This window comes from Brachyhypopomus gauderio, chromosome 5 (genome assembly GCF_052324685.1).
Source record: "Brachyhypopomus gauderio isolate BG-103 chromosome 5, BGAUD_0.2, whole genome shotgun sequence".
Taxonomy (NCBI): domain Eukaryota; kingdom Metazoa; phylum Chordata; class Actinopteri; order Gymnotiformes; family Hypopomidae; genus Brachyhypopomus; species Brachyhypopomus gauderio.
The window spans coordinates 1969800-2111426 of record NC_135215.1 but is presented as its reverse complement, the minus strand read 5'-3'; the positions used below and the strand labels follow the sequence as shown (position 1 = coordinate 2111426).

The following is a 141627-nucleotide window of genomic DNA, read 5'->3' as shown; positions in this document are numbered from 1 at the left end:
GACCGGTTTTGCCACCAGACCATTAAAAGCAATTCAGTTGTGCTCCATGCATGAAAAACGCACTAACTGATGAACCACATGTTGGTTAAGACTAAAGTCTAGATCAGAAGCTAAAGTACATTGTTATGTTGGGAGATTAATTGCAAAGTATATTCAGTGTAATTTGCAAACAAATCCCCATCTTTTTCCCTGACCTTTTTATGAAAATTTGCAAATCAAAGAAATCAAAATAAATTAAAATAATTCACCACATAAAGTATTCAGGGGTTAAGTGTCTTACAACATCCAAGTCTCGTAACTGTCCAAGGTGCTGAAGGTTATCTTGAGAATTGACATCTTTCTCTGACTGTGAGACGGTCACCCCTATAATAAATACCCCAATGATTCAAACATATTTCTTCCCCAATAAACTTACACAGAAGTGGTGTCAAAGTTTAAAGCAGAGTTTAAAGCAGCATATTCCGTTCCATACAAATAAAATAAAAGATTGTTCTGATAAATGAATTTACGCAACCTGACAGATTTTTTGTGTGTGCATTGGATGCTCACTTGTAACGCAGCGATTCTAACGCAGCTGATTCGCAATGTCAAGATGAAACAGCGACCCACTCAAGGCAGTCCACGCGCGCATGTCACACTGTCCTTACTCCGATAAAGGATATTTGGCTTCAACTCATCTCTGTACATCAGTTTGAGTAAAACATCTTTTCAATAACGCCGACTCGAGACATCCAGTGAATACAATGAAAAAAATGCATATTCTGTTCCGCTGAAAGCCGTAAGTGGGCTACAGAAAGGCATCGAGAAGAATCTAAAATACGGCAGTAACTGACAAAACTTTTGAATTTGCGTAAGATGCAAAAAATGAAACGTGCGTTGTTATATCCATTTAATGCATTCTCGCTGATTTCGATGTCAACGTGATATGCTCGTCATCAGCACATTTACCGTATGCAATAATTTGTGTTTAAGACCAAGCAGAAAAGCCATAGCTTGCTCAATTATATGTTGTTTTTGTGATGAGAAAAGCACTTGTGGTAACGCATGTTAGTACAGTCTGTCTGCATTGCGTCGGAAACCCCTCCTCTCTCTCTCTCTCTCTCTCTCTCTCTCTCTGTATGTCTCTGTCTCCATCGCTCTCTCACCCCGCTGCGTATCTATGAAAACCTGCAATAGGATCAAAAATTTTAAAGTAACGTTCGCTTCATGTAGATGAATTCCTCCAACACCCTCTATTTACACTCCTTGCTCATCAGCTGTGAGTGTCCGTGTGTTCTGGGGCGTCTGTGTCCTCTTGATTGAACCAAACAAGAAAAGCTGCTGATGCGGCAAACCGCTGAAGAAGGCTGGACCACTGGTCGCTGATTTGTGCTGTGCGCTCAATCACACCAACGTATTTTTTTTTCCAGCGGCAGAAGCACATTACGCTCGAAGCGCAGCCGCGCGCTGCGGTCAAACGATCGCGGATATCTAGTTGGTGCTGCTTACTTTAAATCTTTCGTTGCCTCTTGCCCTCACCCACTTTCTTCAGAATGATTTTAAAGATCCGATCTAGAGATTTAACTTGCGTTGCTCAAACGTTTCCTTCCGCAAACTTGCTCGGATTCCGTTTGAAACTACACTATGCGGGAACGCCGTGGATATTAAACAATGATAGTGTAGCGTGTTGATATTTCGGGAAGGCTCATCGTACATAGTGCTGTACGGTGATATTTATATTTAAAAACAAACGGAAAGTTGGAGTATCCGCAGTAAACAGCACGGAGTGCATTCCTGTACCTCTTAACAGACCAGAGACGTAAGTATTTTACTGTTGCATTGGTTATAACCATAATTCATTGTTCATTCTATCTTACAAGCTCCCTAACAGACCAGTATTGCCATAACATTACTATAAGGTGCAATCCAATGCCAGTTTATTCGCTCTGAGCACAGAAGGTGGGCAGCAGCTTGAAACTTGAATGCTGGTGCATAGCAGTTGAGCACCGAGGAATGATCTGTGTAGGAGGCTTCTCTGTTTTTTTCTCTTAATGGAGTTTTACCAGATGTGCATTTTGCACCCTTTATCATATTTTTCCTGTCATGACTAAGGGAACGATTTGTTGCGCTATCAAACATGCGATTTTGCCGTGATATCGTGCCATTTACGTGTCTTTCTCTGTCTGCCTCTCTCTGGGTGAATGGTGACCAGAAGAAGATGATGCAGTTTACTGGAGATGAGAGCTACCGCACTGAGACACGATAATCTCTCTCCTGATGGGCTCGGGTCTTTGACATTTTAAGCAGCGGAGACTGGAATAACTCAAGAAACTACATGCCTGCTCATCTAATCTTAGCATCTTCTCCAGCGCTGAGACGTTGATCTTCAGAATGACTGTGGTGGCTGGAGATAATATGGATGAGACCTCGACTCTACCGGGGCATCCGCAGGATTCGTATTCCCCCGACCACGAGGACCACGAATGTTGCGAGAGAGTCGTCATCAACATAGCTGGGTTGCGCTTTGAGACGCAACTTAAAACACTCTCCCAGTTCCCAGATACACTACTTGGAAACCCCAAAAAGAGGATGCGTTACTTTGACCCTTTAAGAAACGAGTATTTCTTTGATAGGAACCGCCCAAGTTTCGATGCCATCCTTTACTACTATCAATCTGGTGGAAGGCTAAGACGACCCGTAAATGTTCCTTTAGACATGTTCTCAGAAGAAATAAAGTTTTATGAGCTCGGTGTAGAGGCTATGGAAAAATTCCGGGAGGACGAGGGCTTCATTCGTGAAGAAGAACGTCCTTTGCCAGAGAATGAGTTTCAGCGACAAATTTGGCTCTTGTTTGAGCACCCGGAGAGCTCGGGCCCTGCACGTGGTATTGCAATTGTGTCGGTAATGGTCATTCTGATTTCTATTGTTATATTTTGTTTGGAAACATTACCAGAACTAAAAGAGGATCCACAGGGCCGGCTGCAAGTTATAGGAAACAGCACTTTCTACTACAAACCAAATTTTTTCACAGACCCTTTCTTCATCGTGGAGACACTCTGTATTATCTGGTTCTCTTTCGAACTGATCGTTCGGTTTTTCGCGTGCCCGAGTAAGGCGGCCTACTTTAAAAACATGATGAACACAATCGACGTGGTGGCCATCATACCTTATTTCATAACGCTCGGCACAGAGCTGGCAGAAGACCCCGAGGGTGGGAAGGAAGCGAAGGCTGGGGGGGGAGAACAGGCCACGTCTCTGGCCATCCTCAGGGTTATTCGTTTAGTCAGGGTGTTCAGGATATTCAAACTCTCGAGACATTCGAAAGGACTTCAGATTTTGGGGCAGACCTTGAAAGCTAGCATGCGCGAGCTAGGACTGCTCATCTTCTTTCTCTTCATAGGCGTCATCTTGTTCTCAAGCGCCGTGTACTTCGCTGAGGCCGAGGAGAAAGAGTCCTTCTTCACGAGCATCCCGGACGCGTTCTGGTGGGCGGTAGTCTCTATGACAACTGTGGGCTACGGAGACATGTACCCCGTGACCATCGGGGGAAAGATAGTGGGATCTCTGTGTGCCATCGCTGGTGTGCTAACCATCGCACTCCCGGTGCCCGTGATTGTGTCCAACTTTAACTATTTTTACCACAGAGAAACGGAAGGAGAAGAACAAGCACAGCTGCTAAACGTGAGCAATCCTAACATCGCGTCTGATTCCAACTCCAGCCGGCGCAGTTCGTCTATCGTGAGCAAGTCAGAATACATGGAGATAGACGAGGACATCAACAACAGCATCGACAATTTTAGGGAGGCGAACTTGAGAACTGGGAACTGCACCATCGCAAATCAGAACTGTGTGAATAAGGGGAAGCTTCTAACGGACGTGTAGCGCACTGTGTTTATCCTGGAGATACGTTTATCCTGGATATCCTGGACGTCTCGCCTGTACATTTACACAACGTAATATTAATAATAGCAGAATTATTTCTAGGCCCACATCGATGCATAGCATTTGTTTTTACCATACATTTAAAAAATGGATATTTCATTTGGCATTCGACTTCAAATAGATTGAAAAAGACACGTGACTTCCTTTGAACAGTGTGATAGTCACAGAAACAATTACGCGAGGATTGTTACTACGACTGGTTGCGCAAAGCCTCTGGGAATGTGCGTTAGAACATCTGGAGCATCTGCAGATATTGATATGTTCTCTGGTCCTGGGGGTTATGAGATGTTACATCTAGAGGTACGATGAACAGCAATGCACCTTATTGTGAAAGGAAAAGCATGGTTTCCTGCCTCGCACCACTGCTGGACAAGGGGGCACTTTTCTGAAAGACATCTGCAATGCTGCTATTTCTCCTGCAGATGCTACAACTCTTGTTCCATAAGATCCAATGCCATGCAAACATCACATGGATTTGAGGAGTTTATTAGCATGTTAAAATGTTCTTTGATTTTTTATATTGGCATGCAAGAAGTACCTCATTATTTATAAATTTATTTATTTATTTATTTATTTATTTATTTATTTATTTATTCCCCCGTTTATTTATGCACTTCGAATTTATCTCATTTAGAATTACCAAAAGTGCAATGCTCTTTATTCATTGTTCCTGCTATAAATTATTTAAAAGCATTTATGAGCTGAATGTTTAATCTTAACGTGGGAGAAGTTAATTATGGAGATCGTGGCATGTCTACCTTGAAGCATCGAAGCCTATTTGACTCAGGTACTGTGTATCCTGGTATCATTAATGCATGACATCAGTATTAACAAATTGGTAAAGGGTCTTTTTTGTATGTACTTGTAGATTAATAAATGGATATATTCAGATTTTAACAAATATATCGCAATGGCATTTTAAAGCAATGTCAGTACACTCCAGTATTAAATCTACAATTAATGGACATGGAGGTGACACCCACATAAAAGGAATGGGAATTTTGAAAACAAAAGGTACACTAAATACGTTTTTCCTAATAATTATAATTAACATTCCTCTATCATTGTCTATCAAATGAAAGCAGGATGTGAAGAGACTGTTTTTCATTCCTATGTCATCTAATAGAACATAACATTTGTAAAAGTTCAAATGCATCCACAGCTTTCTGAGACTGAGTCAAAAATGCATTAGAAAAGCCACAACTGCACTCATATACTCCCCTTTAATGTTTGCAAAACTTCTCTAATTTATAACTCATTTATCATTACACTGTATTTAGACTGTAAATGTAGGCTTACACTATTAGAAAAAAACATATGTAGTGTACCTTTTAACTGCTTAAATATCTATGTTTTTGAAGATATAAATATTTAACACTCTGTATATGTTGCACATAGTGCCTTTAACCCTTTAACTGACAGAACTGTTAAAAGTGCCTCCATGTACAATAGGATGAGTTTTACTGTGCAGCTCCTTTTAAACTACTGTACGATGAATATTCAAGGACCCATCTGAATATCATTTGAGCTATTGTATTCAGAACACGCAAAGCTTGTGCACAAGAACAGATGTGGTCTGTTAATGGATCATTAATGATTAAGGTAACTCACATGACGTAATGATTGGGAAAATCAGACTGGTGACATACAGATCCCAGAAGTGTGACTTTAGTGTGGATTACTGCAGGATTTGTTCCTTCAAATCGTTGTACATAGACCTCAGTAAATGATTTAACCTCAGTCATCATTGTATAGAGAATACTAGGAGGATCTATTTATCTATTTTTCATCTCTTTTGCTGAATTTTTCGGTTTTTTTTTTTGCTTTATTTTTATTTCTATTTTTTGCACCATACCATAATAAGCCTTTTTATGTGTTTGTCTACCTCTGTGTGGTCATGTATGGAGTGTATGTAAAAATCCAGAGGCTTAACGTCCAGTAAGATCATGAACCACAGTCTTATATTTAGATAGATAGATAGATAGATAGATAGATAGATAGATAGATAGATAGATAGATAGATAGATAGATAGATAGATAAATAGATAGAATTCAACAAACAACATTATAATGACTGCAAATTTGTAAGAATTTGCATGACCAAACTCTTATGAAAAGTTACAAATAGTTAAAGTTAAGCATAGTGTCAGATTTCATCGTTGTACCTTTTCTTATGACTTAATTCATATGGTATCCCATAATATCTGTCTCATTCAGTGTAATTGATCGACATTTTTGGTGATGTCACTCTATAGATAATTAACCATTTTAACTGCCAGTAAAAGAGTAGTGACTCACAATATTGCTTAAACTCTGAAAGCTGAATATTATCCTCATTTAATACAGCTTAATTAGATAAGGTGTGGCTCCTAGGCACATTACAAAAGCACAAATAAGATGACAAAATAGAAATTACTTTTCAATGGAATCAGACTTTTAGAAATGACATTCCTCAAAAAAAAAATCCCATAAGTTTGTAGTATTATAGTATTGGGAGACTATAAAAAGATCTTTTATAATAGCTGAACATTCCTAAAGGAGCAAAATAAAGCATATAAAAATATTGTTCATTGGGCTATTTTAACCACTGCGTGCTGTAATCTCAAAACATTATAATCCATCATGTGTTGAAACACAACATTTATATTGGGGTATATTTGGATGTGTGCATGTGTGTGTGTGTGTGTGTGTGTGTGTGTGTGTGTGTTACAGTAATAGCACTCACTCACATTGACCAGGTCAAACTTTGAGACTTTATATACCAGTGGTCATAAAATAATTAATTAACATGCACATTAATTAATTAATCTTGATTTGAGATAAGAGCTAATTACAAAGACAAATATGACCAAATGAAACTGCCTATATGTTCAAATAGTTTCCAAAATATGGCTAAATTATACTGTGTATCCATTTTTTAAATCCCAGGAATACCTGTCACAGTGAAAAGGTAAAGGAAGTTAAAAAAGCTCTTTTGATATCTTCCAAATTCCTTGTGGAATATCTAAAATCCTCTGTGTATTACATGAAAAGTGGCTAAGGTTTAGCATAATCGTTGCTGTTTCAGCAATAAAGTGCTGACAAAATCAATTTCCAAATGTCCAAATTAACGAGACTATGGCATAATATAAAGTCACTTACTTTGATGTAGTACCTTATTTTCATATTCATAAAACATTTATTGATAGGGAGAAGAAATTCTGTACTGACCTTATGCTTTCTGTTTATTTGCTTGTTAATTTTTTTAACAAGTCATTATAATGGCTCTAATAATTATGCTCATACAAAAAAAGAATTATTGCATATATGTATTGCATATAATCTGTTATTATGACAGTACATAAGCTTTATTACAGACAATTTAAGGAGTGTTAGTGTTTTATGAAACCTGGAAACTACACAGACGCTTATGAAATTTTATAAACTGTGGATGGTAATTCACTCCTCCATTCAAATCGTCATTAATACTATACACAGCCATCACTGGGACAATAATTTTAATGAATTCTGTCAAAAAATACTTATAGGAACAACCATTCTGAAAAGCCTTTCACCATATCCCAGCCTCAGCCTGCCTTTGCTTTGAGAGTATCTGCCATGCTAAACAAAGTATTATTAGCACTGAAATGTTTTGTGTTTTTTTTTTTTTATCTGAATATTTTTGGAATCATTAGAACTAGAAATAGAAGGGTTAGTAGGTCTGTGTTCTTCAGTTCTCACCCATGCCTCTGTTATACGCATTTTAATGTGGCAAGCTTATGTATTCATTTAATAACTGAATCAATGAGTCTGCATGGTTAAAAAAGAGGAATAAAAAATAAATTGCATGATCCAACTAATTCAAACAATGAAAACTGAATCTGCCTCAGCGTTCATATTTTTTCTTGTTTGCTTTAAGACTCTCTGCCAAAATTATTATTATTATGGATTATATTCACAGACAGCAGTATTACTTTATTGTTACAAAATAATGAGATCTGTGTTACATTATCATGTAACAAACAGTTCTTTTTCCCTGTTTGTCCACACATACATACACATGCATAAACACACACACACACACACACACACAAACACACACACATTAAAATGTGCCAGGCTACTGTGTGAACATTACTTTGAACTGTATTGTTTTAGGATGATGATTTTACATTGTATAATCACATATTCCATGTTTCGTAAGTGTATTGTCACACAGCAACACCAGGCTTATTCTGGTCATATGTTGGGGAAGGCATAGTCCATGATCTATGCAAGGATGTCCATCCCCATCCTCTCTGCATCTTTATGTGCATCCATATCAATAAATATATAAATATATACATATCGGATCTTTCATACTTTTTGACTAAGCATCTTGATACACTGTTGTTGAAAAAACATTTCATTCAATAAATTGATATACTAACTCATCTGTAACCAATAAATAATCGCTTACAGTCTCAATTACAGCGGGAAGACCATTGTGCATACAGGCTCCTAGTTGCAGTGTAAAGCCACAGTGCGCATTTCAATCACACAGTGTACATATGCACTCTTTCACAATGTAATGCCACACATCCTATCAAAAATAGGCAGAACATAGCAGCCAGTCATTGCCTCTGTCTCCGTATCATGCAGCAAACTGCTTAAACTACAATGTTGACATTAAAGGTTGTTGTCAGTTGCAAAATTCTAAGGATAAACATCTAAAGAAATCAGAATGATGTTGCCACCAAGTGCATAAGGCATTAATGTGTTTACCTGTCTTTGTATAAGAAAATCCCAAGTGTCTCTCAAAGAAACTAAAACCTATGCAAAAGGTAAGGCATTCAATAGTTCCTAAGCATGATAGATGCAAAAAAAAAAACTTTGGATAATATGATTATGAGATTCTTCTCTGAGTGTTCTGAGATCGATGGTTTGCTCCGGATTGCTTGTGGTGTCCAGCCTAAAAGAGGTCAGCTGTTATTCCAACCAACCAAGCAGGGACCCACCTGACTACCTGTTTGAAGACCAAAACCAACTGTTTCAATAAGAAGTGTCAATCTTGGTTGAAAAGCAAACCTGAAGCCACACTGGCCCTTTTGTAGATAACATTTGAATAATTCAGTGTAGTGATGTTTCGAACAGAAACATAAAGAGCACATTAGCAAATCATTTAATTACTTTACCCTACCTTTTACACAGTACACAGTGTCTTAAGAATGTCAATTTTAAACGTAACAGAAACATTGCTTAGAAATTATTACTGGCAATCAGTCTTCAAATTCATTTCAACATGCAGTGTCAAGTTGTTTTATTATACTACAATAAATATATTGCTTTAATGTTATAAATCATTACATATTTGGTAACGTTTAAGGTTTTATTTACATAATACCATAACACAACTAGACAAAAACGCTTATAATTTAAGACTGAACAGAAATACATAAGGCAATTAGGGTACAGGTATTCAAATAGCATACAGTGCTATCTCTCTACCCTAACAGAAGATTACAACAATAATCAAAAATTTTTATTTTACAGAATACCTCAACTGACTAAAAATATAGCCAACACCAAAGTTGAGATTCTGATGTCACATAGTAATGACATTATGTATTTTTCAAAAAGAAAATGTAAAAGACCATTTCCAACTGGAACTAACATAATCTAGGGCAAACCATTCAGTGCTCTGGAAGTCACTAAAAGTATTTTATGATCAGTATGAAAATCTAAGTGGGTGTGAAAGCAATGTAGCTCAGATAGTATCCTTTAGTAAATAGCTCTTTAGTATACTAGGTTAATATTGAGCTAATATTGGACTTCTGATTTGGCTGAGACACATGTATGGCATCAGACTAGCAGGGGAAATTAGCAGTGTTTAATTTCCCTTTAAGAAAGTGTGGGCAATGAATCTAATAGGAAAGTGGAAGATTTTGTGGAGAAAATGAATGATGACAATTCCAGAGCCAAAGTAAAACTTTAATTTTTGCAGTGTTTTTTTTTTGTGTACTGCTTGACTAAAACCGTGAATGTACTCTTCAAACGTGTGGTAGTTCCTTATTTAGAAATTATAATACTAAATGAACTATAACCTCTTTGTAAGTGACTAGCCGGTACAGGGAAGGGAGCAGGTGTTCAGGAATGTGTGGGAGGGAACAATCTCAATCTGACATTTTCATTTTGAGCCAGGACATCTCTGCAGGAAAAGCCACAAAGGATACTGCCATAGGACATAAATCCCTGAAGGTTTCTGTGTCATGAGTCACCCACAGCCCAGGTCAGAGCACCCAACCTGTGTAGGTGTGTGTGTTTGTGTATGTCCTCACCCCACAGGCAATGTAAGCCAGGTGCCCTCATGTGAGAGTTGACATATGTGTAAGTCATTTTTAGTCACAGTCCTTATCGCATGCACAATCTGGTCCCATGATACCTGTGACGCTAAAACTGACCAATTAATTTTCATGGACACAATTTGTTTTTTGTACACAAATAAATGTAAATGTATTTTTTTTCTACTTTACATACATATTATGCCATGTTCAGTATTATTATTCTCCATCTAAGATCTAAACAAGAATAATTCCATAATAAGTATTCCATAATGTTGGTGTTCTGCAAATTGTGTTCTCAACCCGAACACTCAGTGCTATGGCCACTACTCACTTCCTGTTACAACGACTCTTGTGAGGACTGTGGAAACGAGTGGCTCTTCTCTCTCTCTCTCTCTCTCTCACAGTGAAAAGTTTGGTCAGCATTCTATTTTGTTGGACATGCAGGGACGCAAAGCTTATCGTGTCTGTCAGTCACAAGACCGTATGTCCGCATGCAGCCAGATGGTGAGCCGCTGTAATTGGGCTCCAGCTGGCGTGATGAGCGGAGAGACGAAGGAAGAGGGAGAAAGAGATTCTGCTTGGCTCTCATCAAAACTGACCTGACATCACACGCTGTACCTGTAAGCGGGGTAACCAAAAGCCAAACTCAGCTAAAAACATTGGTAACTGTAAGGACAGCAAATACATCAGCAGAACAATTAAACAAAAACAACTTGGAAAAAACAGAATGTGAGTGTAAAAATACAATTACTTCTGAAGTCACTGTATTTTCAACTTCCTTTTCGCCCTCATTATTATTTCCTTTCTTTGTTAACACTTTTTTTTGTGCAAATTACACAGGCCCTGTCTACATCTGCTCGATGTTTTGTCTCTTTCTCTCCCTCTCCCTCTGTCTTCTATCCCTCTTTCATGGTGGATGGGATGGTTACACTACATTTCATGGATTCATTTCTTTCCATGAATGTCCTTGGCTAATATGATGCAAGTGTGCTTCCATTTAAAATAATTAACGTTAGCAGTTGATTAAGGCAGATTTAGCGTGGTGGAGACAAAGCAGGTTTGTGGTGAAAGTAGCATTCTCTGACAGCGCCATGTTTAACGTCACCAAGCTCTTCGGGAGAGAGTGCACGACTATACATTTAATTTTATACCCTGTTAGCAATGGGTGTGGGTGTCCACTTTTGATTACAAAGTAGACTATTTACCACACAAACAAGATTCCTCTCTACAAAATACTATAAACATAAATCATGACATCTGATTCTATTGATCTGGGAGGTTATAATAAGCCAATAGTTCAGAAATAGCATAGGCTATGAAAACATGCGATCATCAAATTACTTCAGTGATCACTCTGAACTTGTGAAATTCTATAACTGTGCCCTGCAATAGATTGCCGCCCTGTTCAAGGTTGGTTCCTTGGTACCCTGTGCTACAGTGCTAGGCTCACCTGTGACCCTGAATTGGATTATGTGGTTTTGAAGATGAATGAATGAATGAATGAATTAATGAATATTTCAATGAACATCTCAATGTAAGATCTTGGGGCACAGTTGCTGGACATTGACCTAATGAGCCCACGTTCTGCTGATGGTCATGAATTAGACATTAAGACATCTTGGTTCCAGTTCCGTCCCTGCAGATTCTAGTCCAGAGTTGTTTCACATGGAGCAACATCCACAAATCTGAAGCACACATTTGGAAAAGGAAGAAGCTTTGATGATTTATTGCTAGATTTGTGGAGTTGACATGTGGATCAAATCTCAGATTAGGTCAATAAACCCAGTGGTGAGACCCCAAAGCAGTATGAGAGTGCAACTAATGCCATTAACTGATCATAACAGGTTCAGAGGAACACTCTATAAAAGGCCAGTACTCATAGATACTGCACTTAATCCAGATTTCCCATGTTTTATATTAGATTAGATTATGGATATTCCAATCTAATTCTAATTTGGGTAAGACTTGACATTTTAGTGTACAGTAACATACAGCGTAACAATACAATTAAATATTATGTAATATGTATCTCATTGCATATTACTTGCACAATGGTACCAATGTGTGGACATTAAGTACTGAATGAGTTCAGTGTTGTCACGTTGTGGGGGGGCCCCCTACCGGTCGCCCCCGGTTACAGCGGCAGTGGTCCTGTTTTTTGTCACGTGATGTTCGTCTTTCAGGTGGGCGGGACCCGTGATCCGTCTCACCTGAGGGTCGTTTGTTCATCTATATATGTCTTGTCTTTGTACCAGTTGACTGCTGGTTAATATTTCCTTAATCTGGAACCATGCACGGGTTTTTGGTTTGCACACTTTCTATTAAACCATCCTCTTTCCCTGAGACTTGGCGTGATCGCTTCCTTTTTAGTTGCTCACACCTGCCCGTCACAGAATAACCAGCCACCTTTCGAAAGCCGCCAGTCTCCTTTGCTTTCTCCTTCGTTCGTGGTCATGTCTCGTGGTAAGTATTTGTCTACGTGCTGTGTGTTTGTCGTGTATTGTCTGAGAGAGTGTTGAGTCTGTCCCCACTCGTCCCGCCGTGTTTAAATGTTGTTTGTGTTTAAACCCGTAAATCACACGGCGGTGACTAGAGCTGGGGACCGGTAGACTCCGCTCTCGCCCAGCGAAACTACCGGTGCCTCACATTGCGCACGTCCGTTGTCCGTTATCGTCTGTGTGTGTGTGTGTATGTACGTTGTAGTGTTTTGTTTTAATAACGACGCGGACGTGAGCGAGTGTGTGAGTGTGCCGTGGTGTGTGATTCGCTGGTGGTGTTCGTGTGTGTATGTAGTCGGGTCCACCGGTGCGTGCCGCACGCTAGACCGCGTTAGACGCGAGGGTCTCTCGGTGCCTTTTGCCTCGCTCACCCAATATCCCGTGGTGACGGGGGTGAGCGACTGCGAGCCCGAGAGACGCGTCGCTGTGGGCGTGACGCGCAAGCCGCTCGCGTATAGCTCTCTCTCTAAAGATCTGCGGATCCCGTGGGGAAAACGGTGAGAGAGAGAGAGCTGGAGTAGGCGCGTCACGCTCCGCAGAGCGCGCGCATCGGTGGGTCCTGTCCGTTTGTTTGTGTTCTGTCTTTGCGTGTTCGTTTTGTCCTAGAGTGTAGCGTGCTTTGTTTTATGTAATTCCTCTCTTGCACCCCTCTTCACTGTGTGTGGGGAGGGGTCCATTTGAGGTCCCGTGCCACTGGAGGTGGCCCGGAGGGCATCTTAGGTGCGTGTGTGTTATATGTTGTATCTGTGTTTTTTGTTTTGTTATTCCCCAGAGGGGCCCCCCCTAAATATGTTTTTGGGGGGGAGCTATGGGGTTCCTGAGCCACGACATGTGGCTCAGAAGGCACTGCTCCATCAGGAGACCTGACCGGTTGGGAGGGACCCCTGAGCAAAGAGGAGCCCCTGTACCCCTTTGTAGGCGGAGGATGCCTGGGGTGTAAGGACAGGGTATCCTCATGCCAAGAAGGGGTCCCTTCCCCCCTGTGTAAAAGGGGGGTCAGTGGTCGGGGGCAGTGCGCGTTTTGTGTTATGTGTTGTCTGTGTGCGTGTGTGTGTGATGTGTTGCAGGTCGCTCCTGGTGGTGGACTGCGGTACTCCCGGACCTAGTGGGGTCTCCAGGAGGAGACCCTCTCCTTCGAGCTCGGGGTGACCAGCGTGTCCCTGTTGCGGATTGCCAGGGCCCTGGTCTCTGGCGCTCCTGGGTTGGGTGGAGGAGTCCACCTTGAGATGAGGGGCCCCGGGGAGGGGTTCACTCCCCAGGAGTCTGGGGTGACCCCTAGCGAAAGGGCAGGGGTCAGCTCCGAGCGAGGAGGTAGGTTCGGGAGGTGGTTGGTGGAAGCCGTGGCCGCACCCCAGTGTGGCGGCCTGCACACATCCACACCTGTGACATGTGTTGGGCCATGTGCTCCCGGTCCGCACACAGCAGTGGGGCTTAAGCGGCCTAAGGCCGGTTAGGGCGCGAGGGCCCTGTGACCGACCGGGCCGTGGTTATCGTCTTGTTGATGGCCCGGTCGGTCCAGGGTCCCGCCCAGGAGGCGAGCTAACCTATGTGTTTTATGTTTTCAGCTCCAGGACTGCAGGGAGCGGGTTCCTGCCTGGTCTGCGTCCTGTGACGAGGAGCTTTTGTGTTTTGTGTTTCAGCTCAGGACGGCAGGGAACGGGTCCCTGTCTTGTCCCCGCCCTCCCGCCCCTTTGTTGTGTTTTGTGTGCTGCCGCTGTAAGCCGCACATCCGGAGGGGAGTGCGGCTTTGGTGGGGGGGGTCTGTCACGTTGTGGGGGGGCCCCCTACCGGTCGCCCCCGGTTACAGCGGCAGCGGTCCTGTTTTTTGTCACGTGATGTTCGTCCTTCAGGTGGGCGGGACCCGTGATCCGTCTCACCTGAGGGTCGTTTGTTCGTCTATATATGTCTTGTCTTTGTACCAGTTGACTGCTGGTTATTATTTCCTTAATCTGGAACCATGCACGGGTTTTTGGTTTGCACACTTTCTATTAAACCATCCTCTTTCCCTGAGACTTGGCGTGATCGCTTCCTTTTTAGTTGCTCACACCTGCCCGTCACAAGTGTAATATAAGTCTAACAGTATTGGAGTAGTGTTATGTTGTATGATAATCCAGATTATCATTCAGTGTAAACATTCCAGAAACTCTATTTTTGAAACAAGATTCAAAAATATCTATCATGATTTCCAGTGTAATCCAATCCATAATCCAGTGAAAAACAGCAGCCTTTCAGTATTGCACTTCTGTGCTAGCTCAGTGTTTATTATGAGGAGAAAAAGATAGCACTTGGTTTGACGTACGCCTGCAGGCCTCTGAAACAAGAAAGCAGAGACACACAGAATGAACGAACTAGACTCAAAGAGTTTGCAAGGGGGTCAAGTGGTCCTATGAATTCCTGAATTTTATTTAGTCCAGTGTTATTGACTGTTTTACTGTTTCAGATGAATGGAGATTCTTATTACATACTTAAATACGTATTTTCAACAATTTTGCTTTTGCAACCGTCGTGTAGATGTAGTGGATTCGTTTTTTAATGTGTTTAAAACTAAGGCATTTATCTTTTATAGCGATGAACCTCTGTTCCACTTAGTGGCAGCATTGTGAACTGCTTTAAGCAAATAAATACTATTATTATTATTACATACTATTATTATTACTACATACTATTACTATTACTACATACTATTACTTGAGGACAAGCTCAGTTTTAATAGACACTCATTTTATTTGCATTAAAGCTAATCAAGAATTTCATTTACACAGAAAACTAAAGGAGTTTTATTCCATAGGCAGCTGATCATCAGAGATTGATATGGCATGTCCTATTGCAGTTGATTTTACTGTGGTGGGGTTTTTGTTTTCATTTTTTGAAATGGCATGCATTCTAATTCTTACCATTTTAATCACTGTGTCTGAGAAAAGACCAAAGCAAAACCTGAACCATATATGATAAGCCTGGAGGGCCAAGAGAATGCCTGTAAGTTGATAGCCTTTATTCATGATTGTATATAAATGTGTGTGTGTGTGTGTATGTGTGTGTGTGTGTGTGTATGTGCATGTGCATGTATGTGCATGTGCATGTATGTGCATGTATGTGTATGTGCATGACTATGTGTGTGTGTGTGTGTGTGTGTGTGTGTGTGTGTGTGTGTGTGTGTGTGTGTGTGTGTGTGTGTGTGTGTGTGTGTGTTATAAGAATAACAATAGCAAGTGGATTATTTTGTGGCACCTCAGGCAATGGTGGATGTGAGGTTAGCGTAGGAGGAGGGTAAGAGACAGAAGAGACAGAGTGAGAGACAACAAGACAGAGAGTATGAGAGAGTGAGATAAGAGAGTGAGTATAAGACAGTAAGAGTGTGTGAGAGAAAGTAAGTGAGTGAGAGACAGAGAGTAATAGAGAGAGAGTAAGAGAGTGAGAGTAATAGAGAGAGTAAGAGAGAGACAGAGTAAGAGACAGCAAGAGGGAATATGAGAGAGTAAGATATGACAGTGAGTGTAAGACAGAAAGAGTGTGTGAGAGAGAGTAAGAGAGAGAAAGTAAGGGAGTGAGAGAGAGTAACAGTGAGGGAGAGAGAGTAAGAGAGTAAGAGAAAGAGTAAGAGAGTGAGAAAAAGTAAGAGAGTGAGAGTAATAGAGAGAGAGTGAGAGAGAGAGAGTAACAAAGAGAGCAAGAGAGTGAGAGAGAGCGAGAGTAATAGAGAGTAAGAGAGAGTGAGAGAGAGAGAGTAACAGAGAGAGTAAGAGAGAGAGAGTAAGAGAGTGAGAGTAATAGAGAGAGAGTAAGAGTGTGAGAGAGAGTAACAAAGAGAGAGAGTAACAGAGAGAGAGAAAGAGAGTGAGAGAGAGTAAGAGAGTGAGAGTAATAAAGAGAGAGTAAGAGAGAAAGAGAGTGAGAGTAATAGAGAGAGAGTAAGAGAGAGAGAGTAAGAGAGTGAGAGTAATAGAGAGAGAGTAAGAGAGAGAGAGAGAGTAAAATGCAAATGAAACATGGACATTGACTTAGACAAAGAGGGAAGTATGTGGAATGAAAGTCCTGCAACAGCTGCTAGAACAAGGAAAATACATGCACACACACACACACACACACACACACACACACACACACACACACACACACACACACACACACACACACACACACACACACACCCACACACACACCCATGTACAAATGTACACACACAGCTCTCAGCAGCAGTCAAAGGCACAGCTGAGAGCGGCCATGCTCCTCACCCGTGGCATTCTGGGAAGTCAGTGTCACACACTGAGCACTGTGTGACGTGGGGAGCTTTGGCTGCTCTACACAGACATGACTAAAAATATAGAGATATCTTTTATGCCAACATATGCTCACGCACTGGGGGGGGCAATTTAGCAGGAGCTAATGTTTACAAACTGCTATCTTCATTAGCCTGCATGCTGCAGATATAGGAAGATATTCAAATATAAAATGACCCATGACACCATTAACCGAAATCCTTCAGGAAAAAAAAGCAAAACAAGGAGGCTAACTTCTGCGTATTGAGTATGTTCCAGTGAAACATGGTCCTTCCTCAAGTTCACCAACTCACTCACAACAGCCATTTCAGCAACCGAGAAAAACATTTCAACAGATTTCATCATTGTACAGGAGTAACTGTTAAATCAAAACCTAGTGTATCACTCTTTCTCATGTTTTCTCTCTCTTTCTCCCTCCCACACATTCCCAAGCACCTCCACCCCACTCGCCCACTACCCCTCCCCCCTCCAATGTCTGCTTCCTCTCCTCTCTCAGCTCTGACGGCCCACTCACGGTCTGATTGCGTAATGCTCATGGACTGTTCAATTATTGAGAGCTGTTCCAGGCCTCTATTGTTCGAGTGGAGATCGGTGAGCCAGTCTCTGTGAAACCTGACCCCCTCATCAATGGTCTTCCTGCATGTTCCCACCTAACCAGGGATGGGGTCTGTGAACGAAAAGCTTCCAGGCGGCACCGAGCTCTTGGTCCTGGAGCTAGAGCCAGTGCTGGAGACGACGGTGCTCACCACTCCATTTATGACTTAACAGTCATTACAGGGGTGGGGGTGGTGGAGGCTGAACAATCATCCATGCATTTATCACTGTGTACAACCACGTAAAATAACGGTGACACAACGATGATAACAAATGTTGGCACAAGGGCATGCATTAAACCTTTTCTACAGATATTTTACAACGATACATTTCGCATTGTAGAGACATTTTACACTTTATTTCATGGCTAAACCAATAAAATTCTTACATGGTCTATCATAAATAGCACCTATACCTATATAATGATTTATGTAGTGTCTTGTGTTGCCTTATTTTTAGACGGAGAATGTAACGCTATACATATACGTTTACTAGAGTGAGGTTTATGAAGGCGTGTTGGTGCACAGCGTCTAAGCCATTCTACCAGTCTGGCCGTGATTGTACCACTGCAACCCTACCTCTCTCCTGGCCGAGGCTGGACTATTGTGTATCATTACCTAATCACAGGCGCCAAAGATGCTTGGTAGGTCACAACCCCTTGAATGAAATGATATTCTTGCTAGGTGCTTTTAAACCACAGCATTTTCCAGCAAATCTATATGACGATAGTCTATCATCCAAAACAAGCAACCATATGAATCTCCTTTCAACAAAACACCTTCACACACACACACACACACACACACACACACACACACATGCAAACACAAACCTCTCCCTCAATTTCTATGCTAGCTCCTTGTGTTTCATTTTCCACTGCCATGTCCAATACCTCAGTTGACATTGGTCTATTCAAAGAGATGGGCAGGTTTATACCACTACTCCTTCTCCTGTAAGCCACAGAGTGACCCAACACGGTGACCTCTTTGAATGAGATGTGCCACTGTTAACCAGTTTCCTGACTCACTCATTTCCACACTGAAGCACAAATACGGAACATGGATTTTTGTCCTTAGAGCTCTAAAGCGTGTTTTATGTGACTCTGTGTAGACATAATGCATCACATGCCATTAGTAGCTGCTTTCATGATTTCATGCTATGATTATGACCATCCAGGATGAGTGATAAGCATCATAGCACAGATAGTTGGCAGGTATCACAAGTAACATCAGAGGCTCTTGGTGCCTTTGTTCAGCTGCGGGTATTGGAATGAGGATCAGTCAAAATACAAAAGCCTTGATACATTTTGATATAGCCTATAGTGTGCCTCAGTTGGCTGCTATATGTTTTAATACTGGCAAGCCAAAGCACTCATTTTCCATCATTAGCCATAGACTGTACATTAGCATGGTTTTGTTCTGAATGTAAAGATCTCCTTACAAAGCATATCTTTATCTGTGCCTCGTCATCCTGGCCCTGTGTATTTCAGTCTTCATAGTGCTGTTTGTGTTTTCACTGTGCCAGCACACCTAATTCCACTCATGAGATAATTACTACACTCTTAGTAGTTCGAGTCAGGTGTCTTAGAGACAGACAACACAAAACATTCCACGAGCTCAGCAGAAATTCGCCTCAGCCATTAAAGGTGCCATAAAAAAACGAGGGGTTTTCGCCCCCCACGAAAGGACACAGCGGAGGACACATGCTTATGAGTTTCTGACAGACAGGACTGGACCTGCAAGGCTGGAATATACTCCATATTTCACCTGTATTTTATTGTATTTATCGTTATATATTTATTATACATATGTATTGTGTTTGTAGTGTATTTTGTATCTCATTTTTAAAATCAGCACACAATACATTTACACCTTTAGTAGTATATATATATATAAAATACACAAGTGGTTCTGAACGTCTGGGAGCCCTCTGCGGTTCATGCTGGTGTGTCCTATCCAGCAGTCCTGAGTCAGCCATTGAACAGCCTGGCATTATCTAGCAAGTTGAATCAGGTGCTCTAAGCTGTGAAACGCTCCAAATGTGATGTAGAAACACAATGAGCAGCCCGTGAACTCCTCAAGCCAGGGGGGAAGAGAAGATGGTGTCAGCCGTACACATGAGAAGGTCTTTATAGCCACTTCAAGGCCAAGTGGTCTCGGGGACATTGATGAACAGTGAAAAGATCACTGCATTATTAAAATCTAATTAGTTCGGCTTGGTGTGAGTCTATCGATGAGGCACAGGGAACGCTCTGGTGGTAACTTGTGTTGGAAGGCCAACTAGAGCATTGTCCCATAATGAGACTACTTTGTCAGAAGTGACCATACGTGGGATTGCTTGGAGTCAGTTCTCTCTGGTTTATCCATCTTGTCAGGACTTTTCTAAACACATACTGGCCATAGAAAGGACCAAATATACAAGAATCTGTGATGTAAAATATTTCTAAAAACACTTGGAGTCTCATGGACTCTCACTTGTCTCACATGGAGACAAAAGTTAAATGTTTTCAAAGTTAAATGTTTCGCATGCTAAACTGTGCTAAGGTTACATACTTTAAAGTAACTAATGTTCTTCAGAATTTAACTTTATAGGAGTAACTACACACATTTCACATAATCATTAGGTTTTCATCACTTTGATGTTTGGAATTTAATTGAAAATTGTCAGGGCTGGCTTGGCTGCCACTCCTCCGACAACCACTAGAGGCACCCGAGTCGGTCCTAGATTTAATAAGTGCAATCAGCAGTGATCCGTCTCAGCTGTTACCATGGCTTCTTAAGGAATCTTGTCGAGACGGATCACTGCTGAATCGTTTTTGGTAATGCTGGTACGCTTCCAGCCCTACCCTACTTTCTCTACTTTTTGTGTTCTCTCTTCTCCCGTGTTAGTACTGTCTGGTTTTATTTTACGCGTTAAGTTTTCTACGTCGCTTTTGTGTTGGTGTTTTTGCCACAGTGTGTGTGCTTGCTTTACTCTCGCGCTGACTAATATCACAGCTGTCTATTGTGTCCGCTCAAGCCGGCACTTGGGTCCGTCTCTCTCTCAGTTTTTCACGCAGTAGGTATGTCCCAATACCTACTGCGTTTCAAAACGATTCAGCCATTACATGCACCCAGCCACGACTTGCGAGGTAGCAGAGCTCAGGGCTGCACTTTTCGATCAGGGACAACTGCTTGGTAGTCACGACCAGGTGCTCCGACATATTATGGAGCAACTTAGTAACATCACCACAGCTATACAGACACTAGCCAGTTCCACCCCTGCATCTAGTGAAGTACCTCTCACAAGGCCAGTTGAAACCCCTGCAGCTGTAGCTCGCCTCGAACCTGCTCTTCCCCCTCCTGCTCGTTATTCGGGAGATCCAGAAGGCTGCAGAGGCTTTTTATTAGTGTTCACTTGTGTTTGAACAACAACCCTCACACTTTCCCACCGAACGTGCCAAGGTAGCCTACATGGTGGCTTTACTAACTGATAAGGCTTTAGCTTGGGCTACTCCTCAATGTGAATCACATGCTGACGCATGCTCCACATACAAAAGTTTCTCTGCCGCTATGAGACATGCATTTTACCACCCGTCATCAGAGGGGGTAGTGGGCCCACACCTGTTACGCCTACGTCAGGATAAAATGTCCATGACAGAATACTCCCGGGAGTTCAGAACACTCGCTTCAGAGGGTGGGTGGGGTCAGGTGAGCTCGTGGCCATTTATCAAGAGGGTCTTTCCGAAGAGCTTAAGGATGAATTAGCTCTCCATGATCCCCCAGCCGACCTAGATACCCTAATCACGTTCACAGTGCGCCTAGACAATCGCTGTCGTGAACGCAAACAGGCCAGAAGGCTGCCTCAACGTGACGTTACTCTTGCAGTAGTAGTTAAGCATACTGCCGAATCGCAAGAAGCCAGTAATGACTCGCAGCCAATGCAACTTGGTCACACCCGCCTGTCTCGTCAGGAGAGACAGTCTTGTCTCCAAGAAGGCAGATGCCTCTACTGTGGTGGTGAAGGGCATCAGCGCACTCAATGCCCTGTTACAGGAATAAAGAAGCAACCCGCCAGTAAATAAGGAGCAGTAAATAAAGAGTAGACCTCCGGAGAGCCTACAACCTGGTCAGAGTCCGTGAGGGTGATGAGTGGAAGAGCGCCTTCATCACATCTTCGGGTCACTACGTGTACCTGGTTATACTGTTCAGCCTCATGAATGCTCCGGCAGTGTTCCGTTTCATTAATGAAGTATTAAGAGAAGCACTTGACAGGTATGCCGTCTTCATTTATAGCCGTATCATAGCTGAACATGTTAAGCATGTAAGATGGGTACTCCAGCTCCTATTAGAAAGCCACCTCTACGTCAATGTCACGTATGGCCTCGCCCCCTCCCTTAGCTGTCACTCCGGGTTCCCTCTTGTCTGTGCTCCTTGCCTGTTTGTCCCGCCCTGCTCGTTTGTCTCCGTGATTCCTTGTTTGTTACTACGCCCCCGTGTCATTGCCGTCACCTGTCCCTAGTTTAGTTTCATTGTATATAAGTCCCAGTATTTCCCCAGTCTAGTTTTCCGTGGTTTTGTCTATCTATTGGTTTGTGCTTTATGCGTCGTTATCCTGTTCTTGTGAGTACTTCCCGTTTGCTGCCCAGTTGCCCTGTGTTATTTGTTTGTTTCAGTCATTGCGTTTTCCCGTGTTTCATTTCCTAGTGTTCAGTATGTTGCTAAGTGTTTTATGTTCGCACTCCCTATCGGACTTGACCAATGCTTTTCTGTTTGACCCTGATTTCGGTATTCCCTTTATTAAATCTCGCTCATCTCAGCAATTGTGTCCGTCCTCTCGCTCCGCTGCGCGAGCAGCGTTACAGTCAAGTTAGAAAAGTCCCTCTTCTATGTCCAGGAAGTAGGATTTTTGGGGTATCGTATATCCCAGAATACCTTGACCATGGACCTTTTTAAAATCCCTTCTAAAATACCTTCTAAAATCCCTTCTAAAATACTATCATACCTGTCTCTAAGATCATAGTGCCCATACAATGGGATATTGAAACCGAGGTCAAACGAGCTCTTATCGGCAATCCTGGGCCTAGCGGGACTCCTCCTGGTCGCTTATACATCCACCCTAATTTAAGGAAGAAACTTATGGGATGGGGGCATGACTCACCTTTCGCAGCCCATCCCGGAGTCCATTATACTCTCGAGCTCCTGCAAACGAGATTTTGGTGGCCTGGGATGGACCAGGAGGTGAGCAGTTTTGTTTCAGCTTGCGAGACTTGCGCCAAGAAGAAAGTCTTCTTCTTCTTCTTTCGGCAATTCCCGTTTAGGGCTCGCCACAGCCGATCAAACTCCTCCATCTGGCCCTGTCCTGAGTGTCCTCCACTGACACACCAGCCACTCTTATATCCTCTACCACTGCATCCATAAACCTCCTTAGGTCTACCTCCTCTTAGGTCTACCTCTCCTCCTCTTGCCTGGAAGTTCCATCCTCAAGACCCTCCTACCAATATACCTCTCCTCCCTCCTCTGCTAAGAACAAAGTGTCCCATTCCAAACCCGCCGGTGCTGTTGCGTCCGCTCCCTATCCCGTCCAGACCATGGACGCACGTTGCCCTGGACTTTGTCACGGGCTTACCTCCCTCTCATGGCAACACTGCTATATTGGTTATTGTTGACCAGTTCTCCAAGACCGCCAAGGGGGCCTTCTTGAGTCTGCTGGGAGCCAAGGCCAGCCTTTCCTCAGACTTTCATCCCCAGACTAACGGCCAGACCGAGCGGACCAACCAGGATTTGGAACAGACGCTCTGGTGTTTGGCCTCCGCGAATCCCTCCTCCTGGGCTGACCAGCTTCTCTGAGCTGAATACGCCCACAATACCCTATGGCACTCTGCTCTTTGGATGTCACCCTTTGAGTGCCTTTATGGCTATGCCCCTCCCATGTTCGCCGACCAAAAGAAGGATGTAGCTGTCCCAGGGAGCTCGGACCTGTGCGTCAGTGCCGGTTGGCCTGGCGCTCTCAGCATCCACTGGTTATCGCCATAGCGCAGATAAACACTGTTGGGTTGTGCACTACATGGTGGTATAATTTTATTATTCACATTTTGTCACACGCTCCTCTTCCAGGTGAGCAAAGATGGATAGCCATGCTGTTTCACGCATAGCAAGCTGTGCTATGCACCCAGCTGGTCTGTCTCCTATATCGTGTGATGGCATATTCTTTTATGTCTTCCTCTGGATTTTCCTTCCAGAGAAATCTGTGCAAATTAGTGCTTCCTGGATTGTGTTGATTCCACCAATTTTACCTGGATTGCTAATTAGAAAATCTAGCAAGCTTGAGCAAAATCCTGGTGAGGACTTTTAATCGCGGCACCTGGAATTGACAGCACTAGTGCAAATACATTTCAAGTTCCTCCAGCCACACTGAGTTATACATCTTTTTGATGTCACCAAGAGCTGCATAAACCCCTCTTCTGAACCTCAACAGGACAGCTCTAATTGGGTTTAGAACGTCTGGGCCCTTTAAAAGAAGATTATTCATGCTCAGTCCATGGAAAGTCTGGCTACTATTCCACAGCAATTGCACCGGCATTGTTACTGAGTGGGGGTTTGGTGCCACTAAGTAGCTCACATACCACACAGGCCCCTTCCAGCTTCTTCTCATGTTCTCAGTGATTTCCATGGCAGCACAACGTCCTACCATTTCATGGACTTGGGCTGTGTAGGCAGCTTTCCACTCAAGCTCTCTCTCCAATCGCCTTTCTATCCCTAAGAAAGTGGCTTCCACAGCACTCCTGTTGTTGGGGAAAGAGGCAGGCTCCTCAATCCATGGATACTTTGCATCCCAGTGTGGTGAGTTCACATATGTATCCCCCTCCTTGATGTACGTAAAGACATCTTTTTATGATTTCAAGTTCTTTCTCCTCTGCCAGGGTCATTTATTTCCCTCCTGACTGGCAATTTCCGCATCTGCATCCTCCACATCTTGGTTCACAGGCTGCGCCAGTACTCTCCCATCTCCACCATTCAAGAAATTCATGATTGGTGGCTGCTGTAAACTTTGCATTGGTCTAGTGCTCCCTTTTCAGAAGGGAGTCTTCAGCCTCTGAAATGTCCCTGCGGATCTCTTCATATTTGACAGCAGCTGTTCTCATGGATCGGGCAAAGTGGGTTCTTGATCCACATACTGCTACCTCTACATCCTCAAAGAGATCAGGATGTGCTCCACCCACTGTCTTCCCAAGTGGACTATCCCACAAGACAAGGTCTCCAACCACTCTCACCCTTTGAGGGGCAAGCCTTCCCTCTCTGTGGCTGATAAGAAGCATGATTGGGTTGCTGGCTGAGGCTAAAAAAGATGAAGTCGTGGGCCTTAGAGAGCTAGAATGTGACGTTAAAAAGACAGTAGATGAAGTTGAAACAAGATTTAAAGAGGTGAGTGGCATCATCCAGAAGAACCTGTGGTCAAGGTATGGTGAAGAGGAAATTACAGCAGCAATCCTGGTGGCAGAGAAAAGTGCAGATGTAGCAGGAGGCCTACCTGTTCCCATCTAGAGGGGTATGAGGTGCATCTATATCTCCTGGAGAAGAGAATGAAGGAGGTCATTAAAGTCATGTCAAAGTGGGAGCGATGGATCCCTGAGATGGAGAAAAAGAGACCTTGATTGCAGGATCAGAGATCTCAAAGGAATTAGCAGTAGATTTGAGCTAAGGACAGCTGAATTTGCTACTGCACGGAGAGTTGCAGAAGAGGCAAGGGCTGCACAACCTGCAACCATGGTGGCTGGAGGTCCAATACATGCAGCACCTATGGTAAGGATTAAACCAACTGCTCTTCCTACCTTCAGTGGAAACAAGAGAGATTATCACAGATGGAGAAAGGAGTGGGAGAGCCTTCAAAGGCAAGGTGAGCCATCTGGGTCAGCAGAGATAAAAAAAGATTCAACTCCTTAATAGCATGGAAGACAAAGTTAAGAAGGATCTCAAACTGTCAACTTACAACACTGCGGATGAGATCTTCAGAGTCATGGAGAACAGGTATGGCAATAAGGCAACAATTGTCATAGAAATCCAAGAAGAATTAGAGAAAATGGCTCCTGTGAAGGGAAATCAGCCAAGGAAAGTCATTGATGTAATTCAGACCGTAGAAAAGGCCCTAGCAGATCTGACAGAGCTGGGAAACTCCGGTGCCATACAAAACCCATTGGTTGTTAAGACAATAGAGAGTAAACTACCTTATTTTGTGAAAACGACCAAGCAGCTAGAGCCAAGCAATGATGTCACGCCAGATAACCACTTTGATATGCTACTGAAGTTCCTTAAAAAGCAGGAAGGAGTCCTGGAGATACTTGAGCAACTCAAAACTGTGGAGAAAACAGAGCGACCAGACTTCTGTTCAGAAAAGAAACCTGCGAAAAGGTATGCTTCTACCAAAATGGCAAAGAAAGGAATGAAAGATGTGTGTGGAGTGTGTGATGACTGGAGGCATCATGACAAGATTTTTCTTTGTAAGAAGTTTAGAGGGTTGAAACTTCATAAAAAGTAAGCTGCAGTGAAGAAGCTAGGAGCATGAAAAAAATGCATTGGATTGCATGATGATGCTGGGTCCTGCAAAGACACCTTTCTGTGCAGAAATAAAGACTGTAACAAAGATGGAACCTCTGATCACCATTATCTTCTCTGCCCACTTGGGAGCAGCAAGAAAAGCAGTAGAGAAAAAAGCAAACTGACTGAAGAACAGGAGAATTCTCTGTCAGAACTTACCCCTGAGATGGCAGAGAGATGCAGAAACGCATTCACCAATTGTATTGCTCGGACAGCTAGCACAAGCAAAGAACAGTCCAAACTTTTGATGAGGAACGGGCTCTGTGAACTTCCTGTCATCCTGATGTTGATGGAAGTCACTGCCAATGCAGGACAGAAGGTGGGAACACTGGTGGATCTTGCGTCCGACACAAACTACATTACCCATAGGGCTGCTGACAGGTTGAGGTTAAGAAGTGAGGATGTGACCTTGGTTTTGTATGGTGTTGGTGGGATGACCATGAGAGTGAACACAAGAAGATACCTCCTCAAAGTCAGGATTAGGACACCCAAAGACAAGGAGAGAGCCCATGAGATGGTCTGTTATGAACTGGATGATATCGCCAAGGTGCACAAGGTAATAGAGCCTGAAAGGTTAAAATAATTATTTCCAGAGGTTGAGCTGGAGGAGTTAAGAAGACCAAAAGATGTTGAGCGACAAACACCGTCTCCCAGCTCTGTCCTTTTGCCCGGGGCAGCAGGTATGGCTTTCCGCCAAAGACCTCCCGGTCCATGGTGGTACAAAGAAATTGGCTCCATGGTATTTGGGTCCCTTCAAGTTTGATAGATGTTTCAACCCAGTTTCCTACCGGCTGTTGTTCCCCACTTCTATGCGGGTTCACCCAGTGTTCCATGTTTACCGTGTTTACCGCATGATTAATGGGGGCCCGGCATACTCTGTCAACCGCCTGCTGGATCACCACCGTGTTCGGGGCTGGGACCAATATCTTGTGGACTAGAAGGGTTTTGGCCCAAAGGAGCGCTCCTGAGTCCATGCCTCACGTATCCTTGACCGTACCCTTATCCGCGATTTGCGCTGCGACAGGACCATTGACCTGGGCCCGCGGGATCTCGGGCCTAGAGGGGGGGGCTCTGTCAGGGCTGGCTCGGATGCCGCTCCTCCAACAACCACTAGAGGCACCCGAGTCAGTCCTAGACTTAATAAGCACAATCAGCAGTGATCCATCTCAGCTGTTGCAATGGCTTCTTAAGGAAGCTTGTCAAGACGGATCACTGTTGAATCGTTTTGGTAATGCCGGTACGCTTCCAGCCCTTCCCTGCTTTCTCTATAGTTGCGTTACATTTCAAGGTGTCTCGCCAAGGTGTCTTTCTCTCTCTCTCTCTCTCTCTCTCTCTCTCTCTCTCTCTCTCTCTCTCTCTCTCTGTCCCTCCCTCTTATCAATCTTTCACTTATTCGAGTCTCTATCTCCTGTGCCATTCCTTGGCTCATCTCAAATTTTCCTCCACCTGTTTTACTTCCTATCTGTTTTACATTTATTTGGGGAAGGGTTTTTTTTTGTTGCGGCATTTTGCCTGCTGTCAGTTACTTCCTCTGGCATCCTTGGTTTCATTTTTCGTTTTTACATGTCTTTTGAGTTACCTTTGTTATTTTTCTCCCGTCTCTCGACTGAGTTTTGTTTTGTTGGTTTTTTTGCCACGGTGTGTTTTTGTGTGCTTGTTTATCTCTCACGCTGACTAATATTACCGCTGTCTATTGTGTCAGCTCGAGCCGGCATTTGGGTCTGTCTTTCTCTCAGTTTTTACACACAGTGGGTACATCCCCATACATACAATCATGTTGTAATGTCAAAACTTTTCCTTCTTCCTGGAACATATTTGTTGTTATGTGTCACGGTCACAGCCCCGGACCCTTCCCTGTGGGCGTGCCGCTACGTTATCTGCGTGTCGCTATGTCCATGTTTGTACTTCCGTGGGTGTGGGTTGTTCGTGAGCGTGTTCGTAGTCTCACCTGTGCCTTGTCTCGAGATCACGAGGGTCTGTGTTAATCACCTATTTAATGTGCGCTCGCGCAGTGTCTTGTGCTCGTCTTTGTCTAAAGTTCCGTGCCAGTGTGAGTGTGTGTTGTGCTCGCTCTACGCTCGGAGCTTACACGTCTGTTTCGTCCAATAAAACGTTCTATGTTGCACCTTGCGACGCTCGTCGTGTCTCCTTCCTACGAGCGTTACATTATGCCCATGTCAAACATTAATTAATTAATGCATTCAATAAAATGTTTCCAAGATGTTACTTGTGATATAACTGTTCTTCAAACATTATGCTACAAAAGTGTTACCCAAATGATAGTGTCCATAAAAGTGGTCCACCTGGAATACAAAATGGTGGCAGAGTTTGAACAAACCATCGTGCTGCTTAGGGGTTAATAAGCTTGACTATAAGTCATCATGTGGAACACATCTTTGAAAAATCAGAGCAACAAGCATGCGGCCACAGCTACATAAAAAAATGCAGCAGCAGGTAGATCACGTTCAAAGGACCAGAGGCATTTGATGAGCTGTACTCAACCAAGCAATGCTGAGAGGGAAGATGGACACCGACTTGTGTTCCGGGGATATGCCGGCTGCTCTGTGTCTCACACAACCCCTCTCACGTCTGCAGCGCCATCCGATCTCCAGCCCTCTGCACGCTCACTCCACCACCGGGACGAGGATGAATTACTGGACGAATTCCCGCTTGCCGCTGGAGTTCTGCTTCATACTGGGCCCGTCGGGAGGCTCCAGACGAGTGAGGGACTGATCTGGCCCTGCGGACAGAACGGCGGGCTGGTGCAGCCATGCTGAACGGGGCACACGCTTCACTCCAGCGGCTCCTCACAACAAGCCGAGGGTGTTCAGCTCGCTCGCTTGAAACAAAACTATTCTTAGGATGAAATGAGGAATACAATAGGTGTCGGTATAAAATAACAACGTGTAAACTTTCATATTGTCATGGGCATAGAATGTGCAGGGAAAAAAAGAAGGAAGCAAATGATCCAGCCAAAGAATTTAACGAAACGAATGAAAACGAAATGCAAAGGTGACCTAACCACGGCTTTCGATGGACAACTTATGAGATATATATGAAGGGCAAGATAATGAGCCAAAAGCGTTTGACAAGTCTACAGAGAACCTCCATTTTGGAAAGAAACAAACAAAAACCCTTAACCTCTGCACATTTATCAAAGAGTTAAGTTTGTGTTCCTTTGCCAGACTGAGATTAAATACAGACTCTGAGAAACATGTATATTAACATGCACACCCACACACATATATGTGTCACCGTGTGTAATTGTAAAGCAAGAAACCAGAGTCAGTTGTAGAGAGGGAAGCTCTAGTTTATTAGTTCAGAATTAAGGTGTGTGTGGGGCTGAGGTGTGTGTGAGAAACAAGTAAGTGGTGAAGGGAGGGGGAAGCAAGGTGTGTGTGTGTGTGTGTGTGTGTGTGCGTGTGTGTGTGTGTGTGTGTGTGTGTGTGTGTGTGTGTGTGTGTGTGTGTGTGTGTGTGTGTGTGTGTGTGTGTGTGTGTGTGTGTGAAGGTCATGGGGACGATAAGAAAAAGAGCTGGTTGGGAACAGTTGGAAATTAGCCAATCGTTGCTGGTTATCGTACGTTCTACTGATACAAGGGACATTTTCTTCTGAGAAATGAAGTATTCCTGGAGGTCAGATTGATGGGGAACAGAGAGATTACAACATTGAGAGCTGAACCATCACAGTAGTCCATGTCTGGGAAAACATTTTAGACTAACAAAGTGATTTTATACTAACAAGACTTCATACTATGTATTGAATGAGAGATGGTCCACTTTGATTAGGGAAACAACGTTATCTTGCTGAGAAAAGGAATTCATAAATATAGCAGCATTGTAAAACACTGTCCCATCATCCTGGGGGAGAAACATCACACAGAATGTCTCCCTTTCCAAGATAGCACTGTAGCAGTGTAGATTTTCTGGCCTTCTGGATTGCACCCTTCAGAATGCTGCTCCAAAACCTTCTCAGTTTGTTATATGAAAGTAAATTTTATCACCTGAACATAGAAATGCAGCTAGTCCAGTCTCATTATTTGTCCTATGCTGGCTACACTTCTGTGCCCCTGTTGTACAAACTGGGCTATAATTTGTTGTCTCTCACTGGGTTTTACAAACACACACACACAGCTCAGTGATAAAGCAGATTTAAGCTAATATTTTAAAGTTGATTAAATCTGCTATGATATCAGTAGCATAATGAAAACATCAGCTCAATTATCAGACACACAGCACTTAATTCTGTGTATATAAATGTGTGTGTACATGTGATTTGTAGGAGTTGTCAAAGCAATCTATACACAAACCGCTTCATTGGTGTTTACCTGTACTTTAACAAACAGCTGGAAAGACTGAATTAGGACCCCATACTATACTACACTTATCAACCAGAAGGTTTTCCTTTTCCTGTATTACCATCTTGTTTGGCTATTTTGATTAAACAAACGTTTTTTGTGAGGCAAAAACAAATTGTGGGAAACTATATAATGAGAGATGAATTAGTATGCAGAAAGCCTTTTTTGAATAATGGTGAGATGTCTGGGTTGATGTTAGGTAGGGTGCCGGGTGGTGTGTTGTGTGACTGAATGATGATGTGTCCTACACAGAACTACTCAGCTTCAGAATGAGAGTGAATCGGAGTCACATGATGCGAGGTCCAGATGGCAAAAGCATGCTGGAGAGCTTTGCTTCAGCTAGGAGAGAGATGGAAAACGTCATGAGGTGAAGGGAGAGGGTGAGAGAAAGGGTGGTCTTTTTGATATTGTGGAAAATAATGACAATCATAACACGGTCCTCTGTCCTCTTACAGCGGTTGGATTTAAAGAGGCCGCCATAAACATTATGAGGTTTTATATTTCTATTGCTGGCATGCTACAAAACTCTGTGTACCATTTAGCAAGATGAAGAGTGTCTTAATGTCTTAATGCCTCAGTCAGTGCTGGAAAAGTGTATGTGTGTGTGTGTGTGTGTGTGTGTGTGTGTGTGTGTGTGTGTGTGTGTGTGTGTGTGTGTGTGTGTGTGTGTGTGTGCACGCCCAGGCAAGTAAGTTGGTTAAATCTGAGATAAATGTAACCTAAATGTAAACCACATGCAACAGAAATGTGTCCATGTGCAGTTATACCTACAACATACAACAGAATAAAGGACAGCTTGCTTAACCCTCAGGATGGTACATTTCAGACACGTGACCTTATTCCACCACATTTGAACACAAATTAGCCATTTTCTGGATTTTGGTCAGCCGAGATTCTAGAAATTTCTGTCTGCATCCCACCTAAAACCAGGCAGCAGCCTCAAGAACTTTGCTGAGGCTATGAACAAACATGCTTCTGACAAAACATTATGTGATTAACTAAACGTGCCATGACTTAATTAAGCCATGTGGCAGGTCACATGGCACAAAAGAGATATTTGCTCTGAGAATGGGGAAACAGAATGGTGAGATCCAAGACCCCGTGTGCCCAACCACCACCCCTCCCGACACAACCACCACCCCAACCCAAACCCGCAGGCCCGCGCCCATCCGCTGGAAGTATGACCTAGCTTATGTAACAAGCTAGAGGAAAGCTGATGATCCCAGCGGATACTGAAAACTGATTCACAGGAAGCTTTTCTGTATCTAAAGATGCTCTCACACTGAACAAGGTTACAAACAACCTGAGCCATGAAAGAGAACACTGAGAGAAAGAGAGAAAGAGAGAGAGAGAGAGAGAGAGAGAGAATAGGAGAACACAATGGAGAAAATATATTACACACAAATGTGAAAAGCACTATATCTTTTTTTAGCTTGAATATTAACATTTTTAAAGAATGTCATTAGATCTCAGGATCTATCCGCACAGCCTAAAATAAGTTATCGTCAGTCATTTAATACAGAAAACGAATCTTGATTCCTCACTGCTAAATTGGATAATTTTCTCAGCAAATACTGCAAATGAAAATTATCTATTAGGTTTTCAAATCTTGCATGGCTTCAAGACAGTAGTGCTGTATGAGAGCTTATGGTGAGTCGGGTAGACTCTCTGTCTTGGTTCACATGAACTTTAGTTCCACCTTTGACCCAGGTGACATCGGTATGTTACTATACTGGCTGTAGCAATGACTGGGACTCTCTGGCACAGCATGGCTTGTTTGAATCTTACATAAGTGGTCATGACTGCTATGTTGAACTGAGTACCCACACATCTTAGCACTATGCATCATACTATGGAAATCTTCAGGCCTGCATTCTGGGTCTTTTAAGTATCTACAAGAACAAGGAGAGGGGGTCAGGCATGGTCTTTCTCCCAAATTTTAGTTTTTGCATAACTTTAAGGGTGTTGGTAACATGAATTTGTATAAATCGAATAATAAGGTAGTGGATCCTTTGGCAAAGATGTCTTAGCAGTGTTAATTAAAGATCTTTCTCACATCCCAGTGGGATTCATGCTCACATTGATCTCCATCAAGGTAATAGTGATATAACATAAGCTGGGGTCAGAACTCTAGTAATTAGTACAAGAAGAACAGAACAGGCCTAGAATCTGGTACAAGGACAAGAGACTTCACAATTACCAGAGGGGGCAGCGTGGGTATTTAGAGAGTACAGGGAATGGAGAACAGGTGCAGAATATAGCTGACGAATGGAACACTTGTGTGTGTGTGTGTGTGTGTGTGTGTGTGTGTGTGTGTGTGTGTGTGTGTGTGTGTGTGTGTGTGTGTGTGTGTGTGTGACAATCACATTCTCTCCATTATTAATAGTGAGCAATTCACACATGCCCTTGCTACAGGGCATGGGTTAGATTATTGTAGCACTCTCTTATCTGGTATACTCAAGAGCTTCGATAATAATCTGCAAGAAGTTCTGAATGCTGCTGCTAGAACCTTCACTCATATTGAAACGACGACTTACATTACACACGTCTTCAGATTATCTTGTGCCTCTTGGGTCTTCTATAGTGGAGGATGAGCAGAGTTTGCACTCACTGACCAATGCAGCCGTAGCCACAGATGTCAAAGTTAGTTGAAGCTACATTGTATTTTCTTAACAGAAACTGGGCTCATTAATGGTAACTTTGCCTTCAATAAAGCAGTTCCCCCCTTTGACAGGTCTTTCGGTGTTCCTACACTTAATAAGAAGGCCCAGGGTGCTGCCTGTCTATTTCACAGCAGGAAAAACTGCTGGGGTATTCTCCATGCTTGAATGCCTTACCAGAAATCTCCATGTTGGTTATATATCACCCTCTCATACACAATCCAGGATTTATTGAGGAATTTGATGGTTCTATTCATGGGGAACTTTAACATGCACGTTATCAAACCTCAAGATCCTGTTACTAATGATTCTACAATTTTACAGAACTCCTTTGATTCTACACACCATGTGGCAAACCCTTAGAGATCATTGTCTAGATCTTTTACATTTGGCATACCCAAATGGCATTTCCATTTATAATTTTTTCTCTTTATTTTCATATATTATCTTAATACTTTGCATTATTTATTGTAGATTACTGTAACGCATTTAGTACTTTTAATAAGTAGCATTTATTTTCATTCATAAATTATTTAATCATTTATTTACATTTTTCATTTGACACTGTCCATTTGTAACATTTGTTTTGACCTTTTTTAGCAATGGTCTTCATGAACCGATTGTCCTTAGGATGTAATAGCTCCCCGATTTCCAACTCGCTCCCCTAGTCTGAGGGGGAAGGAGACTCCCCTGGCCACATACCACCCTCTTCCGAATGTTCCAGCTCCTTCAGGCAGTAGGGAGTCCCCGTGAGAGTACTCGGACGGCTGTGGACTGGCCTCCTCCCCTGAGTACTCCTCTGTCTCAACCCTGGTCAGGAGGCTGAACCTCCACCGACCCTGGAGGTCCATCCCCTGGACGGCACACCCCGCCAAGACCATGGCTGGTGCTGGTGTGTCCCGGGAGGACCTGCTGGGCAGTGGAGAAGAACCCGTCTCCTCTCTGGCCAGCCGGTCAGAGACGTCCCTGTAGAGCAGGGGTAATCAATTAAATCTTTCCGCGGTCCATTTTTGGCAGATAGCTCAGACCTTAGGTCCGGGTCCGCGGTGGCAAACGAAAGTTGTTGAGCGGGGGGGGCAACGTAACACTCAAATGGGTGGTGAACGTAACACTCGTCTCCGGTTTAAAATATAGTCTCCCGTTAAAAATTTTTTGGCATTTGGGTCCGTATCCAGTTAATCAGGAATGTAATTGGGTCCGGACAGGACGGCGTTCGGGTCCGGATCCGGACCGCGGTCCGCCATTTGGTGATACCTGCTGTAGAGGCTAGCCAGCCTCTCTCTTCCTCCTCTGCACGAGTGCAGTCTCGCAAAGACTTGAATTCGGGGAGAGCAATCCGCTCTTCTCTTCCCGAGGCATTGACAGAAGCAGCAGGCAGCACAAGGCGACGTTCGCCCCTCTTCCTGCCCTGCTTACCCTGCGGCATCCTGGGTAACTCGTCTGTGACGAGAGAAAGGAAGCAGGACGCCAAGTTGGAAACGTCACTTAGCTTATAGCTTTTTATTTGAAACAGACAGCACTAGGTTTAGGTAAAGACAAGCGACGCACACAACATCGACACACATTAAATACTGTTACACTTACAAGGGAACACATAATGACAACGAGAGAAGACTCAGGAGACGAATGATAGACGAACATGTATGACAAGCAACACCCACAAACTTACACAGACAAACCAAAGGGAGAGTCAGGTGGACCATGACATTATCATGCACTTTATAAAATTATTTTTAAAGAGTTCTATACAAACAAAATGCACATTTGTAAATAAAACGTATTATTAATATTATTAGATATATGAGAGAGATTTTAGATATGGTGCCAATCCCAATCTTTACCCAATCTTTAAAAATAAATGTTTTTGTCACTACTAACTTGCATAAATAACCTTTTCAGGCCTTTACCAGTCCAATAAAAAGTCCCTTTTATGCTTCAGTAGTGCCTATAGTTTGTCTTTTGGATCTGTGATAAGGATCTAAAATGAATGGTTTGTTCAGACCCATATTAATCACTCTTGGATTAATGTTTTGTTTTGTTTTGTGTGCGTGTGCATATGTGTGTGTGTGTGTGTGTGTGTGTGTGTGTGTGTGTGTGTGTGTGTGTGTGTGTGTGTGTGTGTGTGTGTGTGTGTCTGTGTAGGCCTTTTCATAAGAGTAGACCATGGTGTTTGTGCGTTGAGACATTTGGCTTCTCTTTATGAAAAAAAAACACATGGCTTTATTAAACTACTATAACAGTAAACACATTAGGCACAAGTCAGTGGAATGGAAATACACCAACAATAATGCAAGTTTGTGTGTGTGTGTGTGTGTGTGTGTGTGTGTGTGTGTGTGTGTGTGTGTGTGTGTGTGTGTGTGTGTGTGTGTGTGTGTGTGAGAGAGAGAGAGAGAGAGAGAGAGAGAGAGAGAGAGAGAGATTGAGGAGTGAATGAGGAAGACAGTGAGTGAGGGAGAGGTATGAAGGCAGTATGAGAAAGAAACAATGTGCATGTGCATGAACTCAGGAGAATATGGGGATGCCTGTGTGTGCATGCATGCTTGTGCGTGTGTATGTGTGTGTGCATGCATACTTGTGCGTGCGTGCGTGCGTGTGTGTGTGTGAAGGAGAGATGAGTCAGCAAAGACAGTTAGAGAGACTGACTCTGCATTAGTGTGTGTGTATGAGTTTTATACTGTTGAGTAAACACAGAAGGACTAGGGACCGGAGTCCTTGGCTGTGGGACTGTGGCATTCAGTGATGTCATCATGGCCCGTAAATACACACAGTATGGAAAGAGGTTTGAATTGTTCCCTTTGGGCCAACAAAAAGCCCCTATGAGTGTTATATTTCAAAGAGTGCACATGTGTGATATACATTTTTGACCTTTTCTACATACACAAAACCACATGCAAATTTAAACATCCCATCCAAGCAGGTTCAGAAGAGCAGTGATGGGATTGAAGATGAAGTAAATTGCTCACAGGGCTCTACATGAGCACTTTTTGCTGAGTTTAGAGTTCTGAGCTCTCCACAGACTTCAGCGACTCTGTATTGCCTCTAATGGGTCATATAGGTCATGATGGGCCAGAACTATGAGGCAGGAAGCTTTTAGAGAGCTGAGATAGGGAAGCAGTTTAGCACAAACGGTGTGTGTGTGTGTGTGTGTGTGTGTGTGTGTGTGTGTGTGTGTGTGTGTGTGTGTGTGTGTGTGTGGTGGGGGGGGGGGGGGGGGGGGGGGTGTTGCAAATCATCTCAGCTCCACATTAGACCTCCTTAGCACACAAGAGCAGCTTGGGTTCATTTATGTGGGGGCTTTAGAAATGCTGGAATGTTCAAGTCAGCTAGTAAGCAGCCACACACACTCGTCACCCGAATGAGTCATGGCATTCTCTTCCTCTCTTTCTCTCCCTCTGTCTGTTTTCCTCATTCTTCCTCATTCTCACTCGTTTTCTCTCTCCCCGATCTGTGCATCGATCTCTGTATGTCTCTGTATCTTTCTGTTTCTTGACTGCGAGCAGTAAAGGGCCCATTATAAAATTTGGCATCTTTGTGAAACCGTCCGCATGTTCCGGTATGTTCTCAACGACCTTGGCCCAGATACACCGCTGCCCCGAGCATCAGTAGAGAGCTGCAGTGGGACAGGGAAAATATCCTTGACAAACTGTCCTGAGAACAGTATCTAAAAAGCTGGCACCAGAAACAAACACAGGTATGGGTCTGTGGTTCCAGTACAAAAGATTAAACACATTTCAGAACAACACACACTGCCTAGCAGAACAGTACATGGTGAACTTCTACATAGGCGTAGTTATAGATCTGTACTGGCCTGTACTTGAAGACTATTATTCAATAACATAACAGACCTTCGATTAACAACTCCGGTTCCCCGAGCGATGCTGTGTTTACCAGTTTGATCTTGAATTTGTGGTTTGTGGGGGTATATTGTGGAGAAAGATGGCTGGTGGTTGGGGTGAAGGCCAGGCCAGTGCCGCTGGGCTTATAAAGGTAGTTCCAAGCATTAGTAGCATTGCCATTACCTCATCTTGACTTGATGGACGTTCCCCCAATATTCAGACAAAACACTCCCATAGCTAATAGCCGCATGGTGACGCAGTTAATGAGACAAACCATTGTGAATGAGGTGTTCAGTGTTGTCTGTGTTAAACTCTTAGCATGGAAACTGGACAAGTGGCCCTGTGGCTACATGGGATCTGTGTCTCTCTGTCTAAAACCGAGCCTGATATAGACCCTAACGGATCACTCCTCCACTTACATAACAGATCATAAGATCATAAGGACTAATATAGAAGTACTGCAAATACCCTCCAATGAGAAACGACTTGCAGCACAAAACAGTCATCTTCAGGCAGTATCTTTGCTGAAACAGTGCACCTTGTTGGTTAACCAAAAACATGAGAATGATCTGAGAGCTATATGTGATACTGATGCAATGTTGAGACAATTGGATATGATATCCAAATAGTCATGGCTATAATTAAATGGCAACTGCTAACACACACACATATATATATATATCATCATTTAAAGCTACTAGATAATGAAATAATATCTAATGCTATAACCGTTCGTATCATTTATAATATATTTACAATAAAGTCTCCTCGGTCCACTTCGTCATGGTCATCCCACCTGGTCACTGCGCCACTACTTTGCTGCAGTACCTAAGCCAGCCACTAGGCAGCGGTAGAGGGCAGTTTCCAATCGAGCACTGTTGTCTTGGCTCTCTGCGGCAGACTGATCGTGCTCGCCCGTGGTACAGTGCGGCCTCCCGTGCCGCCAGGTGTGTGGACGAGCCCTTCTGCCTTAACAGCCGTGTTTTAAAGGACGCTGAAAGATGCCTAATAGGACAGTTTGTGTAACTGCCACAACATGTCCATCTAAGGAGGGCTGGTCAGACTGCCGGAGATGTGGCTTTCTGATATCGACAAGCAACAGTGCCATCTTGTGGACGTTTTAAGTACGACAGCACGGAGCTCGCACTCTTCCCATGAGAGAGATGCGCACAGCTCCACAAACCGAGAGATGGGACCGCTACCACAGAACAGCCTCATAGGCTTGTGCATCAAAAGAAGCAAAAGAGAGTGGAAAAAGGCAGAAACGCTGTGGGAATTTGCATATCTGTCTCCATGGTAACAGGACATCAGGACAGTAAGAACAGGAGGGCCACGAGGCAACACTCTCGAGCTCTCACTCACGTACAGGTTACGCAACAGCTTAGACGACACCAAAGTCACGCCAATTTCCAACAGACACACACTAACGAGTAAGTAGACACCGGGTTCCACCTGCAGCCTGTGAGGCAGTCCGTGCGTGGAGCTATTCAGAGCCATCTGAAGGCTGAATCAAGGTTTGAAGCAGGCCAGTGTTTTCATGCTAGGTCAAACATGAGCCTCAGTAGTGGATGATGGATGAAGCCCTTCTGTGGGGCATGAAAACTATAAACAGGCTGTAGGACCTCTAATGCCCACCAGAGGCACTACTGTGCCATAGCGTTGTATTTATTTTTATTGATTTATTTTTTTATTATTTGTTTATTTATTTGGCGTTTTGGTAATAAACTTATCTCTCATACTGTATGTTGTTATTTTATTGTGAGCTATTTTATTGTGAGCTCAAATTTGGTGCCTCTCCTGGTCTTGCAAGAGATGTTTCCTGGTGGTGTGAGGTGTCTGTCCTTGAGGTGTAATGTTGCTCGTTTTTTATTATTATTATTTTTTTATTGGCACTGAAGGGGGGAAGAAAATTGGGGAGAAATCCTTCTGAAGACTGGCTTCCAGTGTAAAATATTTGCAGTCAGATAAGTGTTTTAATACAGTTGTAAATGAAGGCCAGTACGCCCAGAGGAAAGCAGCTTAAGAGCTGCGCTCATTCTGATGAGGATGATGAACGATAGTGAAGACCCATACAGCTGGAGCACCCGTGAACGGCGTGCACATGCAGAGTTAGGGAGCTTATTCGAAAATAGCGCAACGCTTCACACACCAAACACCTCCGATGCTCAAGACAGTGTGACTCCTCTCCGAGAGCCACAGACACGGGTAACTCAGAGGACGTGATAGTGCAAATTGACTGACTATATGGAGAACTTCATGGGTAGAAGAGAAACACATTTGCAAAAACCCTTAGGCACAAATATTTAGTCTAGTCAGGTTCTCTCTAATTAAAAAAATGCATTAATTGAAGTCTTTCTGGATGCTGTGTTATGTGCTTGCAGATTCATAAACATACACCCAACAGCTCTCCAATGACTCACATGGCCAGGCAGGCAGAGCAAGGTGTTTGCAACACAGACGTCATGCCTTCAGACCAGGGAGCATGCATTCTGTCATGCTGATGAAGTTGTAAATCAATCGAGATTAAATCATCTCCCAAATCCTCTAAATGTACAAGTTGAAGGTTTGTATACACAAATATTCTCTGTAAAATGTCGAGGTCCCTTTGTAAGCAAACAGACATTTTTCGCATCAATATCAACTATGTCGTTTGTTCGTGCATACAGCATGTATGTAGGCATATAAATGCATGTGCGGGGGGAGGGGGTGGGTTAAAGACCCATCACACATAGTCATCCTTCGATCTTTTAAAGCACAAGAGATGGAGAGAACAATCTGAGAGGGTTTCCCTTTGAGCCTTGTCCCAATCTCCCTGTGCTCCCTCCCTAGGGCCCTCCGAGTAAGTGCATGATGCCTTGCTAATCTTTTCTTCATTCTCACAGGAACAGAACATCTGTTATCATCCTCATTACAACATCTACAAAGGCCACAGCATAAAAATATCACCATGGGAAGAAATGTTTCATATGTCATCTGTATTTGTGCACTACAGTACCCATCATGTCTATATGTCATCTGTACTTGTGCACTACAGTACCCATCATGTCTATATGTCATCTGTACTTGTGCACTACAGTACCCATCATGTCTATATGTCATCTGTACTTGTGCACTACAGTACCCATCATGTCTATATGTCATCTGTACTTGTGCACTACAGTACCCATCATGTCTATATGTCATCTGTATTTGTGCACTACAGTACCCATCATGTCTATATGTCATCTGTACTTGTGCACTACAGTACCCATCATGTCCGTGTGTCATTCTTATTGGCTCCTGCAAAGCTGCACAGCAATGGAGTCAAAAAATCTCAGTGGATGGGACAACATCATGCACACTCACATTGGCAGTGTTATCTTCAGAAAACAGACTCTTTAAGCTTGATGGTCTGTGTGTTATAAAAACTGAGAAATCCTGATGTCTAAGCCGCATTTTCATTTTTTTATGCTGCTATTTTCCCTCTTATTTCCACTTTTTCATCTGAAATAGAAGCATTAGGATATAGCTACAGATTTGCACCAGCTCAATTGGTATCCTTCAATACAAACCAAATCCCCCTTGCTCTCTCTCTCTCTCTCTCTCTCTCTCTCTCTCTCTCTCTCTCTCTCTCTCTCTCTCTCTCTCTCTCTCTCTCTCTCTCTTCACTCTTGTCTTTTCATCCTTCTTTAAGTCCATATGTCGGTCTCCCTGTATTCCCTGTCCCTCTCCTCCTGATGGTCTTTATGGTTCCAGTCTAAGCCACATCTACCTCCAGATACCATGTGCATGAACTTGGGGTTATCCTCGAAGATTCTGAGGTTGTGACTAAGTTTCTCCAGAGGGAATAATCCTTTCCTCCCTCCTCCTATCGTACAAATTAGCTTTTTATTATCTCCCTGTGCAATGATCGTCCACCTAAAGGTGTTTGGTAGAAAATTTAAACTGTTAGTCAAATGACAACTCTGTCATTTAACTAACATTTAACATTTTCTCCCAAACACCTTTAGTTTAAAGCCTGTATCAATACTGACAAAAAACACATTTTTGTCTGGTCACTTTGGTCAGAAACTCACACCTTCCACACGCATTACATGCACAAAGAAGTGCGTAAAAGAAGCATAGAAGTGCATAGACAAGTCTAACCATGCCCAGGAAGGACGTCGTCACTGCGTTAACACATGTCCTCCCATGCCCCTCCTGCCTGGTTGCCAGATCCCACAGCATTGCGCCCTGCTGCGTGAACCCGAGGCAACATTGCTGGAGGGTCACGGCATGTCGTCAGTGGTTTATAATACCATGGTCCCGTGAGATGAGGAATCAGGACCTGTCTGAGTGAGCAACTGTCAGGGTGTGACAAAGACGGGCTGGGCTGCAGGGGAGAAGACTGCACATGGTGCAAAACACATAAAACACATAGAATTATGAAAGTACATAGTCTTTCTAAAGAAACTATTTTAGAAATAGTAGGGCAGACATGCCTGTTAAATACAGATGTGTTTTTCCAGAGATTTCTGGATTGTAATGGATGGATTAAACTAACAAGGAGCAGTAATGTGGTTGCTGCCAAGGTTTAGCACAATGACAGGATTATCCAAACAAAAGATATTTTTTTTGTTTACTTCAAGACATAAAAAACAAACTTGGGCTCATATATTGAATTTGTTATATGAGGTAACAGAAAATAGGGATCAAGTTAATGAAGTAAGTATTGAATACTCTCCAGGTTCTTTTGAGGAACCCTCGTCTGTTTAACCACATTTCTGGGATCCACCACCTTGGTGGAACCACCTTAAGAAAGGACACATTCTCAGAACTTCAGAACGGGCAGAACTGTCTCCAGAATGGACACTTACTCGGTTTAACTTCACACCTGGTTTCCTGCAACTCTCCCAGCACTAAGTACAACTGGTTGTATTCTTCAAAAAGTTCTCCAAAACCATTGGTATTGTTAAGATAAATTAAACACATAGTCCATAAGGCACTGGAATGTTCTTGGCAATTAAGAAAGTCCAAAGGGAAGAACACTGACTTGACAAAAAAATTGACAAAAAATTGTTTAGCTATTTCCTTGTACCAGGAAACCAGCAGCAAAAATACAGCCTTTACATTATTTGTACTGAGTGTGGGATGTAGGTGAAGACATGTTAAACAATTTGCTCAAAAAGCCCCACTTGCTGGTGTTGGTGAATGTCTGTATCATTCAGACGTCATAACCAGCAATTCCTCTCTCATTCTGTATCCCTGTACAGTAAGGGGGAAAGGCCTTTCAGGAAATGCCATGTCTCTGTCTCTCTCTCTCTCTCTCTCTCTCTCTCTCTCGTTTGTTAGTGGAGTTTCCAGCTCAGCACGTGTCTTTGAGCAGCAGGCATGACGAGTCGATTCCCGCTCTTTCCCCTCTCCTTGCCAATCCCGTATCCATCTGTCTTTATTACCACAGACCTCCGCTGTCAAGACTCCTTACCCTCACGCCAACACTCGCCCGCTTCTCCCTCCTGCTCCCTCTCGCCAGGTTGAGAGGCAGCATCCGTTTCCCGGTTCCCACTACCTTCTCACACCTTGAGGCTCAAATCTCCACTTCCCTCTTTTTCTCTCTTCCATTTTCCCTCCCTGTGATAACACTGGACCCGAAAGGTTTTCTTCTTCGTGACAGAGCTGTCCTACCTGCTGAAGTGAAATATTCATGTTGCCACTGTGATTTGGGAATACAGGTGATGACTGTGTGTTGCTTTCTCGTGAGGCTCATGGACTGATTGCATCTGTTACTGCAGTGCAAAGACAGAGAGGTCAGTAACCTGCTTGTTCCTCAGCCGCTTTGGTAGGACACTCAGAAAGAATTCAAAACATAAAGCACTGGCTTGCAAATGGGAACTATGAGTGAAGTTTTTAATGTTTAGGCTTTTGGTGGCGAAACCAAAAGCCTAAACATTTTTGTGGTAGATGCAACCAACCAGTTGAGACAGTTCATCAATAACATAACACCAAAGTTGCAAATCATATATTCATATTCCATTTTACTGTCATAGTCAAATGGAAGTAATTCAGGTATCTAGTAGATATTGTAACTGTTGTGTTACTGTGCATTATATATTTTTTATGAATGAAAATATATTGTTCCCTTATACTTCTACCTTGAAGGGAATAAGAATAGCTTTTATTATTCATAGATAATATATTGTGAATATCTTCCAATGATTTTGAATGGAATAAGAATTCAAATGTCACGTTGGTGCATATTCACTGTGTACTCTGACAACATAAACCAGCTAAAACCAAAAACGAGAAATAAAATCGCCATTTTGCAAAGCGTGATGACCTCATCAGAGAGATTCTTCAAACCTTTTCGGATTCCTAGACAGTCTGCCAACTTTGGAGTGATAATCGCGGAGCAAGCAGTGGTATCGCAGCGATAGGGCTGTACGAGCGGAAAACGCTGGCATTGTTTTCCGACTCTTAAAACACAGCGGTGCAGATATCATCAAGCTCAGGCTGCTAATTCCAGCCATTGAATTCTTCCACTGCAATTAGAGGTGCTCACTAGAGCGCTTACGGCACTGAATGCCCGTTGTTAGTGGTTACCTGTTGTTATGGTTACAGTTTCCCTCTGCTGCTGGCAACAAGACCTGAAGCACCAGAGAGCTCCGCATCAGCGTAGAGACACTAGACATAATCGCAGCCTTTTTCCCCAAGCTCCTCATCAAAGGTGCACATGCGCACACACACACAGACACGCACACAGACGTGCACACACACAGACGTGCACACAGACACAAGCCACACACTCTTACTCATAGTGCATGCATAAACAATGAGAAGAAGACTCGTGTTCGAGCATGCTTACATGGTTGCAGGCAACAGCCTGATAAACATTCTGCACAAAAACACGGTACATGCTCACTCACACACACACTCACACACACACACACACACACACACACACACACACACATGCTTGCAACGGACATTGCACGAAGTGGAGTTTTGCTTCCACTCAGTTCTGACACAAACTACACGTAAATAGTCCCACCAATTAAAACCAACCAAGAACAAAGCCCGGCTTGTCTCACCAGGGCAGTTCATCAGGACGACTGGTATGCCTCTTAATTATATTTTCACATTTGTTTGTTTCTGCATCTGGGCTTGGGCTAATTACGGTGCTGTACACTTGTGTGCTTTGCTTTCGCGTGTCATGTAGATGCGGTGGGGATAGAATAGAAACAGAAGAAAGAGTGTATGCTGTCCTGGTGGTGTGACCAGAAGGCCCGGCACTACCTACAACCTCGTGATGGTTAGGACACACCTCCCTCTCCTGCTCTGGATGTTATCACACCAGAGGACAGAGCTTTCATCTACATGAGATTCACACAGCCCTTATCTAGATAAAGCTGGGCTAAAGAGATAAGAAATGATGTATCTCTCTCTCTCTCTCTCTCTCTCTCTCTCTTTCTCTCTCTCTCCGTCCTCTCCTTCCTTTTCTCTCTCCCGTCTTCATGTTACAGTGAAAGCCAAGCCCGCCGTCACGCTCCTGCTGCCCGGCGTCCCGCGCAGGTCTGCAGGACAAAGATTATCCCGCGGTGGCAGCCCCATAAAATTCAGCTTGTGTTTAAATTCACAATGCACAGCTGTCCCGCAAGATCCACTCACGATAAACAAAGTGCATCAGCCAAAAGGAACTATGACATAAACCAACAGCATGTGGTATCAACTTCAAAGCTGAGGGTTATATGCAGTTTGCAATAACGTTTTTAATACTTTATTCCTGTATATCTCATAGGCGTTCACTGCCACGTTGGTTCTTGAAGGATTAGATGGCTTGTCAAATTATGTGATTATTGGAATTTGCAATGATTCACATCCATTAATAGAATGTGCGTGCTAAGCTTCTGTCTTTGTGAAGGCGAATTCTGGCCCACTGTGGGCCCAGTGCACCTGTCATTGAGTTATTGCTCACCACAAGACACATGTGACATTCGCATCACGGTTTATCCAGGCCGAGACATTTCGGTGGTGGCGTATTATTGTGTACGTTGTGTGTGTGTGTGTGTGTGTGTGTGTGTGTGTGTGTGTGTGTGTGTGTGTGTAAGACACGAAGGGAAAGGTTGCTCCCGATTGTAGAGCCGAGCAGCGCGTGGTCGAGTTGCGGCAGATAGATGAAGACAGTTGCTGTTGTGTCCAGCAGTCCAACAGCACTGACAGATACTCCGTCAGAAAACCTGCACACAGAGAATAAGGTGCACAGAGGGTGTTGCCACCCCTGCAATAATGGGCTGTCTGCTACCCCTGTCATACATTCTGTTACCCTGCAATGAGTCATTTGTGTTTTTGAAACTCAAGGTCAGTCTGTGGCAATTAAAATAGATTCATCATGGAGGAAAAAGTAAATATAGTCAGATTAGAGGCTTATCCCTTTTTGGAGACCAACTCTCAGCTACCGTTGAAAGCACATAACCTGTGCAGCTAGCTGAATGTATTGCTCATATGTCTCAATTCACTGGTGCTGGTTCAGTTCCTCAGTCTAAACTGTTTCCTCAAATGTACATTGGCAATGACAGCATTTCATTAACTGGGCTCAAACTCACAACCATGTGTTCACTGGCCCTCAGTTAGCATCTGAACATGGATATGTGCATCAAAAGTTTCAATGGAGAAGGAAGGTAGATATTTTCTGTCAACCCAGGCAGAGCAGGAAGTGGGTTAGCATTTCCTGTTTAACGTGACCATGCTGCCCTTCAGTGGTGCGGTCACATGGCAGCCTGGCAGCAGAGAGCCTGACCGCTCCAGACTGGTCTGATGAGAAATATGTCCAGCTTCCGGGCTGGCCTGTTCCATAAGGCTTACTCCAATACAACATTCAGCAGAGCGCTAATACGCAGCTGAGATTACTCACATACTCTGTTGAAGCCAACGCACCCCCCCCCCCCCCCCCCCCCCCAAACCTCCTCACCCCCATCATGTTTCTTCTTCTACCCTCCCTCTGTCTCTCACGCTGTTCCTACACCCTGAAACTTCCAGCTGTCTCTCTCTGGCTTTCTCCAACTCTCCGAATAAGGGTGACTGCAGCCACTGTCCCCTTCGGCCATGTTCTGTGTTCGGTTTTTCTGTGACTCCTCCCATCTTCCTCCGCACACTCGTTTCCACACTCCTCGTTTCCACACTCCTCTTTTCCACTCTCCTCTTTTCCACTCTCCTCAGTGAGCCTGCCCCTCCCCCCCGTCCTGACGTCTCTCGCTGGGGTCACTCCCCACTGACTCATCCCAGGCAATAGATGTTCTTATGGGGAGGGAACTCAAGGTGGCATTTTTTGCAGACTTCTTGAAAACACAAGGGTTTCTCTGTGTCTAGTCTGGCAAAACGTGATGATGAGGAGGAAGAAGACTTTTAAAGACCTATATGAGCAAATCCTGCATTCAGGACAGAGAATGACACTGTTCTTTTTAACGACACATATCTAGATTTTTAATGACACTTCTATCTTCTGTTTCCTTTATGCATGTTAAAAAAAAAACTGTGTAGCAAATGTGTAGCAAATTCTAACAAATGTACAGTGATTAGCAGTGATCAATTGTTAGTCTTACTTAATGAAATTCTTATACACAACCCCCTTTAAGAAGTGCAACTTCATCAAACAGCCTAATGAAAGTCATTAGTCATGCAACTCAGTGGCCATTTGACCGAATCGGCAGGCTTCCAGCTTCATTGATTCACCAAATTACAGATGCTGATATTTTGTTTATTTTCCTGGATTTGGCAGTACTCACGAGGTTGTGCGTAGACATCAGAAGTACCATAGCTCAGTCTTTACACAGGGCTCTTAAAGTAAGAAGGCAGTTACCTGAAATACAAGCAGAAGGTATCAGTCCTGAGCTGACAATACACATTAGCACAGTGGCTGAAAATGACTAGATTAAATGTCTTCCTGTTAGCCCTGTAAACCCAACATGAATGCACACACAAATACAAATAATATTCTGAGAGAGCAAGAAAGAGAAAGAGAGGGAGAGCAAGAGAGAGAGAGAGAGAGAGAGAGAGATGGCACATACATACACATGTACAAAGCAATTGGTGACGCAATTTAACCTCTGGCATAACAATATCCACCCAACCATGAATGCATGCTGCCTAGCAAACAGTCCCTGCATTCAAATAGACAAGATAAAAAAAGGAACATTAAATGACAAATTGTACATTACAAATGGAAACTACTATTAAATATAACCCAACACACATTGCAAATAATATTTAAAAAGCAAAGAAACAGAAGCGCGGGTGTGAGTAATTAACACATAATGAATGTAAAACATGATGTCGGTATAAGAAGACAGAACGAAAGCTGTGATAATGCAACATATTTGTACTAAGACGTCTGGAACATGCAAGGACGTGAATGTTTCAAAAATCTGACAGGTGACTGTTTGCGAGAAGGGAGGGTCAGACCCCTCCTCCGGGCCACCCTCCCGACCGCCCCCCGCCCCTCTCTCTCTCTCTCTCTCTCTCTCTCTCTCTCTCTCTCTCTCTCAGAGTTCAGAATGCACTAACACTGAAAGACAGAGGATTCCCCGTCTGTCGTGAATAAGCGCCTGTTTTGACGTCAGGAATAAGCGGTACTTTCTCATCCGGGTCTTCAATTCTCCTCTCGCCGTGTTATTTACTTTGTCGAGACCGTGGCGCACGCGCCGGTTTACGCGCACGGTGCACATACATGTAGTTAAATCTGGAGAGTAGGAGGGCACTTTGGACTGTACCAGCTTTATCTGGAGCCGACCGGGCTGAGGGCGAAGAGATTCGGGGTCCGACTCCACAGGTCTTTTGTTGGTGAATATTTAATGGCTTGGAGATGGAGATAGCCTTGGTGAGTTTTGAGAACGGCGGCGCAAAAGGAAGCAATGCCGAAGAGACCTGCCAGAACGCGCGGCATCATCCAGCCTTCGTCCAGACCGGACACAGTGAGGACTACGGCAAGAAGCTGAACAAGCTCGGAAGTCCTCAGCCAAGTTCGTGGAGAACTAATGACATGAACAACACTTTCAGTTGCAGCGAAAATGCCATGGACGCGCTCCTGCGCGCCGACCACAGTCCCCATCTCTTCGACGAGGACATGCTGGGGATGGACATGGACAACGAGAACAGCGAGCGAGTTCTCATCAACATTGCTGGGCTTAGGTACGAAACCCAGTTGGGCACGCTGAACCAGTTTCCAGACACTTTACTTGGAGACCCCGACAAAAGAATTAAGTATTTCGACCCACTCAGGAACGAGTACTTCTTTGACCGCAACAGGCCAAGTTTTGACGGAATCCTTTATTTCTATCAGTCGGGAGGTAAAATCCGGAGGCCTGTTAATGTCTCCATTGACGTGTTCGCCGACGAAATTCGGTTTTACCAGTTGGGAGAAGAAGCGATGGAGCGTTTCCGAGAAGACGAAGGTTTTATCAAGGAGGAAGAGAAACCCTTACCGCAAAACGAATTTCAGAAACAGGTATGGCTCATATTTGAGTACCCAGAAAGTTCCAGTCCCGCCCGAGGCATCGCAATAGTCTCTGTTATTGTAATCACCATATCTATAATCACCTTCTGCCTGGAAACGCTGCCAGAATTCCGTGATGAGAGAGACCTGCCTGTGACGAGCAGACTGGACAACAGTACTCTGGTCCGACCGTCTCTCACCTTCTCCGATCCTTTCTTCATTATCGAAACCACCTGCGTGATATGGTTCACCTTCGAACTGATAGTGAGGTTCTTTGCCTGTCCGAGCAAGTCGGTGTTTACCAAAACCATCATGAACATCATTGACATCATGTCCATCATGCCTTACTTTATTACGGTGGGCACGGAGTTGGTGGAGCAGCAGGGGCAGGAGCAGACCAACGGCCAGCAGCAGGCCATGTCTCTGGCCATCCTGAGGGTCATCCGGCTCGTCAGGGTGTTCCGAATCTTCAAGCTGTCGCGTCACTCCAAAGGCCTGCAGATTCTGGGTCAGACGCTGAAGGCCAGCATGCGAGAGCTGGGCCTTTTAATCTTCTTCCTCTTCATCGGCGTCATCCTGTTCTCCAGCGCAGTGTACTTCGCAGAGGCGGACGAACCCGAATCCCATTTCTCCAGCATACCAGATGCCTTCTGGTGGGCTGTAGTCACCATGACAACTGTTGGTTATGGTGACATGAGACCGGTAACGGTTGGGGGCAAAATAGTCGGCTCGCTGTGTGCCATTGCGGGAGTATTGACCATTGCGTTGCCGGTGCCCGTCATTGTGTCTAACTTTAATTACTTCTATCACAGAGAGACTGACCAAGATCAGGCATCGCTCAAGGATGAACCGGTCAGTGGGCACGACAGCCCTTGCAACGAACTGAAACGCAGTCGGAGTGGGTCATCTCTGAAGTCCACGAGAGACGTGGAGAACAACGACGGGGTTAACACGCCTGTCGAGAAAGCAAACATCAAAGCAAACAGTAACATGGATATCAGAAGCTCTCTGTATGCCTTTTGCATAGACGCAAGGGAAACGGATCTATAATACTTAGCGCGAGTTTAAAAACAATAACCGCCACATTTGGTGAGATACTAACCTGGAATTTTATTTCTTTCAGTAGACTAGATATGGAAGATATCACGAGTTAAGGCGCGCTGAGAATTCGCATAATCGAATAATGAGCACGTCGCTGCAGGACTGGAACGTTTCAGACAAAAAGTTTTTTTATAAGAAAGGATATTGTCTTATAAATCAGACGAACAAATATGTCGGATGCCAATTTAGGCACCAATTTAACTGACACATACCTTAATGCGGGAAGTCATAATATAATATGAGGCAAGCTTTAGTGCGTTTGACCTCAAATGCACTGTATCACAGACGTGTAGGCCTTAACTGAGGTATCACCAATAATCATGTCGGTTCCTGTAAATAGCTGTCCTAGAACACTGTCTTCAACAAAAAGCCAAAATAGGTCATTTATTTTCGTAAATGTACCGTCTTTGTCAGTCTTATGTTTACTGCTATTGTCCTATCAAACGCATCAGAAGTCATGTACATATTTCCTATCAAACTGTTTGTTGTAATAGAGGCTTCCAAAGAATCGTATGATGTTATTTGATTACTTGGTTAATGTAAGAGTCGTAGTTTAATATCCCCTAATTCTAAACTCCGATATAAGCCACTAGTTTTTATTTATTATGTCAAAAGATAACAGAAATATCAGAGGCATATTCACACGATGACTGTAAGGAAAACTGAGATATTTTATTTGACTGCTGAAAAATGAGGAAATCGCGCCTTCGCTGTCCTGGAAATTCAACTCAGGAGGTTGAAGTATAAGATGTAAGGCATACTGAAACGGGGGAAATGCTTCAGAAATGACGGTGTACTATGGACAACTCTTCCTTCCATTTGATGAACATCGGAGAATACACGGAATCTTCAAGATGACCTCCTCCTCTAGGACTGTCTCGCGTAGATTAAAGGTCAGTAGCTCTATTAACTTTTCATATTTTTGGGAATTGAAAGATTTTTATACACTGTCCTAAGGTACCATTTTCTCTTAAGTGCTAGGGAAAAGAGAACCGACAAAGCATTGTTACTATCTTTTAAACGAGAAAGTTCCGTTGACCAAAACCTGGACATCTTCGACGTCCACGTGACAGAAGATATCAAATAGAAGTGATAATTGGTTTTGAGAGCTTCGCGAGCACAGGTGACGCGCGAGGGGGAGCTGTCCTTTCAGTACCACCTGCGTTCGAGGTCGCGCACAAGTGAGCAGGCGAGAAGAAACGTCAAGTCAGTCAGAATATCGTAGCATCTTGGGCATCAGATGACCTCATTTGCAACGATATCCGCGATTTATCGAAATAACCATTTCAACATAAAACTTTACTATAGTTTTAGGGAACACTTACGTTAAAAAAAAAAACTTTACTATAGTTTTAGGGAACCTTAAGTTTTCCCCGGGACGAAGAGACACGCTGACCTCAGAATTACCTTATACTGTACGCGATTTCCTCTACAAATGTCTACTGTGCTATTCATTGCTGCGATTATCGAAATCTTACATTTTAGCAATCAATAATAAACATTCATAAACGCCACTCTATACTATTTTTAATTTTTACAAACAACGCAGTTTGTAAAAATTAAAAATACATTTTATAACATCCTAGCCTACAAACGTTAGCATGCTGGTAATATAACTGGTTGTCGATGTATTATTCATGTTACCTGATTGCATATAAAATGACTGGTCTGAATTGAAGGAGATGATATCTCATGAACAAGGTCCAGTTACATAACGTTCCGTGACCACACACATCAGATCGTGCTAGGTTATAAGATACTGTTATCAAATAAACCGATAAATTATTCTGTAGGTTTTTTACATATGATTAAGGCCAAACATGCCATAGTGACTGAATACAAGCTGAAGTTTGTATGCCTTTAACAGTTACCTATTGTGTGTGTGTGTGTGTGTGTGTGTGTGTGTGTGTGTGTGTGTGTGTGTGTTGGCAGTTGTAAGGTGGTATGTTAATGTTTTACAGATCTTTTTTTCCACCTTTTCTTCTTGTGTTCTTCTACGTTCTCTGTGTGGTATCCTTTGACACATATCTGTCAGAAATAATTCACTGTAGTACTGCTTTCTGACAGGTTGATCACCCAACAGAGATGTAAATACCAAAACCAGTATGAATATCACTAAGATGAGGTCCACGAGCATGAGTTACATTTACAATACCCAGCATGGCTGAGTACATAGCCAAACCAACAAACACCACGTCACTGTACTGGTGATTTTTTTGAATGCCATTCCTGGGACATGAATCCATGTCCATGTCTTAGATATCTTTGTGGTATGAAACGGTGCCTTCAGTGAGGTCTGTGGCTTCACCTGAAACAGTGTTGCTTTCTAATGAGATAAAACTGAGAGGGACTGAACAAAGCTGTTTGCAGCAGCTTTGCCCCAGCTGGGTCTCGGGGGAGGGCCTCAAATTGAGGGAGTGACCGGATGAAATGGACCACGCTGTAGCTGACCCAGTTCTGAAGAAAGCTGGTGTATTTTTCATGCCTTGGCCTCAAATATTAAATTATAAGGATTCCATGTTTTCAATGCAAGATATAGAGCCTAGCAAAGAGTTTAGTGCAGCTGTGTAACCGGTCCTGTGTAACTATACATACATACATGGACTATACCGATCACAGTATACACTCACCGGCCACTTTATTAGGTACACCTTGCTAGTACAGGGTTGGACCCCCATCAGAACTGCCTTAAGCCTTTGTGGCATAGATTCAACAAGGTACTGGAGACATTGAGATATTCAGAGATTCTGATCCATATTGATATGATAGCGTCACGCAGTTGCTGCAGATTTGTCAGCTGTACATCCATGATGCGAATCTCCTGTTCCACCACATCCCAAAGGTGCTCTATTGGACTGAGATCTGGTGACTGTGGAGGCCATTCGAGTACAGTGAACTCATTGTTGTGTTCAAGAAACCAGTCTGAGATGATTCGTGCTTTATGACATGGCACGTTATCCTTCTGGAAGTAGCCATCAGAAGATGTGTCATAAAGGGATGGACATGGTAAGCAACAATACTTGGGTAGACTGTGGCGTTGACACGATGCTCAATTGGTATTAATGGGGACAAAGTGTGCCAGGAAAATATCCCCCACACCACTGCACTACCACCACCAGCCTGAACTGTTGATACAAGGCAGGATGGATCCATGCTTTCATGTTGTTGACACCAAATTCTGACCCTACCATCTGAACGTCACAGCATAGATCAAGACTCAATTTTTTCAAATCTTCTATTGCCAAATTTTTGTAAACCTGTGTGAATTGTAGCTTCAGTTTCATGTTCTTAGCTGACAGGAGTGGCACCTGGTGTGGTCTTCTGCTGCTGTAGCCCATCCACCTCAAGCTTCAACGTGTTGTGCATTCAGAGATGCTCTTCTGCATGTCTCGGTTGTAACGACTGGTTATTTGAGTTACTGTTGCCATTCTATCATCTCAAACCTGTTTGGCCATTCTCCTCTGACCTCTGGCATCAACAAGATATTTGCAGCCACAGAACTGCCGCTCATTGGATATTGTCTCTTTTTCAGACCATTCTCTGTGAACCATGGAGATGGTTGTGCGTGAAAATCCCAGTAGATAAGCAGTTTCTGAAATACTCAACAACCATGCCACGTTCAAAGTCACTTAAATCACCTTTCTTCCCCATTCTGACGCAGCAAATCGTCTTGGCCATATCTACATGCCTAAATGCATTCAGATGCTGCCATGTGATTGGCTGATTCAACATTTGCATTTATAAGCAGGTGTACCCAATAAAGTGGCTGCTGATTGTATGTATATTTGGCAGCTCATATATGCTCATTGCAAAGAGAGGGCAAAATTGAAAAGAAAAAAAAACCACAATACAGCATCTCGGCTGAAAAACACGTTATCAGGTCTGTTCTGCACCGAGAGCTCTGAGATTTGAGCTGTAGACCCCAGGGCCATGGAGCAATTATAGAGAGCATGTGGAACCCACACAAGGTCAGTAGAAAGTGACTGCTGGAGGGGAAGTGGTTGTCAGCAACTGCACTGGGAATTGTAGGCTGGAACCTGGAGGCCTCCACCCCAGGACAGTCTATTTGGAGGGTGTTGTCTTTCACCAGCAGAGCTTGGAGGACTTGTCCAGCTGTTGAGCTATAGACAAGCGCTTTGAGATCTGGGCAGCAGGTGTCTTAGGTATGGATTTGCCGGGTCTCTGCAGCACAGATGACATCAATCAACATAGCATTTGAAATTTAGCAGAGAAGAGTCAGGACAGTGTATTGGTCTTCGGATTATTTTTGTTTATTTGTAAGTGGAGTATCTGCATAGTGTTTTTTTAGCATTAGGGTGCTAGTCTGACATTAGGCACACTGCAGGTCAGTCTAACTGCACAGGAGAGGGGAAGATTGAAAGTAGATGAATAGAGGGAGAGAGGAAGAGGAGAGAAGGAGGAAGGTAGATAGGGAAGGGAGTGGACGAGGCCTCAGAAACCTCATCTCAGAGCATGTTATGACCTCCTGACCTTGGGACCTGTGTTCACAGAGGCACAGAGACATTAAAAAAATCTTGCTGCAGGAAAGAAATCATTCTTCCTTAGGTAATCCTTCCTTTCTCATTACAACATAAAAGCGTGTTCTTGTAATTTTTTGCTCTTAGTATGGTTTTACCTTGAATTTCTTTTCAGTATTGTTCAACATTTTAAAGTGGGTTACGTATGAAATTCGAAGAGAGGGAACGCACTGTCCAGCAATCTCTGCGAGCGAATGATGTCATCAGAGGCGAGAGGTTTGCTTTAATGACATCACTGGGTTCCCAGATCCCGTCCATAACTGGGCTGCCATTGGAGGCCGACACGACTGGTAGGCGTAACATCCAGTCTGCACAGTGATTAGAACTGTGGCATCATGGTTCTACACAAGGTCATACACCATTGCCAGCTGACAGCACAGGGCCGTGGCATGGGTGCCCCAGAAAGGCTGGCACATCCGTCGGCATATCAAACAGGGCGAGGGGAGTCAGCCAGCGATCGGTTAAAATAACTCGTCAGCTGCTTTCTATGATGTTTCCTGCTGGGAGTATTACAGAGAGGTTTGAGGTGTTGTGTGCATGGACAACACAGTGATCAGTGATAGATTGTGCTCCATATAATACAATTTGTGAGGTGGTGGAAAAGTACATGCACACTGTGCTCACATTGTGTATGTATCTCTACTTAACAAAAGGTTGGCAACTGTATGTGTGCATGGTCATACTGTACATTCAGTGGCTGTGTGGAATGTGAATGAAGACACATCATTTTGAATAAAGTCACACTTCCTTTATTAAAGCAGCCAGACCATGCTGAAGTGATACACATCTGACCTGAAGGTGCCTCACGGCTCAGACTGTAAAAAACAAACAGCATTTATTAGTAATACATCTCCACGTGGAATAACTCAAGGCCAGCAGAAGATCTATTTGTGCTTGACAGTAATGGGTTTTGCCATTGCCAGTGCTTCATAGTCAGGCGGATTGAGCACACCTTCTTTTTTCTTGTTTCAGCAAAGCAGCAAGCAGCATGTTTAACATTGAGAAGGCACAGGTACAGACAAACTCCTCTTTGTGCTCTGAAATAGCACAGCCTACACTGGATGAAGGTTTTGCTAATCTCTGTCACCTGATGGGTTGTTTTCATTTTTTTATTACTTTTCTTCCGCTTTCCCCACAAACGGTAGATAAGTTCTGTAGCTTTACTGCATAAATGCGTTACGGTGACATTTTGTGGGCACGGTTCGCCTTCTATAATCATCATAGAGCGTTTACATTTAAACGCGAGCATCCAAGCTCCGATGGCTCTACTTCCTGGACGCTTGAGCTTGGCTGAGTTTCACATGTGCCAGGATGTGGGAAGAGGAAGAGATGGAGAGAGAGCAAACAGTCCCAAGGAGCACCATCGGGGGGCACCATTGAGAGAGAGGTACCAGTGACGGTTGGTGGGCACCAAAGAGGCAGCAATGTGGGCGCTCCGTTACTGGGCATGCCTCTGTAAAGCGAGGTCCATATTGCTTCTGGCATTTTAGCCCTGTGTTCTCCCCTCTGAACCTCCGTGAAATTACTTAAAAAGATTTCAGTCATCACTGTAGAGGCCGTGGAATCAAGAGAGGTGTTCATTAACGAGGACAAAGAAATATGTACAAAGTGAAATGGTGATGATATATCCAGTCAGATATTACCTAGTGTCTTCATATCTGTCACTCCATATTAAAGAGTCCTGGGAAACCAGGTGCTCTGACACCATATTTTGTACTGTTGTATTGAGTTGTACTGATGGACCATTCAGATAAAATTTAAATCTCTGTGGGAAGAAAAATCTGCCAATTTTAAATTCCCAGATGTCCCCTGAAAATCTAGAAATAATCATTAATTGTAGCAGTGATGTTTATCTTTAGCTACATGCTAATTAAAAGCTAATAGGAAGCAATAGGTCTTTACCCTTTTCTTAGATGCCCTTAGGTCACTCGGGAGCTTAGGGGTGCAGGAAGAACAGGAAACACGGTCTCGCTTTACCCTTGTAGCAGGGATGACTAGTGACATGATAGCATCACGCAGTTGCTGCAGATTTGTCGGCTGCACATCCATGATGTGAATCTCCCGTTCCACCACATCCCAAATGTGCTTTGATGGTTTGAGACCTGATGACTGTGGAGGCCATTTGAGTTCATTGAACTCATTGTCATGTTCAAGAAACCAGTCTGAGATGATTTGTGCTTTATAACGTGGTGCGTTAACCTGCTGGAATTAGCTATCAGCAGATGGGTACACTGTGGTCATAAAGGGATGGACAGGGTCAGTAATAATATTCAGGTTGGCTGAGGCATTGACACAATGCTCAATTGGTATTAATGGGCCTAAAGTGTGCCAGAAATAATCCCCCACACTATTGTACCACCACCACCAGCCTGAACTGTTGAATCAAGGCAGGATGGATCTATGCTTTCATGTTGTTGATGCCAAATTCTGACAGAAATCGAGACTCCTCAGACCAGGCAACGTTTTTCCAATCTTCTATTGTCCAATTTTGGTGAGCCTGTGTTAATTGTAGCCTCAGTTTCCTGTTCTTAGCTGTCAGGAGTGGCACCCGGTGTGGTCTTCTGCTGCTGTAGCCCATCCACCTCAAGGTTCAACGTGTTGTGGATTCAGAGATGCCTCAGTTGTAACAACTGGTTATTTTATTTACTGAGGCAGGTGAGTGTAAGAATCAACAGAACAACAGCTCAGCACTTCTGAATAACTGAATATAATGTATACCTGATAAAGCATATTACTAGAACATATTAATAGAAAAATACACATTTCCTATTCCTAATCTTCTGATTACTGTTAATAGGTGATCATAGTTCTGTTACAGGGAGTAACAGAAACAGTAATACATAGATTCTTATTATATCTGATGTATCTCTTTTAGCATGTAAGAGGTGTCTATAAACCCTTGAAACTCACGCCCACCCGACAAAAGCAATATTAATAGCATTTACAGAGCAAGATACACAGCAGCACTTAACACAAAGTGATGAGCTGTCAAGAGGTTCATTTTAATTAAACAAAGCTGACAGCCTGTCATAATGTAAGTAAAAAGTAATGGCACATAAATTAGTTAAGCAGAGATCACTTAAATATTAAACTGTACATGAGCCAGACCGTTCCGAAATTTCACGGAAACCCAGTGATCATTTATGTGCGCATCGCGTAAAAATTGCCCCGGCAACCTGCGGTGCAATCATCATCTCCGAGTAACGCTAATTATGTGCTCTGATTTCACTACCGATTCCCACTGCGTCTGCACCAGATGATCCAGAACATGCATCCTCATCCGAGTTCTGCTGCCAATCGCATTAGGCAGCGAGTCCCATTACTCTCACCAGGAAAACCAGTCGCTGCACTTGGAGACAGCCGTTAATTAAGGGGACAGTTTTACAGCTCTGCAGTAGACATTTTAGTATTGGTCTCTCTCAAAGTTGGAGGGTTTTTTTTTTTTGTTTTGTTTTGGGGCTAGGGGTGCATGGAGGTGTCTTGTTATTGTTATTGATTTGTTTTGCTTGATGTTTGTACTCATCTAATACTTGAGGTGTAGTGTCTGAAAAGATGGATATTTGATGGATGGGAACAAAACTGCCTTTTTATTATGTCTAAAAACAGCTCCATGGTCCAATCTGAATTAGTCCCCCCCCCCCCTCGTCCTCACAACGATAGGGTAAGAGTGATGTTTCACCCGTCACATACAACAGGACAAAATGAGAGTATCAGAATGCACACAAGGTCCCTCTTCTCCTTCTGTTCTCCCAAAGCCACCGAATGGCATTCCAGTGTCTGCCCAGTACAACGACGCTGATATGATAGAAATGGCATAGATGTGAGGATTTTTTTCTTCAGTGTATGTTTACTGCGTTAAACATACAATGTCTCGTTGTCTTAGCATTACCACTGCTCTTCAAGAGGTGAGCGATATTACGCAAAGCCAAAATTATATACAGCTAGAAAAAACTTGGATTCTGATAACCTGGGATTAAGCTTAATACTCGTATCTTTGAACATGAGTCTTTGGAGAGCTACTGCAGACCTTTTGCAGAAGAAAGCCCTGGGGCAGTTTGTCCCTCCCCCCATCTCTCCAAACTCCTCCCACAAAAAAAAAACAGCTGTGCCTCACTACATCCCATGACGACACTCTCCTGCGTATTATTTCAGCAGTTCGGTTTAGAGGCGCTGTCAATACTCCATTATCAGACTCCTCTTCAGTACCCAGATCCTCCCACACCTCTCGTTCTCCTCGTCACTTACACATGAGCGGGAACGGCGCAGAGTGTGACATAGCACCGTAGGCGATGTGGGGTTATATCTGGAGGTGTGCTTTCACACACCACCACACGCTCCCCGCCCCAGCCGCTCTGTACCCGACCCACGCCGCACTGTTCCTGCTACCAGAGACCAAACTCATCTCTTTTGTATGCCTGCGTTAAGTACGGAACAAGGAATTGTGGCCCGGCAAAATAAAAGTTCAATCAGCAATCTGCACGATTAGCCCTTGCGTCATGAAGGTACGGTTTGAAGAGGTTTACGGAGGGGAGGTTCTGTACGATGTCTAAAAAAAGAGGCTAATACCTATAAAGAAAGGTTTTTTTAAGAATTTCCCTTCAATTTTGAGTTTATGAAGTGTGACTTTGGAGCAAGGACTACAAGTTCTGCAAGGTAGAATGGAGCAGGCAAAATCACATAAAGAAAGAAAGAATGATGTAACTACATGTTTTTAAGAACAGACATGCACAGACCCAATCAAGAGTGTTACTGAAGTAGAGCATGCACACACATAGACACACACACACACACACACACACACACACACACACACGCACACACACATACACTCAATTTGTCACAAAGCATATGCCTCTGGCTTGCTTATATAATTTTTAATCTGGTAGTAATAGAAATGAACACATTAAAGCTATACCAAATATTTCAGTATTTAATCCCTTGGGGTTGTGGCTGAAGCTTCAGTAGATGCTCATTATCATTCTGAATACCTGCCTGCTTAATCCTGTGCTCCTGCTCATAGATTAGCTTCCAAGACATTGACAGTGTCACGCCCATCGTAAAATAGAAAAGATGTAGACAAAAACTGCACGTGTATACCGGAGGTTGCCATGTACTGTTGTCAAATTTTGGTGCGGCGATAAATAACAGCGCTTTGACTAAAATGCTTGCAAGATGTCATTTAGTCTGCTGTGTGCAGTGATGCCAATGCAATAATGGATTAACAAAATTTCCGATGCTAATCTGGGCATGTCTACAACTCTCAGCATCTTATATTTTAATCAGTCAGTCTCTGTGGCATACAGACCGTTTGCAAAGGGTGAAAAAAGATTGTAGATTTCTTTTTTATTCTATACAGTATGTAGGAGCTAGAGTGGTGCTTCAAGTGTTAATCTCAGCAAGGGAGGGCTTCGTGGGGCTTGACTGTGAGTCTGTTATGCTCGCTTCATACGAACAAGCTCGAAGCAATGAGGACACGAGATGAGGGCTTCTTACATAAGATGCCTTCATCTCTGCCCACAGCTGCATCCCTTCTTACCGCTCACGGAGAGCACAGGGGCATTCAGCCAGTGCAGGAAAGAGGATGGCTGAAAAAGAAGACACGTTTTTATCATGAGCAGATCTCATTGGTCCTGCTCTGGGCTTGTTCATGTTTTGAAGGTTGGCAGTATTTAGAATGTTCTTGTAAGAGCCTAAGGCCTCAATAATGGCAATTTCATGTACAATGTAAAAAAAATACAAAAAAATGTAAACAGGTTACAGTTGATATTATTGTTGTTGTTATTGTTATTAATATTAATAATATTAATCATAATAATAATAATTTCAGATTACTCCTCTGTGGGGGGGGGGGCAGTTTTGATGCTATGAGATGAAACACAGCGGGGGCATTAAAGCATTTTTCTTGTTTAGCTGTTACTCTCATGTTGTGCTTTAAATGGCAGAAATTCAAATTCTAAACAGCCAAATGATGATCGTCTGTTCTGTGCTAGGATATGAATGGTGACAATGAGATTTCCATGCAAACAAGATGTACAATAAGTTATAAGTTTTCATATAATATCAGTACTAACATTAATCAAATCAAATATTTTATCAAATAATATTTGATATCAGTAGTAATACTGAATCAAATAATGAACTATACATTGCCAGTATAACGTTGTTCTGTAGTATTACTGGTTAGAATTAATGACAGAAGTTCAAATGTACCAGCTATGGATGTCAATTTAATTATACATGTCATTAAACGGCTGAATTTATTATCAAATTATATCAAATTGCTGTGATAAAAACGTGCTGAACCAGTAAAAGTAGCCGTGAAAGTTGTCCACAACATCCACTCACAGTCGGAGAAGTTTTGCCACGTCTCCTCTAGGTGAGAAACACAACACAGAGCAGATGGGAGATCTTGGCCGCGTGTCCTGTGGTCTCCAGGCCTGGGGCGTCCTGCCCTTTATCGGTGTGTGCACGGGGGCAGTGGGGCTGTTCTTGGAGGGGACAGCGGTGCTGTTTCAGAATGGGCACCAAGTAAGAAACGAGAAGTGACTGTATGACCAGCGTTGCAAACAAAATGAGACAGACTGTTTGTTAGTCACTGACGTCAGTGTCGGGACGCCTGCGGAAGGCAAGAACGCTCCCTTTCCGTGCTGCCTGGAGTCGGTGTGTGTGGAGCCCGTTTGCTGTTTGGCCCATGGGTTCATGATCTTCTTGCATTGTGCTCCTTCCGTTTTTTGCAGAGGAAGGGATTTTAGAAATGATGGCAACTCATTTTGCTTTGATGGTTTGCTTGACAAGAGGAATGACGATAATCCATGGATAACATCGTCTTGACAGCTCAGTGCAGAAAGACACACACACACACACACACACACACACACACACACACACACACACACACACATGCAGAAAAACAGGTCTTCTCACTCCTGCTGTGCCGAACACACAGAAGGGTTCGCACTTACACTCTCTCTCTCTGTCACTCTTGCTTTTTTGCACTCTCTTCAGTGTTTCTACAGTGCTCTCTTGAACACACACTTACACCTCTATCTAAACTATCCCTTTTGCTCTCTGCTCTCCCCACACATATAATCAAATACACACACACACACACACACACACACACACACACACACACACACACACACACACACACACACAGAGAGACTGCCTTCCTGTGTCCACGGTACACATGGTGGTGTTGTTTATCCCTACAGCATATCACTGTAGATACCAGGACGTGTGAGACAGGGCAGGGAGAAGGATGGAGAAAGGAGGGAGAGAGAGAAAGAGAAGCAAGAAAGAGAAAGTGGGATGAGAGAGTGAGGGATGAAAAGAGAGAGCGTGAAAGATACAATGAGACAGCGAGAATACAGAAAGGAGAGAGTGAAAGACAGGGGTGTGAGAGAGAGAGGGAGCGGAAGAAACTGGGGGTGCCGCTGGGGGGCGTGGCCTAACAGGTTGGGAGTGACCCTCCTCATCTTATTGCTATGCCAACGTCAAAGTCAGGTGAAAAGTGGAGAATTAATAACACCCAATGGCAAAGGAGGAAAACAATGCAGGATGAGGCAGTTTATTAAGGTCAGCTAAATACACAGTGGATTAAGTCGGATTTTGGCACAGGGTATTTAGGTTACGTTTATATGAAACAAAACGCTACTTCTGTTTGGCAGCTGTAGCATATGATAAAGGACATCAGTATATAACACTGAAGCAGAGGACAGCTCCAGATTTACTCACACATAACCTGGTACCTCCTAACACAGGTGAGCACACTCACCTGCCATTTAATCTGGGTGTTGTTTTTCTGTTAGCACACCACAAGGATCTGTGCTTAGGCCTGTATAGTTGACTTCTTGCCATTAGTAAATCTGCAAATTGCAACATATCAAAGAGTAAATTATTATTTTCATCTCCATACAATGTGTGATGATTTATTTTAATATAGAGCTGAACAATATAACTGGTTGATAACTGGCTGTGTGAATGGCAGGATCTTTTGTGTATCTACAATGCATGATCGCAAACAATATATATTCATATGTTTTTAATTCACTGGTATTTAGAAACAGCATCTTATGCTTTCACAGGACTGGGGTTAAATAGAATCTTACTGACATTTTCTACCAAGAAATCAAATGCAGGACACAGGACTTAATCACGTAACGTCACATTACAGTTACATAATCCTGTTCAGAAAATCACTGCAGGTTTGTCAAATATAATTGATGGTTTCCGTTTGATTTTATTACAAGTCAGCAAGTCGAACAACAATAGCCCTCCTCCTGTAGCTGACACATGGAAATATTTAACCTTCTCAGGTTTCAGGACAAATGTGGAATCGTGGCAAGTGAGAGTAACCGGCTAAGAGGCGTGATCTAAGGCTAAGAGGCGTGATCTTTGGCAGACGCTGCAGGGGATTTGTGGACACCGTCTGTGTGCCTCTCTTACAATATGGACCTGTACGTTTCACATGTTGTTCTGTACATTATAATCTCCCGTTGACAGAGTTAGGTCTGCCAGTGTGTACATGGCAATCCCCTGTGGAGGAGGACACCATCAAAATTCCTAAAATGCCCTTAATAAAACAAACCATTGAAAACAGTTTCATATTGTATTCTGCAATAAAATATTTATAATTTATAGCAAGCAAATTGCTTGTTGTTATGTATTCAGAGGCGTAGCTTGGATGGCACCAGCCAGCCCTGAAATCTGATTGGCCACCTTGAGTGCCAGCCCAAACTTTCTCTCACGTAACTAGCTGATTCAAATCTTTGGGGGAGAAAGTTGTTCAGTGAAAGATGTTATGTGCATATGACTGCAGACTGAAGCAAAAGATATAACTCTCTCTGTCCAGTAGGCACTCACTGAAATACATTGCCTGACATTAACAGCGATACAAGACTAAAATTCTACACTGAAGGCACTGAGCACTCATGAATGGACTTATAAATAAAAATGTGCCATATTTTATCAATTGTGATTTTTACACCGCAATCAAAATTTGTCTTCTGCTTTTAACCCATCTGTGCTGTTAGAACACACACACACACACTAGTGATTACTAGGGGGCTGTGGATCACACGTGCCCAGAGCGGTGGGCAGCCCTAGCCCAGCACCCGGGGAGCAGTTGGGGTTAGGTGCCTTGCTCAAGGGCACCTTAGTCATGGCCTCAGGTCTGTGAATCGAACCCACGACCCTCCGGTCACAAGACCAGTTCCCTACCACCAGAACATGACTGCCCCATTAAAACCAGACTCAAAACTCAACTCATAAAAATTCAAAATTCAATTCATAATGTTATTCTTATTTGTCTCAATCTTACCACAATTCTGACAATTTATTTGAAACTTAAACTTTCTATAAACAACAACAATTAGAAAAAACAGAAACTTGTATTCTTTGTCTTTTTGTTTGCTTGTTTGTTTGTTTAATGGACTTGGGCCACATAACGTTGCCTTGACCCCATTTATAAATTCCTAGCACTACCACTGTATGTATTAAAGCAACTCAAAGGTCAAGGGTAGACATCACCTCTAAAGGGCAAATCAGATAACCAACTGTCCCAGGTTCAAAGGTTGAATCGTGTTCTTTTCCTCACACAGCACTCTCAATCTCTACAGGACACTGAACCATGGTCTACCGGGAGTCCCGCACAAAAACTACACGACCACACCACACGGTCCGCAAACGCACACACGGGCTTCACCCCAGGGCATACCACCGTGACTGGTCACTCTCACAGTCACCTGAAACCTCTCCGTCCCATGAGGGCGCTTGGAATGCAGATTGTATGTCCGTGTCCTGCGCTAGTCTGTGAAAGGCTTCAAAGTCATGGGGCTCTAGGAAAGAGCAGCAAGACCCCGGCCACCTTCACAGCTTTTACTACGACCACGTCTGGCCAGTACTATTTACAACCTAGAGCTGGGCTGCCATTAGGATCATATACCAGAACAGGTGGACCTTTAACATCTGAGCATGAAATAGGATTTGCCTTTTGCGACAATTGGTTCTGGGCTTTGGGCAAAGCTGTTCAGATCCGAGTGGTGATCTGAGCTAGAGAAAGTGGTGGATGTGTTTTTCCAAGAGATAAAACATTGAAAACCATGTATATCACCAAAATCCTTGATGTTTACTTAAATATGCATAAATGATGCTGAAAATGCTAATGAATCTAGCACGAACTGAATGTCAGGCTGTTGTTTATGTCTGTCCATGTTGCTGAGAATGGAGGGGGTTGAAAAATAATAATGAAAATGCATTTAAACTGGCCAACAAATAAATGATACTCTTAGATGAAAATGTTTGTTTTCATACTAATCATAACCTTCTGTACTCCTGGATACTATTAACACAACACAACATTTGATATATAGTTAGTAAAAATTACAGGGAAGCACACATTGTTTCCGGAGAGACAGCATGTTTCAAACAGAGGTTTGAAAACATGTCCACCCAGGACATGTCCAAAATGTCCTGCTTCTCTGGAAACCTTATGTTGTGTACTTAATAACAATTTTAAATCTCTGCATCTTTTACTACTCCTTTTGGGGCGTCTTCAGATATAAAAGTGTGTGTGTGTGTTTGTGTTTGTGTTTTGTGTGTGTGTGTGTGTGTGTGTGTGTGTGTGTGTGTGTGTGTGTGTGTGTGTGTGTGTGTGTGTGTGTGTGTGTTCACCCCAGCTGCATATTCACCCCACTTGTTCATCAGCCCCTGGCCCTGTCTGCTCATGAAATGGTAGACATGACCTTAAAGTAGACACACAGATCATTATCTAAGGGTGTCCATCGTGAAGCGACACGACATACATCCACATAGCCAGTCCCGCTCCCAGACGGGTTCTTTACCTGACCTGTCATCACTGCTGGTCCTTCTGCTGCCCTCCCGCAAAGCTCATGTCAGCAAAGCTTTCCTTCCTGTGAAGAGAAGTCATGGGTTATCATTTGTTCAAAGACACTGCTCAATTAAGGGAACACCTAATCATCACAGTATAGCACCAGTTTACCACATATTATCCTCCTTAGCATCCCTGCTCTTTAGCGCATGAGTGATTTACGTTACCTTTCTGTGCCTGTAGTTTTCATTGTGGTAGTTTTGCCCCTCATTTATTTCCCTACCTTTTATTATAGAGTTATAAGCTGCTGGTTATTCCTCAAGCCCTGTGTATGTTCTAAGCCGTTGAACCTGTCTACCTTATTCTTGTCTGTGTCGCGTTCTTTGCATCGTGTTTTAGCTTGTTGCTAGTTATCGCGGCATTTGCATAAGCCTCACTATCGCTCCATGTCACGCAATTCAGTGAAGCTTCAGGGATCTCAGTGTGTCCAGCGAAGAAGCAGATACAATTGTGAACCAATTTCACAGACTAGAGAGACAGACCATTATTCTCTCCTTATCCTTTCTGACTGTTTCTTCTCTAGCATGCTGTAGTTTTGTGTTATGCTAGCGTCCTCGTCACTTCTGGTACCATGAGGCGGTACCTACAGAGCATCGAAGTTGCACATCAAAGTCTGTCCATCTCCTACAAGATGCCATCACAAGGTTTTCTCCCAGAGAGTATGGAGACGGGCATCAACCCTGAAGGAGCATCGGTGTCTCCTCCTTTGTGCAAGTACGAACAGGAGGAGCACTTCTAGGGCCCTACAAAATGGGCTTCAGCATACAAATAGGGTGCATGGTTTTGACCAAGCTGTCAGAAACAGACTCCGTGAGGGTGGGACCGGTACTCACAGCCCACCAATATGCTGCTTGATTAGCATCTGCAGGAGAACATCGGAAGTGAAAGGTCTGCCTTTGGTGCCCTGTTCTCTTCACAGATGAACTAAGCCCAACTCTAGCAGGGTTACACCAAGCAACTGACAGATATGAAAGAGTCTGGGGGGTGGTGAACATTGTCCTGCCTGCACCATCATCTACCATGACTGGTTTGGCCGTGGGACAGAGGTGGCCTGGGGAGGTGTATTCTTGGATGTTCACACAAACCTCCATGTGATGGCCAACGGTGCCCTGACAGCTGTTAGGTACCAGGATAAAATCATTAGAGCCATTGTCTGACTTTAGGTTGATGCAGTGGGCCCAGGGTTCCTCATATAGCCAGTGTGCAAGAAACTCCTGGATTATGAAGTGATCGAGGACATTAAGAATCTCAGGGATGTTATGGATCAGTGCACACAATGCCACCAAGTAGCACCACAGACCGTCCAGGAAGAGATGCCCAGATCCAGGTCTGGAAGGAGATCCCCCAAGGAAACTATCCACCATCTCATACACTTGAGTACATACAGGTATGTGTGGACCAAGCACACTACTGAGTCACATTATGAGTTGCATTATGATTGGCTGTGATGGCATTCATATAAAATGGATCATCCTTGTGATCTTTCAATGTGATTTTGAATCAATTAATCTCAGTGGGTTAAAGATTTTGGTTTCCATTGACTGTTGTTACACAGTTTATATTTCAATATTTTCAACTTGAGATCTGGTGTGTGATTAAAGTGTCCCCTTCAATTTTGTTGAGCAGTGGAATTTAGGGTTTCACTATAAAATTATTTGGCAGTTCTACATGCCAGGAAACTATAGAAAATGGGTTTTCTGCTGTGCATTTCTTGTGTGCATCATTCATGTTGCTGCACCCAATCGCAAAGAAACTCAATTTGGTATTGTGTACTCGGAGTGCTTGCACTGCATTAGTGGTGCAGCCGGGTGATAAAGTCCAGGCGGAAGGTCAGCAGCTTTAGTGGATGGAATTATTGTCACGGTATCAAGAACCACCAATAACCGCCAAAACAAGAGTCCTTGTTTCTGAATGAACCAAATGTTTTCTTCACAAGAAAAGAGAGAGAAGCATTGAGGAACTTTGAGGAGCATTGAGAAGCTTTGAGGAGCTTTGAGGAGCTTTGCCTGCTGTCCAGTCTGAGGGTCAGCTGTGGCATTCACACACACATCTGCGCTGTAAATGACAGCAATTGGCACCCGGCTCATGCTATGATGGCGAAATCAAGTTAACCAAATTGCATTTCAAGTCTCTAGCAGCCAGCGTCAAACAGCAAGAGAGAAAGATAAGAAAAAAAATACCCGAAGCGTTTCGTTAGACTCCGGGTAATCACGTTTGTCGATTTTGGATGTTTGTTTCAAAAGCTGTCAGAGCTAGTGTACAGTATAGCAAAGGTTTGATTAGCTTTCAGCTCCATACTGTGTGGTGCCATTCTGTAGAATAAACAGCAACATTGTATGAACATTGTAACTAACCTACATCCTACATTGTGATTAATGCAACACCCTATTTCACTGAGAGGAACACCTTAAGTCAGCTTTGTCAGGCATTGGTTGGTTATAACTAAGGCAAAGCAGGGCAAAAGCAAACCAAATACACTTACACACACACACACACACATACACACACACACACACACATACACACAACAAACACACATTATTGCCTCTAATGCTTTTATGGATTACAACATCCATCTGAAATATATCATACTTCCTCCCTTAATTACCCACACCCTCTCATTTTGCGGAGCTATTTTTAGCAGATGGAGTCGATCCTGTTGGCCGTGTTTACCTATAGTATATCACACGATCCTGTTGGCCGTGTTTACCTATAGTATATCACACGATCCTGTTGGCCGTGTTTACCTATAGTATATCACACGATCCTGTTGGCCGTGTTTACCTAGAGTATATCACACGATCCTGTTGGCCGTGTTTACCTATAGTATATCACACGATCCTGTTGGCCGTGTTTACCTAGAGTATATCACACGATCCTTTCATGTGGAGCACCTCCTCATCACGACATGGCCCATGATCTGCACCTATTACATGCATGACAGCACAGATTTAATTACCCAATACACAGCCACTCCGTAGATTATAAGTAGAGCACACTGCATATAAGCCCCCTGTATTTCAGGATGGTGTATCTGCTTATGCGTTACCTCAGAAGACACAAGCTGCCATGATATCCAGTTCACACATGAGGGCGAGACATCTAAATGGACACGTTTCAGTCTGCATTACTGATCAAGTTTGCCATTGGCAGTTCTCTTTCTGCACATTGCAATGGGAGTTTACATATAGATGTTTCAGAACATATTCTTATTGAGTCCATCCATTGTTTACTGTTGTATCTGTGTTCTAAAATAGTAGTTGCACTACTGAGTACTTTTCATCATGCCTTATCTGAATTAGGTTTAAATGTTCCTGAAGCAAAAATACAAGACATGACTGTGAATGGTTGAAGTATTTAACATGTTTCAAAAAGTCTCCTGTTCTCCCAAAGCTTTGATATGACTGGTACACAGACTCCTCTGCTGGACCAACAAAAACTCCTGTATCATGTGCCCTAGATTGATTTCTGCACCCAGACTCTAAAGATGGTCCCTGAATGCCTGCGCTCACCCTGACAGAGATATTAAGATGGATTAGTGTGGCTGGCATCTCCCAGCATTCATTACCTCATCAGTTCACCCTAGCTAACAGGTATCTAGTGCTGAGCCTCTGCTCTGGAAAACAGTGATTAATTTCTCCCCTTGATTTAAAGTTACTTCAATATTGTCCTTCATTCTCCAGCCGTCTACACCAGCCCGGTTTTAACATCTGCCCTCTGTGGCAACTATAAGACCCTGTATAATGTGTAGTAAAATAACATTTGCATTTGCACCAGTGATGCAACTTTGTGCTGGGGCAGTGTGCATTAGTGATGTTTTGGGGGGGACTGAACTAAAGTCACTCTAGACACTCCAGCTTCACCTTCTACTACACTACCACACTAATTATGTGCACATAATAAAAAACAAAAACCCACCATAGCAATTGTTCAATTGCCATTGCTACCCAAAGTAAAGTGACTGATAAAGTGGCGTTTTAAAGCAGTGCTACTTTGACGGGCATCTGCAGAACTGTGATTCTCCAGCCAAATACTGAAGACCTCATAGGTCCCTTATTTCCATGTTTTCTCCGCTCCAACACATGGCCTCCCTCAGCAGATAACCATAAGGATTAAATGTGCAGGTGTGAGATTTATAACCACTGATGAAAGTTATTTAAATGGTAAAGTAAAAAACAGACCACAGATGGTACTGACATTTAATGTGAGACAGCATGCCATTTTTGCAATATTTGCTAGATGTGAATAATAGATCTATGAATCAAGAATCCAATGAACGAGGAAAAACAATAAATATAAAAGCATAAAATATCTTGCCTTGTTTCCTCTGTGAAAACATAATTTAAAAGAGACACATACTACAGTCTTATTGCTAAGGTTACGCTTACTAACATGACTTTCAAAATGGCTAATAATGCAGCTGTGATTATAAAACCAGTGGTGTCCAGTGTCTTGGAGAAATTAAAGATGTATAATGGTGTATATACATCTAGTGGGCTCAGCTTTTGCTGTCTTGTAGTCCGCTATCAGTAGAAAGAGGTACGGGTGTTATGGCTCTGGGTGTTAATGGGCAATTAGCCACACTTGTCTTCCTGCCTACTTAAGAGCAGCTTACAACATCCCAAGTGCTTAGTTCAGTGTTCTGGAAAAAAACAAGGCTTGAACCTCATGAAGAGACCTCAAGGACTGTCAGTTGGGCTTGCTTCATCTCTCTCTCCCACCCCTTAAGCTTCTCTACCGAGTTGTACCTTTCCTCTCAAGTTTCATCAACCCCTCTCAAGTTCCTTCTGCTCTTTGTCAGAATTCTCCCATCCATTTAGAGTTCCACTGGCTTTCGTTTTATGTGCTAGCTTGGTAACCCAAAGAGCAGTGGTTTAAACCCCACCATGGGGGGAATTGGTTTTCTTACTGGAGTAGTTTCCCAGGTCCAGCTAGTGGTTGTTCCCCGTTGGGTCTGGTGTTTTGCATTTGTTAGGCCTGGTCATTTGGGTTTACACTGTTCCTCTGTAAACAGTGTTTGGTGTTTGGATCCACCCTGGGATGAGTCAGCCTGTTACAAGTGTCTTGGATGACAAAAGCAAGTATAAAGCGTTGAGAGGTGAGGTTTATTCCAAAACTTCTTCCACTGGTGGATGAAACATTGAGACCTTTTATAATGAATCATAATAGTGAATCATTTAGAATAAATGGTGGTAATGAAGCTGCTATGAGAGCTGATCCAGAGCCCTCCGTAACTCATTAACATTGTTATTCAGGCCGGGACTGACCTCACGGATACTCTCTGCACTAAATGAGTCAAACCACTGTTGGCCAGGAAGTGTATACAGTACAAGACAAAGATTGTTTAATCAAATCTCAGAGTGAAATTGCAATTAATAGTAATGTGAGGTATAATGTAAAAGGCCTTTTGCCAGACATCCAAATTATGAACCCCAAAATATTTGTCTGCGATGAGCAACTTTGATACTTAAAATGAGATACTGATATGGAAAAGTTGCATTCAGTTATACTCAAATAAATCTGATCTTGGTGATTTTCTCAAGAATCTTTTGAAGACATAACTGCTCGTGTGTTGTGTGTCAGACTGCCTTTGTTTTTGCTTTTTCTGACGCCTGTATAAACGATACCCATCTTTTTCAAAGACAATACATATCACAAAAAAAAAAACTCAAAAATGCCAGTTGCTTAAAAATTGTCAGTCTCTGAGGATTAAAAGACTCAGCTAAGCAGTTAAATACTCTAATGCAAAGCACCATCATCCTGAAAGGTTCTTCAGGGAGGGACATCATGGGTCTCACTGAGAAACATGATAAACACATCCCATAATTCCTTTCTGTTGGCCTCGAAACCTTCCCAAGGGCATTCTCATACACTTGGCAAACCAAAAGGTGGAAAACGATGTCTCTTGGCAATGTGTGTATCTTTGTGAAGGCTTTTAGAAACCACATCAACACAACTCTGAAGGGTAGTACCAGAGTACATCAGCTAGAATTCCTGATGGCCCATCTATCTGTTTATTTATTTGTTTTTTAGTGTATGTTATTTCTACATTATTGACCTTACAAAATAAAGATATTTTATACTTAAAGGTACACCACATTACCTGAAGAAAATATGCTTAAACCTTAAAGATATTTCACTAAAAATAGCCTAACAAGCACAGTGAGATACGTGAGATGTTCAGATATATTGTATATTGAGCAAAGATCTGCTGTTAATCTGCATTGAATCATTAAATTGGCATCGCATTAATGCTGCAGAAAGTCCTAAGAGAGTAACTGCACACTGTAATTTCAATCTTAAGACCTAGATTACATAGCTCATCTGCCCATGAGACGAAGGCTTCAGCGCGTGACCTTCCTCTGCCTCTAAAATTTCCTTGTTCATCTCACTTTTTTGTTTTCAATATGGGAAAAACTGCTAATTGAAAAAACACAGCGGATAGGAGGACTCCGAAACTATATCACTTGTTATGAGAGTTGTGAATGACGTGAGAATGCCTGCAGTAAATAGACTGTGATATATAAGCAGACAATGGATATAGCACATGGACCACATGGTTTAGGAGGAGCACAAGAGCTGCTACAGTCTACTATAATGCACTGTAATGCAGTATAATGCACTGTGATGCACTGTAATGCATTATACTGCACTGTAATGCAGTATAATGCACTGTGATGCACTGTAATGCAGTATAATGCACTGTAATGCACTGTAATTCAGACATCGCCCTCTCGTGCACTGCCCTGGTCTGCACAGGAACCACAAACTCAAGACGTGACTTTGTTTACATGGGGGCCTAAGGCCATCTAGTGGAGATAATTAAAAATAATTGTGGCAACATAGTCATTCGTTCTACCTATTATCATCACCTTTAATTCCATATTCCATCCCGGAATGAATCAATAAGATAATCAATGATTATAGAACAGAGGAAGGGAATCCGACTCCTGACGTTGGTCAAAGGTCAGCAGGTAGCATTGTTTCCCATGTGCACGTCATTGACTAGTCCCAGAGCTTATGAATGAAATGGGAGAGGCCGTCATGCATTATGTATGTGACACATGGAACACGTGGTTTGGGTGAAGCACAAAATTTGCAGAATCCCTGTGTGTTCTCAGATAGAGCATCCCAATGTAATCCCTGCACACGATACACAATATAGTGTGTCCATGCCATGTTAACACCTTGCTCATATAAACCTTTACTCGGTCAAGACGACGACAAGCCAATAAGACCTCTCTTTCCTTGCATGCCTGCACAGTGCAATTATCCACGTAATAATATGAGTGAGCAAGAGTGTGTGTGTGTGTGTGTGCGAGGGAGCTAACATCATGTTAGCATGCCCATTGAAATAGGCCAAATTGGGGCAAACCTATTGGCAGAGGATATCCTAAGAATGCACAGGCCAAACTCCAGCCACACAAGAATGAGGTGGAAGAAGAGAGATGAGTGGGAGGACATCTGTGCTTCTGAAACGAAGATGGTAGCACAAAGGGCCTTTTGTCAAATGGAGCTGCAATGCTCACGTTGAGCTTTAAGAATAGGTTTCTAGACATTTGTTTACAAAGCCAAAAATAACACAAATTGGACTGATGTTGGGGGTGGGAAGAATTCTAACAGTTACCAACATAAATGTCAACAATTCTCTTAACCTGATAAAGAAGGAAATGTGTTCACAGGTCATAGAGATTTTGGGTCTGGTGTCCAGACTGGACATGCTGACATCAACCAGTGCATTTCCTGTGTATAATGTAGACAACCATGTGCTGATGAGAGTGATGGTAACGTGATGAAGGCAGTTACAGCAACAACATCTAAACTGTAGCCTAATGTTCCACATCGGATGCTTGGACCAAGATTCACAAATGACCAATCAGCCATCATCAGACTTGCGTATGTGTATGTGACCTCTGGGTTCAATGCCGGTTATCACTTCTCTACTGATGTAGATGGGAGGGCGTGTGGATGGCATCAGAGACTGTGGCACTTTCTTCAGGCTCGGTGAGTGAAAAGGTGGGGAGTAAAAGACTGCAGAGAATGAAAAAGACCACTGGACTGTCTGGGCAGTGATGGGATACAAGAGCAGCAGTGATGGAGACTGACACAGGCTCCCACAGACAGAGAGCATGGATCAACGGGATGGATGATATGGTAGCTAACATTAAACATCGCACTGGATAAAAAAAGACCTTGGATAAGGTGTACTCTCAAAGAATAATGTTCTAGAAACATCCATAAAAAGTTAACCTCTTGCGCAATTAACACCTGCTCCTAGTGGCTACAGTTCTTTCATATTAGTTTCAGTGTATTTATTTATTAATTCTCCAAAGTAACTGAATAATATTACGATTAATATCTTAATAATTAATCATCTTAAGATTAATATCTTAATAATTAATAAGCATAAGATTAAATATGGTTAAGTTTAGGACTGGAGTTTCCCATATACTGTATGTGCGATGATTTGATCATCACCGAGACTTCCAAAAGCTATCTCACCAAAATAAGTAATTTCACATCCTAAGGGATTTGCAGGCCCTTGAGTATTACTGCTCCAGTTCAAACCTGTGCTGGAAATGTGTGCATGCAAATGAAAATGAAAATGAACACATACAGAATCTCATTCTTCCGACACTTCGCTCTTTGTTTTCTACTGTCGGTCTAGATGACGCCTTCACAGGGACAGAGGCAGGAGTGTGTCTTCTCTAATAGGGGCTGCAGCACACCCCAGGTGGATGTGGAAGGTGGAGGGGGAGTTGTGAGTGCCGGGACCCTGTCAACAGACACACTGGATAGATTTGGCCTTGCAGGCTGTTTGCATATGCTGGACAGGATTACACTGATCCAACCTAATGCCTCAGCCCATGCAATCATTCATAACTACACAGGAATTGTGGCAGGCAGGTCTGGTTCAAACACACATCCCCCCTCCAGCCCAATTCAGACCATCTGGCCCTGTGGCCCTCACATCTGGGGGGGGGTTCACCTACGAGGGATGCACAGCCTGATGACGCGGTCACGATGGACACACAGGGCCCACAGTCGTGCGTATGGACTGTCGCAGTTGTCCCTCTGTGTATGGCCCACAAACCCTGGTGTGATCTGGGAGCTGGATAGGCTTATACAGGAGGACTTTTACTGTGGCGGGTAGTGACTGTGAAATAATAAAAACAAAAATAAACTAGAGCAGAAAGGTTGTATGTGAATGCACTTCGAGCCCCTGAAAGAAGCCACGGTTTTTATCTGACTGAAAGAGCCGTAGGAGTGAGAGGATAGTAGATCTATTTATAGCATTGTAAGCACCACATCAAGAATCATGCTCACGTCAGTTATGGGTTTGGGGCAAATTGAGTCATTTTATGATGCTTTACTAAGCAAGAGCTTCTAATAACCACCACCAAAACACACACACACACACACACACACAAATTAGAGAATTCTAATTCTAATCTTTCACTATTTTTAAATCACCTGTATCTGCATTAAATCATCTGCTTGTTTTATTAAATAAAAATGGGCCCAAAATGTTTACACAGTAAAAATTACTCACGTTGACTGCCTTTTTTGTTTCATTCAGAAGGTGCTGAGGTTAAGCATTCTCCATCAGTCTTTGAATCCTTTGATTGCTATTGAACACTCCAGCACTACACTGACACTGAATTTAACCACTTGGATCTGCATGTTGGATCATACTCCATCATGACCACCATTTAATTATAGTAAATATTTGTATTTGTGACAAATGTCTGCAGACGTTTCTCATCACTTCTTCCCACCTTCTTTCTCCCTCTCAATTCACAGATCCCATGAGAAAAATGAAACATGAAGTATGTTTACTGCTCATCAAAACACCCCCTCGGATCCCAGTTCACATCCGTTTAGCAACCCGTGCCTTCGATCAAACCCTCTGGACGGAAAAGGTCTTCGGATACTCCCGAGGTGAACGGAACATGCACCATGGCGCTGTCTGCCGCCGCTGACCCCAGGTCTGCTCTTGCTCAGCGAACTGGACGAGGAATATCAAAGCCTCTGCTTCTGGAGTCCTGTGTAAACCTCGAGTCAGAGTGCTACACCGTATCAGAGGAGGCGCCCTCTCTGTGCAATATCAGTCAAACGTGATAGTGTGAAGGTGTTGTGTGGAAGTAAGATCACGGATGACCGTGGTCAGTCACTATATTTTTGTAATGCTGTTTTCCTAATTTCTATTTTTTTAAGGTGAAATTACTTGCCCTCAGAGACAGCTAAGCACACTTCAATATATTCTGAAAACAAATTCTGGGCAAAAGCCATAGTTTAACTATTACATTACAGGGGTCGACTTAAGCCTGGAATATATCAGCATTTGTGGTGATAAACTGGACTCAAACTATCAGCTGAATACAGCAGGAGAATAAATAGGTGTTTGTAATTTACTGAAGTTTGCAGTCCTCTGTCTATATGTGGTCAGTTTTTTTGTTTTGTTTTTTTAGCTGACAATGATTTGTAAGTGACCTGCATATCTAAAGCACCATATTTGTGTGTATGTGTGATAGTATGGCTATTATGCTGTTATGACCTCACCTTGTTACCTGCGATTGTGAATATTCTCCTTTAAGTTCCTTCCATTGTTCCCTTGAGTTCTGAAGTAATCCAGCCTTATTCATGGACAAAAACTACCCCACAATTTCCCAGAAGACATTCTACAATAGTCCAGTATCCTTATAAACTCTTATTAGCTGGAGATGATGATGAATTCCCAAATCAATAAATCCCAATTAGGTTATTTTAAAAGGACACTTGAGATAACGCAAACCTTTATTAACAGATACAATAAAGCCAGTTCTGCTCCTAGTGTCATTACCCTTAAGGCCCTTTTACAGACGCACTGGTCTTCAGTGTGTCATCATCATCATCATCATCATCACACCCGCCGATCAAGTGTTTCACGGTGACCCACCACTTGCGTGCACCACCGTTTGGTTTTTAATTACTCCCACGTTGTGAACGTGACTCGGGTCTCGTGGCTGCGCGGCACGAGCACGAGCCGCGGACATGTAACCTTTAACTCACCTTTAACCTTTAACTCACCTCCCTCACCAAGCTGCCACGTTGGTCGGGGGCCAACGCTGATGATGTTTTCCTCGGGCAGCTCGTTTTAAGTGTTTCACATGTTCAGACCTCATCCCTTTAAATGTTGCAACGCGTTTGCAAGGATAAATCTGTTCAATTTGTTGATATCATGGCAGTGAATAAGCAAAATAAAGGTAGTGTATGATGACAAATGATTGTTTTCTTTTATACAACAGTGACAACTCATAACTCAAAGTATTTGAATCAGATCAAAGTATTTGTTCAGTCTTGAGAAACTGTATTTACAGTTAAAAAATCGCCACCAGAAAATGGCCTCTCGTCTGTGTTCAGGAGAGCGGTTGATTAAGCGCTACGGCACCATCTACTGGACAAAATCTGACCTTGGCAGTATTAAAATACTAGATTTACAGAAGGCCTACATGTCAAATGTCAAACCACATGTAATAGGCCCCTACTGTAATATTTTAATTGACCTGGATGTTTCAATGTGTTGTTTTTTTTATGAAGCTGTAATATTTTGTAGTTCAGTAAAAAATTGTGCCAGTCAAAACATGTAGCTTAAATATAATATAGTAATCCTAATAGCACAGTTTATATTATGATGTGCCAGAATTTACTATTAAAATGTAAGTCAAAAATCTAAAAACCTCCAAAGCTAACTGAAGCTGGCAGCAGCACATCAGGGTGTTTCATGGAGTTTTTAAATGTGTCTTAATGAGTATGAAGTATGTAAGTACACTAAGTATAAAAGTACAGTACACACAGTAGAGAAGTCAGAGATCGGACTTGAGTCGGGGCACAGCAGGCGAGCCACTAACAACAAACACTGCAATTTTTGCAACGAAGCGGCTAACGACGCCTTTACGGATCAGTCTGATCTCCAGCGTGAGCAGGAAGTCCCGTGGACTAGCCAGCGGCTTCTGCAGAAACGCCACCACACCGCTGGCCGTCGTCTCGATGCCAAAGAACCCTTCAGTGTCACCGTCCACGACGGCAAGCTGGACGTCGTCCATGGGGACCGAGGCAGACGGACCCATGCGGAAGACAGCAGCCGGTGTGGGAATGTTGGTGGGAAGCGTGAGGTTGTGGAAGGAGATTTTAAGCGGCAGAGACAAGCACGTATTGTTCCCACGGCACGGCACGCGTTCACAGCGGCTGAGGAGACAACAAAGGGGAGGGGGGGTTTGACAAACGTGCGCAGGGTGAGGAAAAACTGCCTTCCAGCAACGATAGCAGTGTAGACCTGTGTGTAGACCAGTGTAGAGCAGTGGAAGACCTCTACAGCGATTACCTCTGACCATGAAATACCACACCGCCAGCTCTAAGTACAATGGAGGCTCCTGGAAAAAAATCTAAAAGAGTTTCTACATCGTATTTACGATATAATGGAAGAGACACTATAACATACTTCATGCTTAACTGTTTAACATATTCCTTTTCAAAGGTGTGTGGTATATTGTGAACATTCAACCTTTATCCAGTATGCTTATAAACTCATATTAGGTGGAGATGATGATGGAGTCACCAAATTGATAAATCTCTATTAGGTGATTATAAAAGAACACTTGACATAAAGCAACAATAAGAAACGATTCAGTCAGTCTTGTGCCTGAACGTACCCCAGACGCAACTGGCCCTTTTACAGACACACCGGCCCTCTTCAGTGTGTTACCGTCATTACACCCGCTGATCAAGTGTTTCATTCCAGTAAGAGTAATGGCATTTGAAACAATTATTTGCTTACAACTTTGTGTCAACTGTTTGCATAAAGACCTTTTCTGTTCTATCACGACTGTGGCCCTGTGCAGAAAACAAGGTCCATAAAGACACACTTAGACAGGTTCGGTGTGGAGGATCTCGGGTGGCCTGAACAGAGCCCTGATCTCAACCCCACTCAACAACTTTAAGAAAAATTAAGTTGCCTTTTCGTCCCAATACTGTTTTTGCTAAATGGACACAAATTTCCAAGGACTAAAGAATAAAGGGTTTTCCAGTGGGGTCAAACCATGTCTACATATGTTTGGCCTAATAGTGTATTTATAATGGCTTTGAGATATGATTTCCCAATCTGCTGGAGTGATCTTGAATCATGATCATGAATGAGGATCAAGTCACTCCTCCCCCTAGCCCTCCCCCCACCACAGCCCCTCCCCCTGACACTCCTCCCCACCTCTCCCCTCGCCCCACCACAGCTCCTCCCCCTGACACTCCTCCCCACCTCCCCCCAACACATCTCCTCCCCCGACACTCCTCCCCACCGCCCCATCATAGCTCCTCCCCCTGACACTCCTACCCCCCTCCCCCTCCCCCCACCACAGCTCCTCCCCTGACACTCCTCCCCCCTCCCCCACCACAGCTCCTCCCCGACACTCCTCCCCCCCTCCCCCCACCACAGCTCCTCCCCCGACACTCCTCCCCACCTCCCCATCATAGCTCCTCCCCCTGACACTCCTCCCCACCTCCCCCCTCCCCCCACCACAGCTCCTCCCCCGACACTCCTCCCCACCTCCCCATCATAGCTCCTCCCCCTGACACTCCTACCCCCTCCCCCTCGTCCCACCACAGCTCCTCCCCCTGAAACTCCTCCCCCCTCCCCCACCACAGCTCCTCCCTCGACACTCCTCCCCACCTCCCCATCATAGCTCCTCCCCTGACACTCCTACCCCCTCCCCCACCACAGCTCCTCCCCGACACTCCTCCCCCCTCCCCCCACCACAGCTCCTCCCCCGACACTCCTCCCCACCTCCCCATCATAGCTCCTCCCCCTGACACTCCTACCCCCTCCCCCTCGTCCCACCACAGCTCCTCCCCCTGAAACTCCTCCCCCCTCCCCCACCACAGCTCCTCCCTCGACACTCCTCCCCACCTCCCCATCATAGCTCCTCCCCTGACACTCCTACCCCCTCCCCCACCACAGCTCCTCCCCGACACTCCTCCCCCCTCCCCCCACCACAGCTCCTCCCCCGACACTCCTCCCCACCTCCCCATCATAGCTCCTCCCCCTGACACTCCTCCCCACCTCCCCCCTCCCCCCACCACAGCTCCTCCCCCGACACTCCTCCCCACCTCCCCATCATAGCTCCTCCCCCTGACACTCCTACCCCCTCCCCCTCCCCCACCACAGCTCCTCCCCCTGACACTCCTCCCCCCTCCCCCACCACAGCTCCTCCCTCGACACTCCTCCCTACCTCCCCATCATAGCTCCTCCCCTGACACTCCTACCCCCTCCCCCTCCCCCACCACAGCTCCTCCCCTGACACTCCTCCCCCCTCCCCCCTCCCCCACCACAGCTCCTCCCCCCAACACTCCTCCCCACCTCCCCATCATAGCTCCTCCCCTGACACTCCTACCCCCCTCCCCCACCACAGCTCCTCCCCCTGACACTCCTCCCCCCCTCCCCCCTCTCCCACCACAGCTCCTCCCCCCGACACTCCTCCCCATCTCCCCATCATAGCTCCTCCCCCCGACACTCCTCCCCATCTCCCCATCATAGCTCCTCCCCTGACACTCCTACCCCCTCCCCCCTCCCCCACCACAGCTCCTCCCCCTGACACTCCTCCCCCCTCCCCCCTCCCCCACCACAGCTTCTCCCCCCGACACTCCTCCCCCTACCACAGCTCCTCCCCATGATGCTCCTCCCCCTGACACTCCTCCCCATCTCCCCCCTACCTCCCCATGATGCTCCTCCCCCTGACACTCCTACCCCCTCCCCCCACCACAGCTCCTCCCCCTGACACTCCTCCCCCTCCCCCCTCCCCCCACCATAGCTCCTCCCCCTGACACTCCTACCCCCTCCCCCCACCATAGCTCCTCCCCCTGACACTCCTCTTCCGCAGCAGTAGAGGGTTAAGGTGGAACTCACCCGTCTGCCATGCGGCGGAAGTGGGCCGGGCACTCCAAGGTCAGGCAGCGGAAGCCCCCGTGCACATTGAGGCAGCTCTGCTCGGCGGAGCAGGTGTGGGTCCCTGCAGCGCACTCGTCCACATCTGCACAAGACCGTCACGAGGTGTCATTACGAGCCACGCAACCTCACGCCGTCTAGCTGGTCTCAGCCCAACACAGATCCACCTACAGCAGAGGCTGGAGAAGAAGCAGTCAATCCAATCTAAGAATGAGGGCGTGGTCTCCTTCTCCTCACCCTGACACGTGCGTCCGTTGGGGGCGAGTGTGTAGGCCAGTGGGGGGCAGATGCACTGGAAGCTGCCGGGTGTGTTGAAGCAATGGTGGGAGCAAACGTTACCCCCAGAAGTCAACGCACATTCATCGATATCTAAAAAGCAGAACACACATTTGTTAAATATGACTTATGTTAAATATTAAAACTTCAAAATCACAGGAATTGTATATTTTTTTCTCCAACAAGAATGCCTGGGGTCCTATACCTTCACATGTAACCCCGTCCGTGTTGCTGAGCAGGTAACCACGGCGACAGTGGCACTGGTAGGAGCCGTAGACGTTGACACACTCCTGGCTACACGGGTTGCTCTCGCATTCGTTCACATCTGGAGAAGACAAATCCAGGCTCAGCCTGCACCAGCTCTTCTGAACCGAGCCACGCCCACCCCACAGCTTAACTCCACCCACCTTCACAGTTCCCACCCTCACTGGCCAGCCTGAATCCGGCGCGGCAGGTGCACCGGTAAGACCCGGAAGCGTTCTCACAAGTGTGCGCGCACAAGCGGCCCGGGTGGCTCCTGCATTCATCCACATCTACCAGAAGGCGGCAGGTGAGCGCAGCGTGTCTGATGTATATGAGAGGGGCACGTGGAAAAGTTACACTTACCCTCGCACACCCTGCTGACGCCGTTAAACATGAAACCGGAGCGACACTCACAGCGGAAGGAGCCCGGCACGTTCACGCAGGTGTGGCCCTGGCAGGGGGCGTCACGCCTGGCGCACTCGTCCACATCTGGCCAATGAGAGGAGAGCGTGAGAACAGACTGATGCGTGGTCCGACACATTCTTGGCTTTCCTGCCCGGAGCATCATTTAGGAATAACTCCCTCTACCCAAACAGCGGATGCCCTCTTTGTTCAAGTGATATCCACGTCCACAGGTCACCGAGAGCCTCTGGCAGACATAGGAACCCACGGTGTTAATACATGTGTGACCAGGCTGGCATGGGTTCTCCTCAAGTATGCACTCATTTATGTCTGAGACGGAGGGAGGGAGGGAGGGAGGGAGGGAGAGAGAGAGAGAGAGAGTACAGACTCATGTTTGATTACTGCCTCTCAGACATTCCTCTAAAAGGAAATAAAATCATTTAATGTGTACTAATATAATGACTCTATTGGAATATTATTATGCTATTCATATAATGCTACTTTGATAAAATGTTGCTTCATTGTACAAAGTGATGTAATGTTTTCATCTGGGCATTCTGACCAATGCAGCTTCCAACAGCATCCTGGATAAAGCCGAGCCCACACTGTTGCCGCGGGCGACAGCGGAACGATCCGGGAGTGTTCCGACACGTGAACGCAGAGCCGCAGTTGTGTGTCCCCGTTGCACATTCATCTATGTCTAGAGGAGACACACGTGAGACACAAACGAGACCTTTAAACGTCGTAAGCGCCCGGCATCGCCCGTGGCACTGATGTGGGGCGTGGCGGCGTGGGCGTTAACCGTGGCAGGCGTTGGCGTCGGTCAGCTCGTAGCCCGTGCCACAGTCAGCCTCCCTCTGACAGCGGTAGGAACCAGCCGTGTTGATGCACATCTCCCCCGGCCGGCAGCCGTGCACCCCCGCCACGCACTCGTTGTAATCTGGAGGCGATCGGGAAGGGAGACAAATGACCTTCACTGACCTTATGGGCAGTGGGCATGTCAGACGGGATGGCAAGGTGTTGACCTTCGCAGCTGTAACCGTCGGACCCCAGTCGGTAGCCTGGCAGGCAGGTGCAGGAGCCGTTTCCCACGCACAGCTGGGAACATCTGGCCACGCCTTCTAATATCGAAGGCACAAGACAGCGTTCGGGTTGCGATATCAAACATTCTACAGATTGGTAGTGCAACAGAAGCCATGGCAGTAAAATAGAGTTTGACCCTGACTTGCACACAAGTCCGCGTTCTCAGGGTTTCCTCCATAGCGAAGGACAGTGTTGTTCAGCACCGCTGAAAAACACAAACAGTTGCACTAGCTTATTCTGAGTAAACTTGTAAAGGGTTTGGCAGTCATGCACACACACACACACACACACATTCCCGTGCCCACATGGCCGCTCTCCTGCCTGCCCACACAGTAGCGAGGAAAATCGAGCGCCTTTACCTGGTTGGGTTGGATCACGACGACCGTCCAGACAGCAGGCGCGGGCCGTGGCCCAGCAGGGGGCGCTCAACGCGGGCGGCAGCTCACAGCCGCGAGCCTCCCTCTGCGTCAGCAGGCCCAACTCACAGCATTCACAACACGTCTGGGCCGGAAGGGGCGTGGCGGGAGTTGGGGGTGAGACAGACGCAGAGCTGACATAGTGCACCATGTTTTATACAGAGCCACACGTCGAGGCCGCTGTACATGTTTGCAGCACGCTCCACATGCATCTTACAGATGTAAACGCACACCTTGGCAGTCTTGACTTCCCCGAGGTCTCCCTGGGGGGAAGAGAGATCACACCCTCCGCCTCTTCTGGCTGTGGTTATCCCCGTGTCACAGAGGCCGACCTGAACCGCTGCCTCGCAGCACAACGCTTGCGTCAGCCTGGTGCGACAGAGAGGAGCGACAGCGTTACCCGCCCGAATGTTCACGTCTCTCGACGGCCTTAATTAGAAGGTATTGCAACACTATGTATGGAGTGTGTACCAGTGACTTGAGTGAGGGAACATGACGACATCATATGGTCACTGCAGTCAAGGTTTCATTTGTGGGAGTGATTAGAGTATCAGTATCTATCTAATTATCTATCAATCAGTAACTCTCAGGTTTATGGTTTGCTTCAACCTCATTTTACATTTTACCTCATTAAATAAAGTGGTTTAATACATCAGAACATGAGTGCTTTGGTTTTAGAAAACATACTAAAGGCTCTGTATTGGTCTCTAATCATACACATTTCCCTACAGTACAGTTTCAGCTATATCACTTAATGTATGCAACAGATAAAAGACTCAGTTATTCAGCAACTCAATGTCTTCAGGGACATCTGAACATTTGAGGCAAATGTTAACTGACCTTACCTTCACATTGGTTAATCATCACTCAGTCAATCAACTCAGTCTACATCTAATTATTTTTTTTTCTGCCTGGGCAAATACAACTTTGGTAACACCTACGAAGTGTATTTTACTTCTTGAATGATTTAACCAAATACAGAACTCACATGAAACTTGTGAAGAATTTTTATAACGACAAAGTAGAGGTGTGCCTCAGAATACCTGTAGTCCGTGTTACTAGCTCCCATACGTCACACGCGTTTACACTCTGAGGACTCTCCAAGGGCAGCAGTATCACAACCAATCAAAATCAATATAGGTCAATCAGTTATTATGGTAGTTGAGTTTTAAAGTGCGGTACTATTCGACGCTGATGCTGCTGTGAGATATAACCATTTCTCACAGTCATACACCTGTTTTAAAATATTTGGGAGGGTAACTTATTTTCCAAAAAAAAGAAAATAAACATCATTAGCGCAGGGTTGGTGGTTTGAAAGGTTGTAATGGACGTCAAACCAGGTGTTACATACCTGCAGTGAGAGGAATGGGCCACGTGGGGGAGAGAGGCGCAGTGATGATGGACCCGACCGTAGGCCCTCCCAGTGTTACAGCAATCCTCCAGAGATATGGGCACACTGCCAAGCTCTACAGACAAAAGTCATATATTACACACAACTATGCTTAACCCAGTTGCTGTTCTACAGAACCTATTGACTTGTTCTCCCGAAAACGTGATTGCCAACCACATTTTGCAAAAACTCAAAAACCTTACTGGGAAACCATGAATTAATTAGTAACAGCGATATGTATGCGGTGTGATTATACATTAACATAAACTAACACAATCTCTTGCTTTGTCTGGATGGAAAACTGCCTTTTAGTTGACTGATTAAGCACGTCTTCATCTAGACAATACGGAGGGGGAATTAATCATACCTCGTACAATTATAGCTCCAAACAAAGTGTAGATCATCGCAATCCACTGGGGACCCATCTCAAATGCTTGGCTTTGTTTTTTTGTCTTGCTTTTTCCTGCTTCTTGTATTCTCTGGAGGATACAGGATGCTTCCTCTCCGCCCTGGAGACTGTAAAAGGGCGTGACCCGCAGTTCTCACACCGGTTCTGATCGACGTTTGGGTGGAGCTACTGTACTTTCGAGATGTTTGATCTTCTCGACTACAGATATGCAAACGTCTACAACTGCAGTAATTACATCAACTTTTTATTGATTCTTTCTGAGTAACAGTCAGTCCAGTTCTTAAAGATGGCAAATAACGAAGTGGTTATCTAGGCTCAGAATGTAGGTGCAGTTAAGCCTTTTGACGTGGGTCCAGATGAATGTTCAATATTAGGCCTACGTGTGTGCATATGATGCCTCATAGCTGATATTTGGGGCTGCTGTAAATTTAAAGATGCTCTCTGTCTGAGACAGACAAAAAACATGCTACATTATTATGGAATTATTATGGAACATTGCCCATTACGAAATGATTTCGTTTTAATATAGTGAAAACAAATTAGTCAAAAACGTCACCTTGCACCAGCTATACCAGTGTTCGTGCCAGGTATGACCCAATCTCTGAGTCACCACTCCGTTTTCATTCAAAGTTGTATTGAAGCGGTGAGTTTATTTATCAGGAAAAACAGCAGGATTGGTGGCTGCAGGCTATCTTTATCTCGCAGCTTTAGTTTCGGGTTCGAGCCTGGCTCAGTTTCAGACAAAAGGACACGCGGACACATTAAAAGGACTCGCAGTGAAGCAGAAAAAAAAATGAAATTTATTCACATCTGAGAACTCTTGATTCCAATGCAATGTTGTTTAACTGGAGTAAACCTGAGTGTATGTCGGGATTGCACTCGCAGCTGCAACACTGTCCGCCAGGGGGCACCAGTGTGTCACAGACTGCACAATGAACAACACGGTCTATGCGGATGCTGCCAAGAAGATTAGTATGCAGCCTACTGGTCTCAAGACTGGCTCCGGAGAAAACAGCCCAACGTTTATATGACTAAGAATAAGTGTTAATGCTTTTGTACCCAAGAGCCCCACTACGTCTGCCCCACCCCCTTAACACATACATTTTTGGATTAAAATAACATTATACAAAACTCCACGGTTCATGGAATTTATTTGCAGAGTGCTCTTCTCCAGAGCATAATCAAAATTAGGACAAATAAATACCTCTAATACTACACAAATAAATACACCTAAAACCATTCTAATGTTTAATTTTTTTGGAGTTGGAACATCATATTATAAGCATACATATTCTTGGAAGGTGTATAGTTTGTATCATGGTTTAACTACTGCTGTTCCTTCCAACACCCACTGCATTTTCTCTTGTACTTGTCATTAACATACAATGTAATTCATACTACTGGTTTTATACATTAGCATTTATTGTGCCTGTTTACATAATCTAAGGAGCTGTATTGCTCTTTCCAAATTTTGTATACAATATTATTATTGCAGAATACACTGTATGATCTCCAAAAGTTGGAATTTCATGCTCCAGACAGAGACAAAAAAGAGAGGGAGAGAGAGAGACAGACAGACACACACACACACACACACACACACACACACACACACAACTGAAAATGACGGAGCATTCCCAGGTAGACCGTTTAACCATCCTGATCCGTTTTGCCGGTGAGCTCCTCGCCTGTATCTGCAGCACTGCCACTTGCCTCTGGAGTCTCCACGCTCTCCGTGTTTTCAGCAGGGTCTTCAGACTGAGGCTCTCCCTCTGGAAGACTTTCACCGGGGGGTTCCTCAGGCTCCTCCGTTGCAGGCTCCTCGTCCGGGGAGGTGCCCTTTGGTGACGGAGGGGCCTCGGCAGCCTGCGGTTCCGGAGCCGGCGGTTCCTCGGCTTGCGGTTCCGGAACCTGCGGTTCTGGAGCCTGCTGTTCCGGAGCTTGCTGTTCCGGAGTCAGCGGTTCTGGCGTCGGCGGTTCCGGAGTGTGAGGTTCCGGAGTGTGAGGTTCCGGAGCCGGCGGTTCTGGTTCCGCGGCTTGTGTTTCTGGAGCAGCGCGCTCTTCCTTCACGTCGGGGAAGGTGCGGTCTGGATACAGCAACCGCAACTGCTCTTCAAAGAAACTCTCCAGATTTGCTCCAACACTTGACATCTCTGTGTCCTCCTAAAACAAGAACCACACACACACACACACACACAAACTCTGCAGGTTCCATTTTACTTAAAGCTTATAGTTACCAAACCCAAAAAAACTAAACATTTCAGTTATGGTCTGGAGAAAAATTCATACCTTGTGGAAAGTGGCACAGTTTTTGAATATAAGCCTCACGTCTGCAACAAAGTCGTCAGTGTTCTTGTATCCAGGACTCTGTTTATCTTCCAGTTTGCTCCTCACCTTCGACAGGTCCATCGGGGTTTTGATAATCTCATTGTATTCCGGCATGGACTAAAAAAAAAGAGTGATATTCCATATTATTAAGCAAATCTCTTCATTTCACTTGATTTTAAGGAAGGAAGGCAATTCGGGGGTGTGGTTGTCCAGGGCTCTGCGTGGACTGCCAAACAAGATTCTGGTGTATGATTTTAAAGTGTAAACTTAGATTATTGGGGAAGCGGAGCGACTGGGTCAACACACCGATGGCGTCACAGGATCCTGGAAATCAGTGCTGAGCTCATTGCAGTAGATGCGAAGCAACAGTCTCTCACATTTCTGTTGGGAAAGGACACAGAAGTCCGATAAAGTGAAGAGTACCGAGACCTGTTTACACAATAAATCTGAATTTTAATAAATGTAATAAGAGGCCGGGGGTGGGGGTTTAGAAACGGATGCTTTACTCGTCGGTCCATGGGTGTGAACGAGTCTGAATCCGGGTCCTGTTTCACTTCCTTCGAGCCGCCGCCGCCATCCACGTCGTACTCCATTTCGGGCGAGTCCAGGTCACGACAGAATGTGCAGAACCACTCACCGCTGTGAGCAACACACACACACACACACACGCAACAACCATAGACTGGTAGTACTCGCAACCAAGATACGGCATCCTGCCAGTACACACCTGCACTCTCCACAACTGGACCAGGTTGAACGCCACTACTCAGCTGTAAGCTCGGGTCAAGTGCCGTCCTAAATTTAACCCTGATCAGGGTTCTTATGCAAACGTGTATTACACAACGATCAAAATTGCTGACAAAATTTCCGTTTTCCGTTCCGTTTTACATTTCCGGTTCTAGATGTTTAAGGAAGTGTGCAAGTTACATGAAGACAGTTATAGGGGAGGGACGAATGAAATTAAAAACCGTCCACCCTACCTTGGAGACGCAGTGAGAATGGGAATATGACAACTAAGATGGAAGACTTTGGGACACTTGTCACAGCAGAGCAGCTCTCCGCCGTTCTGACACACGGCGCACCAGTCCTCGTTGGGGTCCTCCTCGGGTTCTGGGGTCCGCTCTGTCCGCTGCTCCTCCCCCGGGGGAGACTCCTGCTGCGGGGTCTGAGACTGCACCCCGGTGCTGTCCGGAAGGCTGGCTTTGGTGGTGGTCCGGACCTGAGGGCCGGGCACAAAAGACGCCTTGGTGGGCGGGGCGGGGGGAGGGGAGGGGCGGGGTTTGACATCAGGATCAGGCAGACATGCGAGTCCGGCTCTCGACGGGATGCCCTGCGACGGGGAAGCTTACAAAATGAACGTCGTCGTCGTCCTCCGGCTCGTCCTTGATGACGATGACGGGGCCCGGCGAGGACTTCCGCCTTCTCTTGGTAGGGAGGCTGGACGGTCCACTCGGGGGGGGCTCGGAGCGCTTCCAGGCACCAGCACTTCACGGGAAAAGACGGAACGCACACAATCGGAACAGACGTAAGTGCGTGGCGAAGGCCGACAAGCGTGGAAAGTCTGAAAGGTGAGCAGCACATTTACCCAGCTCTGACTTCCGTTGAGGGAGCAGTAGACATGGGAGAAATCTGACTTCCTGGTACTGCAGACAAAGAAGGAGGAACATTTTTATTTCCATAATAATGGAACACACGAGCAACACTCCACTTGAAGTATCTTCAGATGGCCGCCCAAAGTTGAGCAGGCTCTTGGTAAAACACACACACCAGCTCTGTCGGAAACCGTGGGAGGCAGGTTGGAATAATTGGGTCTAGGGGCAGATAAAGACAAGGAGCTACTGGGCTCATTCCTCCTGCTGAGATATGCAGCTTCCATCATGTTTCGCTGCAAACACACACACACACACACACACACACACACCGAAGTGAGTGGGATACGAGTGCAAAAATAATATCATCAGCACACACATCTGATACAGGTTTAGTAGGACTGGGATGTATGGCCTTCCTACCTGAAGGAGAGGTCCTTGAGAGGGGTGGGTGCCAGCACTTGAAAGAGGTGCATTCTGGGAGTAGCGTGGACTACCCTGCAGCACATCCATCGGTTTGGGAGGGAAGCTCGAATTGTTGATGAGGCCCCTCAACGTCTGAGGAAAACAGAAACCAAAAAACCACCACAAGTTTCACACTCTCCGTGTCTTATCGCCGACACGAAATCGATCACAAACACAAACTTCACCAGCACCACCACGCCGTGCTCTCGTACCTGCTGGGGGAGGCTGGAGTTCTGGAGTAAAGTGGGTGGACTCCCCGTGTTGAGGTGCGGAGCGCCGTATCTCCAGGCCTGCTGAGGCATGTTGGAGAGGGTCTGGGAAGGGGAGCCCCCCTGCAGAGGCCGGTTGGGCATCGGCTGGCCGGGGGGACGCATACCCCACGACCAGTGGTTGGGCGAGAGGTGGCGGTTGGGGTGCTGTGCTAGCTTCTCCACCTGCATCTGGAGCTGGGCCAGAGTGCTCTGTCTCTGGTGCTGCTGAGCCTGGGTGCCCGGGTAGGGCCCTGCGTGGCCCTCCGGTCTGGGACCGGCGTTCATTTGCTGGAAAGGGAACGGTTGTGGCCCAGTCGGCTGGCGCACTGGGGCCTTCTCCACCAGTAGAGAACCTGCAAAAGGGGGAAAAAAGTCCAAATGCATACATGCCTAAAATAATTTCACAAAATCAAGTTTTCACCAAATGAACCAGACCATGCTAAGACTACACTAACTACGCTACTTGCATATACCATTTCTCAACAAGCTAGATGATTCTGCAGTCTTACCAAGATCGACGTTTGAGGCCCAGAAGGCGGACCGACACTGGAAGCGAACTGAACTCTGAGGAACGTAGGAGGTGTTGCACTTGGCCCGCAGGAGGTATTGGATCTGATACATGATCTGAGAACGGAGCAAGAAACAAAAAGTAACATCAGAAGTTTTGCCAGGAGCAAAATCAACAAGAGCTAAACTCCTGACCGAGCTGTTTACTTACCAGTCGTTTACAGTACAGGAGTGCCGTGCCACTGTTACTGGCTGTAGCCCATTTTGTGAAACTGATCACGTGGTCGAGGTGTTTGGTGAGGGAGTAGATATCCTCTTGCTGTTTCTTCAGGACCATTTCGTGGTCTTTCGTCAGTGCCTGAACAGACAGGAGATAACCACACACTGCACCAGTGCTACTGATTGCATGCTTACTCATGCGATTACTACAACATTTAGCCACTACCTCAAGCTGATTGATCAAGATCTTCCCTTTTCTGTTTATTTCCATGATCAGATTGCAGATTGCCTTTTTAATCTCGTTGGCGACGGCCTTGCGGTTTTCGTCCACTTGATGAAGACTACAGAAAGAAAAGACAAACACGAGGTGTGATCCCATTTGATTGACAGGCACCCGTCTTACGAAGGTGTGCTCCAGGAAAGCAAGTTACCCGCTGTTTATTGTGTCGGACACCTCCCCGATGGCCTTTCTTTTCTCTTGAAGCTGGCCGGTCATCTTCACCAGGTGTTCCCTGTGGTTCCTGTAGGCATCCTCCAGAAACTGGTAACTGCAAGTGAAGCAGGTTCCCCCGACTTGAGTTAAACCAGAGAGCATAAGACGCAAGAGTGTAGAGCATAAGACACAAGCAAAGCTCCAAGAGGAGTTAGGGTAAGCTGCCTACTTGTGGTCCTTGTGTTTGAGGAGCTGGCAGTCTCTGCAGGTGAGGCGGTCACACGTTTCACAGAACAGCTTTAACGGCTCTTGTTTGTGGACCTCGCAGAAAACGGGCTTCTGAGTGGAAGCACCCATTGCCTCTGTAACCAACAATTATTTTAGTGTTTTTAATGAAACACCAAGAAACATCATGAAAGACCGATGTGTACTATATATTTCAGTTCTTTAATTCTTCTACAATCTTTTTATCACACTGCAGATAAAAGAAACGCTAAGGAGGACACACCTGAAGACATCTCCTCCATCTGCCTGATGGTATGATCCCTGGTGAATTTCACACGCTGATGGGCCTCAATACAGGTGACACACAGAAACTCCACACACTCCACGCAGAAGCCAGTTGCCTCCGTGTTATCATCACAGCTCATGCAGAGCTGTAGGCAAAAGGAGGACCAGTGTAACGAGAGCACGTTAAGCAAGAAAATGAGCACAGACAGACAGAACCAGTTCTGTTCAATTTAAAAGGCCAAATCCAAGTTCGTCATTCTGTAGAGCAAAATGCTGCATTTAGCACAAGTGCAAAACTTTCAGAGTGACGTAAGCCTTGTGCATTGAGTTCTTGAGCCAAGTTACATGTGAGGGTTACGTGCCTGTTTTCCACAAACCACCGAACATGTCTAAAATATCGATTCCATGTATGTTTGCATGCCCTATTTATTTGGATGATTGGTGTAATCAAACCCGTCATTCGTCTCTATGTTTCTTGCCAGTGAGCATATTTTGCCGATTGGCTTTCTTGTTTCACAAGTCACACTTGTTTTGGTAACAAAAAGCTCAGTTTGACACCATGGTGAACATTGGTGCCACACCCACTAAGCCCCATATAAAACGGAGCAGTTACTAATTATGAGATGGACATTAACATGTGCCCATTAGTCCACACAAGTCAAGCTCTAAACTCAACGTATATATTGGGACCTTCGCTCGTTCATCAGGGGGCAGTTACTGAAGGGGCAGTTAGTAACTGAATTAAATACTCAAAGAGATCTTTGAGATCACTGAGTATATTTCAGCACCTGACTGGTCTTCTCCACTGTGCTGCTTGGCACCTCCATAGTGTCCTTGGCAAAGAAGTTATCCAAGACCTCAACTTCCCTGCAGTCCTGATAACACACCGGGCAGCGGATTATGCTCACTGTCAAAAGGAAGTAGACAAAAGCAGACATTAGATATAAATTGCTGTACATATAAAAAAAAAAACATTATGATTAACGTAAATGAGCTAAAATCCCAGCTGGGCTGAATAATAATATATATTAATTAATAAGGTCACGTCAGCATTCTACAGGCCTCAAACATGGAGTAATGAAAGTGTAGAGTGGGGGATAAGCCCAGATCAACGCACATGGTTTGGCTTGGGTCTCCATGGGCATCTGGTGGTTGGTGCCCTGGTCGAACAGCAGGTTCCTCGACGGGGACGGGAGACATCTCTTACAGAAGGAGTGGAGACAGGGCAGGAGTTTGGGCTCCCTGCTGTGGAAGCTCAGCTTACACAGGGGGCAGATGTCCAGCAGGCTCTGGCTGCCTTCCTCCTTGGCGTTGGCCTCCTGGATGGGTTTGCTCTCCGCCTCGTTCTCCACGATGATCACGATGTCCTCCGAGTCCATCTTCTCGCCACCCTCCTCCATGTTCCCCGGGCCGAGCCTTGTGCTTTAACCAGAACACGTACGAAAGCGCGATATTGGGGCTCGGCTCGTCTTCAGCAAGAGCATGTCGGAACCATGATTGGACCTTCGTGGACCGAGACCGTCAGAAAGAGATAATATAATAATATAAAAGACTCTCACATAACTAACGTTACTACTTTACACAAGCGCGTCCATATTAGCGCCGTTAGCCGGCTATGCTAGCTATGCTAGATACACACGAATGTAATTACGGGTTAACGTTAGATACGGTGGACGATATTATGAGGAAATTAGCTTTATATAGTAAATGTACGGGTTGTTTGCGATTCGTTTTGAGAATGATCCGCTCCACAAGTCATATGTAGAAGTGTAGCTAACAAAGAGGTGTTGTTTATCGCCGCTTGCTAACCAACAGATGGTGCGAGGCCTCGGTCGCACCGCTACGGAAAGCGATAGAGGTCCAACTTCCTCTTCGTAGTCGGACGCGATTTCTTTCTCTCTCTCTCTCTCTCTCTCTCTCTCTCTCTCTCTCTCTCTCTCTCTCTCTCTCTCTCTCTCTCTCTCTCTCTCTCTCTCAAATTTATGATGTTACGTATTTGGCGAAGTTAACTGAAGTCTTGTTGCACCACATCATAAATAACAGAAGCAGAAAAGAGAATTAATTTTAATTATTCACTTAAATAATAATATTTTATGAATATTATGCTGATATTTTAATGTGAAACGCAATACACTGAGCAGGCACCCTATAAGAGGTTATATGTTTGGGGTCAACAACCAGACCTGTTACTAATTAACTTTCGTGGTTCTGTAGATGTTGTGAATGTAGTTTTACTTGCAGAGCACGTTTACCCTTTACTACTGGTACTTCCTTCTTTTATGAACTAGTACTCAGTGTAGTTGTTGTCACATATTCTAAAGGAAGCATGTCACTGACAGCTAAGAATCACTCTGTCACCATGAGTAATGGGTACAAAATCCCACTCATGGGTATTGGAACCTACGGGGACCCTCGAACAGTAAGGAGGATTACAAACTATTCTGCGATTTTGTTTGTTTGCTTGCTTTTTGCTGACTTTGAGAACGATTAAGCTGTTTTCACATATAGGATATTCACAGATTTCTTTCTTTTTGCACAATTTTGTTTAAAATAGACTCCTAAGGGAACTGCATATGAATCAGTGAAGTTGGCCATTGAGGTTGGATATAGGCATATTGATGGAGCACTGGTATATTTCAACGAGCATGAGGTGGGCCAAGCTATACGAGAGAAAATTGCTGATGGTACTGTCAAGAGAGAGGACATTTTCTACTGTGGAAAGGTAACCTTGTTCTGCAAAATTTTCAGCACGTCTTGAATTACTACTAAATAGAAGCAGCAAGTTAATTCTCATTCTGTGCTGGAATGCTTATAAATCTTTGTTCACTGTTGAAAGCTTTTATTAATCAGTTCCATTCAGTACATTACAGTCCAACTTGATATAAGTGGGGTTTTTTTTTTTTGTTTGTTTGTTTTTTGTTTGGTTTTGTTTGTTTATTTTTTTTGTTTGTTTGTTTGTTTTTGTGGTAGCTGTGGAACACTTTTCATCCACCAGAGCTTGTAAGACCAGCACTAGAGCGGACTCTCCAAACTCTGCAACTGGAATATGTGGACCTCTACATTGTTGAATTGCCCATGGCTTTCAAGGTTTTTCCATGTACTCATCACAAATTCTATAATGCAAAATGAAAATTCAGGAACGAATATTTAGATGGGTATTTTTTAACCAATTGTCCCAGCCTGGAGATACCTTCTATCCCAAAGATGAAAATGGAAAGATTATTTACCACGAGACAGACCTCTGTGCTACATGGGAGGTAAGTAGATGTCTCACTTTAAATTTCAAATGGAGTATTTTTTTTTTCAAATGTGTAGGATAAAAATCATATAATCATAAGGATTTATCAGGTGACTTTAAAGTTCAACAGATTACAAATCCTTCTTAAAGCTGTCGTCAAACTGACGTCCAAGGTCTAAACCATATAAATTGCTCTGCTTGGCAGACTTCAAAGGTTATAGTGACCTTTGAAGTTCAGTGGGGTTTTTTTGTGTTTTTAAGCAGAGGTTGTAAGGCCCAGGAGAAAAAAATATCTCAGTGGACCAAAATATATTTACCAAAATTGCATTTGACACACAAATTTCTCCTTAAGTTCCATTATGGTTAAACAATAAACTTTATTATTTATATCATTACTGATATAAATATCATGAAAAAATCAGTAGTAGTAAATTAATAATAATAACTGCACACTATAAATCCTGATGGATTATATTAACGTAATTGGTTTGAGGAAACGGATTGCCTTAAACCATTTACGTTTATTTACTCAACCTATTCTAGCATAAATCATTTCCTAAGCCTCTCAGGAAGAACATGGATATTTACTGATATTTAAAGTGTACTAATTCCTTTCCCTGTGTTGAACTTAATATTACTGAGAAAAATACCAACATACTTGTGGGTAATTATGAAAATTAAGTACTTGTAATGACATAGGTAAGAAATGACAACTACATAAGGTGAACTTTGACACATTCTTTCCACACACCATGCTACTTTAGCAAGCTCAAGCCCGCTTACATGACGTAAAAATACCCACATAAAAACACAGATATGTGTGGCTGAAAGGCAAAAGACAGTTGTGTGACAATGTGGTGAAAGGCCTGCCAGTGTCTTTCAAACATGCGTGCTTGTCCAAAACTATGTCCTCTTCATCCTATTCCCTGCATTCAAAAATCTCAATAACTACATAGAGCACTATTATAGGGAACAGTATAGAGTGCCCAGTTTTTAAGCCGAGTTGGGAGGATTTTATAATTAGCAAATTTCACTAATTAATAGTGATTTCAAACACTGTTATGTATGTTAACTCTGTGCTGTATGAAGACAGACTGTGTTGCATAAACAATCTGAACATTACACCACAGTCCAATGTAACAAGTCTGAGAAAATCTGAGACGGTAAAGATCACCACATGTTTATTGGTCCATGAGGTAATATAAACGATATATAATATATGAGGACTCTGAATATGTCTCCATTGTCCTTTGCACATTTCTGGAGAGGCTGTGTGCAAATCTTCAAACCAAACAATGCAGTGCATTATGGATTTATTTTGCCTGTTAGGCTACATCATTTGAACACTACTTATTGTGGATATTCATAGTGCAGTGAATATCCTCCAATATATTGTTAAACATCACTACAATATGTCAGATCCCCAACATAGAGTTTCAGACACAGATGTTGTTTCTCAACTAGTAACGTTCACTGAAATCTCCTCATTGAATCTCTGATTGTGAGATAACAAGTGTTACACAGCCATAACAATGAAAATTAGATATTTTATAGTCATTTTTACTGCTAAAACATATATATATATATATATATATATATATATATATATATATATATATATATATATATATATATATATATATATATATATATAATCCAGCAGCTTAATTGAGATTGTAATCTCAATTTACTTGCTTTGTAGTCCTCAAATGTACAAATTCATACTCCATAGAACAGGGGGTTAAATACAGAATATCTGAGACATCCAGGCCACTAGGTGTCAGTCTCATATTGTGAAGATGAATAACTGCATCATCATATGTCATCATATGAATCCTGACATTAAGGTGTCTTTTTACGACCTTTATATAAAATCAGAGGTGTCAATTCCAGGTTCAGAAAGTAAAAGTCCCCACCAGGATTTTGCTCAGGCTTCCTGGATTGTGTTGATTCCACTAATTTTACCTAGATTGCACTAATTAGAAAATCTAGCAAGCTTGAGCAAAATCCTGGTGAGGACTTTTACTTTCTGTAATTGACACCTCTGTGTAAAATCTATTTAACTGTGTTGTAAACCACAAAAAAAGTAAGCCTGAATGGGTACATGGGAAAAACACTTTGTGAACATCAGTGTTCAGCACTACAGTGCTGGCTGTTCAAACAGTGAATAAATGATTATGACAAGTAGGACATTCAAATTAAGGTCTGAGGTGCACTGAATAGAACACAAATTTCTATATTTCTACATTTCTATATTTCTACATTTCAATACATATATATTTACTCAGCATTTTATTTTTCTTATTTTCTACATCAATTTATTCATTTTTTAAATTTAACCATTTTGTATTATTTGTTATTAGTTTATTTTATTAATATTTTACAATGCACACAAGAATCCTTGTACAAAAAGAGTAGAAATTCGGCTTGATTACTTACTGCCAATGTGTAATCTGGATATGTCAGCTGGGTTTCACAGACCTGCATCGTGATTAACCAGCCCTTCAACTCAATATAAAAAGACAAGCACCTCTAACTCAAAATGTACATTTGTCCATCCTTCCATCTTTTCTTTTGTCTTCAATTTTGAATGACTGATATATTCAATGTTTGCCATTTATGATCTTCCTAGTACTGCACCTGTATAGATTTAATGTGTGTTTAATGTAAATAGTAAATGGGGTCGATATGAAACTTGCTTTATGCAAATGATTCAAACTGATTCATCAGCTCAAATCACTGTTCGATGATAAATGATAGTCTCAAAGCTAAAGTAGTTTTATGTTGCTCAGGGCAGTTTAATCTAAAGTCTTTTGCATGCAACTTTGAAGATTAAGGACCATGGTATCCCAATAGTGTCCTGCATCTTTTTCTATCTTTAGGCGTTAGAAGCATGCAAAGATGTAGGATTGACAAAATCTCTTGGGGTGTCTAACTTCAACAAGAGGCAACTGGAACTGATCCTGAACAAGCCGGGTCTGAAGTACAAACCTGTGACAAACCAGGTAACAGGAAGATTACCCCACAGTTAAGGAAGCGTGTTGTTGTACGAATACTTGAAAGTATTGTGGTTTGTAGGATTAACAAATTGTTGAAGTCTTTTCTTGTTCATTTGTTACTTTGTTCTGGTTAGTGTTGTTGGAATGAAAAATCCTTATCTGTAGAAATTCTTGTTAATGTCTTTTTTCTAATTGTTGTAGATTGAATGCCACCCGTACTTCACTCAGCCTAAAATGATGCAATACTGTAAGCAGAATGAAATTGTCATTGTTGGATACAGTCCTCTAGGAACATCCAGAGATCCATCCTGGTATACACTGTTCTTCTGCCCTTGGGATACAGTCTAACTATAAATAATGTGTCACACACATAGACTGAAGAAGCTCTCTGTGATCTACTATGAACGGACCGTCCTTTGACTGCAGCATATTAATTGTCTTCCATTGTATGTCCCATTGTAAAGGGTGAATTTAAAGAGTCCACCTTTGCTAGAAGACGAGCTTCTGATGGCCATTGCCAAGAAATATAAGAAGAACACAGCACAAGTTGCCTTGCGGTTCAATGTCCAGAGAGGCGTGGCGGTCATTCCCAAGAGCTTCAGCCCCAAGCGCATTAAGGAAAACTTTGAGGTTAATAAGCCCTCATAAGTGAGTACTGCAGCTTTATTGTGAAGTTATTCTCTAATTCTCTAAATTCTCAATTCTCTTTCTTTCTGAAAGATTTTTGACTTCTCCTTGACCGATGATGAAATGAGAGCATTAGAAGGGCTGAACAAAAATATCCGATTTGTGGAGCTTCTTATGTAAGTAACAAACGAAAAAATCTCAAAAATATTGCAGTAGTAGTGAGACCCCCTAATGCACATATTTACATTTTCCTTGCCCCCACAAGCAATTCAGTTCTCTAGGGTAATTCTTAACCCATGCATGGATAGATTTTTTTTTGTGTGTGTTTGATCAGTGGAAACATGACATGTTGCAGTACAGACAGCAATTGAAACTCATTTCTAAAATATGTTCTAAAAAGATCTGGCTAATAGTTGTAAAACAACATGGCTAAGCTAATTATTGTTTCCTTTGTTAAGGTGGAGTGATCACCCAGAATACCCATTCCATGATTATTAGGTATTATGTTTACATAATATATAACAGATTTGTACAATTTAAAAGTGGCATCTTTTGGCTTTGTATTTGCTTTGGTACCTGTCAAGTCAACCAACTGATATATGATCTTGCAATGTGCAAATAAACGCTGTTATACCAAATATTGTCACCTCTTTCCTTTTCATTTGTTTGATTATTTAAAGCTGGTTGTATTATATTCTTGTTTCTTATGAATAAATGACATCAAGTCGCATCAAGTGACATGTTTATTGTTAATTGTTCATTATTAAATGTTTGTTGTTATTCATGTCCAAAGAATGACTTTAGAACAGGGATGTGGGGATACAGCCAATGAGCCAAATGTATTTGGATAATTTCACATTCAAATCAGAAATAATTCATTGTTTGCATCATAGGTGGCAAAAGAGCAACTAAGAAAATGTTATTAGGAGAAAGTATTTGATTATACGACCACGTAAGGGTTTAGGTGGAGCTCTTTCTTTTAAAAAGAAATACACACGCTCCGTCTCAGCAGGTGGCGGTACTGTGAGTTGAACTAGTGTTTGCACAACAATAATTACAGCTTGCTTTTACCACAATAAACAAAGAAAGAACTAAATTAAAAAGTGCGTCTTGTTTGCTAATTCCTGTGTTTCCAGAAGTTATGCCTTTGACCTTCGCCCCTTCAATTTTTTATTAACGTGCAAAGATAACAGTTGTAAAAATCTCAAAATCAAACAGACATATAACCTAGTTATATCACAAAGGAAATCACAATTACAATTTCAAAGCTTGTGATTTACACTTATTTCACTTGTGTATTTTGTCTACCTAACTTCTAGCTACAGAGTAAATGAATGTAGCTGTAGAAAACGAATATTGGCTGTAGGTGGGTGTTCGTGGAAGGGAAAGTGGCTAGTTAATCGTTATTATTGTTTATTATTATAATTATTGGTTAGTTAATCGTTAGTTAATGGTTAGGTGTAAATGGTTAGGTGTCTCTTTGCCCCAACACAAGAAACAGCAGTATTCGTTTCGACGATTCATCTACATGTACACACAGAATTACGCCGCCGCCATAACAGCCCAGTCCGCCTCCTCAGTGAGGATATGAGGAGGGTTCGCCCTTGTGGCGGACGACGGTAGCGCAGCCACCGCAACAAAGATAGTCCGGGGGCTTTAATATAGCGGCACGGCTTCACACGGGCAGACAGCCCGACGAGGAGACACATACTGAACGGATGCAGTACGTTTTTTGTCGGGAGCTTCTAGCTACGACGGCCATAAAGTTGTGTTCAGTTAGCCAGCTAGCTAGCGTTCTAGAGGATGAGCAGAACGACCGTTAGCGCCGTTGCTAACGCTGCGCGAGCCGCTCTGCTAGCGGGGCTAGCTGTAGCTGCCTGGCTGCGACCCTAGCTGGTCGGCTGCGTTCGTGGAGGTGGTTTTGGGACAAACCGAAGTTAAATAGCGAGCCAACGTCGCCTCGGGGCCGAGCGAGGAGACCAGAGCGCCCTCGTCGTGGCTGCTAGACGGGGCCGCGGTATGTCGCTGGTGCGCAGGAAGACGGCTAGCGGCGCTATGACCGGATAACTGGCTAAACGGACACTCGGGGCGGTGGAGCAGGTAGACGGGGCCGGTCCTCCACAGAAGGACGTTGGGTTCCCGACCAGCAGCGCGTCGGTTCGGGGTGTTTTCTAAATGAACTCCGGTGTCTTTTAGCGTTAAATAGTCTTTATTTTTTTCCTCAGTAAAACAACGTCGCCGGTGTGACAGTGTTTATGGGCGTCGCGCGTTTGAACGTGGCATGAAATGGGACGTTTTCCTGCACTAAAGGCCACATAGTCGTGGCGAAGAGGGACAAAAATGAAATAGTTCCTGTCTCAACCCTTTTTTTAAACAAACAAAAAAGACTAAAATAATCATGCGTGGAAGACCGTAGCTACTGTACTTTTTACATGTATGAAAAGTGTAGGTTTATAAACGAAAGGGAACTCGAGTAATGTCTGCCTACGCCGAGTTCGTGCCTCCCCCCGAGTGCCCGGTGTTTGAGCCCAGCTGGGAGGATTTTTCGGATCCGCTGGGCTTCATAAACAAGATCCGACCGATTGCGGAGCAAACTGGCATCTGCAAGATTCGTCCGCCTCAGGTAACCCACCTGTTGTGGTACCGTGGGCCTTTTGGTGCAGTGTCAACAGCGTGCGATACCGAGCCGTGAATGCATGTTTATCACTGTTATTTAGGCTTGTAGTAATAATTATGCAGTAAGTTAACTCACTGTGGACTGATTTTAAAGTAAATAATAATATACAGTGATCTTTTGTTGATCATTCTCAACATTTTCATGCATAATCTAATTGTCATGGCATGTATCTTCACAAGCATACAGCCTTCAACTTGTGTCTTTTCTACAAAAAGGCCTTCAGTTTGGTGAATTGTTTGGTCACATTGGTGATGTGACTTGTCTTGGAAGATCCATCTTTTATTGAATTTCCAGTGATGTATGCTGAAAACTTCCCAACTGACACCACGTTAGTTGGATCAAACAGCTTGCTCAGTTTTCTCTTCCGTCTCAGGATTGGCAGCCCCCTTTTGGTTGTGATGTGCGCAACTTCCGTTTTACACCGCGAGTACAAAGGCTTAATGAGCTCGAGGTGAGTATCTTTTTTTTTTTTTTTTTTTTTTTGTATCAGTTTACACCTTTGTTGTCGCTTGCATGCATGGCTCAGTGTTCAGGATGTTTTTGCTGGTTCTTCACTGATTCTGCATTGCTTTGTGTGCAGTGTTTCCCCCTTTAGTCCATATTTGCTTGAACCTTTATGTGAAGGGCATCCTTTGTACAATATACAAAGGAAAATTATTTGCAATGCATACAAGTGATTTTTGTGTGGACTGTTCCAGAGAGTTACTGTGTACACATTATAAAACACTCTGCTGAAGTTGAGACAGATGTGTCGTAAATGAAAGCTATTCTCCGTCAGTCTGTTTGCTACTGTACTTTCAGGCCCTTACCAGAGTCAAGCTCAACTTCTTGGATCAAATTGCCAAGTTTTGGGAACTTCAGGGCTCTAAACTCCGCTTTCCACATGTGGAGAGAAAGATCCTGGACTTGTACCTTCTCAGCAAGGCAAGACAAATCAACTACTGCACATCCTCCACTTTTGTTCAGTATCAACGTTTTGCAACATGTGACCAGGACAAATTATTCAATGGATTTGATCACACATAGCATTCTGTGACTTAGCAAAGCAAAATAGTGAGCTTGGGTTAGATAAAGGATCATTCTCCAGAGATGACATTATTCACATATTCTCCAAAGCATATGTATCAATATGATTATATAGTATTTTTTCCCTATCATGCTTCCATTTCTTCCATTTTGTTGGTAAAAGATTGTCACTCCCTACTGTGCCAGGAATAAGGCGAAGCATAAAATGTTGTGAACCATTTTGTGTAGATTGTGTCTGCGGAAGGCGGCTTCGAGGCGGTCTGCAAACAGAAGCGCTGGTCCAAGATAGCCAGTCGCATGGGCTTGCCGTCCGGGAAGGGGATCGGATCACTGCTGCGCTCCCACTTTGAGAGGATCCTCTACCCGTACGAGCTCTTCCAATCTGGAGCCTCCCTGTCTGTGAGTTTGACTCTTCTGCTTTGGACACTTCTACTGTGGATCGGAAGGTTTTTGTGTTGTGTTATCTTCCTATTATGTCGCCTCGAGTAAGCAATGCGGTTCTGTAAGCTGCAGGGCATTCATCAGCTGTACCAGGAGAGTGATGAAACCGAGGACGTGGACGAAGGAATAGAGGGTGGCTGTGAGGAAGAGGAGGAGGACGAAGAAGAGAAGCAAAGGGAAAAAGAAGGCAAGGATCAGGATGGTCTGGGTGACCGGCCACAGAATAAGGATCACCTGCTTCCTGAAAGACGCTCGCGACGCCTGAAGTCTGAGGTCAGCTCTCTAATGTACAAGATCTTTACAAGACTCAAAAGTAAACATGCCAGAGCTAGTTACATTGTGTCTTTTGTCAAACTCGACAGTCCTCTGTATAAGGAGTCTTGTTCTGCAATCATCTACCTTGGCATTTTGCCAGTTATGCTAGTTAAGGTCAAAGGAGATAAAATATTTAAACATACTTACAAAATTTCTTCTTCCAAGCTGTGTGAATAGTTCTTGGGTGGCAGTTTTCCCACTGTCTATTGTGAACTAGTTTTTGGTTAAATCAGTTTAATTGAAAAATGTTATAATGTTGGTTATAATATTGTTTGGTTACATTACATAATTAACATGTTCTGTTAAATATTACCTAACAATGGGCTTCCTGTTGCTTAATATTATCCACAATGTCATCTTGAAAAATGGAAATCTAGGAAAATATTTCAGCTTTTAGTTTGGGTATGCTTTTCCATGACACACACATAAACACACCCCCTCTGCAACGTCATTGTAGATTGCATACCTGCCCAGGATGACAGTAGTTATATTTTAACCCTCAAAATATGTAAAAAGGCCCATGATGACACTAGCTACCTAGATCACACATGGAATCATGCGTTCTATCATGGCTTGGCATGTGCTTGCAGACTGCTCATTCTGGGTTTGCAATCACCTGTAAATAGCCGGGTTGGGGAAGTGCATTTGTCATTCCAGTATAATCGCTCACTTTGCAGCGTGTCTCCAGGGCTGTTCCTGGATGCTCATTTTCAGTTTCGACCTTTTTTGCGTTCCTTTAGAGGGAGAACAAAGAGCCCAAAAGCCTACAGATCTTTGGCAGCAGTCCTGCGGTGGTCGGTCTGGAGATCGTCCCGGCCGGTGAGTTTCCCACGCTGGCGGGCCTTGCTTTGAGCAGATGAAGGGGTGTTCACAAATGTAGGAGCGATTTATATTTTGGAGAAAAGAAAAGCCAGGCTAAGGAGCCTTATAGTGTAAAGGAGCCTTTAGGGGTTGAGAATTGAGCTTTGACACCTTGGCGTTTGTAACACAGATGATGGCTTCATCAAGAAACAGAGATACCTCAAGGCTCAGGAGTTTGCGATTAAGATGCGTCCACGCAAAGAAACTCTAGAAGTTAATTTTGTAAGTATTATTAGTTTGGTTTTCCTTTCATAGTTATTTTGAGAATTTACAGTGTGATTGGAAATAAAGTATTTTTAAAGACCAACAGCAGCTTTTAGTTTCTTTTCTGTTGCGGAATATTAAATTGAGAGACAACTTCTATGATCTCCTAGATCGACCTGTACATGTGCATGTCATGTGGGCGGGGCGACGAGGAGGACCGCCTCCTGTTGTGCGACGGCTGTGATGACAGCTACCACACGTTTTGTCTGATTCCTCCACTTCAAGACGTGCCCAAAGGCGACTGGCGCTGTCCCAAATGTGTGGCTGAGGTATGGACCCTTCTTCCTCATTAGTGTTTATTTTATCAACCTCTACCCGCACCCTCTGTGGTCCATTATATTGCTTTAAACATTTCTTTTCAATTTTTTTTGTTTTATTTTGTAACATTGCCACATGTTGTGTTTTGCGCCTTGGGGTGATGCTGATTGAATGGCGTTGCCGGTTATGTTGGGTGAGCACTGTCCCTCCTCTCTCCGCAGGAATGCAGCAAACCCCGGGAGGCGTTCGGCTTTGAGCAGGCGGTTCGTGAGTACACACTGCAGAGCTTCGGGGAGATGGCGGATCACTTCAAGTCGGACTACTTCAACATGCCAGTTCACGTAAGAGCAATGATGTCCTGCACAGCAAGCGAGGTCCGAGATGGACGCAGCGTAGAAAACCCCTAGTTGGAATACTGTCCAAAAACCCATCGGTGCCGGTAATGGTGCGGCCCACCTGCAAAACGTAAATACGGTTGAAGTGTGGACGTTCCTTTCAGATGGTGCCCACGGAGCTGGTGGAGAAGGAGTTCTGGAGGCTGGTGAGCAGCATAGAGGAGGACGTGATCGTGGAGTACGGGGCCGACATAAGCTCCAAAGACGTGGGCAGCGGGTTTCCCGTCCGCGACGGAAAAAGACGACTCTTGGGGGACGAGGAGGTGAGCTCGCGTTCGCAGCTTTTTAACGTGGATGCGGCGTGTCCGACGACGCCACTTGACCCCCGGCGGTGCGTCTACGTTGCCTTCCTCCCTCAGGACTACGCCAACTCGGGCTGGAACCTGAACAACATGCCGGTGCTGGAGCAGTCCGTGCTGGCCCACATCAACGCGGACATCTCGGGCATGAAGGTGCCCTGGCTCTACGTGGGCATGTGCTTCTCATCCTTTTGCTGGCATATTGAAGACCACTGGAGTTACTCCATCAACTACCTGCACTGGTATGACCTCCTGCGAACTTCTCCGTGGTCTGTGTCTGTTGGGATGTCGTACAGTGCTTGCTTGAGCTCTTTCCTGGATTGGAGTAAAGTCACAAATGTAGGAGAGATATATGACCTGACCCAGCTTCGCCAAATGAGCCAAGCCCTCAAGATTTTGAAGTAGTTTAGCTACGAGCTCAAGCAGTGCAGTGATTTGATCAGTGATTGATCGAGTGTTGCTCGTCCCTGGCGTTAGGGGGGAGCCCAAGACGTGGTACGGGGTCCCGGCCCACGCCGCCGAGCAGCTGGAGGCGGTGATGAAGAAACTGGCCCCGGAACTGTTCGACTCTCAGCCCGACCTGCTGCACCAGTTGGTCACCATCATGAACCCCAACGTTCTCATGGAGCACGGCGTGCCCGTGGGTTTACACTCATGTCCTTGTTTGTGATTGGTGTTCGCCTGTGGGCTTCCTTAAAAACCTTAAGTTGTTTGTTTGCGTATTGCATTTAACAGGTGTTTCGGACCAACCAGTGCGCCGGGGAGTTTGTGGTGACCTTCCCAAGGGCGTATCATAGTGGCTTTAACCAGGGCTACAATTTCGCTGAAGCTGTCAACTTCTGCACTGCAGACTGGGTACGCCCGAATCCGTCCGTGTGTCAGGCTTTCTGAAGGGGACCGCTTGCTTCACGACCCTCGAAGCACTCGCTAACTCGCGCCCGTGCGCTTGTGTGCAGCTGCCCCTGGGCCGCCAGTGTGTGGCGCACTACCGCCGCCTGCAGAGACACTGCGTCTTCTCGCACGAGGAGCTGCTGTGCAAGATGGCCGCCGACCCGGAGAGCCTGGACGTGGAGCTGGCCGCCGCCGTTCACAAGGAGCTCGGGGAGCTGATGGAGGAGGAGAGCCGGCTACGGCAGGCCGTGGAGGACATGGTGAGGGGCCCGGTGGGATTTGGTGAAAATGCCCTAAATGCAAAATGCTTCTCAGTACGTGGGTACTAGCGTGCTTGTGTAGGCAGCCTGGTGGGTTAATTACAGATGAGCAATCGTATGCTTAAAACGACAATGAACCTTTTGAGCATGGCCATAAAATAAGACACACGAGCTATTCAGCTGCTAGTGTTTTGTTATTGAGTCTGTGTAAAGACGAGTCTTGAAACAGGGCCATGTTCTGCAGTTGAACATGACAGTATATTATGCGTGTAAACAAAGAGATTAGAAAATGCTCAAAATGCTGCTTGCACAACAAAACTAAGAACGCTGCAAATGATTATCTGATTTTGTCAATTTGCACGAGACTGCGTTAAAAGCCATGAAAAGAACCAGTCAAGTTTGTAATTTTTCGTAGGCGTCAACCGTAACGTTTTCCTATTCCGGGATTCGCAATTAACGTGAACCGAAACGTTTTTCACGTCTTCCCACAGGGGGTGCCGTGCTCCAAGCAGGAGGTGTTTGAGCTGGTCCCCGACGACGAGCGGCAGTGCTGCCGATGTAAAACCACCTGCTTCCTGTCGGCGCTGACATGCCCGTGCAGCCCCGAGCGTCTGGTGTGTCTGTACCATGCCGCCGAGCTGTGCGACTGCCCTCTCGCTAACAAGTGCCTCAGGTGGGACTTGCGTACAGGGTTATCGCCACTGTAACACCTTTTTTTTTTTTTTCTCGCGTGACACCCCTGAAGAACTGCGGTGTAAAATCCAAACTGTGTGGACGTTGCAGGTTCAGGTATGATCAGGATGAGTTCCCTGCGATGCTCTATGGGGTGAAGTCACGCGCACAGTCCTATGACACCTGGGCCAAGAGAGTCACGGATGCCATGGGAGCTGACCACAAGAACAAGAAAGGTCAATATTCTCTCACACACACACACACACACACATACACAGGTAGACTATTCCACATCCTCATCCCTCCCTGTTGCTTCTCACAGATCTGATCGAGCTGAAGGTTCTGCTGGAGGATGCTGAGGACAGGAAGTACCCAGAGAACGCTCTGTTCCGCAAGCTGCGTGAGATGGTGAAGGAGGCGGATACCTGCTCCTCCGTGGCCCAGCTGCTGCTCAGCCACAAGCACAGAACCAAGTTCGTAATCCAGCAGCCCAGCCGACCCAATCCCTTAATCCCTTCATTCATGCATTAGGATGCATTCGACCAGAAAACAGTTCTCATGGTGTTAAAAATGTAATCTGCACTTTTTGACTTGGCTGAGAGGTGGAAGGTTAGTTCGAGATTATTTGATCCGACTCGTTTGACCCGACGTGTTGATCTCGCAGGCGGGAGCGTCCGGAGAGCGGCCGCACGCGCACCAAGCTGACGGTGGAGGAGCTGAAGGCGTTCGTGGAGCAGCTGTTTCGGCTGCCCTGCGTCATCAGTCAGGCACGGCAGGTCAAAGTAAGCCCTCCGTCCTCCTCCTCTTTAAAGCCAAAGAGACACACGCACTCAGCTCGTCTCTCCTCTCCAGGAGCTGCTGGAGAACGTGGAGGACTTTCACGAGCGGGCGCAGGTGGCCCTGGCCGACGAGACGCCCGACTCGGCCAAGCTGCAGTCCCTGGTGGACCTGGGCGGCGGGCTGGACGTGGAACTGCCCGAGCTGCCCCGTCTGAAGCAGGAGCTTCAGCAGGCTCGCTGGCTGGACGAGGTGCGCCTGGCCCTGCAGGAGCCCCAGAGGGTCACGCTGGAGCTCATGAAGCGCCTCATCGACTCTGGCGTGGGCCTGGCCCCCCACCACGCCGTGGAGAAGGCCATGGGCGAGCTGCAGGAGATCCTCACCGTGTCCGAGCGCTGGGAGGACAAGGCTCGGGCGTGTCTGCAGGCCAGGTGACCACCTCCCAGATCCATCAGGCAGACCTCCTATACTGGCGTTATGGCAGATCAATGTTTTTTACAGTTTGCATCCAGGGTCGATATCAGAGGTCCTGTCAGTACTGTTTTTGAGACAGGGAGAGGTTGTATTGTAAACTGAATCCAGTGTCTGCAGCGTGGAGCCAGTTAATATGACATCCGGAGATTAACGGCATTTGATGTTTCCCTGTGATCTCAGACCACGCCACAGTATGGTCACCCTTGAAAGCATCGTCATAGAGGCCAAGAACATTCCTGCCTACCTGCCTAATGTGTTGGCGCTTCGAGAAGCTCTCCACAAAGCCACGGAGTGGACGGCAAGAGTGGAGGCCATCCAGGTAAATCGGATCTCCCAGGTCCGTGGTCACAGGCCCGTGTGCGCGAGCGGAAGAAGCGTATCGCGATCCAGGAGATGGGGCTCTCTGTAGCACTAACGGCCCGTTTGCTTTCTGCGTTACGCCAGAACGGCAGCAACTACGCCTACCTGGACCAGCTGGAGGCGCTGTTGGCCAGGGGCCGCTCCATCCCCGTGCGTCTGGACGCCCTGCCCCAGGTGGAGTCCCAGGTGGCCTCGGCCCGGGCCTGGAGGGAGAGGACGGCTCGCACCTTCCTCAAGAAGAACTCCACCTACACCCTGCTACAGGTCAGACCTGTGTGTGTGTGTGTGTGTGTGTGTGTGTGTGTGTGTGTGTGTGTATGTGTGTGTGTGTATAGTGTATGGTGTGTTTTTGTGTTTGTGTGTATAGTGTATGGTGTGTTTTTGTGTTTGTGTGTATAGTGTATGGTGTGTTTTTGTGTTTGTGTAGTGTGTGTGTGTGTGTGTGTATAGTGTATGTGATGGGTGTGTGTGTGTGTGTGTGTGTGTGTGTGTGTGTGTGTGTAGTGTATGGTGTGTTTGTGGGGGTGTGTTTGTGTGTGTGTGTGTGTGTGTGTGTATGGTGTGTAATGCAGTGGGTTTGCTCGTGCAGGTGCTGAGCCCCCGCATGGACATCGGCGTGTACGGCGCGGGCCGGAGCAAACGCAAACGGGCCAAGGAGCTCCTGGAGAAGGAGCGCTGCGGCGGGGAGCTGGACGGCCTGAGCGACCTGGACGAGGGAGGCGAGGAGGCGCGCGAGCCGGCCGCGGTGGTCGCCGCCTTCAAGGCCAAGGAGCGCCAGGAGGTGGAGGCCATCCACTCGCTCCGCTCCGCCAACCTGGCCAAGATGGCCATGGCCGACCGCATCGAGGAGGTCAAGTTCTGCCTGTGCCGCAAGACGGCCGTGAGCTTCATGCTGCAGTGCGAGCTGTGCAAGGACTGGTTCCACGGCGCCTGCGTGCCGCTCCCCAAGACGGGCTCGCAGAAGCGGCTGGCGGCCGGCTGGCAGGGGGGCAGCAAGGACGCCAAGTTCCTGTGCCCGCTGTGCCAGCGCTCCCGCCGGCCCCGCCTGGAGACCATCCTGTCGCTGCTGGTGTCCCTGCAGAAGCTGCCGGTGCGGCTGCCCGAGGGAGAGGCCCTGCAGTGCTTGACCGAGCGCGCCATGAGCTGGCAGGACCGCGCCCGCCAGGCGCTGGCCACCGACGAGCTCTCGTCCGCCCTGGCCAAGCTGTCCGTGCTCAGCCAGCGCATGGTGGAGCTGGCGGCCCGCGAGAAGACCGAGAAGATCATCAACGCTGAGCTGCAGAAGGCCGCCGCCAACCCCGACCTGCAGGTGAGGACGCCACTCTTCTTCTCTCCTACCGTAGTTCCCCTAAACTTGCCCATTAAGAGGTCTGACCCTCTGCCGCTAGGCCCTCTGGGCCCCGGTAACCGGAGCTGTTGTGTTCTCCGTCCTCTCAGGGCCACATCCAGACGTTCCAGCAGGCAGGCTTCAGCAGGGCCACCTCTCCCCGACCCTCCCTGGACTACGACGACGAGGAGACCGACTCGGACGAGGACATCAGAGAGACTTACGGCTACGACGTGAAGGTGGTGTTCTCGATGGGCCTGTGGGGGGGAGGGGAAGAAAGATATTTAGTAGAGTTATGTGGAAAGTTGGAATACATTTCAGGGTCATGCCATCTTAGTGTTTGAGTAAGAGGTGCTGGTTGGTGTAAGTGGATCTTCTGTCCCTTCCTCTAGGATTCTGGGGAGTTGAAGCCCTACTTATTCTGTGATGAGGAGATCCCTGTGAAGTCGGAAGAGGTCGTCAGTCACATGTGGCCAGTAACGCCCTCGTTCTGCGCAGAACACGCCTACTCCTCCGCGTCCAAGTCCTGCCCCCAGAGTACAGCGCAATTTACTGCACTTTACGATCCACAACTTATATCCGACATTTAGACGTGTTTAGCTAAAAAATATCTTACCACGTTTGAAAGAAGACAGCAATAAATCTTGCACCTCTAGTGACTGGATGGCTTTAGTTGTTGATCCTACCAGAGCTGTTGTCGTACTACGGTTCATGTCCTCTCTTCTGTAACCCCCCCCCCCCCCCCCCCCCCCCCCCAGACCAAAGCACCCCGCGCAAGCAGCCCAGAAAGACGCCGCTGGTGCCCCGCAGCCTGGAGCCGCCGGTGCTGGAGCTGTCCCCGTCGGCCAAGGCCCAGCTGGAGGGGCTGATGATGGAGGGGGACCTGCTGGAGGTCTCTCTGGACGAGACACAGCACATCTGGAGGATCCTGCAGGCCACACACCCGCCCTCCGAGGAGCGCTTCCTGCAGGTCATGGAGGTGAGGGCGGCAGGCGGCGCGCCACTACCCGTCCCGACCCACAGGGGGCCGCCGGAGTGTGTTTGTTCAGTCTGCCATGCAGTTCATTTGACACTTCCGTTCTTTCCTCATGCACACGTCTGAAGTTTCCTTATTCTGTCCATTTATTTACTTCCACGTGACATGTTTGCGGTATTCTGAACATCATCCAGATGTTTAGATCTCCTTCTCCGTCTCACTCTGTTGTTTCCTCCGCTCCCCAGTCCGAGGAGCCCCTCCTGGAGAAGCCCATGAAGCTGAAGGTGAAGGACGCGGAGAGGAAGAGGAAGAGGAAGCTGGAGAGAGCCGAGCAGCAGCAGCTGCTGCTGGCCGCCGCCGGCATGGAGGGGCGGCCCAAGTGTAAAGACGTCAAGCGCGTCCTGGAGGCGGGCGGCAAGCCCAAGAAGAAGAAGCTGAAGTTCAGCCCGGACAAGTCGCGCGAGCTGAAGCAGCTGACCAAGCGCCTGGCCAAGGAGGAGAAGGAGAGGAAGAGGAAGGAGAGGGCGGCGGCTGCCAAGGCCGAGCTGGCCAAGGAGGCCCTGGAGAAGAAGAAGGAGAAGAAGATCCTGGACATCCCCTCCAAGTACGATTGGTCGGGAGCTGAAGACTCCAATGACGAGAACGCCGTGTGTGCAGCCAAGAACTGCCAGAGGCCGTGCAAGGACAAGGTGAGTGTGTGCTCCCTCAGTCTAAGGCTGCAATAGAGGCTTTTGGTCATTCTCATAGCAGTACAAGTTACGCGGAACCGTGTGCAAATGAATCCTTTCAAACCAACATGTACCAAATTCCTAGTCCCCTCGTTTGCACATGCATAAAGACGCTACAGATGATATTTGGGAGCTACAGTGACTATAACTTAGTTCATTGAGCACTCTAGTTTTGTCCTAACTAGATATTTAGACATAATACTGCTGTAATACTGCGAAGTCGTGTTCAGAGGTGAACTTTGGTATAGCCAGTGTGTATTTTATTTAAAATAATTAACACTCTTGAGCCAGTGTGTCTGGATATAGATATCCATAGGACATAGGATATAGATATCTATAGGACATAGATAATGCCGTTTGCTGTGATGGATAATTAAAGTCTAGCTCTTATTTATGCATAGAAACTAGTGCGGTCAATTCCAGGTGCCGCGATTAAAAGTCCTCACCAGGATTTTGCTCAGGCTTCCTGGATTGTGTTGATTCCACTAATTTTATCTGGATTGCTAATTAGAAAATCTAGCAAGCTTGAGCAAAATCCTGGTGAGGACTTTTAATCGCGGCACCTGGAATTGACAGTACTAATAGAAACGTAAATCGACAATATAATCTGTAGCGTCTTTATGCGGATAAACGAGGGGAGTCGGAATTCGCCACAACACCGGCTGAAAGCCAAAACTGTCACACATGAAATGCTATAGGCACCGTTCAGAAACTGATCAGTTCAGTTAAATGTGCAGTATTCAGTTCAGTAGATATATGTGGCTTTTAGCCCGGTGCTGCTTATACAACATTTTCCAAAAAAAACTTTGTATGTGCAGCTTATATTGAGGTGCGCTCTATAGTCCAGAAAATACGGTACTTTGATTGAATTGAGATTGTTTCCATGTAAATAGGGTGGGCATTGTGTAGTTGTAGATGTAGATGCCCTGAGTTTTTGGAAAGCCCCCCCTTTCCCCACCCTTCACGTTTGTTTTGTTGTTATGCATGTAATTTGTACTAACTAATGAAATCTAACAGCGCTGTTTCTTGACCCTGCCTTGGTGTTGCCTGTTCTTATGTAGCATTATTGATGAATGTCGTCAGAAAGAAATGGCTGACTAGTTAGCCGGCCAAGTTACCTTCCCCTGGTCAACAAGTCTTTTGCTCAGGTCTGTGAACCCTAAGAGTGATGTCTGAATCTCTCTTTCCCTCTTGCTGTTTCAGGTCGACTGGGTTCAGTGTGATGGCGGATGTGATGAGTGGTTCCATCAGGTGTGTGTTGGTGTGTCTTGCGAGATGGCTGAGAACGAAGACTACATATGCTCCGCCTGCTCCCGTAAGGCCGGAACACTTGCTGTGGGCGGAGCATGCATAAAAGTCGGCATGGAGACCGTGGTGGTGACGCCCCCTGTCTGTAGCACCCAGATCCTATCAACATTGTCTCAGCCAGAGCCTCGGGAGGGCAGCTAGCCCAAACAGCCTCTGGACTACAACTGCTCAACGTATAGACCCAGAACCCTCTTGCTAATTGGTGGACAGTGATGCATAATTTCAGTTTCACTCCACAGTCCATAAACAACAAGAATGGTGGATTTTACTTGAGCAGAAAGTCGGTCAGGGTGTCTGCATGGGTGGATTCATGGACTACGACTCGAGTACTAGAGAAACTCAGCTGGTCAAATGGTACACTGGAGACTCTCTGTCTTGCGCCGGAGTCCAAAGTTAATCAGGGGTATGGTGACACCATAGACCATAATCTAATGGTATTCAGATCTTTTGTAGTCATGGTTGGCTGACGGAACAGTTGGTATAACTGATTGGCCACTTTGCCACCAAGGACATGAGAACTGTGATTGGAACACCCCTGCCCTAAATGTTGGTCCAAAAGGCATCCTCGCCAACCGGACATCAGTCTTCTCAAATCTCATGGTTTGTTTGTTTTTTCTCCAATTCTATGAGCTATGAACATGTGCACCAGCAACCTACCAGCACACACACTGGTTATAGCTTGTCCAGTGTTGTTTAAACCTGCCTAATAAACCCCCCCCCCCCACCACATGATGGTAACTGTACTCACAGATCATACAATTTTGAACCTATGGTGTCCCACAATGCCCCACCTGATTTTGGACACCCCATCATCAACAACCTAGAAGGATTACTAATCTACTCGACCTTGGTTGGTCCATTCCTGGTGCATAAACAAGTTGCCACTCGATACGTAGCACCTAGTTAGCTGTATGTAGATAATATATTTATGATGTAAATAGATTTTAAGGAATCCATGACTTGATGTGGCTGTTTTCATTGCTCATCTTTATTAAAATTATTCCTAGTAAAACAAAGGCAGATTGGTTTTTTTGAGCATATAATATATGTAACGTGAGAGATTTTACAAATACATATTTTTGGATATTTGTGGTGGATTGTAATAGATTTTCTTTGTTCTCCACATGTGTAACTTTTTAAGCTGGAAATGAGGGGGGGACCTTATGAACTCTGAATTGCCTCGTTCTGAAGGAGTTTGGTACTGAACTGATTTCAGCCCTACATTTATCCCTGAGCTCTGGGGAACGTAGCCTAGCATTCGTCTCATGGCTCTCAGATCTGTGCTTCTGACAGTATCAGTGATTTTCATATTAAATGTAAATGAGTGAAGAATCTAAATACATCACTTCGTAGAGCAGTGTTTGATACTGTGAAGTACTGTTGAGTTTTCAAGCGGCCATTGTTTACCTTAAACGTAATTAAAATTAATTGCATCCTATCTGCTTGGCTCAGTGAGCTTGCCACTGTCTTAATTAAACATTGCATTGCCAAACCAGCAACACCGTAATCAACCTCCCACTTTGTGGTAACTTTGATGAAACAGGATGGCTATGTACACTGTCAAATGCTCCAGCACACCATCTTTACTGCAGCTAGCCAACCATAACGTAATGTGCAAATGCTGGTATGTCTATAAACAATGTCTACCTGACTGATCAAATGACGGAAAAGCACCACAATTTATTTTGTAAGTAAAGTTTAAGAACTGAAGAAGAAATAATTATATAAAAATACAAGTAACCAACCTAAATCCAGCATGAATGTATGAAACTTCATTAAAAAAAAAAAAAAAAAAAAAAAAAAAAATGGTTACCCTCTTGGCAATTTTGATGATTAATGATCAAGATTAAGCTGCTATAAAAACATTGATTTCAATAGTTCAGACTATTGTATGTGTTCTGAGAAACACGTTTGGTCTTTAAAATAGTTCATCTTCTTGTGTATAGTCTTTCCAAAAATAATGAAACACCGACCTTGGCCTACCACATAGGAAAAGAATCCTGATTGTGTTTCTGCATGACAGTTTTTGGGAAATGTGGGAGGGGGAGTTCAGGAGAGGTTGCTGACGCTGCATATCTGTTCTCTGTTACTGATGCACAACTGGAGGTTTAAGAGTTGCACTGATGACTCCTACAGCAACAGCAAGTCTTGGGCTACTCAACAAAATCATTCAAGGCTTGTTCCAAAAAGAAATCTTACCTGCTTTTTCTTCTCATTATCAAATGTGCAAATTCATTATGGTTTACTCTGCTATTAAAGGCATTCACATCAATAGGTTATGGCTAGATCTCTCGTAACGTTCTTCACAGAACTACAGTTACACGTTATTGTATTCTTAATGAATTTTTGCTACATCATGGTCCTGAGACATTATCTTATTGTGTTGAATCTCTTGGAGTTTGCCATGATCATCATTAAACAATGCTGAAGAAGAAGAAGGACTGTAAAAACATACATGAAAGTATGACCATAGATTTGACCAGTTATGAAAATAGTCAGGAGGTCTGGGATGGTATAAAGTAGCCCATCACCAATATGAATATTACCAGTGTGGATATTTAATTTAAAATGACTGTATTGTGCAGGTTATATGTACTTACCTTTTGAGTCCTGTTGTGGTGAGAGAACTAGTAAGTGTATACACGTTTACATAGGCCAGTAATACCTGCCGCTATCTGTGTATGTCAGGATCTATGTATAGGTGTGTATGAATGCATGAATAGAACATCAACCCTCTTAGGAAGAGGTGGTTTAGCCAGGGGAGGGGGCTTCGAACATCAGACCTCAGCAGGTGCATTTAGGGTGTATAATGTCCATGGGGATCTGTATGTACAGCAACGGCTGCTGGAAATACTTATCTGTGGTACAGTGCAATATAAGTGTTTGGATGATAATACTGTTCACGTTGCTTTCACTCTGTACCCCAGCACACTAGGTTTAAAATTAAACCATGACTGTGTAGTTAAATGTCAGGCTCAAATCTGGGAGAGTCATACCATCATTTTTTTTCGTCCCATATTAAACGTTTACATCATTTACAAGGACTGCTTGACTCTATGGTTTATAAAGAGTGGGGCATCTTTAGTTCTTTCATCTCTTCCTTGGTGTAATGTTATGAATGTTAATGTCTACTTTAGAAATGTCTGAATCCATTTTTGATAAACTGATATTAAATGATCATTTTATAACTTTAACTGATCTATTGTAGGCCTTTTGTAGTTCAAGAGGTAAAACTGTAGTGAGTACTGCGTGTTCTCCTGGAGATCCAACGCATGTATTACTAACTGATAACTGATCCTCATTCCATGTAATTGAGGACAGATGCAGAGGTTTAAATGTAGCTGCCACTTATGAACCTTCTCAAGTGCTGCTTTGTCCTTCACTGCGTCCTGCGTTCCTGACACCCATCTTTCTCCTTAATCACGACTGGCCTGCCATGGAAGCATTTAACCTAACCAGTGGGCAGGATGCATTTCTGACAGCATTTAGCCTCAGTTGGACATGGTATTTTCTGCCTCCATTCGGTTCAGATATGCAACTCTTTCATTGGATTTACAAACCAGCACGTTAAATTCATGGCCATCCCATATGTGTATCTGCCAGTATTTCTCTGGCTGTGAAAGATCTTTCAGTCTTGAAAGATAATTGCCATTCACACTAACATTAGTGTGCAGTCCTTAACTACTCTCAATCTTGCACTACACACCACTCTGGATTACCTGGGCATTTTCAGAGCAGAGTACAAACATCTCACAGCTGCTCATACACGTTTTATTTTGTGGAAAGAGTAAAAATAAGTGCCATGCTTTTGTCATCCAAAAGAACCAGCTGCTCACTGATGTCACACCAAACGGAACTCCATTAGTCACTTTGGCTGAACTATAAAATGAAATTAAAATTAAATTATATTTAACTGAACAGGCTTGGGACCACAAAGAGCATTGCTTCCTTTTTTCTGTGTGGGGAACAAAGATAATTCATGTTTTTGTAAGGTGGAACTTGGATATGAAAACGAATAATAACATTTTCACAAAAGCAAGTTGTATTTCTTTTTTATTAAAATGTTTTACAGGTCAGCTATTAGATTGCTATATAAATTAAATGTATATTATATTTATATTTTATTTTAAAATTGTGTGGTGTAGGCTATTTCAAAATATGAACTGGTAACATTCCTGGAAACTTGACAAAATTCGGGCTTATAACTTGATTATGTCCACGAATTACCTGTATTACTCGATAATAACGTGTACTATAATTGGTACCTCTAGGTGGCGTATTTTTTCTAAGCGTTTCTTGTAAACACGCCGAGCTAAACAAAAGGCACTTCGAACCATTGAGGAATGTACTGCTTTTAATGTTTTCTTATAGTCTTGATCCCCCCTCTAGCATTTTCTTCTCTTTTCTGTTCATAAGTTAGCTATTTCTTTGGACTGTGTAGTAAGACTATTGTGTGTAGAACTGATTTTTGTCTTTTTTTTCTCTCTCTCAAGTGTGCTATTTCTTTCTGTCTTATCAACAAACAGTCCGAAATAAATTTAAAAAAAAAAAAAAAAAAAAAAAAAAACACGCCGAGCGTTCAGCGGCCATCCTGCCCCCAAGACGCTTGAAGAACAGACGCAGGCCGATCTGAATCGTGATTGGCCGAACACGGCCGTCCGTTCGCCTGACGTACGTCGGCACGTCCAGTGACGCTCCCCATCCCACAATGCAGCGGGAGATGTCTAAGGAAAGATGGCGGAGGGCGGAGCGGCTGATCTGGAGACTCAGAGAGGAGAGGTCGCGGCGCTGCTGAAAACCCAGCTGCGGAAGGGGGATACTTGGTGAGAGCTTGCCCGCAAGCGTTCGTAGAGTCGATATAGCTGCCGGCGGTCCTTGTCGCCTGTTGTCAAACGTTAGGTTAACTGTAAATAAAGTGGCACAGGCCGTGTTGACAGGCAGCTAGCGGCACTGTTAGCCAGTCGGCCTGTGGCTCTAACGTCACGCGCTCGCGTTCACGCGCCTTTCCTTCCATACATGATGTCCAGTACATCTGTGTACACCACATACTGTTATAATCACTGATATTCTGGCAGGCAAGAGTCAAAGGTCTCAGTCTTGAACCACTGGCCTGATTTCCTTACAAGAGTGGTTTGGATACCTTTTAGATCATGATGCTGTATGCAAACTCCAAGTAAATAAAGGAGACATGTAGCAGTCATCACTGCTGATAGAGACCTGCTCAGAGAAAGGTGTGGGTCATTTTAGATGTGGTATCTGTGTCCGTGTGAACCCCAGAATGAAGATCAAGTGCCCAAGAATGTTGTTCAGGGTTCCCACGGGTCCTTGAAATCCTTGAAAGTTTGTGAATCTGAAAAAATAAGTTCAAGGCCCTGGACAGTTTTTGAAAACAGGCATAAAAGACAGTTGTCCTTGAAGGTCCTTGAATATTTTGGGGAGTTTGAAATTTCACATGGATGAAGACCGCAGTCAAGGATTAATAGGGCACAGTTGGTAGGAAGTCAATATTTACAAAAGATTGCTATGAAAAAGATTGTCATAATGTTTTAAATTTCTCATCCTTTGTTGAAAAATATGATCTGATATGATAGTTTTTATAAAGATTTTAAGAAAGTCTGCAAAGTGATTCCTTTAGCATTAATTCAATTAATCAAAAATGTCATTTTATATTCAGAGTTGACTGTTTCGATGTTAAAGGTGAATGACTAACTTAGTTGACTTCAAGTGCAATAACAAGATTATCACTGATGGTATGAGACAAAAGATGTAATAGAGATTCTTTCACAAAACATCCTAATACAAATTATAAAACCACAATGGCTTGTCAAATGGCCCATATCTTCTAAAGTAAAAGAGACTCATTTCAAAATAATAAATAAGATAAGATTTAAACATTATGTGGATTCATGTACCTTTTGTAAATCAGAAGATGAATTCCAGGAGCATTTGTTTTTTCATGTCAACATTCACAAAGTTTTTGCATGGACACTAGAAACAGGATTAATCTCAAACTTAACATTCTTTTGATACCATTTTACTTTATGCGAAAAATTAAAGTTCGGATTTCTCTGATGCCATAAATGTAGTCGTACTTTTAGCAAAATAAAAGTAAGTGGAGTGGTTAAAAGCCTTTTTTTCTCTTTATGAATGAATTATATTCATATTACTCTTCATTAAGTAGATTAAAAAACTTGTAAAATGCTAGAATCATCTCACACCAGATTTCTCTAGAGATCTATAGTTCTAATCTCATTATATGGCTTTGCTCCTCTGTTTTATGTATGTACTGTATGTGTATATGCATATGTGTATTATTGATATTATTATTTGTCTACTGTCAACGTGTCATTATTTTGCCAGCACAAGTTCATTTTAAATTATGTTGATTCTACAGGGACTTTTACTTTGCAAAAGTTTGGTCATTCTCCTGTAGAGAAATCTTTGTTTGTTTGTTTGTTCAGCACCGAAAGCTAGTGTTTCCTGTAGGTAGTTAACGTATGTGTAGCCGCTTTACGTGAATGTCACCTTCTCACAGGTCCACTGCTAAATTGCCAGTCATGTTGAGTGTGAATTAAGTTTTCGTTTAATCAGCGCTTAATGTCATGCACAGAACATTTCAGGATGCATGTCTTGAATTGGCATTTGGTCTTTTGAATTTGCATTGAATTAACATCGTTTTTTGACAACATATTCAGGGGTAACAGTAGGTAAATGGTGCCAGGTGCAGTCCTTGAATTTGAGGAAGTTGGTCCTGGAAAGTCATTGAAAGGTCCTTGAATTTGATGTTAACCAAGGTGTGGGAACCCTGGTTGTTATTCAGGTTAACCAATCAAGTTTGTTTTGATGATATTTCACAGGTACTTAATAGACAGCCATTGGTTCAAACAGTGGAAAAAATATGTGGGCTTTGACAGCTGGGATAAGTACCAGATGGGAGATCAGAACGTCTACCCTGGACCAGTGGACAATTCAGGCCTCCTTAAAGGTTAGCTGATGCTTGAATATTGTGCTGATTTCAGCTAAAAGTCTGAACTGACGCATATTTCTTAAACCGAAATTGGCTTGAACAATTAAACTATAAAGATGAGACATTATTGAAGTTACAGTACAAATTCTGATCGTAAATATGACTGAAATCAATGCAAATAATAAAAATAACGGATAGATGTAGAAAAAGTTCTGCTCTAATTCACATGACTAACGGGTATTTGTTTGATGAATGTTTTTTTAGATGGTGATGTACTTGCCATTAAGGAGCATCTTATTGATGAATTGGACTACATCCTTGTGCCCACTGAGGGTTGGAATAAGTTAGTGAGTTGGTATGGGCTGACTGAGGCACAGGAACCAATCGCCCGAAAGGTATTTCTCCTTCACTCTAAATACGAGTACAGATATCAAATCAAAATCAAATAAAATATATTTGTATAGCGCTTTTCACAACACATGTTGTTTTAAAAGATATGTGAGTGATATGTGGTATGTGATTGATAAAGGGAATCGGTGAATCAAGTTAGCATGAAACATTGATCAGTAGTGGTGTATGGTGTTAAAAACACCATAAACCTTTGTGTGTGAACTTATGGATTGAATTTCATGTTTTCCTCTGTTCCATTATAAAAAAAAGAGTTAGTTGAGTTTCATAGCATAAATGAAGTTTATTCTGATTTTGCTTTATGTTTGTATGTAAAATGTTGTTTTGCTATAGATGTACAGCAAAGGGTTCGGTTTCTTTATATTGATTTTATTTTTGTTCAAAAATAAATAACACACAGACCCTTTAAAGTAGCCTGGGATATTTCCTCTAGGCCTTCTGTATGTTGACTCCACAGAGACCATTTAGGCCTTTCTCACTTCCGATATCACTTGTTCAAATTTACCCAGTCATGGCATCATGGCTGCTTCTGGGGTTTCTCTTGACCCGATCGATCCTCCCCTTTTGCCATGTATGTCACAGGGGGTGTCAAGTGGCCGGTGCGTTTCTATTTTCAGAGGGCCTCTGGGTGACTGAAAGGCTACATGGAGCGGTCTGCTAGGCACAGCTTGCAAGAGGTTCCTTCTTTTTCTCACTTTTGGGGCTCCCGGTTCGGTGGACTGGAATATAGTGTGCTTGTGGCTCTCTACGTGGCCTAGAATCTGATTCTGGGTGTCTGCTTTGGGGCGTCCTTGTTTTGAGAGAAGAGGAATGTTGGCGGAGGTCAGAAAGTGAGGGAAAGGGAGTTAGGCTGAGGGGAAGACAAGCAGACAGAGCGAGAGAGAGAGAGAGAGAGAGAGAAAGAAAGAGAAAACACTATGGCAAGAGTTGCAGTCATGACCAGAGTGGGCTGTTTGGCTCAATGAAGAGTTGTAGCAGTCACAATAATACTTCATGCACTTTGGCTGTGGAAGTAACTATGAAGGGTTTGAACCAAGACTCTGAGGCAGTTTGTTCTTATGGTGTGCTGAGCCATTAGTGGAGGGGCTGTGTGAAATAAATAGGATTGGACCCTTCAGCTGTCTCTGTGCTTGGTTGCTAAATTAAGAGACTCTTGCTTGTTTTAACACATTGACTGCCATTGTGTGGTACTGAGCACTCACTGCATTTGTACCAGCTGCTGCCTTGATTATGTTTTGGGGAGGGGGAACAATTTATTTATTTATTTTAAATTATTTTAGTTGTTCTGTTAGCCACAATCAGTGTAAAGGAATAATATTTTCCTGATCAAAGTCCCTCTAACAGAATGAAGTATTCTAATTTAACAGGTGCATTTTAAATGTTTGCAAATTCAAATCTAGCTATTATCAAAATCACAAGCTACTCTACTTGTAGTAATGCCAGATACATTTAGTTTGGCCTAGTGAACCGCTCTAATGGTGAGTTACTGGTGTTATATTAACAGCTTCCTTATATTAAAGCATTTAATGAATGAAGTCTTGAGCGGCCACCGTATCTGAGAAAAACAGAGAAATGTCTTTCTTCGTTGTAGCGGTTGGTTTTTACCATGCTGGTTACTCCTTTCCCAATATCCCGACTGACTGTGTGACGTGCTGTGCGTCCAGCGTTGGGCCAGCAGTGGCTAACGGGCAGAACCGGTGGAGTTTGTGACGGCCCCTTTATCTCCTCTGCTTTGTTCTTCTCAGGTGGTTGAGCAGGGTATGTTTGTGAAGCACTGTAAAGTGGAGGTCTACCTCACCGAGCTCAAGCTATGCGAAGACGGCAACATGGACAATATCGTCACCAGACGCTTCAGCAAAGCTGACACGATAGGTGTGTTTCTAGCATTACAGCGCTGTACTTGCTGGCTACCTATCTGGGGTTCGATAAGGCTCGGCGCACGTCTGGTTTAGAGAGATAAGTCACTCGTGCTCTCATAGTCATTCTGTCTTGCATGCACTGAAAAATGACTTCAGACAGACTCGTGGGTTTCGTGCTACACGAACAAAAGGCTCCTGGTCCTGTAAAAATAAATAACTAGACAGCAGGGCCATTGTCAGCCTCATTTGGGAAGGTCTCGGACAGCTACCTGCACACTGGGTTTCCCCCTCTTTCTTGTCTTACTGACACATTTTCATGAGAACCAGGCAAGGAGAAAAACCTTTTTTATTGGAGTAGTGCAGTGCGGTTATTGGCTGCTGTTGTTTTGTTGATGATAAAGACACTGCATGCTGTACAAACTGCTGAACTTGATTACAAATATCTTTAGCATTCTGTGTTTTTCAGGCACATCAGCAGATGGTTGCTTTGAAATGTTATTATGAAATTACATGAACACTATTAGACGTTTTCCCATCTATACTCGTGTAGTTCTTCATAGCAGCCTCAATTTTGCTCAGTTTCCTGTTTAGAAGTTGTCTGTTGTTGACTCAGTGTTACTGAAAGTAACACTAGCCTGATTTTTTATGAGGGCAAAACAGTTGTTTTCTTTTAACTCCGTGAATTAAATGGCAGTCTTAGAAACAAAACAAACAAACGAATACCACAAGACCTGACTTACAGGCTCCGCCCACCGACCCGCCCACTCGACTCAGACTTCCTGTCTGCACAATGCGAGGTGCTGCAGTATGTGATGTCAGAGCAAAGCCTGATGTTCAACTTGTCCCTCTCAGACACCATTGAGAAGGAGATGCGCAAACTCTTCAGCATTCCTGATGAGAGGGAGACCAGGCTGTGGAACAAATACATGAGCAACACGTTCGAGCCTTTGAACAAGCCAGACAGCACCATTCAGGACGCTGGGCTCTACCAGGGGCAGGTAGGAAAATGGGTCCAATCCAGACGCTACGGTCATCTGCCGCTTACGAGTAGCATCACACTTCTTTACCTCACACGTACATTGTGGCTGATGTTTTTCCACTCAAAAAGCCACTTGAGTATCTTTGGCCAGATACTTCGAGTCATCGTTCAAGGGGCCACAAAAGATACAAGAGATCGCTACAAAGATCTGGGAGCTTGGTATAAGAACGTAAGGCCTGTAGGTGTTTTTGAAGGATGGTTTTGTTTCGTTGTAGGTTCTAGTTATAGAGCAGAAGAACGAGGATGGAACGTGGCCTCGAGGTTCCTCAGCACCCAAGTAAGTGATTAGTGGATCTTCTGCTTCTCACCGTCGTACGTGAACAGAGTGATGGAGGTGTTTGTCCCACCCCTGTGTTGTGTATGGGTGACTGGTTAGCAGTAGTGGAAGGTAAAGTTGCATTCACAGTGGTGGAATAGTCCATAATCTATATATCTTTTTCAAGCAGGTTCTGAGCTCATTAGCAAATGAAGTTCTAACCATTGTTAATCAGTCTCTGCAATTGGGTGAATTCCCCAAATTTTTAAAAACTGCAATGGTTAAACCACTATTAAAGAACAAAAATCTTGATCCCACAATTCTTAATAATTATCGACTTATATCTAACCTTTACTTTCTTAGCAAAATCATTGAAAAAGTAGTGTCAATCCAGTTGAATGACTATGTCAAAGTAAATCAAATAAATGACACTTTTCAATCTGGTTTCAGAGCTCTCCACAGCACCGAAACAGCCCTTGTTAAGGTAGTAAATGACTTGAAATTGAATAAGGATGCAGGCAAACTCTCAGTCTTTTTTCTGCTAATTTAAGCGCCGCTTAGACTGGTTTAGATCGTACCTAACTGGGCGTGATTACTATGTAGCATTAGGTACCTCTTCCTCCACACATCAAAAAATAACTTGTGGCGTCCCCCAAGGATCAATTCTTGGGCCGTTACTATTCAATCTATATATGCTTCCGTTACCACATATCATTAATAAACATGGTATTAGTTATCATCAATATGCAGATGACACTCAACTTTATATTTCGCTAGAACCTAAAGCCCTAAAATCAATTTGCTCACTGTTTGACTGCATAGATGATATACAGACATGGATGTCTGACAATTTTCTGCAGTTAAATAAACAGAAGACAGAGGTTCTTGTTCTTGGCAGTGATTCACAAAGGAATGATGTCCAGACTTATTTAAATCAAATGAATCTGAATGCCAGACAATGTGTTAAGAACTTGGGAGTCACCTTTGATAATGAGCTCAGCTTCAAATCACACATCATGACTACATGCAAGACAGCTTACTTTCACCTTCGAAACATCGCTAAGGTCCGAGATATGCTCTCTCCTGCTGATAGTGAAAAACTTGTCCATGCATTTATCACATCAAGGCTAGATTATTGTAACGCTGTTCTATCTGCTCTTCCAAGGAGCTCTATTTCGCACCTACAGCGAGTTCAGAATGCGGCTGCAAGGGTTCTGACCCGCAGGAGAAAGAGAGATCATATTACACCTGCACTCCACTTACTACACTGGTTACCTGTCAGCTTTAGAATAGATTTTAAGGTTCTAGTCATGGTTTTTAAATGTCTTCATGGTCTTGCTCCTCTTTTCCTCAGTGAAATGATGGTTAGATATGTTCCAGTCAGGTCTCTCAGGTCTTCAAACAGTAATCTACTGGTGATTCCTAAAATCCGATTAAAGATTGGCGAGGGTGCTTTTAGTCACTATGGCCCAAAGCTCTGGAATTCTCTTCCTGAAGAGCTCAGAGGCATTTCATCCCTGAATAGTTTCAAGAACAGTCTAAAAACATTCATGTTTAGATCTGCTTTTAGTTAAGAAACTCAATTTTATTTTCCTTATTACATTCAATCTTATCTACTTTAGTCTATTATTTTATAATTTGTCACTTTATTTAATTATTTTATTGTTTGTTTTCTTTATATCTTTAATTTTAATATTTTATTTTATCTTCTTATATTTACTTCCTCTTTAGATCTGCTTTTAGTTAAACTTTGTATCTTATTTACTTTACTTTTTTATTATATTGTTTACTTTACTTTTTTACATTTTATGTTATTTTAATATTTTATCTTTAATTTCTTTTAACATTTTCTTTTTGTCTTATCTCCTTTTTATGTTTCTTTTATTTATACTGTAAAGCACTTTGAGTTGCATGTATGTATGAAAGGTGCTATACAAATAAAGATTATTATTATTATTATTATTATATGGTTTGAGGAATGTTGTTTAGAAACTGGGCTCAAATTCCTTCTTGGCAGCGCCTGGCCGATTTTATCTTGCTTCTTACACTCTGTACTTTCTGTTCACCTTCTCGTTGGTCATACACTTCTGCATATTTGCTGTGTTCAATGTATACGTTGCCTATTTTGCTGCCATAACCCATTTCATAGTTTTTTTTTCCCCCAGAGTAATAACGCTTCCTTCAATTTCTAAGGCTAATACAGGCCTTAATTTTTTTTTCTTCTAACTCATGGTATTCTTATCTTTTGAAGGTCATCTGGTGCTTCCAATCTTTCTGCTTTACCAAAGATCTCCCCTTCATCTCTCACAAACAATCATAGCAGCAGCTTCAGCAGCAGGAAGTAAGCGCCAAAATGGGCGTGGCTCTATGGGAGGGGCTTTAATGGGTGGGCGGGGCATTAATGGGTTTAACATAACCTAAACGGCAGCATGGGTTTGTGTTTGTTTTTACTCAACAGCCGTCGACGTACGCCAAACACCCTCCTTTCTTTTGTTCTCTCTCAAGCAGCACTGAATCTACTCTCTTAAAACATTAACACGAGGGCTGTGTTGTTAGCTTCTCGGCTGTTTTGCTGCTTGCAAAGTGCACAAGGGATGGGAGGAAGAAAAGAGTTTGGAGTATTGGGACGGAGTGTCCTTGTGATCTGATGCCCAGCTTGAGGACTGTGTGTGTGTGTGTGTGTGTGTGTGCGCGCTGATTTCTTCGGCCATGCTCCGTTAAATCCAGAATGAGCAAAGAGCTTCAGACCGTATTCCCAACACGCTTCAGCACTCGGAGTGCGGATAGTGCTGTCTGATCCCAGGGTCCAGCCCACATGTCCTTCCCTGTAAAAGGACACTTTCAAGGATTTTATAGAAGCTATGAATAGGTCAGCATGAACTGAAATCGTCATAAATTCTTAGAATCCATATAAAATGTGTTTGTTTTTTTTTCTGGGGACTGGATAGGAAACCTGTAGGTTGGTGTGGACTCACAGGGTACCGTACAGAGTAATAATCTGTTAGTTAATTAGTAAGGTTATGAATAAGTGCTTTCTGATGTCCATGATTACTGCCTTGTTTTAGGAGACTGGCCTCAAAGTGTCGCTCCTGCTATGCTTGAATAAATATGTTCCACTATGTCTGTTTTTAATTGTGTAGTTTTTACAAAGTGGAACCTCCAAGTGAATCAAATAGAACTATTTCGTCCTTAAATGTGCCAGATGTTTTATATTTATTAATACTTGAGTATTTCTAAAACATCTGGCAGGCTGTTTTGACACCCATATTCAAAGGCAGGAGGCAACCGGGGTTTGCCGTGATTGGAGGAGATGTATCTGTATCTACGCAGGAGTGTCTGTTTCTAAATGTTCGTCGTTCCTTTGGGTTTGAACACTGGCGAATAGTTGTTAATTGTAGTTTATTAAAGCTTTCCTTGGATTGTGATATCAAAAAATCAACACAGGGGTGTATTCTTTCAAGTATGTCATTTAGCACAAATATTCAGAGGCGGCGTCACTCTGACCTTGACTACTCTGGCCTTACAGGACAATTTAATAAGACACTGGGCAGTGTAGCTATGCAAGAACTGTGATGCAGGTGTAAACTAATGACGTTTAAGTTTAAACTTACTTGGCTCATTTGAATATCACGATCACTTTTATAGCATGTGTGCCGTGTTTCCTTAAAATTACGGCTGCCTTTGGGTGTGAAGGCAGAAGGAAATACCAACTATGAGAATTAGCAACTTCAATCAGCACCTCGGTGAATACGGACGCGATACGATCAGCACACACACATACACACACAGGCCTTCAGAGCTGGGCTGCTAGAGTGCTAGTATAGACTAGTCTGTAGTGTCCCGTAGTTCACTAGTTTGTGTTTGTCCACTCTCCCGTTGCATGCTAACGCCGGCCAGGGCCTTTGGGCTAGCCCTCGGTGGCGGACAACGTCGGCGATCGACCGTATCAATACAGGGGCTGTCCTTTTCTCACTCATTAGTTTCCTTTATTTCTTCATTTTCATCGCATGTGTTTGTGAGCGTTGGCTTATGAATCCCCGCCACGAAGTTGCTTTCTGGTATGACCGCTTTGGAGAACTTTCTGCTGAAGCTAACTTTTAATCCCAGTATATTTTGGGTGAAGTGTTGTTATTATGATTGTATTGTACATTGATTGTGGGAGAAGCTCTACCTCCAGACCCTGGGTGGCATTGTGTGAATTAACATGGCATATATAATCTCACATGGACACAGTGGAGTTATGTAAGGCTTTCTTGAGCACTGGAGACGGAGGTGGATGTTAACTTTGTGGAGGCAACCAGAAACCGTTGGGCCCTGTTTTTTTATTTTTTATTTTCTATCCTTCACATTTTCTTTCTCTTTCCCTATTTTGTCTCTCTCTTTCCCTTTTTTGTCTCTCTCACTCTTCCTCTTTCCTCTCTCTTCCTTGTTCCTTTTTTTTTGGTTCTGGTTCTTCCTCTCTCTCCATCTCTCCCCTGGTCCCCTCCTCTCTTCCTGTTTTCCTGCCCCCCACTATATAGCTCCGCAGACTCTGCAGTGTGTGTGTGTGACCTTCACTCTTTATTGGAAGTGCTCCCTTGTTTTCTTCTCTTCCCCCTGGTGCGCTGCTCCGTGCACTGTTCACGCTAGATGTGCTGTGATACAGGAAGCGAGGACTCTTCAGAAATGCTTAGTCACACAATACGGCTTCTCTTCCGAGTCTCATCTGGAGTGCCTGGCATAGTGCAAGCTCAGCTAGTGTAGCAGAAGGGTGCTCTCTCTTCCCTGTCTCTCTCTCTCTCCCCCTGTCTCTCTCTCTCTCCCCCTCTCTCTCTCTCTCCCCCTGTCTCTCTCTCTCTCCCCCTGTCTCTCTCTCTCTCCCCCTCTCTCTCTCTCTCCCCCTGTCTCTCTCTCCCCCCCTCTCTCTTTCTCTCCCCCTGTTTCTCTCTCTCTCCCCCTGTTTCTCTCTCTCTCCCCCGTCTCTCTCTCTCTCCCCCTGTCTCTCTCCCCCTGTTTCTCTCTCTCTTCCCTGTCTCTCTCTCTCTTCCCTGTCTCTCTCTCTTCCCTGTCTCTCTCTCTCTTCCCTGTCTCTCTCTCTCTTCCGTCTCTCTCTCTTCCCTGTCTCTTTCTCTCTCCCCCTGTCTCTCTCTCTCTCCCCCGTCTCTCTCTCTCTCCCCCGTCTCTCTCTCTCTCCCTCCGTCTCTCTCTCTCTCCCCCTGTTTCTCTCTCTCTCCCCCTGTTTCTCTCTCTCTCCCCCTGTTTCTCTCTCTCTCCCCTGTCTCTCTCTCTCCCCCTGTCTCTCTCTCTCTCTCTCTCTCTCCCCTGTCTCTCTCTCTCCCCCTGTCTCTCTCTCTCTCCCCCCCTCTCTCTCTCTCCCCCTCTCTCTCTCTCTCCCCTGTCTCTCTCTCTCTCTCCCCCTGTCTCTCTCTCTCTCCCCCTGTCTCTCTCTCTCTCCCCCTGTCTCTCTCTCTCTCCCCCGTCTCTCTCTCTCTCCCCCTGTCTCTCTCTCTCCCCCTGTTTCTCTCTCTCTCCCCCTGTTTCTCTCTCTCTCCCCTGTCTCTCTCTCTCCCCCTGTCTCTCTCTCTCTCTCTCTCTCTCCCCTGTCTCTCTCTCTCCCCCTGTCTCTCTCTCTCTCCCCCCCTCTCTCTCTCTCCCCCTCTCTCTCTCTCTCCCCTGTCTCTCTCTCTCTCCCCTGTCTCTCTCTCTCTCCCCCTGTCTCTCTCTCTCTCCCCCTGTCTCTCTCTCTCTCCCCCGTCTCTCTCTCTCTCCCCCTGTCTCTCTCTCTCCCCCGTCTCTCTCTCTCTCCCCCTGTCTCTCTCTCTCCCCTGTCTCTCTCTCTCTCCCCTGTCTCTCTCTCTCACCGGCTCGTAAAGGTGCTGTACTAGCTTTCTGCTGCTGCCGTTGCTATAAATATCCTCCCCTCCCCTTCCCTCTCTTCCCCTTTCCCCATCATTCTCTCTGTCTCTCTCTCTCTCTCTCTCTCTCTCTCCATCTCTCCATCCCTTCCTCACTCTCCCACACTCTCTCTACTTCCCTCCCTCCCTCCCTCCCTCCCTCCGCCTCTCCCACCGAGCACCGGGGGCGGGAAGAGCTAGGATGACACTCCCGGCCCACAGAGCTCTTCTGCTCTGCCGGTGACCAGGGAGCTCGCCCGTCCTCCTCCCCTCCCCCCCCCCCCCCCCCGACCGTGTACGAGGCGGCCTCGGGCCGGGCGCGGGGCCCCGGGGCATGGCGCCCCGGGCCAGACATGCTCCTGTGCTGCTGGTGGTGCGCGAGGCCGGAGAGGGTGGAGCTGGAATGCAGGGTGGAGAGGGTGGAGAGGGCACTGAGCTCCGAAGCCACGCAGACCGCTCAGTGGGACGGAGGCGTGCACCGCGCTCGGAGGTCTGCTGCAAAGCCATGTGCTCTCGGGTGTGGGGGCTCGGCGGGTGTGGAGGGGTGGGGACTAGCTGGGGGGGAGGAGAGAGGGCTGTGTGTCCGACCGCAGCCGCGGGGCATGCTCGATCCGCTAGCTTGTGCTCACGTTTGCTTGCGTGTGAGCGGCAGTTTGATAGGATATTACATGTAGTTGTGGGACTAGGAGACCCGGTAGGCTTGTTCTACGTGGTAATTCCTATTTGGACTGTGTTTGCCATCCATGTGGTATGTCTTCTGTTCATTTGTATTCATCGCATGCTTTTCTTCCTGTAATTTTATTTCTTCTTCGTGTATCCCTCTCTCTCTCCCTCCCTCTCTCTCTCTCTCTCTCTCTCCCACCCTCCCCTTCTTTCACTGCAGTGTAAAAAACTCTAGCTATAGTCTCCCGTCCTACCCCCCGTATAACAGCTACGAGTACTCGGAGCAGAGCAGGCACAGCGAGAAGCCAGGCCTGTGTGGCCTCTCCAATCTGGGCAACACCTGCTTCATGAACTCCGCTACACAGGTAGGACACGCCTGCCAACGCCAGTCGCGGACTTTCTGTGTTTTTATCCGTGCGTGAATTGTTACGCGCATGTCGTTTTTGGTCATCGTTCGTAGTGAGTTTGTTCTGTTGGTCTACTGAGGCTTGTTGAATGCTTGGCAGGCAGTTAGCAATCGATGCGCTCACGTCGTCGCTGGCTTACCGGACACGTGCTGATCACTGGCAGTCATTTAGCAGAGGCGTGCCGGGCTACCTAAACACCCTCTGTGCTTGGCGTCCGGTCTGGGCCACCGGACTGCTCACCCGGGCCTCTGCTCCTGTCCTGCAGTGTTTGAGCAGTATTCCCCCGCTCACCGAGTACTTCCTGAAGGACAAGTTCCAGGCTGAACTGAACGAGGACAACCCTTTAGGGATGAAGGGGGAGATCGCCAAGGCTTACGCCGAACTCATCAAGCAGCTCTGGTCTGGCAAATTCAGCTACGTCACTCCCAGACCTTTTAAGGTTAGGGTTGAACAACTGAGGAACAACGTCTGTACGGTTTTAGAGCATATTTCGTGTTCCTCGTAATTACCAATTAGCTTTTAAAACTAGGACTGATATTTATCTCGGGTTCTTGAAGTTGTATTATTCCTACTAGACAAGAAAGGCTTTTCACCTTCTGAAATGAATCAACCTATAAAAAGATTTTGCATTCCCTGAACTGACCCCCACCTTCCGTCCCCACGCCATCCCCCCCCCCCCCCCCCCCCGGGACACGGCAGACCCAGGTGGGCCGCTTCGCCCCCCAGTTCTCAGGCTATCAGCAGCAGGACTCTCACGAGCTGCTGGCCTTCCTGCTGGACGGCCTGCACGAGGACCTGAACCGCATCAGGAAGAAGCCCTACATCCAGCTGAAAGACGCCGCGGGCCGGCCGGACAAGGTAGGACGCCACCCCCTCCCTGATGCTTAACACGCTGGCCACCGCAAACCGCAAAAAGTTACGCTGCGCTCGGAGCAAATTGATTCGGCTTTAAGACATAATTGTCCTAAACACACACACACACATACAGGCTCAGATTTATGAAAACGCCATATAAAGAGTTGGTTTACCCCACATTGTATAAATTGCAAATGCTGTCATAGTGTAAATGTCAGGCAAAATCAAGATTCTATTGGGATTAAGTTGCTGGTACCTGCTATTGAGCTTGAAGGATATTGAAACACTCTAATGAGCTCGTGATGGCGCATGCGTAAAGTCTAGCTCGCTGTATTTTTAACGGTTTACTTCGATTTGTTGGCTCATGCGAATGCTGTGTTTCGTCGACACACCCATAGAACTCTCATCTGGATAGTTTCTGTTCTAGCCTGCTGTGTTATCACTATTGCAACGGCCACTGCTGCAGTAATGATTGACAAATCGGCCGTCCCGTCACGGAGATCAGGAGTTACTGTGCACGCCCTAGTCCCGCCCACACTGACTCCGTCCCTCAGGTAGTAGCGGAGGAAGCGTGGGAGAACCACATCAAGAGGAACGACTCCATCATCGTCGACATCTTCCACGGCCTCTTCAAGTCCACCCTCGTCTGCCCCGTGTGCGCCAAGATCTCCGTGACCTTCGACCCCTTCTGCTACCTTACGCTTCCGCTACCCATGAAGAAGGAACGGACGCTGGAGGTGTACCTGGTGTGGCTGGACCCCCTGACCAAGCCCATGCAGGTACGTGGGGCGTACGCGGAGTCCGTGTAAGCTCGGCACGCTTCCCTTACAATAGAGCGTCTTAACGAGCAGCCCGAAAGCCACATTCTGCAGCCGTTCCCTTTAAAAATGTTGCCACGCGTGTGCGTTTGTGTTCCAGTATAAGCTGACGGTGCCCAAAGTGGGCTACATCTCAGACCTCTGTGCTTCTCTCTCAGCCCTGTCGAGAGTGCCGGCCGAAAAGGTAACGCGTCGGCCCCCGCACCCGACCACACAGTCAGCAGAGCTCGCTGCTGAAAACCGTTTGCGCTCACCTCCCTTGTCCTTACGCTGTTGCGCAGATGATCGTCACGGACATCTACAACCACCGCTTCCATAGAATCTTCGCCACCAACGAGAACTTGAGCAGCATAATGGAGAGGGACGATATCTACGTGTGAGTATCGCGAGGGTTCGCGGAGGTTTCGGTCGGGGCCGATCGGGTGTGAAGCCGCCTCGGGAGTGAAGCGTCCCGCTCCCTGACGCCGCGCTTTCGCCCCTCAGGTTCGAGGTAGCGGTGAACCGGCTGGAGGACACGGAGCACGTCGTGATCCCCGTGCACCTCCGGGAGAAGTACAAGCAGTCGGGCTACAACCACACGAGCACGCCGCTCTTCGGCCTGCCCTTCCTCATCACCGTCCCCCGCACGCTCAGCGAGGAGAAGTTCTACAACCTGCTTCTCCTTCGCCTGTGGTACGTTCCTCCCCTCTCCTCCCTTCCCTCCCTATCTCTTTGCCCTTCCTTTATCGCTTCACGAAAAGTCAGCCTCCCACCGACGCGTCCCTCGCGTTTTTAAAGGGGGTGCTTCTTCCCTGTCGCGTTCGCAGCCGCTTCGTGCGATCAAGCGCGGAGGAAGAGGACTCGGACGAGACCACCACATCCAAGCAGCGCGCCATCAACGGCAACGCCCCCAACGGTATACTGGAGGAAGGCTCGCCCAGTAAGCACGCGGTTGCAGTGCCCGTGCCTGAACTCACAAAAAGCAGCAGACAACACGGCCAGCCCTGCCAAACTAGCACACACTCCTCATCACACAGAGTGGTCTAGGTGCCCTCTAAGCTAAAACCAACAGTATTTTATTTTTTTTTTTTACAGAGACCTAATAAATTAAAAGTGTGATGGATGGGACTGCATGGACAACAGCGGGCTCCGTTGCCATCGACCCCGATAAATTGTTTGCTGTTCAGCCTAAATTACGGTCAATAGCGTTTAGAACATAATGACTGGAAAACTCGATAGAGGTCACCGCTCAAAAGTACGCTGTTCTGCAGTCGAGCGGCCTGACCAAGCACTTCCGTGCTGGTCCGTATTGCTGCTTTCTGTAGACACAGGCCCTGAGTTTTGCATTTCCTTGTCCATACACCTTGTGCAAAGTCTTAATTTGGAGCACCAGAAACCTTGAGGCTAGATGACTCTTGAGTTCCCAAAGTGGGGGCCCTCTAGAGTGGCAGGTAGAGGGAACCAGAGCTTTGCATTCACCCCTTTTAAAATTAACAGCCAATGCAGTCAACCAGTTGTTTGAATTAATATTGAACGCAGCTTGTTTGACGTTTCAGCATTTTGAAACACGAATTTGTTTAGAACATGTAAATTCAAGTTTCGAGTGTCGATACTAACAAAGCATACTAACAAAGCATGTGACAGTCCTGGAACGTGTCGATGGGGCTATTTTGTCAATGAGCAGTGGAAATCTGGTCTTCAATACGGAGTAGTCCCTCTAATTTCAGGTGAAATGGAGACTGACGAGCAAGACGACGAGTCCAGTCAAGATCAGGAACTCCCTTCGGAGAACGACAACAGCCAATCGGAGGACTCTGTGGGCGGGGACAACGACCTGGAGAACGGCGTCGGCCCGGAGAACTCGACCAAAGGCCAACAGCTCACGGGCCACAAAAAGCGACTTTTCACATTCCAGTTCAACAACATGGGCAAGACCGACTTGAGCTTCATCAAGGAGGAACCGCGGCAGATTCGGTTCGATGAGGGACACCTTCGCCTCAGCGGTACGGCCCCCGCATAGTCCCGCCCCCATGCAGTCCCGCCGGCGTTACCGCGCCGTTGTCCCGCAGTTCAAGCTTGACCACAGAGACAATGCCCACATCCGTTTAGATAAAGTGGAAATCAAACAGAAAGGATACCCTGCTGCTGTGATTTTCTCTATTGTTTACTTTTCTCATTTCCTGTGTATTCAACTGTGTTTACGTGTGTGTGTGTGCGTACGTGCGTGCGGGGCCTTAAAGGTGTTGTTTTTTTTGTTTGTTACACTGCAGTGTGTGCGCACACCACAGTGTTTCAGTGGTCACACGTCGGACAGTTTTGTGTTACATTTCTGCCAACCTCTCCACCACAGACAGGTCCTATCTGTCCCTGGACTGGGAGCCGGAGATAAAGAAGAAACACTTTGATGAGAGCGTAGTGGAAGTAAGGCCCGCAGTGCAACTCTTTCCATGTCTGTTGGCCTGGCCTTGAGTGTGTCCACACAATTTATTAGCCTGCTCTGCTTTTTACTTCAGAACTTTGATAAGCACGAGAGCATGGACTACAAACCCCAGAAGAAGGCCTTCTTTAAATTGAAGGACTGCATCGAACTCTTTACTACCAAAGAGAAGTTGGGAGCAGAGGACCCTTGGTGAGTGTGGAGAATTACACTTCCAAATGGTCCCGCTAGCCACGAAACCCACTTAGCTTTAAAGGGCGTTCGCTACGTGTTTAGCCAAATAGCCCGTCAGTGTTTGTCTTCTGGTATTTTGGTTCAGTTGTCTCTCCACTCATCGCCTTTGTCTAAATTGTGCTGAAATACCATTTCAAGTATGCGCGTGTGTGTGCGCCTGTGACGTGTGTGTGTGTGTGTGTGTGCGGGTCCATTACAGGTACTGCCCGAGCTGCAAGCAGCACCAGCAGGCCACTAAGAAGCTGGACCTGTGGTCCTTGCCCCCGGTGCTGGTGGTCCACCTCAAGCGTTTCTCCTACAGCCGCTACATGAGGGACAAGCTGGACTCCCTCGTTGAATTCCCCCTGCGGTAACTGCCTGCCAGAATCAGTGGAACCACACCGATGTGGCTAAGCTAAGAGTAACAGACAGACTTTCCTATAAAATCACATACACATACTACTGCATGCTTATCTACAATAATATTATAATTGGATTATAATATGGTTACTATAAATTCTGAGGGTTTTTTCTAAAACTTTTTATAAATAAGTTTAAATGACAGTAAAGAGGTTTGACGTTCCACAGTGATCTGGACATGTCCGAGTTCCTCATCAACCCCAACGCTGGGCCATGTCTCTATGACCTCATTGCTATGTCCAACCACTATGGAGGAATGGGAGGAGGACACTGTGAGTGTTCAAGCACGTGTACACACGCACACACACACACACACACACACACACACACACACCAGGAACCACTTTGGTATTCTCACACAATTCTCTTGTAATTCAGATACAGCCTACACTAAGAACAAGGACGACGGCAAGTGGTACAACTTTGATGACAGCATCGTGTCTCCAGTCAGTGAGGATCAGATTGTGGTAAGGGATTATTTCAGGGATTATTTATCTACTTAGTTCTTTTTCCAGTCTGCCTAGGGGTCTGGCCTAGAAGAGGCGTCTTTGCACATGCATCCGTGACGATTCAGCTCAGTCTAGTTAACATTGACTAGAAACCCATATGTGATCCAGGGACATGGGTGATCTCCATGCAAGTGCAGCTTTTTTGTAGTAGATTAGTCATTTTGCAGAGTCAAGAGGTAGGCTGTTTAAAGTTGTGTTCTTGTGTATGGGTAAAACTCCTTGCTTGAAATATTATTCTAATAAGTCGTATAATATTATAATAATCACTGGTACATTTATCTAGTGTTGCGTTGTGTTCATATGAATTTGTTTTCTGACTTTAGCTCAAGTCACACTTCAAGCTCGCTACATTTAGGTAGCGAGCAGGAAGTGACATCAGGCACATTTTCTGATGCACACGTATGTACTGCATTTGGTCACAAACTAGACGACACTGACCAATGGTTTGTGCTGAAAGGTTTGTGTCCAAGGGGTCTCTGTGCAATATCTAGCTATTGATCACAAAGTGATTAGTAACAAAGACTGTAATGAACAGTTTTTTCGAATCAGTCAAACACAGTACACCACTACAATTCCAGGCTTTTTTAGAAAGTTTTGCAGGCCTTTCGGTGTCGTATTGTTAACACTCGTGGGAGGAGTGCTGGTGTATGGTGGTGTGGTAAAACTAAGTTTGCCAAGTTGTCGTCTTCAGATTCTGCTTCTGCAGCTGCAGATTTGACGATTTTCGCATTGCTAGGAATTCTACTGTGGCACCTTTTGTTATGAGGAAGAACAACTCGCACAGACACTGTACTCACAGTACTGTGTGTGTGTGTGTGTGTGTTGTGTGTGTGTGTGTGTGTGTGTGTGTTGGCAGTCCAAAGCTGCATACGTCCTGTTCTACCAGCGCCAGGACACGGTGAAGGGCACGGGCTACTTCGCCCTGGACCGCGAGGACCCGGAGGAGCAGGACGGCACCTCTGCCCGCGAGGCCAACGCCCAGAGCGACGAAGATGACGAGGAGGAAGACGAGGAAGACCTAAATGACAACGAGCAGGATGAAGACCTCGAGCCCAACCATGACGTCACAATGAACACCAACTGAGGTGGGAGAAACGCTGGTGGTGAAGAGGGTCAGGGGGGGTGTCAGGGTGTCATCAGAAGCCATATCAGGAGCCCACTGTGTACCAGGGGTGTAGCCCACTGTGTACCATCCCCCTGCCTTTCAGCAGTGCCTGCAAGGCCCCGGGGGGGCTGAGTGGTGAGCTGAGATGCCCCCAGACTGAGCAGGCCAGCCCCTGTTTGAACAGCCAAAATAGCAGGTGATGTCTTTTTTTTTTTTTTTTTTTATCCCCCTCTCATTTTTCAGTTTTCCACTTGGGTCACTCCTTCACACCGTCTTACACAGCAGTGCTGCGGACACTTGCTGTCGGTTGCACTGTGATTTCAGAGTGATGGAAAGGGAAGTCCTACGTTTTGTTCCTGAGAATGTATCTGTGTGCGTGTAAATGTGTATATATGGGTGTATGTATATACAGTGTGTGTGTGTGTGTGTATGTATGTTGTCAGAGAGCTACATTTACAAGTTTAACTTAACCTTATTTGGCCCTGTGCATAATTTTGGATGGACAGTAAACCTCTGGGGTTTTAAGTGTATTGAAACTCCATAGACTCTTTTGTTGCACAATCACTCCATGTGTTTTTATAGTTAGTACTGGTGCCACACATACTGCAGAAGTGGTTTATGGCTACCCAGAATCCCCTCTGTTCCGCTGCTTAAAGAACTGCCTTTAAACCAGTGGCAAATGCAGTGGCAGGTAGTTTCACGTGCATCAAAAGAGCGCTAATACATAATGTTGAAACTAGTCAGTTGTGCTACTGTATGCCTCATTAGCTTTTTTCTAGATCTTGCAAACAGAGATCTTCGGACTGCTTGAGTACAGCTAGATCAAACACAATACACCTTGATTAAAGGTGTGACTTAACTTCTGTCTCTGCCACATTCTCATTCTTCACACCCTCCTCTTCACCGAGGCTTTTTATTGAGATTATGAATATTTTGGTGATGTAGGTTTGTCTCTTGCCTCCGTCACCTTGGCCTTAATCTAATCTCAGAACGTTGCCTTTACTTTGCACAATCGCATCACGGTGTCTGCTTCGCTCCACACGTGCCCCAAACGCACACCAGTACCTAACATAAATGTGCACGCACAAACTCACTCGCGTCACACTTTCTACCTTGGCACTACTAACACACACGCCGCTACTATCGCCTGTCGTTATAAAATATGCCAGTTCTCCCAGACTGGCATCCCGAATGTATGAGTTTGACTGATGCCACCCGCAGGGATGAGTAGCTTTTAATCCATATTCTATTGCCTTTTTATTTTAGACTTTAATGTGTGTCGGGGATTCTGGGGAGGGTGGTTACATCGTCGCGTGACTTTTGATGGTAACTACAGAGAACATGGGGTAGTGCTGTATGTGTCTTCTGTGGAGGGGCGGATGGGCACAAGGCTAATCAGACTGGGCGAGGCTGATTTGCATAGGGCTTATAAATACTGTATATAAGAGTTCACTCTGTGAGTGCACATTTGATAAATTTATTTATTTATATGTAAGCATTACAAAACATTGTATTTAAGACCACGGGAAGACTACAGAGGAATGTGTAGGGTCGAGGGCCTCGGTCCAGTGTAGCTGGGCTCTGGGTCTGCTAAAGGATGCTTCGTTGCCTGCCGTTTTTTTTTTTGTAAAGGTTTGTTCGGGCATGACGAAGGGGGTTTTAGCGTTTGGCTGCACTTGAGTTCACTTGGGTTTACATTTGAAATGTGCATGTGTATTTATATACGGACTTCAATAAAGTTGTGTAAAGCCTTTTGCTGCCGTCCTCTTTTCTGGATTCTGTTAAATCAATGTCAAGCAGGGATATTTGCATGAGTGGATTTTTTACAAATTGGGCCAAACAGGTGTAAAATGGTCCAAAACCAAGACATCACAGTGCCAGTGCCACAGAATACGTTCAGGTAAATATGGAATTATGTGAACGCTGCAGTTTCAGTCCAGATGTGACTTCCACAACGCTGAACCCCTGGTCTCTGACCAGTGGACTTACATCGACGACTCTGGGATCACCATTTGGCCATTTTTCTATGGAATGTCCCTTTTTGTAGTTGAAACTTTGACCCATGGGCTCAGACTACAATGAACTTTATTATTCACTGAGTTTCAATTATGTTCTTGTGCTTGGTGTTGTTTTCTGTATCACTTATGGCAATATAAGTTCTGTTCAAGAACGTTTTAACTCCTTGCCTAAACGTAGCCTATTGCTGTTTTTCATATATCGGTACATCTGTGCAACCCCTTTAAATGGGTGACATAGGGTAAGTAGGTTCTGAAGGTAAAATTTTACCCTAGAACGAGTTGCCTTTAGAGGACATGCAAACTGGGTAGTAGAAGCTATTCTAAGTTTCAGAAATGCAAGGCACTTGTATAAAATGTGTGTATACTGATTTCTTGACATGTTTTACATTTTGCATGCCGTTTAATAGATACCTTAGTGGGAATAGTATCTTTATTGGGCGAGACATGAACTCCCTAAGTATGTTTTGTATGGTGCCAATGGCGCCATCTACTGGTAGAAAATGGCTGACAGGACAGTAATTGTAAAGTAGCTAAATTGTAAAGTTTATAGGCTTTGGTCATTGCACCAAAAAGGGCCATTATCTTATTAGGAAAAAAACTGTATTGTGTGCGGTGTAGGTGGCCCACTCATTAACAGCGCCACCGTCAGTGTGAACAAAACCAAGAGCCCAATACATACGAATAGTGAATTTGCTGAGGAAAGCTAAACGTGATGCCCTCATTCTGTGTCCTTCGGGGAGACTGAACCACGAACACTAATGAAACGCATGCTATGCTTTAATCACCTACTTTTATTCTTAAGAGAAAACCCTACAACATCCGGGACCTTTTGCCTGAGCAGCCGGTGTTCCTCTGCTCGAAACGTCCCATTTCTCCCACGTGTAAGTGATGAGACGCTCACAGAACCACGACTGCCAACAGAAATTGCGGATCTAAGCCATCTTCCGGTTTCGTCTTACCTCTTTATGTATTTAATAACGGTGCAACAAACCTATTTTTATCGTTTCTATACGAGCAAAAATAAATGACTGGCCGCTGTTGAATTGAGCGGATCAGGTGTTCAGCCCTCCTCCGCCCCGTGGGTTAGGACCAGACCGAATCACCAATGAGCGCCGCCTCCGCCCTCACCGGCACCTCCTCCGGCTGCCCGACGTTCCCGCGAATTTTATGCCGTGGCGCGTTTTCGGGGTCGCGTCGTATTCGGAAGACTTCTCGCAATGTCCACTCGATAGCCTTCAAACATCTTTAAACGAAGGTTTTGAATTTTGAAAACGGTCCCCCAACCTTTCGTAATACCTTTTGATTTTACCTCGAACGGCTTATGAGATTATTCAAGGAGCAGATTTAGTGGCACTTAGCCCGGTAGGTTATGCAGTAAAGTGATGGATCTGCACACGGAGAGTAAGTAATGGTTCATCAGTACAACATCAGCCGCACTTGTATTTCTGAGAAAATGCAGTCAGTAAACTGGATATTGATCTGTGCATGTGAGTAGGATGCTTGAATCTTTATTTTCTCACTCTTAAAAAATCAGGTTTGTATGCCGATCGTGGACCTTAGCTAATCGATTTAACTCGCGACGAGGGCGTTTTGTCATTGGATCTGCGCGACCACCGGGCGGGTTCGTGTGCCGGGTTCTGCTTGTCTCTCTCTCGCGGCTGCACATGGAGGACGGCGACGTTGAGCACCATGCCCTGGCTGAGGTAGTAGTTTGTGCTGTTTGTGGGGTCGACACACTGCCCGCTATGGAGATGACTGCGCAAACCACTGCCTTGCTGGAGCTGGTGATGCCCCCGCCACGAGGACGCGCGATGCGCGACGCCGCCGCCGCCGCCGCCGCCATGCCTTTGGTCCAGGGTTTTTTTTTTGTTTTCTGTAACATCGAAGGGATGTTTGGTTTTTTGGAGACGAAGCTGTTTTTTACTTGTAAAACGATGACTAAGATATGATTAAATGCGTGGATCTCGAAGTGTGGCCCGTCTTTTCTTTTCTGCATGTGTTGTGCGTGGTCGGTTCTGCACGTCTGGGTCGTTCTCGCACGTGGCGGTGAAGCACGCAGGGCGTGTGTGCGCCCGGTCACCCCAAATCACCCCTGCGCCCTATTTCTACAAGGAGGGTGTGGGGTCCACACGGCTCTCCTGAACCCCAGGTGAGTATATGAAACGAGACATTTCCAGGCGGAAACAAGGGTTTGACAACGGTTGTGGATCAACTAAATTGATAGCCTAGGCGCAGGGCTCAGGTTAGACTACATTACAAACGATAAAATTCATTTGAAGACGTATTTAAACGAGATTTTAATGTATTTAGCCAAATTGTTGCGAGTATGCTTCCCAGAAATTGTTGCGATTGATACTCGCGAGTATCGAACCGCCTTCAAAAAACAACCACACGATTGTAAATCTGATAAGTACCGAGTCGTGTCGCTATATTGTATTTTTAAACGCCCTGCGTGACTGTATAAGTGACCAAAAGCCACGGCAGAGGACCTGAACCCTGGGTCGGAGTGTAGGACGCGAGATGGTCCAGCGCTCCAGACCAGATGGCCTTGATCTCCTCTCGAACTGCGTCTCCGTGGCAACGCCGTGAAGTCTCCCGCCTCCGACGGCACGCGGCGAGATCTGCACGAGCCCGTGCGGACTGTTCGCTCCACGCGCAGCGGGCAGGACGGCAGAAAAGCAAAACGCTTCGCATCTGATTAGGTGAAGAGTTGAGAAGCAAAGACCTCTTACAGCCTTACATGAAGCCTAAACCCATTACGGCGTACTAGTTTGACACTAGGCACGTTCGCTTTACTCATTTGTCACGTTCAAGTTGTTTTCCTGTAATACCAAATCAAAGGACAGATTAAACGAATTAAAAAGTTAATATGTTGAAGTACAAAATATAGCCTAGAAATTGCATGTGGATCGAGAAGTTGTGTCAATTTTATTTGGGGGGGGGGGGGGGGGGGGTCACAAGGAGATAAACATTTTCCAAGTTGATGCAAGAACACATCTGAAACATTTTTTTACTCTACATGTACATTTCACATTCACAGGGAAGAGTGTAGTATTCTAGAAGCAGAGGTGGCCTACAGGATATTAATCTGATACAGTACATAAATACCCACCACCCTGTCTGTAAAACTGCGACGGTGAGATTACATTAAAAGGGGAACAGGAAGTCTACTAGAAGCCAAACATTCTGAATTTTAAAATGAGCAACAAAAATGCAGAAACTATTGCAAATACTTGTGCAGTTTACTCTCCGTTTGACAAAACAGAGTAAGCATCATTGCATACCAGGGACATAAATCCTCTACACACACACACACACCAATCAGCCATAACATTAAATCCACTTGCATAATATCTGCCAGATCACCTCAGATCTGCTGAAGCACTGAATCTACAAGATCTCTGAAGGCGTCTTCTGGTATCCGGCGCCCAGAAGCAGTTTCTTAGCAGATCCTTTGAATCCTGTGTGTTGTGAGGCGAGGACCTCCGTGGATTGGAATCGTTTTTCCATCACATCCTACAGATGCCAAGTTACCGTCTTAATCTCGATCATATTCTTTGAGCCATTCCTAAATGCTTTTTGCAGTGTGGCAGGCAACATTGTCCTGCTGAAAAATATCAACATTGCAGAAAACCCCCAGGTAAACCATGAACACACCCTGATGCCACCCACAGGTAAATCAATGAACGCACCTGGATGTACACGATGTAACAATGATTTATCAGACCAGACCACCTTCCTCTAGTGCTCCGTGGTTCAGTTCTCATGCTCATGAGCTCATTATACGCACTTAAGGTGGAGAATAAGGTACTCTCACCAGTCTGTGGCTATTCAGCCTCGCAAGCAGGCACTGTATGTTGGGACACCTTTCTGTCACACCAAGCATTAACTGTTTCAGATGTTTGTTACAGTTTCTCTTCGGACCAGATGGCCTAGCCTTCACTCGCCATGTGCAGTAATGAACCTTGAGCACCCGTGACCATGTCACCGGTTCACTCTCACATCAGACCACTCTCGACGGGCACTGGCCACTACATACCAGGAACACGAGAGGCCTGCCATGTTGGAGATGCTCTGACTAGCCGTCTAGCTAGATCACAATTTGTCCCTCGTCACAGATGCTCTGATACTTATATTTGCCC

General features: G+C 44.7%; 8 protein-coding genes across 28 annotated transcripts in view; 5 read left to right on the top strand and 3 right to left on the bottom strand.

The window, feature by feature from the left end:
• Window positions 1-1108: 1108 nt before the first annotated feature.
• kcna1b (potassium voltage-gated channel, shaker-related subfamily, member 1b) lies at window positions 1109-8231 on the top strand. 2 transcript variants are annotated; one of them, XM_077004818.1, is made up of 2 exons: window positions 1109-1798; window positions 2195-8231. In XM_077004818.1, the coding sequence occupies exon 2, from the start codon at window positions 2371-2373 to the stop codon at window positions 3859-3861; it is 1491 nt and encodes a 496-aa protein (XP_076860933.1). In that variant the 5' UTR covers window positions 1109-1798; window positions 2195-2370; the 3' UTR covers window positions 3862-8231. The 2 variants fall into 2 exon arrangements, with proteins under 2 accessions (XP_076860933.1, XP_076860932.1); XM_077004817.1 differs by having other exon boundaries at window positions 2192-8231.
• Window positions 8232-47541: 39310 nt separating this feature from the next.
• LOC143514052 (potassium voltage-gated channel subfamily A member 2) lies at window positions 47542-76167 on the top strand. Its single transcript, XM_077004812.1, has 2 exons — window positions 47542-50455; window positions 74796-76167. Exon 1 carries the CDS (start codon window positions 47832-47834, stop codon window positions 49509-49511), a length of 1680 nt encoding a protein of 559 aa, XP_076860927.1. The 5' UTR covers window positions 47542-47831; the 3' UTR covers window positions 49512-50455; window positions 74796-76167.
• Window positions 76168-76610: 443 nt separating this feature from the next.
• Window positions 76611-84237, bottom strand: LOC143514051 (fibulin-1-like). The gene is made up of 15 exons (XM_077004811.1): window positions 84143-84237; window positions 83737-83851; window positions 82619-82754; window positions 82329-82470; window positions 82112-82174; window positions 81912-82007; window positions 81689-81826; window positions 81449-81586; window positions 81073-81216; window positions 80848-80973; window positions 80649-80774; window positions 80447-80566; window positions 80203-80334; window positions 79927-80050; window positions 76611-77219 (listed from the first exon to the last, which is right to left on the bottom strand). The coding sequence occupies exons 1-15, from the start codon at window positions 84198-84200 to the stop codon at window positions 76838-76840; spliced, it is 2040 nt and encodes a 679-aa protein (XP_076860926.1). The 5' UTR covers window positions 84201-84237; the 3' UTR covers window positions 76611-76837.
• A 704-nt stretch (window positions 84238-84941) lies between these two features.
• Window positions 84942-91886, bottom strand: trim24 (tripartite motif containing 24). Of its 2 annotated transcripts, none has more exons than XM_077004809.1 (18): window positions 91604-91886; window positions 91275-91393; window positions 90485-90632; window positions 90206-90338; window positions 89975-90091; window positions 89770-89884; window positions 89536-89682; window positions 89327-89441; window positions 88779-89170; window positions 88525-88659; window positions 88280-88397; window positions 88098-88155; window positions 87862-87997; window positions 87493-87755; window positions 87019-87151; window positions 86819-86893; window positions 86474-86629; window positions 84942-86347 (listed from the first exon to the last, which is right to left on the bottom strand). In XM_077004809.1, exons 1-18 carry the CDS (start codon window positions 91884-91886, stop codon window positions 85835-85837), a joined length of 3156 nt encoding a protein of 1051 aa, XP_076860924.1. In that variant the 3' UTR covers window positions 84942-85834. The 2 variants fall into 2 exon arrangements, with proteins under 2 accessions (XP_076860924.1, XP_076860925.1); XM_077004810.1 differs by having other exon boundaries at window positions 87493-87731.
• LOC143514053 (aldo-keto reductase family 1 member D1-like) lies at window positions 87942-98084 on the top strand. Of its 3 annotated transcripts, none has more exons than XM_077004814.1 (10): window positions 87942-88080; window positions 90458-90558; window positions 93041-93208; window positions 93457-93573; window positions 93666-93743; window positions 96607-96729; window positions 96925-97034; window positions 97188-97353; window positions 97444-97526; window positions 97809-98084. In XM_077004814.1, the coding sequence occupies exons 4-10, from the start codon at window positions 93562-93564 to the stop codon at window positions 97846-97848; spliced, it is 612 nt and encodes a 203-aa protein (XP_076860929.1). In that variant the 5' UTR covers window positions 87942-88080; window positions 90458-90558; window positions 93041-93208; window positions 93457-93561; the 3' UTR covers window positions 97849-98084. The 3 variants fall into 3 exon arrangements, with proteins under 3 accessions (XP_076860929.1, XP_076860930.1, XP_076860928.1); XM_077004815.1 differs by lacking the exon at window positions 87942-88080 and adding an exon at window positions 90064-90192; XM_077004813.1 differs by lacking the exons at window positions 87942-88080; window positions 90458-90558 and adding an exon at window positions 92349-92905.
• A 697-nt stretch (window positions 98085-98781) lies between these two features.
• Window positions 98782-112370, top strand: kdm5a (lysine demethylase 5A). 4 transcript variants are annotated; one of them, XM_077004808.1, is made up of 27 exons: window positions 98804-99973; window positions 100401-100478; window positions 100829-100951; window positions 101282-101452; window positions 101567-101767; window positions 102550-102628; window positions 102801-102892; window positions 103045-103203; window positions 103414-103533; window positions 103692-103850; window positions 103947-104128; window positions 104364-104526; window positions 104622-104741; window positions 104843-105037; window positions 105529-105710; window positions 105821-105945; window positions 106032-106182; window positions 106374-106491; window positions 106562-106917; window positions 107141-107279; window positions 107405-107584; window positions 107910-108629; window positions 108758-108886; window positions 109040-109184; window positions 109406-109626; window positions 109869-110312; window positions 111555-112370. In XM_077004808.1, exons 1-27 carry the CDS (start codon window positions 99827-99829, stop codon window positions 111798-111800), a joined length of 5145 nt encoding a protein of 1714 aa, XP_076860923.1. In that variant the 5' UTR covers window positions 98804-99826; the 3' UTR covers window positions 111801-112370. The 4 variants fall into 4 exon arrangements, with proteins under 4 accessions (XP_076860920.1, XP_076860921.1, XP_076860923.1 ...); XM_077004807.1 differs by having other exon boundaries at window positions 101561-101767; XM_077004805.1 differs by having other exon boundaries at window positions 98782-99973; window positions 101561-101767; window positions 103692-104128.
• A 3972-nt stretch (window positions 112371-116342) lies between these two features.
• On the top strand, window positions 116343-137220 carry usp15 (ubiquitin specific peptidase 15). 14 transcript variants are annotated; one of them, XM_077004795.1, is made up of 22 exons: window positions 116343-116482; window positions 118517-118644; window positions 118891-119021; window positions 120780-120906; window positions 121746-121891; window positions 122148-122209; window positions 124440-124529; window positions 128945-129089; window positions 129397-129570; window positions 129831-129989; window positions 130541-130765; window positions 130905-130988; window positions 131086-131180; window positions 131288-131476; window positions 131611-131699; window positions 132511-132786; window positions 133134-133204; window positions 133297-133412; window positions 133654-133803; window positions 134022-134125; window positions 134232-134320; window positions 135219-137220. In XM_077004795.1, the coding sequence occupies exons 1-22, from the start codon at window positions 116394-116396 to the stop codon at window positions 135444-135446; spliced, it is 2967 nt and encodes a 988-aa protein (XP_076860910.1). In that variant the 5' UTR covers window positions 116343-116393; the 3' UTR covers window positions 135447-137220. The 14 variants fall into 14 exon arrangements, 11 of the variants coding, with proteins under 11 accessions (XP_076860910.1, XP_076860909.1, XP_076860908.1 ...); XM_077004794.1 differs by having other exon boundaries at window positions 131611-131723; XM_077004793.1 differs by having other exon boundaries at window positions 131611-131723; window positions 132496-132786.
• Window positions 137221-140430: 3210 nt separating this feature from the next.
• LOC143514045 (protein phosphatase 1H-like) overlaps window positions 140431-141627 on the bottom strand; it is a 19570-nt gene continuing 18373 nt past the window's right edge. The window contains exon 10 of the mRNA XM_077004792.1: window positions 140431-141627. This exon is cut by the window's right edge and continues 2064 nt beyond it. The gene's annotated coding sequence lies outside the window, so the exon portion shown is untranslated.

What these genes read in the sequence shown, in the direction of transcription:
- kcna1b (XM_077004818.1), top strand. Translation starts at nt 2,371, where the DNA reads ATGACTGTGGTGGCTGGAGATAATATGGATGAGACCTCGACTCTACCG.
- LOC143514052 (XM_077004812.1), top strand. Translation starts at nt 47,832, where the DNA reads ATGGAGATAGCCTTGGTGAGTTTTGAGAACGGCGGCGCAAAAGGAAGC.
- LOC143514051 (XM_077004811.1), bottom strand. Translation starts at nt 84,200, where the DNA reads ATGGGTCCCCAGTGGATTGCGATGATCTACACTTTGTTTGGAGCTATA. An exon ending in TGCTGTTGGAAGCTGCATTG is followed by an intron (nt 81,217 to 81,448) that starts GTCAGAATGCCC and finishes CCTCCGTCTCAG; the next exon opens with ACATAAATGAGTGCATACTT. An exon ending in TGAGGGTGGGAACTGTGAAG is followed by an intron (nt 80,567 to 80,648) that starts GTGGGTGGAGTT and finishes TGTCTTCTCCAG; the next exon opens with ATGTGAACGAATGCGAGAGC.
- trim24 (XM_077004809.1), bottom strand. Translation starts at nt 91,886, where the DNA reads ATGGAGGAGGGTGGCGAGAAGATGGACTCGGAGGACATCGTGATCATC. An exon ending in TCCTGTACTGTAAACGACTG is followed by an intron (nt 89,442 to 89,535) that starts GTAAGTAAACAG and finishes CTCCGTTCTCAG; the next exon opens with ATCATGTATCAGATCCAATA. An exon ending in ACTGTGCCACTTTCCACAAG is followed by an intron (nt 86,348 to 86,473) that starts GTATGAATTTTT and finishes TTCTTGTTTTAG; the next exon opens with GAGGACACAGAGATGTCAAG.
- LOC143514053 (XM_077004813.1), top strand. Translation starts at nt 92,813, where the DNA reads ATGTCACTGACAGCTAAGAATCACTCTGTCACCATGAGTAATGGGTAC. An exon ending in AATTGCCCATGGCTTTCAAG is followed by an intron (nt 93,574 to 93,665) that starts GTTTTTCCATGT and finishes CAATTGTCCCAG; the next exon opens with CCTGGAGATACCTTCTATCC. An exon ending in ACCTCTGTGCTACATGGGAG is followed by an intron (nt 93,744 to 96,606) that starts GTAAGTAGATGT and finishes TTCTATCTTTAG; the next exon opens with GCGTTAGAAGCATGCAAAGA.
- kdm5a (XM_077004805.1), top strand. Translation starts at nt 99,827, where the DNA reads ATGTCTGCCTACGCCGAGTTCGTGCCTCCCCCCGAGTGCCCGGTGTTT. An exon ending in TCATGGAGCACGGCGTGCCC is followed by an intron (nt 104,527 to 104,621) that starts GTGGGTTTACAC and finishes TGCATTTAACAG; the next exon opens with GTGTTTCGGACCAACCAGTG. An exon ending in GGCAGGCCGTGGAGGACATG is followed by an intron (nt 105,038 to 105,528) that starts GTGAGGGGCCCG and finishes GTCTTCCCACAG; the next exon opens with GGGGTGCCGTGCTCCAAGCA.
- usp15 (XM_077004793.1), top strand. Translation starts at nt 116,394, where the DNA reads ATGGCGGAGGGCGGAGCGGCTGATCTGGAGACTCAGAGAGGAGAGGTC. An exon ending in CCGCGGGCCGGCCGGACAAG is followed by an intron (nt 129,990 to 130,540) that starts GTAGGACGCCAC and finishes TCCGTCCCTCAG; the next exon opens with GTAGTAGCGGAGGAAGCGTG. An exon ending in ACTGGAGGAAGGCTCGCCCA is followed by an intron (nt 131,724 to 132,495) that starts GTAAGCACGCGG and finishes AATACGGAGTAG; the next exon opens with TCCCTCTAATTTCAGGTGAA.